The 110000-nt window shown below is 45.4% G+C and overlaps 8 protein-coding genes across 15 annotated transcripts in view; 6 read left to right on the top strand and 2 right to left on the bottom strand.

The window, feature by feature from the left end:
• sec24c (SEC24 homolog C, COPII coat complex component) overlaps window positions 1-18977 on the top strand; it is a 42837-nt gene extending 23860 nt beyond the window's left edge. For 3 of the 4 annotated variants that reach the window (XM_072440256.1, XM_072440257.1, XM_072440258.1), the window contains 15 exons: window positions 1622-1760; window positions 1845-1960; window positions 2914-3038; window positions 4185-4376; window positions 4453-4546; window positions 5361-5477; window positions 5958-6128; window positions 6715-6811; window positions 6887-7032; window positions 8319-8457; window positions 9856-9974; window positions 12889-13068; window positions 14101-14286; window positions 15395-15484; window positions 16896-18976. In XM_072440256.1, the coding sequence (XP_072296357.1) occupies window positions 1622-1760; window positions 1845-1960; window positions 2914-3038; window positions 4185-4376; window positions 4453-4546; window positions 5361-5477; window positions 5958-6128; window positions 6715-6811; window positions 6887-7032; window positions 8319-8457; window positions 9856-9974; window positions 12889-13068; window positions 14101-14286; window positions 15395-15484; window positions 16896-17036 (2052 nt within the window). In that variant the 3' untranslated portion in view covers window positions 17037-18976. Of the gene's footprint in view, window positions 1-1621; window positions 1761-1844; window positions 1961-2913; window positions 3039-4184; window positions 4377-4452; window positions 4547-5360; window positions 5478-5957; window positions 6129-6714; window positions 6812-6886; window positions 7033-8318; window positions 8458-9855; window positions 9975-12888; window positions 13069-14100; window positions 14287-15394; window positions 15485-16895 lie in introns of all 4 variants that reach the window. The other variant, XM_072440255.1, reaches the window with a different exon arrangement.
• A 1866-nt stretch (window positions 18978-20843) lies between these two features.
• Window positions 20844-21609, top strand: LOC140355591 (uncharacterized). Its single transcript, XM_072440249.1, has 2 exons — window positions 20844-21553; window positions 21586-21609. Exon 1 carries the CDS (start codon window positions 20860-20862, stop codon window positions 21523-21525), a length of 666 nt encoding a protein of 221 aa, XP_072296350.1. The 5' UTR covers window positions 20844-20859; the 3' UTR covers window positions 21526-21553; window positions 21586-21609.
• An 880-nt stretch (window positions 21610-22489) lies between these two features.
• Window positions 22490-34815, top strand: ankrd22 (ankyrin repeat domain 22). Of its 2 annotated transcripts, XM_072440251.1 has the most exons (7): window positions 22490-22554; window positions 27789-27872; window positions 28241-28348; window positions 30398-30505; window positions 30604-30681; window positions 33120-33218; window positions 33975-34171. In XM_072440251.1, exons 1-7 carry the CDS (start codon window positions 22534-22536, stop codon window positions 34050-34052), a joined length of 576 nt encoding a protein of 191 aa, XP_072296352.1. In that variant the 5' UTR covers window positions 22490-22533; the 3' UTR covers window positions 34053-34171. The 2 variants fall into 2 exon arrangements, with proteins under 2 accessions (XP_072296352.1, XP_072296351.1); XM_072440250.1 differs by lacking the exon at window positions 33120-33218 and having other exon boundaries at window positions 33975-34815.
• A 13552-nt stretch (window positions 34816-48367) lies between these two features.
• lipf (lipase, gastric) lies at window positions 48368-62639 on the bottom strand. 2 transcript variants are annotated; one of them, XM_072440261.1, is made up of 12 exons: window positions 62617-62639; window positions 61455-61555; window positions 61095-61209; window positions 59864-60050; window positions 58169-58278; window positions 53496-53632; window positions 51627-51767; window positions 50029-50100; window positions 49872-49940; window positions 48816-48926; window positions 48584-48746; window positions 48368-48386 (listed from the first exon to the last, which is right to left on the bottom strand). In XM_072440261.1, exons 2-11 carry the CDS (start codon window positions 61551-61553, stop codon window positions 48627-48629), a joined length of 1161 nt encoding a protein of 386 aa, XP_072296362.1. In that variant the 5' UTR covers window positions 61554-61555; window positions 62617-62639; the 3' UTR covers window positions 48368-48386; window positions 48584-48626. The 2 variants fall into 2 exon arrangements, with proteins under 2 accessions (XP_072296362.1, XP_072296360.1); XM_072440259.1 differs by lacking the exon at window positions 48368-48386 and having other exon boundaries at window positions 48431-48746.
• A 336-nt stretch (window positions 62640-62975) lies between these two features.
• Window positions 62976-67599, top strand: rnls (renalase, FAD-dependent amine oxidase). The gene is made up of 7 exons (XM_072440262.1): window positions 62976-63269; window positions 64267-64366; window positions 64566-64708; window positions 65135-65293; window positions 66142-66315; window positions 66658-66830; window positions 67113-67599. Exons 1-7 carry the CDS (start codon window positions 63152-63154, stop codon window positions 67266-67268), a joined length of 1023 nt encoding a protein of 340 aa, XP_072296363.1. The 5' UTR covers window positions 62976-63151; the 3' UTR covers window positions 67269-67599.
• Window positions 67600-68208: 609 nt separating this feature from the next.
• Window positions 68209-82870, bottom strand: ptenb (phosphatase and tensin homolog B). Its single transcript, XM_072440263.1, has 10 exons — window positions 81865-82870; window positions 79945-80029; window positions 78705-78749; window positions 78590-78633; window positions 77390-77628; window positions 77032-77173; window positions 73184-73237; window positions 72963-73075; window positions 69512-69796; window positions 68209-68729 (listed from the first exon to the last, which is right to left on the bottom strand). The coding sequence occupies exons 1-10, from the start codon at window positions 81941-81943 to the stop codon at window positions 68529-68531; spliced, it is 1287 nt and encodes a 428-aa protein (XP_072296364.1). The 5' UTR covers window positions 81944-82870; the 3' UTR covers window positions 68209-68528.
• A 7382-nt stretch (window positions 82871-90252) lies between these two features.
• Window positions 90253-101798, top strand: atad1b (ATPase family AAA domain containing 1b). Of its 3 annotated transcripts, none has more exons than XM_072440264.1 (9): window positions 90253-90303; window positions 91002-91279; window positions 92277-92397; window positions 92494-92694; window positions 96805-96911; window positions 98369-98458; window positions 98576-98626; window positions 99961-100094; window positions 101383-101798. In XM_072440264.1, the coding sequence occupies exons 2-9, from the start codon at window positions 91007-91009 to the stop codon at window positions 101489-101491; spliced, it is 1086 nt and encodes a 361-aa protein (XP_072296365.1). In that variant the 5' UTR covers window positions 90253-90303; window positions 91002-91006; the 3' UTR covers window positions 101492-101798. The 3 variants fall into 3 exon arrangements, with proteins under 3 accessions (XP_072296365.1, XP_072296367.1, XP_072296366.1); XM_072440266.1 differs by lacking the exon at window positions 101383-101798 and adding an exon at window positions 101305-101333; XM_072440265.1 differs by lacking the exon at window positions 101383-101798 and adding an exon at window positions 100351-100369.
• Window positions 101799-104460: 2662 nt separating this feature from the next.
• Window positions 104461-110000, top strand: part of LOC140355590 (APOBEC1 complementation factor-like) — a gene marked incomplete at its 3' end in the record, with an annotated part of 6993 nt that continues 1453 nt past the window's right edge. The window contains exons 1-3 of the mRNA XM_072440248.1: window positions 104461-104560; window positions 108259-108394; window positions 108608-108742. Coding sequence (XP_072296349.1) covers window positions 108308-108394; window positions 108608-108742 — 222 coding nt within the window. The remainder of the gene's footprint in view (window positions 104561-108258; window positions 108395-108607; window positions 108743-110000) is intronic.

Raw genomic sequence — 110000 nt, forward strand, 5'->3', positions numbered from 1 at the left:
CGCTGTATTTAATCGTTTTTTATTAGAAAACGGCATATTTTTGGTGAATTTAGAGTAAAGAAGATTAAAAGTCCATTTTCAACAGTTTAATATAGAAACTGAGACGAATTGTTGTTTTGCAATGATGCGTAATCATTTGAGTATCAAGTGTGTCGTTTATAGTTTAAAAAATGCTACAAAAAGGAAGAAGAATATGTCAAATAATCATATAAGGTCATATTTTCTCATCACTTTTACCTCACGTAATCCCGGACGCTCAAACTCTCCACATACTCCTTTCTCTCACGTCCCAGCTTCAAACGCCCTGTGCGTCCGGCCGCCTGACAAAACGTTTGATTGCGTAACGGCCGAACCTGCAGCTGGAGCAGACGTGATCTTAATCCGTGACGCGCCTCGCCGTGTTTACAGCGTTTATGGGCGGGGCCAGCGACATTATGATCAGTTTAAACACGTGACAAATGAAAGATTGGAGAGCGGTCGGTGTTTGTGGTCGTATTAATCCCGGAGTTTTTATTGTGACCTTGGCTCGTTTGTGCTGTTGAAAATCCTGTGTAAAAGTGTTTTTGATGAAGAAATGTATTTATTTGTGCGTGAAAAGGCGCTGATTAAAAGTCCAGGGACGTTACATGTTAGTGTAACGATTATTGTGAGAATGAACGTCGCGATTTAACGATTTTTCGCAATGATTAACATCACGACCAAAACAAAAAAATTCAACATTTCCGCTTCGTTTTTTGAACACATTTCCGTTCATCAACATGTGACCTGTTGTTTTTTTAAATAAGACTTTATGAATGATTAGTTTGAGATAAAATGGGAAATAAAAAGCACTTTCATTTCACTTCTAAAATTGTCACATTTCTTTTAATTTGCCTTAAAAAAAAAAAGACTTGTTTGTGTTAAACAATTCAATTTTCTACAAATTTAAGTTAAAAAAAAAAAAGTCTTCAAAAAACATGACTATTATCACTTTTAACTCTTTATGATTATATTGCAACCTAAATAATGTCGATAATTGATCAACCTAATAATCGATCATCAAAGGTGTTACTTTCTGTTATTATTCACGAGTATTTCACCGTTCGACCAAAGTGTTATTTCTGTTGTTCCGTCAAGAAAGAGAAGATTTACGAATATAGTTTTATTATTGATGAAAACCAGAAATTGCTCAGTCATTTTGGAATCCGTCAAGTCCAGATAATGATTGTGAGGATAGAAATACCACTCGTTATTATTATTTTATTGTTATTTTTTGGGGGTTTAGTGTTTTGTTGCGTGTTTTGCTTTTGAATTATTGAACTATTTGTTTCAATTAAAACTAAATAAAATCTAATACAAAATTGTCATTGATCAAGGAAAAAAAAAAAAATTGAAATCAATAAATGTGAAAAGAAAAAAAGAAAAAAGAAATAGTTAAATTAAATAAATGTGAAAAAATTGATTAAAAAATGTTAAAAGAAATAAATGTGAAAAAAATAAAAAAATAAATTGTTCAATGAAATAAATGTGAAAATAAAAAAGGGGGAAAAAATGACATAGTTAAAATAAATAAATGTGAAATAAACAGCAGATTTGACATGATTTGTTGAGTCTTATGGTCTCGTGTGGTTGTCCTCCTCAGACGCCGCCTTATGTGGTGGACCACGGCGAGTCGGGTCCGATCCGCTGTAACCGCTGCAAGGCCTACATGTGCCCCTACATGCAGTTCATCGAGGGAGGCAGGAGGTTCCAGTGCGGCTTCTGCAGCTGCGTCACTGAGGGTGAGTTCTGACTCTCGCCTCCTCTCGCCGCGAGCGTGAGCAGCGTCTGCTCTGCTTCTCAAACTGTCCCGTGTCCGTCTGCAGTGCCTCCACATTATTTCCAGCATCTGGATCACACCGGGAAGAGAGTGGACTGTTACGACCGGCCCGAGCTCTCTCTGGGCAGCTACGAGTTTCTGGCCACGGTCGACTACTGCAAGGTAAGAAAATATACTAAAGAAAGTGTCGACTACTGCAAAGTAAGAAAATATACTAAAGAAAGTGTCGACTACTGTGAGGTAAGAAAATGTCACTTTAGTGCACGACTCCTGATACAAAACGGTGAAAGTGCCGTTCAACTGGGGCTGTTGACCTTTTGGAGTCAAATAGATTTGCAAAAGCAGAAAGGAAAAAGCATTTATTGAGTTATGGTTTTTCTATTCCCTTTTCTTTTCTCGTTTTTTCTTTTCCCGTTTTTTCCTTTTTCCCCCTTTTTTTCTTTTCTTTACCCTTTTTTCCTTTTTCTTTTCTTTTTTCCCTTTTTTTCTTTTTCCCTTTTTTCTTTTTTTCTTTTTCTTCTCCTTTTTTCTTTTTATTTTTTTTATTTTTCTTAATTCACTTCTTTAGTCTTTGTTTTTTATTGTTTTCATTTTTCAAACTGTAGAACATAAATCAACTCAAACGCACAGCGCAGGACCAGAATGTACAAATGAAAACTAGATGATAAATAAATACAAATATATAGTGAGTTTAATCTGCCTTTTTTCTGCGACTGCAGCTGTTGTTTCTATTGCACAATGAGACTTTTTAAATACATTATGGACTAAGAACCGGTTGAAACGTGGCGACCGAACGCTTCTGGGTCCAGAATTTTCATGAATAAAGTGTATAATTGATAAAAATCTTACATTGTACTTTTTTTTTTGACTCTTTTGTTCCGTCTTTGTTATAAAAAGGCATTTGTAGAGTGCGTTTTAGAGTCAATAATCGCAATATTAGTCACAATCAGCCGATTAATCGTTAGTAAATGCGTTGTTGAGTAGGTTTCTGTGTAAATATTTGTAATTTGTGGTAATCTTGTGCTTTTGCCCTTTTCGACTGTAGATTTGGCGCCTCGGGTAAACTACACCGCTAACCGCTGTTCTTAACCCTGAATGTTTGATCGTCTCCACAGAACAATAAGCTTCCTCAGCCTCCCGCCTTCATCTTCCTCATCGACGTGTCGTACAACGCGGTGAAGAGCGGCCTCGTCAGCCTCGTGTGTCAGGAGCTCAAGACCCTGCTGGACTTCCTGCCCAGGTAACCACGCCCACCTCACGTCGGCTGCTCCGCCCAAACTCTCTAAAAGGAGATTAGTTTATGAGATGGTTCAGTATTTTCCAGATTATAAGTCGCACCAGCCAAAAAATGCCTAATAGAGACGAAAAAACACATATATATAAGTTGCACTGGAGTTTAAGTTGCATTTTTTGGGGACATTTATTTGATAAAATCCAAGACCAAGAACAGACATTTCATCTTGAAATGCAATTTAAGATAAGTGCAATTTTTTTTTTAATTAAAGGCGCAATGGACGATTTTTCTGCGATTTGAGAACTCAGGCGGAAGTGCACATGCCACTCCCCCGTGCACATGCCACTCCCCCGTGCACATGCCACTCCCCCGTGCACATGCCACTCCCCCGTGCACATGCCACTCCCCCGTGCACATGCCACTCCCCCGTGCACATGCCACTCCCCCGTGCTCATGCCACTCCCCCGTGCTCATGCCACTCCCCCGTGCACATGCCACTCCCCCGTGCACATGCCACTCCCCCGTGTGGACTGATACAACACACACGTGTGTTTGTTTATTAGCGCGACGGATCGCATCACATCTCTCGTCTCCCGTAGATTTCCGTCCACTTCTGCGTCAGCTCTAACTGTCTTTCTCCGTCTTCATTTTGCCCCGTACACTGAGGGAACTATATTATGATAGATCCATGCGCTTAGGCACGCGGAAACGTGGGGACGAGCCCCACGCGGCTGCAGGTGAGCGATAGGTGCGTTTTATGATTGATACGTGGCAGGTCTAATCGGCAGTCCACGCCACGAGGAAATAAGACTCAGATTTGTGCCAAACAAATCGTCCATTCAACCTTTTAAGTAACATTTTATTCTTATTGAACGTCTCTGTTAGTCCCTGAGATGGTTAAACATGTATTTTCGGGGTGTTTGAAGTGTCCGTCGTCGCCCCCTGCTGTCTCTGGGCGGAAAACCAGCCTCGCGACAACTCTGAGAAACCCTGAACCCTTTTTTTTTTTTGTGATTATATTTCCTTGTGTCAATAAGAAAATGAGGAGATAAGACTGTTCTTTGACCGCGCATTATCATAAGGGATCTGCAGGGGGCGCTCCATAGCTATAGTTACCTACTATTACTTGACCCGGGTGCGTTCTGCTCCCAGGGAGAACCCGGAGCTGGACTCGGTGGTGCGCGTGGGCTTCGTCACCTACAACAAGGTCATGCACTTCTACAACGTGAAGGCGAGCCTGGCCCAGCCGCAGATGCTGGTGGTGTCGGACGTGTCGGACATGTTTGTGCCTCTGCTCGACGGTTTCCTGGTCAACGTGAACGAGAGCCGGCAAGTCATTGAAAGGTACGACTTTGAACCCTTTTTTCCCCGCCCCGTTCGAGAGATCGTTGCGTCGCTCATGTTTCGTGCGTCGTTTCAGTTTGCTGGACCAGATTCCAGAAATGTTCGCCGACACGAGGGAAACGGAGACGGTGTTTGGGCCGGTGATCCAGGCGGGACTGGAGGCGCTCAAGGTACCAGCGCCACGTTAGCTTCATTAGCGCCATTCATAGTTAAAGTGACGTATGATGGGCTTTTGTGACTTTCTAATTTTGACTCTTGTTTGGAGTATTTATACCTGTTGTAAGTTTAAATGATAGTTTTACGTCAATCGAACAGGTATTTGAGGAGAAAATGTTGAGAAATCTGTAGAAAATGACAGGAAGTGACATCACACCAGGGACACTCATTCCAACCGAATTTTACGCAGAATTTACACAAAATAAGCAACTTTTTTGATCCTCTAAACATTAATTCAACAAAATAAAGTCGCTTTCTTTTTTATTTTTACGTTAGATAAGTTTTGGGTAATTTCCTAGTGTGTCATCAATTACAACCAGGAAGTAAAATTATAAACCCCAAAAAACCCATAGCTGTTATATGATTTAAATGGGTTATCCCATGTTTACAATCTGGTTGCTTAGTAACAGTTGTAGTCATATTTGCAAACCAGGAAGTGACATTATAAACGTCACCAAAATTGCAGTAAAACCAGCAATGTTTTTGGTCAAATTTGAAATACAATCACATTCTCTTTGTTTTACTGAAAAGTTTAGTCCAAGTGTTTTTAGTTTTTTCAGTAAAGTATTGAAAAATGTGGTATTGTGATAAAAAGGAAGCCACAACATTAAAACGTGTCATTTGTGGATCCGATCACTCACAAAAGAGAATCTTGAGGACGTGTCACAAAGACGACGTGATCGTGTCTGAAACGATGGAATGGATTTCAGACTTAACTGTAAACGTGGAAGAGTTTGTCACATTAAAGAAAACGCCTCTGGTGCTCAGGCCGCGGACTGTGCGGGGAAACTCTTCATCTTCCACACGTCTCTGCCCATCGCCGAGGCTCCGGGGAAACTGAAGAACCGAGAGGACAAGAAGCTAGTGGGAACCGACAAGGAAAAGGTGAGAATATATAAACTGACATAAATGACCTTTATTTAGGCTTGTACTTGTGATATAACTGTAATCTATTGACTTTTTTAAATGGATACATTTTGTTTCTTACAAAGTTTGCGAGTTACAATCATTGACTAATCGTGTTTACGTAAAAAGTGTTAACCGTATTGGAGTATAAGTCGCACCAGTCAAAAAATGCATAATAGAGAAGAAAAAAAACACATAAGTGGCACTGGAGTACGAAATCCAGTTGCAAGTTTGAAAATAACAAATAATATCACATATAAGTCTCTCCGGAGTATAAGTATATAAAATAAATATAAGTATAAGTCGCACCCCGGCCAAAACTATGAAAAGGTGTGACTAATAGTCCGGAAAATACTGTGTTTTTTGTAATTGTTGTGTATAAAGCTGTGTGTGGTGTGTCAGTCCTTGTTTCAGCCTCAGGTCAAAGGTCAAAAGTTAAATGTGTGTGTGGTGTGTCAGTCCTTGTTTCAGCCTCAGCTCAGCTTCTATAACTCTCTGGCTAAAGAGTGTGTGGCTCAGGGCTGCAGCGTGGACCTCTTCCTCTTCCCAAACCAGTATGTGGACGTGGCCACGCTCGCAGTGGTGCCCGTGTCCACCGGGGGCTCCGTCTACAAATACACATACTTCCAGGTCAGTTCCGGCGCTCGCTTCGTCCACGGGAAATGTTTCAGCCCACGCCGTGTTTTTGACGACTTTAACTCAATTAAAACTATCTATTAAAAAGTATTCATAATGGCTAAAACTATGACTACAATTAGACACATCTTTGTTGACTAAAAGTATGACTAAAGGTATATCTAAAAGTGTAAAGGTATGTATAAAGGTATGACAAAGTGTCTAAAATTATGACTAAAGGTATAAAAGTATGACTTAAGGTATGTCTAACAGTATTAAAGTATGTCTAAGTTTGACTAAAGGTATGTCTAAAAGTATACACATATGTCTAAAAGTATACACATATGTCTAAAAGTATACACATATGTCTTATGTCTAAAAGTATACACATATGTCTTAAAAGTATACACATATGTCTAAAAGTATACACATATGTCTAAAAGTATACACATATGTCTAAAAGTATCTAAAGTGTGACAAATTATGTCTAAAAGTATGACTAAAGGTATAAAAGTGTGTCTAGTGTTCTAGTTTCTGATTTTGTTGATGAGTTTTGAAATGGAATGTTGGGTGGACATAAAGTAAAGTCTGGTTTCTTCAGGCTCAGTCGGATCAGGAGCGTTTTCTGAACGACCTGCGGCGAGACGTGGAGCAGCCCATGGGCTTCGACGCCGTGCTGAGGGTCCGCACCAGCACAGGTTTGACCACCTTTCCTCTCTCCAAGCCACGTTGTTTCTCGGCGTATGTTTCTCACCGTTGCCATGGTCGCGCAGGCATCCGGGCGACGGACTTCTTCGGCTCCTTCTTCATGAGTAACACCACCGACGTGGAGCTGGCCGGGCTGGACTGTGACAAAGCCATCACCGTGGAGTTCAAACACGACGACAAGCTGAGCGAGGACACTGGCGCGCTCATGCAGGTGCCCAGAGGCCTTACAGCTGGTGCCCAGAGGCCTTACAGCTGGCTCATGCTCACCACATACTCATCACAGTATGAACCAGAACACATTCAGAAACACTTCAGATTTAGGCCAAATAACCTCAACTGAAAAATTAGACAAAATCCTTAATTTTTTCTGCTGCCACTCCCTTTTTTCTACTTTTACTCCTTTACTTAGCTTATTTTCTATCTGGTCCAGCTCATTCTTTGTGTGTTTTTTCTCTCTCTGTTGTTGTTGTTGTGTTGTTGCTTTATTTATGTTCTATGTTTCATTTTTCTTTTTTTCTTTTTTCTTTTTTTTTCTTTCTTTTTTTTATTTAAAAAGGAAAGAAAAAAATACATTAAAAATACATTACGTTTAAAGCCGGATGATCCCATAAAAGTTGTATTTATTTATTTTTTATTTGTTTCTTTTGTTCTGTGTTCTAAGAGGAAACAAATAAATACAAATGAACTAATAATAAACTAATTATATCAAAGTAAATGATTTTCCACAATGAAAATAACAAAGTAAAACATTTAGGTCTGTCTTCATTACACATTTATAAGTATGATATATTTATTTAGTAGTATTTATATATTTAGAAGTACTTATACATTTTTACAGGAAAATACCAGTGGTGCAATAACATTAAAGCTACACAATCCCTTAAAAAAGATCATCTAAATGTGAAATATCATTAATAAACTAAATAAAATAGCACAATGAAACACGTGCATAGTTAGTTGGAGTCAAAGTTATGGATGAAGTCATTTAAAAAGTATAAAAAATGTCTGTAAAACGCCATGTTCCGTCGGTGAATTAGCGGTGCACGTATTTAGCCATTTTCTTGATCATTTTGTACACATTTTAGCACCAATCAAGCCAAGGCCAAAGACAAATGATAAAACGTGCGCGTCAAATAACTCCTGAGATCTGGTCCTGACGCTTAATAAACGTATCATCAATAAATAATCGTATCATCAATAAATAAACGTATCATCGATAAATAAACGTATCATCACTAAATAAACTTATCATCACTAAATAAACGTATCATCACTAAATAAACGTATCATCAATAAATAAACGTATCATCAATAAATAAACGTATCATCACTAAATAAACGTATCATCAATAAATAAACGTATCATCAATAAATAAACGTATCATCAATAAATAAACGTATCATCAATAAATAAATGTATCATCACTAAATAAACGTATCAATAAATAAAGGTATCTCTAAATGTCTGAAGTGCCTGACGTGTGCGTGTGTTTCCAGTGCGCGGTGCTGTACACGAGCTGCAGTGGACAGCGGCGTCTGCGCGTGCACAACATGGCGGTCAACTGCTGCTCTCAACTCGCCGACTTGTACCGCAACTGTGAGACCGACACCATCATCAACTACTTCTCCAAGTTCGGTGAGACGCTCGACTCGAGGCGAAAAGACGCTACACACGACCGGCTTTTGACACAAATTATCTTCAGTTTAGTCAAAGAATTACCGTATTTTCCTGACTATAAGTGGCACTTTTTTTCATAGTTTTGGCCGGGGTGCGACTTATACTCCAGAGCGACTTATATGTGATATTATTAGTTATTTTCACACTGACGACCACAAGAGGGCGCTCTAGGCTCTAAGCGACGCAGAAGAAGAATCTGCACTTCCTCTTCCTCTGGAGTTTGTGGAGTTGTTTAGAAGTGACACAGAGGAAGAAGAATTCAGTGGATTTAGTGACTTGGGGTAAAGCTGATGCTTCGCTAAACTTGTTAGCATGTTCTTTATGCTATAGTTATCTGAATAACTGTTCATATGTTACGCTAACATACCAGACACTTACCATAGTTCTGTCTGTGCCTCATGTAGCTGAAGGTGTTAGCGTTAGCATACGTCATGTAGCTGAAGGTGTTAGCGTTAGCATACGTCATGTAGCTGAAGGTGTTAGCGTTAGCATACGTCATGTAGCTGAAGGTGTTGGCGTTAGCGTACGTCATGTAGCTGAAGGTGTTAGCGTTAGCATACGTCATGTAGCTGAAGTTGTTAGCGTTAGCATACGTCATGTAGCTGAAGGTGTTAGCGTTAGCATACGTCATGTAGCTGAAGGTGTTAGCGTTAGCATACGTCATGTAGCTGAAGGTGTTAGCGTTAGCGTACGTACACCTATTCACCATGTTCTCTCATCTGTTATTATTTTAAACTGTATTTACAGAGGAAATGTCTGTTCTTGGTCTTGGATTTTATCAAATACATTTCCCTCAAAAACACATATATATATATATATATATATATTAGCGACTTATATTCCAGTGCGACTTATATACGTGTTTTTTTTTCTCTATGCCTTTTTTGGCTGGTGCGACTTATAGTCTGGAAAATATGGTCGTTTTAGCTTCATGTCATGGTGTTTTCGTCGACTGTTCATCAGTTTTGGTCGACAAGAAGATATATTCATGATGATGAGCTGTGCGGCGCTGCTGGGACGTGTAAATACGTGTGAAAAGGAGGATCCAGTCTCCACTCGTTCCTTTAATTTATTTGTTTGATTTATTCTTAATCTACAAATATATCATCACGTTTAGTCGCAAGAATACATCTACTTTCAGTCATACTTTTAGTCATTATGAAAGTATTTAATGCAGTTTTTTTTACTTTTAGTCAGACAAAAACTATAGAATTGTTACTTTTAATGTCATTTTTACCTTTTTAAGTTGTAGTAAAGACATTTTTTGTATTTTTGTTCATTACTTTCCAGCTAAACGTGTTAAATAAGAGTAAAAAAAAGGTCTTTAAAACAAATCTATGCTTTGTTGTGTTGTAGCTTTCCGCGGCGTGGCTAACAACCCGGTGAAGGCCGTGCGGGACACTCTGGTCAACCAGTGCGCTCAGATTCTGGCCTGTTACAGAAAGAACTGCGCCAGCCCCTCGTCGGCAGGTCAGGTAAGACCAGAGGTCATGACCTCCACGCTGAACCCTCACAAAGGTCTATGCTCCAGAAAATATCACCCTAAACCATACTTTGTGCCACTGATGCAAACAAAAGTCTAAGTTAACTCTTCTAAATGAACAATATGGTAAAAAGCATGAGCCATAATAAATAAATAAAGAGCAGAATTAAACACTTCAGTAGTTGGTGTCATTTATTCGACCCTTCACTGCTGAAATTTAATATTTTACAAAAAAAAATTGCAAAATGTTCACAATTACACAATCAATTATGAGCCCTACATTTTTTGAACAATTAGTCGATACACTAATTATCATAACTTAGCGCAACATTTTTCAATATAATTTAACTGATGATTTAGCAGCTCAGGCGTAATGTAACACAAGACTCTGAAAAGGCAAATGACGAGCGAGAAAATGCAAAAAACATAACTCTGCTCTCTGATTGGATAATCAACTTCTAAGTCTAAATTGCAAACTGTCAAAAAACCCCGACTGTTTAGCAACTGAAACCACTCGACCACACAAAGAATTACATCACAGCCTCATTAGAAAACATTACCACGTGTAGCACCATTTTGTTTAGAATATTAACGTTAGAAATTAGCTTGTAGGCTGTGGTCATTTCTGTGCTGATCGCTAACGTTAATAAGCTAATCAGTCTATCAATAATGTTTTCTAACGTGGCGCTGATGTGACCTGCTGTGTTTTTTTAGCGCATTACGGTTAGCATGTAGGCTATGCTAATTTTTGAAGCTAACAGCCATTTAATAAACATTTCTTAAAGCTAACAGTTTTGTAGGTCACAGCAGTTTTACACAAAGAATAACATCAGAGCCTCGTTAGAAAACATTACCACGTGTAGCGCTGTTTTGTTTAGATTATTAACGTTAGCAATTAGCAAAAAACAAAAGCTCAAAAGCCTACATGCTAATTCTTTGTGTAAAACTGCTGTGACCTGCTGTGCGTAAAAACTGTCCAGAATACTGTAAGCGTCAAGAAAAGTTTATTACATGTCCGTTAGCATGTAGGCTATGGTCATTTCTGTTCTGATCGCTAACGCTAATAAGCTAAACAAAACGGTGCTACACGCGGTAATGATTTCTAACGTGGCGCTGATGTTATTCTTTGTGTAAAACGTGCTGTGACCTACTGTACTGTTGGCTTTAACCTGTTCCCACCCACCTGTCCGCCGGCGAACATTTTCTATATCTCAAATATTCTCTTACATCATCACTTTTATTTCCGTGGTCAATACCAGCAAGCCATACATCATTTTAAAGCTTATTTTCTCAACAAAACGAATATGTCATTGATTTACATTGAATAATTTGCCCCAAGAAGCAATTGCCAATAGTTTGTGAGAAAGTCTCAACTTTTACAAACGCATGTCCTGTTTGCTGTTTATGACGGACGAAACGGCTTTAATTCTGTTCATCCTTGTGCTCAGTCTGTCCGTAAGGAACCATTGAAAAACAATATCCATTTCTCTGTCCATAACAAATGACCTGTTTGACCTATAAAATAATGTTGGATATCCTTCTTTTCTTCAGACTGTTTCCTACAGAATGAGACCTGTCCACGGGTTTGTTTGCTACAGCCTCCGCAAAAAAAAATGCGCCGCTTGCGACGCACATGGATTAGTCTGTTTACATCTAAATAGCGCCGTGTGCGAATGACGTAGCTCAGATTGATTGACAGATTATTCTAGCCAATGAAAATAGCTTTACAAAGAGGGGCGGGACAGAGGCCTTATTGACACAGAATCTTCTGTATTATCGTGCGTAAGGCTCCGGGAAGGCTGTAAAGAGCCAGATTTCTCGGCAGGATTTTGCGCATAACGTTTTCTGATTTTATTAGCCTTTTGGACGTGCATTTTGTTAGATATATGTATTATTATACCAATACAAAAATAAAATAAAAATATTATAATTTTTTTTTTTTTTTTTACCTCTATATGGGAAATTCATGGGTAAACTCATATTTACACATTTTCACATATATTTTTTTTAGCAGTTATAATTGCTATTAGTGGCCTACAAAACATCAAAATGTATGTTTTATGATCATAGAGGTGCTAAAATTGTAATAAAACAGTTTGGCACAGTTGGCACATATTTGGATCACTTGTTCCGAATATACTTTTTGATACAAAAAGGTCAACAGCACCAAAATGCCTGTTCCTAGAGATCTGAAACTTTACACAGTTGTTGTCAACAAGATAAACATCATGTACAGTGAACAGCATAAGCACACAATGAAGTATGTCCTGCTCAGGACCATTACAAATTAACAATATTCAGGCAAGACTAAAAAAGGATATTTTGTTTATGTTTGGGCCTCTGTAGTGTAAGTTCTGAAGCCCTGACAGTGTGTCATGTGCACATCTGCAGAAACTAGAAGGCCTAAGCTTTCTAATGATGCATCACACTCACATGTGGAACATAAGATCCTCTTTTAATAACCAATGCCATTTGGGTCCAACCATTGTGCACAGGGCGAAAATAGGTGGATGGTAACAGGTTAAGAAATGTTTATTAAATGGTTGTTAGCTTCGAAATTAGCATAGCCTACATGCTAACAGTATTCTGGACCGTAATGTTTTTTAGCGCATTACTGTCCAGAATACTGTTAGCATCAAGAAAATGTATTACATGGTCGTTAGCATGTAGGCTATGCTAATTTCGAAGCTAACAACCATGTAATAAACATTTAGCACCGTTTTGTTTAGCTAATTAACATGGAATTAGCATAGCTGACACGCAAACGACCCCAACATTTCAGAAATCTGACTCTTCTGGTCAAAACACAGCATTTTTACAATATTTGTGTCGTTTTGTGTCACCAAGTTGTTGTTTTTTTGCGCTTATTCCTCTAACGTTAGACCTTTTCTTTTGTGCCGTGTCAGCTGATCCTGCCCGAGTGCATGAAGCTGCTGCCCGTGTATCTGAACTGCGTCTTGAAGAGCGACATCTTGTTGCCGGCCGCCGACGTCTCCCTGGACGACCGCGCGTATCTGCGGCAGCTCATCGGCTCCATGGACGTGGCTGAGTCGCACGTGTTCTTCTACCCGCGGCTGCTGCCCCTGGTGAGGCGGGGGAGGGGGAAACATACGTAGATATTAATCACGATCATATTTAACGTTCACAGTAGATACTCATGTGCCAAGAAATACAGAACGCTCAAAATTCCACCTTTTTTTGTATAGTTTGATTGTAATTTGCGCGTTTTGAACCGATGTATAGACGGCCTCCCTGGTTTTCACGTCGCAAAAAGGAGTTATGTATTTAAATCTCAAACGAGTTCCTATATCTCTCTCAAACCCTTTGGCTCATCGTTAATATCCACATGTTTTAAATTCATTGGATCAGATTTTTCCACCTTTTTTTAAGGACGCGTATCATGCAAACTTTTATTTGTGTTTATTTGTGTCGCACATTTCATACACAAGGCAATTCAAAGTGCTTCACACGACAGGAAAAATGCATTAAAATCACAAAGACATGACAGAAATACGATAAAATGAACTAATTAAAAACAATTTAAGTCATAAAAGAGAAGAGTGCAAATAAAAATCCTTTCAGTCACATTCACAGCTCAACAAAACCCTGTTCTAACATGTTCCTCATCAAAAACACACCCGGAGCAGCATTTAGCTTCATTCACTTCTGATGAATCCTGGTGATTAAAGCCTCTCCCCTCCGACCGTGGAAAACACTCCGCTCTGAATCTCCTCCAGGACTCGTTTTGTGTCGATCTGTGACGTGTTCTTGAGATTCTTCTGTCGTGTTTGTAAAGTCCATAAATCATCGCCCGGTTCATCACGATCAGTACAACCGTTCGCTGAGACCCGGGAGTGTGTGTAATCCCCTCTGCAGCCAGTAGGAGGCACACGTCCCAATGTAATTCTGTAATTCTCTTCTCAAAAGCATGTTTAAAGGTCAACAAGAACACAAATAATGCACCATATGTGTCCTTTAATGCGAACAGCGTGCAGCGGTCTGTTTTTTGTTGCAAAGTGCTGCTTTCACGACGCAGTATTTGCTCATGTCTTACGGCTGGAGAAGCTGTGGTGATTGTAACGGTTCTAAAGACGCGTCCGCCATCTTGTGTCGCTCAGACGAAGCTGGACGTGGGCTCGCTGCCGACGGCGGTCAGAGTCTCGGAGGAGCGCCTGTCGAAGGGCGGGGTTTACCTGCTGGAGACAGGGCTGCACCTGTTCCTGTGGGTCGGGGCCAGTGTCCAACAAGAGCTGCTGCAGAGCCTGTTCGGGACGCCCAGCTTCAGCGCCATCGACCCCAACATGGTGAGAAGAGACACAAAAACACCTACAAAAAGACTGTAATGAGTCTAAAACACCTACAAAAAGACTGTAATGACTCTAAAACACGTACAAAAAGACTAATGACTCTAAAACACATACGAAAAGACTGTAATGACTCTAAAACAGGTACAAAAAGACTGTAATGACTCTAAAACACCTACAAAAAGACTGTAATGACTCTAAAACACGTACAAAAAGACTGTAATGACTCTAAAACACCTACAAAAAGACTGTAATGACTCTAAAACACCTACAAAAAGACTAATGACTCTAAAACACGTACAAAAAGACTGTAATGACTCTAAAACACCTACAAAAAGACTAATGACTCTAAAACACGTACAAAAAGACTGTAATGACTCTAACACACGTACAAAAAGACTGTAATGACTCTAAAACACCTACAAAAAGACTGTAATGACTCTAAAACACCTACAAAAAGACTAATGACTCTAACACACGTACAAAAAGACTGTAATGACTCTAAAACAGGTACAAAAAGACTAATGACTCTAAAACACCTACAAAAAGACTAATGACTCTAAAACACCTACAAAAAGACTAATGACTCTAAAACAGGTACAAAAAGACTAATGACTCTAAAACAGACTCTAAAACAGGTACAAAAAGACTAATGACTCTAAAACACCTACAAAAAGACTGTAATGACTCTAAAACAGGTACGAAAAGACTAATGACTCTAAAACACCTACAAAAAGACTAATGACTCTAAAACAGGTACAAAAAGACTAATGACTCTAAAACACCTACAAAAAGACTAATGACTCTAAAACAGGTACAAAAAGACTGTAATGACTCTAAAACACCTACAAAAAGACTAATGACTCAAACACCTACAAAAAGCCCTTTTTTTATAACAAGGAGCATTATCAAATCAAAATGTCAAAAAAGAACTAGTTCAGCTTTTCATCAATAATACACTTTATTCCTGAATATTCTTCTTCTTCTGCTCCATTTCAACCTGTATTTGATCATGTATTTGTACAGTGGATATAATCGCTGCCAGTCGAAGACTCAAATCTTGGTCAGTTGCAGCTCTGACTCTAACATGAGACTTTGTCCATTTCAGACGAGTTTGCCGGAGCTGGACAATCCTTTCTCCAAGAGACTGAGGGAAATCATTTCAGATTTCAGAGCTCAACGTCCGCGATTCATGAAGGTAACTCCTCCCCCTCATTATGTCACTATGAACCTCAAAGTCTGTAGCATGCTAATGTCTGTTAGCTGCACCGTGACCCTAAACTTTGCCTCTGAAAGATGAGAAAAGCACTTATAAAGTCAATGGGATGAATATTTGGGATGCTCAGAAGACGTTAAGTGAACGAGTTATTATTTAGTCTGCAAAGAGTTTTAAAGGATTTTTTCTCACTTTTTTAAGACTTTGAAAATCAGATCGAGCACCTTTAAAACCCACTTTTATTCTCCGCTTTTGACTTGTTTTGTCCTTTGCATTTTATTTATGTTGATTTATTCCTTTTATTTATTGCCGTATTATGTTTTTGATTAGATTCTACTGCTTTTTATTGTTTTAGGATTAGTAAGATGCAATCCAGCACTTATTACACAACTGTTTAGTTCAATCAAAAGTGCAATAATGGTCTGTCCCTTCAAAATAAAAGCGCTCTCTGGTCTAGTCCTTCATAATAAAAGCGCTCTCTGGTCTGTTCCTTCATAATAAAAGCGCGCTCTGGTCTGTTCCTTCATAATAAAAGCGCTCTCTGGTCTGTTCCTTCATAATAAAGGCGCTCCCTGGTCTGTTCCTTCATAATAAAAGCGCTCTGGTCTGTTCCTTCATAATAAAAGCGCTCTCTGGTCGGTTCCTTCATAATAAAAGCGCTCCCTGGTCTGTTCCTTCATAATAAAAGCACTCTCTGGTCTGTTCCTTCATAATAAAAGCGCTCTCTGGTCTGTTCCTTCATAATAAAAGCGCTCTCTGGTCGGTTCCTTCATAATAAAAGCGCTCTCTGGTCTGTTCCTTCATAATAAAAGCGCTCTCTGGTCGGTTCCTTCATAATAAAAGCGCTCTCTGGTCGGTTCCTTCATAATAAAAGCGCTCTCTGGTCTGTTCCTTCATAATAAAAGCGCTCTCTGGTCTGTTCCTTCATAATAAAAGCGCTCTCTGGTCGGTTCCTTCATAATAAAAGCGCTCTCTGGTCTGTTCCTTCATAATAAAAGCGCTCTCTGGTCGGTTCCTTCATAATAAAAGCGCTCTCTGGTCGGTTCCTTCATAATAAAAGCGCTCTCTGGTCTGTTCCTTCATAATAAAAGCGCTCTCTGGTCTGTTCCTTCATAATAAAAGCGCTCTCTGGTCTGTTCCTTCATAATAAAAGCGCTCCCTGGTCTGTTCCTTCATAATAAAAGCACTCTCTGGTCTGTTCCTTCATAATAAAAGCGCTCTCTGGTCTGTTCCTTCATAATAAAAGCGCTCTCTGGTCTGTTCCTTCATAATAAAAGCGCTCTCTGGTCGGTTCCTTCATAATAAAAGCGCTCTCTGGTCTGTTCCTTCATAATAAAAGCGCTCTCTGGTCGGTTCCTTCATAATAAAAGCGCCCTCTGCTCTCTTCCTGCAGCTGATGGTGGTGAAGCAGGAGGATCGCGCCGAGCTCATTTTCCGCCACTTTTTGATGGAGGACAAGAGCGCCAGCGGCGGGGCCTCGTACGTGGACTTCCTCTGTCACATGCACAAGGAAATACGCCAACTCCTCAGCTAGGCCCCGCCCTCTTTTAAACCCATCACTACTCCCCTTCCCCCGGTCACTTTTCACCTTTATTATTTTGTGAACAAACGCGCTTTATCCTTTTGTTTTGTTTTCTTGTTTTTTTAACCCGATGAAGAGAATCTGGAGCCACGTGTCGACCTGGAGCCACGCCCGGTGGAAGTTGCGTGTCGGCGTGCGCGGGGGAAAAGATTGTTCTAAAGCTTTTCTTTCAGGAGGCGCGGTCATGTAAATAAGCGAAAGCCGTTGGGCGAGCGTTTCCGGGGCGATGGAGGGCGGCGCCGCGAGGGTCAAACACTGGGAGGCAAAATCTTTTATATTCAAGCGATCGCGGCGGAAAGAACGGGAGAGTTTTCCAGATCGTGTCGACTCTTTATTCTCTCTGATCGAAGGCCTTAGGGACATGTTTACCATGAAATATTTAACTCACTGATCCATCTGAAAACGCAAATACGACGGAGGAAATGTCGCTCACTCTGAAATGTTTTGAACTGTTGTAATAAATAAAATTATATATGGGATCGGGTTCAACATCTTGGTCTATTTCCTGGTCATTCTTTTGGTCGCTCCAGCAGCTGAAGCAGAGGAGCATGTGAGAGCCCAGAGCCTCTCCTCCTCCTCTCTCCTCCTCTCTCCTCCTCCTCCTCCTCCTTCTCTCTCCTCTTTCTCTCCCCTCTCTCTTTATTTATTTTTTATTCTCTTTGCGCTATAGTGTAGAACACGTACATCTCCACCAGGGGGCGGTAAATGCAGAAAACACTTCCTGTCACGAGTCGTCAGCGCTTCATTCAGACTCGTCTCTTTAATGACTCCAGTTCTGGTTCATTAACACTTGTATTTACAGTATTTACTGTGTTTACTGTGTCTCGAGCAGCTTTTCTTTGCACTAATGAGACTTGTTATTTTTGCTGTAGAAAGATGAGATTTGAGCTGGAAAGGAAAAAGTGACTTGACACAAACTAATAAAAAGTGTTTAATTCTGCCGTTTATTTATTGCAGCTCGTGTTTTTTAACGATATTTTATGTTTTTAAAGGGCTCGAAACCTCCAATATGGCATTTAAACACTTCATTTCATCATTTAAACCCTTCATTTCCTCATTTAAACCTTCATTTCCTCATTTAAACTCTCATTTCCTCATTTAAACTCTCATTTCCTCATTTAAACCTTCATTTCCATCTTATCGTTTACATTTCTGCAAATATCACGCGTCTTATTGTGACGGGCTTAAATACAAACTTTATAAAACCTTTTCCCTTTCAACAGTTTGAACGCAAACTATTTTATCCCTTTTAATCCTCCAGTGTGTAAATAAAATATAATATGTACAGAATTTAGGATAAACTCACATTTTAAAGGTGCACTATGTCACTTTTCCAGTTGGAGTTACGCCCCCTGCTCGTCGTTTCCACGGCGATGTCATTGCTTTGTCTTGACTGTTTCAGAGTAAAACGTTAAACTTGCATTTCCTCAATTTAAAGGTGATTTTTACATGTTTTTTTAAATTGCACCTTTAAAAACCTCATTTGTTGGTGTTTTGTGAGATGTATTAGTTTAATGTCGCACTGCGGGACATTCGAACCAGAGCGACGGGCGAAGGGTCGACGGGCGAAGGGTCGACGGGCGAAGGGTCGACGGGCGAAGGGTCGACAGTGGAAAGGTTACGTAGTGCGACTTTAACGCTCGTGGTGTGGATGTTTCAGTCCTGGTGAATTTCTCCTGGAGGAAAAGAGGGATTTAAAGGCACTTTTGCTTTTATTTTGAAACGTCCACGTGATCGTCACGTTCCTCTCGTTTGTCCACTTTTGTTTTTACGCCGTAGAAGCTCTTTTGGTCCGTTTGGTTAAACCTTCTGTTCCACGTTTCCACTCCAACCTTAACTTTGTTCCTTTATTTTCACCTTTTTGATTTCTTTTCCATCGTTGCCTCTGGGACTGATAATAAATGACTGTTGATGAGATTATTTGGAGTTTTGGTGCTTTTTTTTCCACTTCTGTCGCTGACGAGGAAGAAAAAAACTCTTATAGTTTTTAGTCGTCGTTTAGTTCAACTGTTTCACTTCATATTCTCCACGAATAACATTTTAGCACAAAATATCCAACAATTACATTAAATCCAGTTTAATACTAAAGAATAACGACTGAAATAACAGAGAAAATGCTTCACCAGCAACAAAACTGTTCAACCAGGACTAAACCAGGTCTAAACCAGGACTAAATCTTCAGCTACATGACTTATGCTAACGCTAACACCTTCAGCTACATGACGTATGCTAACGCTAACACCTTCAGCTACATGACGTATGCTAACGCTAACACCTTCAGCTACATGACGTATGCTAACGCTAACACCTTCAGCTACATGACGTATGCTAACGCTAACACCTTCAGCTACATGACGTATGCTAACGCTAACACCTTCAGCTACATGACGTATGCTAACGCTAACACCTTCAGCTACATGACGTATGCTAACGCTAACACTTCAGCTACATGACGTATGCTAACGCTAACACCTTCAGCTACATGACGTATGCTAACGCTAACACCTTCAGCTACATGACGTATGCTAACGCTAACACCTTCAGCTACATGACGTATGCTAACGCTAACACCTTCAGCTACATGACGTATGCTAACGCTAACACCTTCAGCTACATGACACATGCTAACGCTAACACCTTCAGCTACATGACGTATGCTAACGCTAACACCTTCAGCTACATGACGTATGCTAACGCTAACACCTTCAGCTACATGACGTATGCTAACGCTAACACCTTCAGCTACATGACGTATGCTAACGCTAACACCTTCAGCTATATGACGCATGCTAACGCTAACACCTTCAGCTACATGACGTATGCTAACGCTAACACCTTCAGCTACATGACTTATGCTAACGCTAACACCTTCAGCTACATGACGTATGCTAACGCTAACACCTTCAGCTACATGACGTATGCTAACGCTAACACCTTCAGCTACATGACGTATGCTAACGCTAACACCTTCAGCTACATGACGTATGCTAACGCTAACACCTTCAGCTACATGACACATGCTAACGCTAACACCTTCAGCTACATGACGTATGCTAACGCTAACACCTTCAGCTACATGACGTATGCTAACGCTAACACCTTCAGCTACATGACGTATGCTAACGCTAACACCTTCAGCTACATGACGCATGCTAACGCTAACACTTCAGCTACATGACGTATGCTAACGCTAACACCTTCAGCTACATGATCAGTCACACGGGGGGAGCTCGGAGTAGAGCCGCTGCTCCTCCAGCTGAGGTGGCTCGGTAGTGGTAGTAGTAGTGGTAGTAGTAGTGGTAGTAGTAGTGGTGGTAGTAGTAGTAGTAGTAGTAGTGGTGGTGGTGGTGGTGGTGCCACCGAGTTCTTCGTCAGGTCATTCAGAACGACAGTTCTGACAGGAAACTGAGGGAGGAACTTCCTGTTCCATCCCACACACTCACACACTCACACACACATATACACACACTCACACACTCACACACACCACACACTTCCTGTTTGTGATGGAGCTCTGTGATTGGTTGTCGTGTCCTGGTGAGAGGCAGATGTTTCTTGGCGCTCACATCGTCTCTCGCTCAGGTAAGACTCTGCTTCTACTGCACCTCAAACTGTGTATTTAAACGTATACTTTTGTACTTTTGTACTTTTGTACTTTTGGTACTTTTGATACTTTTGATACTCCACAACTATAGAAGCTCAGACTTTGTTTGAAATGTTGTGATATCAGAGTGTCCAGAGTCTAAACGTGCACGTGCTGTGAGCAGGAAGCTCCATGGCGGCGCTGGGGTCTCTGTCGGCGGTCGGAGGGTCCGTGTTATCTGTGGTGGAGCAGTTCCTGGATCAGAAGAACCATCTGGACCAGATCGCTGCAGATCTGAAGAACATCAGGGACAGAGCGAGCGACAGGAGCGCAGACCTGGGCCGCAGGGTTCACCGTGAGCAGGAGAACGGGGCCACGCTGGGGCTGCTGGTGGGGCTGGTGGCAGCTCCTCTCACCGGAGGAGCGAGCCTGGCTCTGGGCGCGGGCCTGGGCGTGGGCCTGGGCGTGGGCGTGGGCATCGGGGCGGCTGTGGGCGGCGTGTCTGTGCACAATAACGTGGAGAGAGTTTACGAGCGTGACCGAAGACTAAACGGAGAAGATCGAGACCGGATGAGGACGCTTCTGTCCGAGTTTCAGCTCAAAGTCAAGAACATGCGACTGGCCGTGAAGTTCATCAGGAGATTCTTCCTCCGGCACCGCCTGGACACGACGAGGCTGGTCCAGATGGAGAGACTCATCAATGAACTGATCGAAGACATCGACATGTCCTCGTCCCTCCAGAGCCTCCAGAGAGTCAGCGAGAACTGCAAACGTGTCATGAACCAGCTGGAGGAGACGCTGGAGGACGTTCAGGTGGAGCTCTACTTCCACACACGATTCCCAGAACTGCAGAACTAAAGAAGTGAAGAAGTGAAGAAGTGAAGAAGTGAAGAAGTGAAGAAGTCCCCGTCCAGACAGGAGAACTCTGATGTGAACCAGGTTCTTCAGAAGAACCTGCAGATTCATTCAAATCAAACACAAACAAAACTAAAGAAGAATCTTCAGGAAATACTTTTCTTCATTTGAATTAAACTCCAGACGCCTGAGGCCGAACACTTGAACTGATTCAAACAGAACTAAAGAACTGTAGTATAAGTATAAGTATAAGTATCTTGTATTTGTATTTTGCTAAAACATGTTTCCCACATTGACATTTTTTATACTTTTTATTCTTGTACTTTTGTGGGACAATAAATGTTCTCCTGTGATTTCATCTTGTGTTGTCACGAGTAGATGAGGAGTGTCCAGAACATTCTCCTGACCTCCTGACCTCCTGACCTCCTGACCCCCTGACCTCCTGACCTCCTGACCCCCTGACCCCCTGACCTCCTGACCTCCTGACCTCCTGACCCCCTGACCTCCTGACCTCCTGACCCCCTGACCTCCTGACCTCCTGACCTCACATTATTATGCACATTCACATCTGACACAGTCTCTCTGGCGCCCCCTTCTGTCCTTTAGAGAGACACATTTAAATGAACAGAATCTTACATATTCAGGTCTGATCCTTTATAAAGAACTATCAACAATCTTAAAGATAAACTCTCTCCTCTTTTCTCCACTGTAAAGAAAGATCTTTAAAAAGTCCCGACTTAAGTCAAAGGATTTAAACTATAAAAATAAACGTTTTGTCCAGATTTCTCTCTCTGTTCCAGACTCTGTTTGATGATTGAATAAAACTATCTTTTTTTGTTCTATTCCTCTCTTTCATTTCATTTCATTTCACTTTTTTCTTTCTAAAACGCTTCTAACGCTTTCAAAAGAAACATCTCAAAAGCTTTATTGTGAAATCTCGTGTCCCGGAAGTGCGTTACCTGTGCGCGCGCGCGGCGCGTGGGTGCGCGTCAGGTGAGAGCAGTTCGCGCCATGGGGCTCGTGTACTCCGAGGTGAGGCTTTTATCCTCTTTTATTCTCTTTTATTCACTTTTATTCACTTTTAAAACTCTTGCATCTGAAACTGTCACGTGTTTACGACGTGTGCGCGCGTCACGTCCAGATCAGGTCCAGAAGTAACAGGGTTTAGACCTGGTTTAGACCTGGTTTAGACCTGGTTTAGACCTGGTTTAGACCTGGTTTAGTCCTGGTTTAGACCTGGTTTAGTCCTGGTTTAGTCCTGGTTTAGACCTGGTTTAGTCCTGGTTTAGTCCTGGTTTAGTCCTGGTTTAGACCTGGTTTAGTCCTGCTTTAGACCTGGTTTAGACCTGGTTTAGTCCTGGTTTAGACCTGGTTTAGTCCTGGTTTAGTCCTGGTTTAGACCTGGTTTAGTCCTGGTTTAGACCTGGTTTAGTCCTGGTTTAGACCTGGTTTAGACCTGGTTTAGACCTGGTTTAGTCCTGGTTTAGACCTGGTTTAGACCTGGTTTAGTCCTGGTTTAGTCCTGGTTTAGACCTGGTTTAGACCTGGTTTAGTCCTGGTTTAGACCTGGTTTAGACCTGGTTTAGTCCTGGTTTAGACCTGGTTTAGACCTGGTTTAGTCCTGGTTTAGTCCTGGTTTAGACCTGGTTTAGTCCTGGTTTAGACCTGGTTTAGACCTGGTTTAGACCTGGTTTAGACCTGGTTTAGTCCTGGTTTAGTCCTGGTTTAGTCCTGGTTTAGACCTGGTTTAGTCCTGGTTTAGACCTGGTTTAGACCTGGTTTAGTCCTGGTTTAGTCCTGGTTTAGACCTGGTTTAGTCCTGGTTTAGTCCTGGTTTAGACCTGGTTTAGACCTGGTTTAGTCCTGGTTTAGACCTGGTTTAGACCTGGTTTAGTCCTGGTTTAGTCCTGGTTTAGACCTGGTTTAGACCTGGTTTAAAGACATTCCTGTGTCAGACCCACATGTGGTCCTGGTTTAGTCCGGACTCAGACCTGGTTCTGATCCAGGACTATTTTTCATCTCAGTCAAATATGGTAAATATGATAAATATGTTCTTTCATGTTATTCATGTAGTTTAAGCTTTAATTAAGGCTAAAAATGTCAAATTCTGATAAATGTTTAAATTCTCATGAGTTTATGGGAAATAAACATTATTAACTCGAGATGTTCAGACTCACAACAACCGGTTTTTATGCAAATGAACTCAAATATGTCACAGTTGGAGTGGAGGAGTGCACGATGTTGTGGTTGTGTTGTTACATTGTGGTTGTGTGGTGTTACATTGTAGTTGTGTTGTTACATTGTGGTTGTGTGTTGTTACATTGTAGTTGTGTTGTTACATTGTGGTTGTGTGTTGTTACATTGTGGTTTTGTTGTTACATTGTGGTTGTGTTGTTACATTGTGGTTGTGTGTTGTTACATTGTAGTTGTGTTGTTACATTGTGGTTGTGTTGTTACATTGTGGTTTTGTTGTTACATTGTGGTTGTGTGTTGTTACATTGTGGTTGTGTGTTGTTACATTGTAGTTGTGTTGTTACATTGTGGTTGTGTTGTTACATTGTGGTTTTGTTGTTACATTGTGGTTGTGTGTTGTTACATTGTGGTTGTGTGTTGTTACATTGTGGTTGTGTGTTGTTACATTGTAGTTGTGTTGTTACATTGTGGTTGTGTTGTTACATTGTGGTTGTGTGTTGTTACATTGTGGTTGTGTGTTGTTACATTGTGGTTTTGTTGTTACATTGTGGTTGTGTGTTGTTACATTGTAGTTGTGTTGTTACATTGTGGTTGTGTTGTTACATTGTGGTTTTGTTGTTACATTGTGGTTGTGTGTTGTTACATTGTGGTTGTGTGTTGTTACATTGTAGTTGTGTTGTTACATTGTGGTTGTGTTGTTACATTGTGGTTTTGTTGTTACATTGTGGTTGTGTGTTGTTACATTGTGGTTGTGTGTTGTTACATTGTGGTTGTGTGTTGTTACATTGTAGTTGTGTTGTTACATTGTGGTTGTGTTGTTACATTGTGGTTGTGTGTTGTTACATTGTGGTTGTGTGTTGTTACATTGTGGTTGTGTTGTTACATTGTGGTTGTGTGTTGTTACATTGTGGTTGTGTGTTGTTACATTGTGGTTGTGTGTTGTTACATTGTAGTTGTGTTGTTACATTGTGGTTGTGTTGTTACATTGTGGTTGTGTGTTGTTACATTGTGGTTGTGTGTTGTTACATTGTGGTTGTGTGTTGTTACATTGTAGTTGTGTTGTTACATTGTGGTTGTGTTGTTACATTGTGGTTGTGTGTTGTTACATTGTGGTTGTGTGTTGTTACATTGTGGTTGTGTGTTGTTACATTGTGGTTGTGTTGTTACATTGTAGTTGTGTTGTTACATTGTGGTTGTGTTGTTACATTGTGGTTGTGTGTTGTTACATTGTGGTTGTGTGTTGTTACATTGTGGTTGTGTGTTGTTACATTGTGGTTGTGTTGTTACATTGTGGTTGTGTTGTTACATTGTGGTTGTGTTGTTACATTGTGGTTGTGTGTTGTTACATTGTGGTTACATTGTGGTTGTGTTGTTACATTGTGGTTGTGTTGTTACATTGTGGTTGTGTTGTTACATTGTGGTTGTGTTGTTACATTGTGGTTGTGTGTTGTTACATTGTGGTTACATTGTGGTTGTGTTGTTACATTGTGGTTGTGTTGTTACATTGTGGTTGTGTGTTGTTACATTGTGGTTGTGTTGTTACATTGTAGTTGTGTTGTTACATTGTAGTTGTGTTGTTACATTGTGGTTGTGTGTTGTTACATTGTGGTTGTGTGTTGTTACATTGTGGTTGTGTTGTTACATTGTGGTTGTGTTGTTACATTGTGGTTGTGTTGTTACATTGTAGTTGTGTTGTTACATTGTGGTTGTGTGTTGTTACATTGTGGTTGTGTTGTTACATTGTGGTTGTGTTGTTACATTGTGGTTGTGTTGTTACATTGTGGTTGTGTGTTGTTACATTGTGGTTGTGTGTTGTTACATTGTGGTTGTGTTGTTACATTGTGGTTGTGTGTTGTTACATTGTGGTTGTGTGTTGTTACATTGTGGTTGTGTTGTTACATTGTGGTTGTGTGTTGTTACATTGTGGTTGTGTTGTTACATTGTGGTTGTGTGTTGTTACATTGTGGTTGTGTGTTGTTACATTGTGGCTGTGTGTTGTTACATTGTGGTTGTGTTGTTACATTGTGGTTGTGTTGTTACATTGTGGTTGTGTTGTTACATTGTGGTTGTGTGTTGTTACATTGTGGTTGTGTTGTTACATTGTGGTTGTGTTGTTACATTGTGGTTGTGTGTTGTTACATTGTGGTTGTGTGTTGTTACATTGTGGTTGTGTTGTTACATTGTGGTTGTGTGTTGTTACATTGTGGTTGTGTGTTGTTACATTGTGGTTGTGTTGTTACATTGTGGTTGTGTTGTTACATTGTGGTTGTGTTGTTACATTGTGGTTGTGTTGTTACATTGTGGTTGTGTGTTGTTACATTGTGGTTGTGTTGTTACATTGTGGTTGTGTTGTTACATTGTGGTTGTGTTGTTACATTGTGGTTGTGTTGTTACATTGTGGTTGTGTTGTTACATTGTGGTTGTGTGTTGTTACATTGTGGTTGTGTGTTGTTACATTGTGGTTGTGTTGTTACATTGTGGTTGTGTTGTTACATTGTGGTTGTGTTGTTACATTGTGGTTGTGTGTTGTTACATTGTGGTTACATTGTGGTTGTGTTGTTACATTGTGGTTGTGTTGTTACATTGTGGTTGTGTTGTTACATTGTGGTTGTGTGTTGTTACATTGTGGTTGTGTGTTGTTACATTGTGGTTGTGTGTTGTTACATTGTGGTTGTGTGTTGTTACATTGTGGTTGTGTTGTTACATTGTGGTTGTGTTGTTATATTGTGGTTGTGTGTTGTTACATTGTGGTTGTGTGTTGTTACATTGTGGTTGTGTTGTTACATTGTGGTTGTGTTGTTACATTGTGGTTGTGTTGTTACATTGTGGTTGTGTGTTGTTACATTGTGGTTACATTGTGGTTGTGTTGTTACATTGTGGTTGTGTTGTTACATTGTGGTTGTGTGTTGTTACATTGTGGTTGTGTTGTTACATTGTAGTTGTGTTGTTACATTGTAGTTGTGTTGTTACATTGTGGTTGTGTGTTGTTACATTGTGGTTGTGTGTTGTTACATTGTGGTTGTGTTGTTACATTGTGGTTGTGTTGTTACATTGTGGTTGTGTTGTTACATTGTAGTTGTGTTGTTACATTGTGGTTGTGTGTTGTTACATTGTGGTTGTGTTGTTACATTGTGGTTGTGTTGTTACATTGTGGTTGTGTTGTTACATTGTGGTTGTGTGTTGTTACATTGTGGTTGTGTGTTGTTACATTGTGGTTGTGTTGTTACATTGTGGTTGTGTGTTGTTACATTGTGGTTGTGTGTTGTTACATTGTGGTTGTGTTGTTACATTGTGGTTGTGTGTTGTTACATTGTGGTTGTGTGTTGTTACATTGTGGTTGTGTGTTGTTACATTGTGGTTGTGTTGTTACATTGTGGTTGTGTGTTGTTACATTGTGGTTGTGTGTTGTTACATTGTGGTTGTGTTGTTACATTGTGGTTGTGTTGTTACATTGTGGTTGTGTTGTTACATTGTGGTTGTGTGTTGTTACATTGTGGTTGTGTTGTTACATTGTGGTTGTGTTGTTACATTGTGGTTGTGTGTTGTTACATTGTGGTTGTGTGTTGTTACATTGTGGTTGTGTTGTTACATTGTGGTTGTGTTGTTACATTGTGGTTGTGTTGTTACATTGTGGTTGTGTGTTGTTACATTGTGGTTGTGTTGTTACATTGTGGTTGTGTTGTTACATTGTGGTTGTGTTGTTACATTGTGGTTGTGTTGTTACATTGTGGTTGTGTTGTTACATTGTGGTTGTGTGTTGTTACATTGTGGTTGTGTGTTGTTACATTGTGGTTGTGTGTTGTTACATTGTGGTTGTGTGTTGTTACATTGTGGTTGTGTTGTTACATTGTGGTTGTGTTGTTACATTGTGGTTGTGTTGTTACATTGTGGTTGTGTTGTTACATTGTGGTTGTGTTGTTACATTGTGGTTGTGTTGTTACATTGTGGTTGTGTTGTTACATTGTGGTTGTGTTGTTACATTGTGGTTGTGTTGTTACATTGTGGTTGTGTTGTTACATTGTGGTTGTGTTGTTACATTGTGGTTGTGTTGTTACATTGTGGTTGTGTTACAGCCGGTGGTGCAGGCCTCTTATTCGTCTGACCGGCGTCGGCTCCAGACTCTGCTCAAACTCCGCCCACAGTCAGTCAACGCTCAGGTGAGTAACTCCGCCCACAGTGTCATCTTAGCTCCGCCCACAGTGTCATCTTAGCTCCGCCCACAGTGTCATCTTAGCTCCGCCCACTGTCTTTTATAGCTCCGCCCACAGTGGGCAGGCCTCGCTCTTGTGCTCATAGAACTACGACTAGGATTTATAAAGCTATTTATTTCTAATATTTTTTGTGGCTTTATTTCGTACGTCATGTTCGGCCTGCAACAGCCGCACGTTATTTACACCTTTATTTGATTAAAATGTGTTCTAAATAATCGCTTGATGTCAAAGACTAAAATAAATAAAACTAAACATTGTTTTGCAGAATATTTGGGGTTTAATTATTTTAAACTTTGTGTTTGTGACATTTCCAGGACTCTGATTATGGAGACTCGCCGCTCATCGCTTCCTGTCGCCGCAGTGACCTTAGGACTGCCCACTTCCTGTTGGAGAGAGGAGCTGACCCCGCCCTCCGCAACAAGGTCCAGGATTTTAACCGGTTTAACGAGGATCTGTGCCCGACCTGGTTTAGACCTGGTTTAGTCCTGGTTTAGACCTGGTTTAGACCTGGTTTAGACCTGGTTTAGACCTGGTTTAGTCCTGGTTTAGTCCTGGTTTAGACCTGGTTTAGTCCTGGTTTATACCTGGTTTAGGCTTGGTTTAGTCCTGGTTTAGACCTGGTTTACACCTGGTTTAGTCCTGGTTTAGACCTGGTTTAGACCTGGTTTAGACCTGGTTTAGTCCTGGTTTAGTCCTGGTTTATACCTGGTTTACACCTGGTTTAGTCCTGGTTTAGACCTGGTTTAGACCTGGTTTAGTCCTGGTTTAGACCTGGTTTAGGCTTGGTTTAGTCCTGGTTTAGTCCTGGTTTAGACCTGGTTTATACTTGGTTTATACCTGGTTTATACCTGGTTTAGACCTGGTTTAGTCCTGGTTTAGTCCTGGTTTATACCTGGTTTACACCTGGTTTAGTCCTGGTTTAGACCTGGTTTAGACCTGGTTTAGTCCTGGTTTAGACCTGGTTTAGGCTTGGTTTAGTCCTGGTTTAGACCTGGTTTACACCTGGTTTAGTCCTGGTTTAGACCTGGTTTAGACCTGGTTTAGACCTGGTTTAGTCCTGGTTTAGACCTGGTTTAGGCTTGGTTTAGTCCTGGTTTAGACCTGGTTTAGACCTGGTTTAGACCTGGTTTAGTCCTGGTTTATACCTGGTTTAGTCCTGGTTTAGACCTGGTTTAGTCCTGGTTTATACTTGGTTTATACCTGGTTTAGTCCTGGTTTAGACCTGGTTTAGTCCTGGTTTAGACCTGGTTTAGACCTGGTTTATACCTGGTTTAGTCCTGGTTTAGTCCTGGTTTATACCTGGTTTAGTCCTGGTTTAGTCCTGGTTTATACCTGGTTTAGTCCTGGTTTAGACCTGGTTTAGTCCTGGTTTAGACCTGGTTTAGACCTGGTTTGGACCTGGTTTAGTCCTGGTTTAGTCCTGGTTTAGACCTGGTTTAGTCCTGGTTTAGACCTGGTTTAGACCTGGTTTGGACCTGGTTTAGTCCTGGTTTAGTCCTGGTTTAGTCCTGGTTTAGACCTGGTTTAGTCCTGGTTTAGACCTGGTTTAGACCTGGTTTGGACCTGGTTTAGTCCTGGTTTAGACCTGGTTTAGACCTGGTTTGGACCTGGTTTAGTCCTGGTTTAGTCCTGGTTTAGTCCTGGTTTAGACCTGGTTTAGTCCTGGTTTAGACCTGGTTTAGTCCTGGTTTAGACCTGGTTTAGACCTGGTTTGGACCTGGTTTAGTCCTGGTTTAGACCTGGTTTAGACCTGGTTTGGACCTGGTTTAGTCCTGGTTTAGACCTGGTTTAGACCTGGTTTGGACCTGGTTTAGTGTGATAAAATGTAAATATATGATTATATTTCTGTGATGTATTTTATCTGCATAATAGTGATATGACAATATTTGTATATTATCTGCATCATTAGTCTAAGAGAAAAACGGCATGTGACAAACTGCATTTGTGAAGGTGTCGTAAAGATGGAGCAGAGGAATGTTTGCTCCAGGGAGGGGGTGTAACACCCCAGGGGGTTTAGGTAAACATTACCCATGCTTTATCTCTAAGGAAGAAAGACAGTTGTAAAAGCAAGTGATGTGAAGCTGACCAATGAGAATGTGACCTGCCTATTTCATAATTTGTAATAAAACCAACCTGCAAGAGAAAAAACGTTGTGAGACCAAGGAGGGCCATCGTGTTGCTTACACCAGCCTGGCGACCCGGCCCGGCGGTTTCTCCCATGCAGCTACACAAAAGTCTGACACTTCTGTATCGTTTCATATTCTAAGTCGAATTGTGTTCTCTGTGTGTTAAGGAATAGCATTAGTGTATGTCTCATTCCATGACATTTAGTCCTGGTTTAGACCTGGTTTAGACCTGGTTTAGACCTGGTTTAGACCTGGTTTAGACCTGGTTTAGTCCTGGTTTAGACCTGGTTTAGACCTGGTTTAGACCTGGTTTAGACCTGGTTTAGACCGTGTCTTGTGTTGCAGAAGAATCGCTCGTGTCTTCATTACGTGTGTCGTCGGTCTCTGTCTCTTCTGGACTTCCTGATCATCTGTCTCCTGATGCCCGTTCTGCTCCTCGGATACTTCCTCATGGTAACGCCTCGGCCAATCAGAGCCTTGCCTCTTCTCTAGGCCAATCAGCTGTTTCTTCAGCTGTTTCTTCAGGTTTCTCATCACATTTTGTTTGTCAGTTGCAAAAACAGAGGAACCAGAATCTTCTGCTGCAGGAGCTTCTGGAGCGAGGGGCCGACGCCAACGCCGTCGACTACGTGAGAAATACTACTATTATTATTATTACTATTACTAATACTTCTTAGTATATATTATTATTAATAATAATAGTAATAATAATAATAATAATAATAATAATAATAATAATAATATTATTACTGTGGCACTGACGTCTGTCGTCATGAAGTCATTTGTGCGCCTGGTCCTCCCCCACCTCAAGTCCTTCACCTCCCCCTGGACCTCCCCCTGGACCTCCTGCTGGACCTCCTGCTGGACCTCACCCTGGACCTCCCCCTGGACCTCCCCCTGGACCTCCTGCTGGACCTCCTGCTGGACCTCACCCTGGACCTCCTGCAGACCTTGTGCGGCTGGGGAAGAATGTCTCAGACACTGGGACCATCAGTACAGGAGCTCCACAGGGCTGTGTACTGTCCCCCCTGCTCGCTCTTCTCCTTGTACACAAACTGCTGCACCTCCAGCCACGACGACACCACCCTCATCTCCATGACGACACCACCCTCATCTCCATGACGACACCACCCTCATCTCCATGACGACACCACCCTCATCTCCATGACGACACCACCCTCATCACCATGACGACACCACCCTCATCACCACAACGACACCACCCTCATCTCCATGACGACACCACCCTCATCGCCACGACGACACCACCCTCATCACCATGACGACACCACCCTCATCGCCACGACCACACCACCCTCATCGCCATGACGACACCACCCTCATCTCCATGACGACACCACCCTCATCTCCATGACGACACCACCCTCATCTCCATGACGACACCACCCTCATCTCCATGACGACACCACCCTCATCACCATGACGACACCACCCTCATCACCACAACGACACCACCCTCATCTCCATGACGACACCACCCTCATCGCCACGACGACACCACCCTCATCACCATGACGACACCACCCTCATCGCCACGACCACACCACCCTCATCGCCATGACGACACCACCCTCATCACCATGACCACACCACCCTCATCACCATGACCACACCACCCTCATCACCATGACGACACCACCCTCATCACCATGACGACACCACCCTCATCACCATGACGACACCACCCTCATCACCATGACACCACCCTCATCACCATGACGACACCACCCTCATCACCATGACACCACCCTCATCACCATGACGACACCACCCTCATCACCATGACACCACCCTCATCACCATGACGACACCACCCTCATCACCATGACACCACCCTCATCACCATGACGACACCACCCTCATCACCATGACGACACCACCCTCATCACCATGACGACACCACCCTCATCACCATGACGACACCACCCTCATCACCATGACGACACCACCCTCATCGGGCTCTTCTGGGATGAGTCTGTTACAGGAGGTGGAGCCCCCCCTCACCATCAGTTCCAGCAGAGGATGAACTTCCTACAGCAGCTGAAGAAAGACAAGCTGATGATGGAGCAGTTCTATACGACCATCACCTCCTCCATCACCTCCTCCATCTCCTCCTACAACTCCTCCTCCATCTCCTCCTACAACTCCTCCTCCATCACCTCCTCCATCACCTCCTCCAACTCCTCCTCCATCTCCTCCTCATCGCCTCCTCATCGCCTCCTCCATCACCTCCTCTATCACCTCCTCATCATCTCCTCCATCACCTCCTCATCTCCTCCATCTCCTCCTCATCGCCTCCTCATCACCTCCTCTATCACCTCCTCATCATCTCCTCCATCACCTCCTCATCTCCTCCTCCATCTCCTCCTCATCGCCTCCTCATCACCTCCTCTATCACCTCCTCATCATCTCCTCCATCACCTCCTCCATCTCCTCCTCCATCTCCTCCTCATCGCCTCCTCCATCTCCTCCTCCATCACCTCCTCCATCACCTCCTCATCACCTCCTCCATCTCCTCCTCCATCTCCTCCTCATCGCCTCCTCCATCTCCTCCTCCATCACCTCCTCCATCACCTCCTCCATCACCGTGTGGTACACTGGAGCCACAGCCAGGGACAAACAGAGACTACAGCGCCCTCTGCTGAGAAGGTGATCAACTGCATACTTCCATCTCTGCAGGACCTGTACGTCTGCAGGACTCTGGGACGATCAGATCAGAGTGTGACCTCCGTGTGCCCTCTGTGTGCCCTATGTGTGCCCTCTGTGTGCCCTCTGTGTGCCCTATGTGTGCCCTCTGTGTGCCCTCTGTGTGACCTCCGTGTGCCCTCTGTGTGCCCTCCGTGTGCCCTCTGTGTGCCCTCCGTGTGACCTCCGTGTGACCTCCGTGTGACCTCCGTGTGACCTCCGTGTGCCCTCCGTGTGACCTCAGTGTGCCCTCTGTGTGCCCTCCGTGTGCCCTCCGTGTGCCCTCCGTGTGCCCTCCGTGTGACCTCCGTGTGACCTCCGTGTGACCTCTGTGTCAGTAACAGTTTGATTGCATTTTCAGAAAGGAAACACGGCTCTTCATTATCTGTGTCTGAGGAAAAACCACCGCCTGGTGCCAACTCTGCTGCAGCGAGAGGCTCAAACACACATCAAGAACAAGGCAAGAGTCCTGAGTGTTTCTGTCACAAACATGATCCACATGAACATTAAAATCACCTGTAATGACCAAACCATCAAATTCTGTGCGACTGAAACGTCTCAGTCAAATCATCAGTAAAACGTTGTCAGTGCTGGAGAGGTTTGTGTAAAACAATGAAGAGAATGAGACTGTTTTAGCTCCATTTTAAAGGAGACAAACTCACATGATGAAAAGACCCCAAAAGAACAACCTGCGGGTCATTATTTCATCTGTAAAAACTGCACAGACTCCTCCCCCTTTTTTGTTTTCTCGTGTTTCAGATTCAAACTTAAAGTTGGGTGGAGCAGATTCTATCAGAACTACATTTCCTGTGTTTTTGTCAAGCCATGTTTCAGTTAAAACATAAAATCAAGATTAAAAGAAGAAATAAAATGATGAATTAAGAGAGATTTGTTACATAAGGATGTGACATTCAGCACAAGTGTCAGTGACTGAGCCTCATCTTTTCACTGAATATGAATCACATTTCTCAGATCGGGCCTGACTCGCATTTTGTTTTCCCATCTGTGTGATGTGACACAGAAATAACACTAGGGGGGGCTCTTTTTACACAGCTGATTTGAATATGACAATAACTCTTGATCTTGCTATTTACACACACACACACACTCACACACACATACACACACACACACACACTCACACACACATACACACACACACACACACTCACACACACTCACACACACACACACTCATGGTGTTGTGTGTTTTCAGGATGGAGAAACGGCCCTGGACGTCGCTCTCAGACTCAAGTGTCACAGAATCATTCGTCTGCTGCAGAAATCCAACTGACCCTGAACGCAACACAACCGAATACACACAAAACACACACGATACACACACAACACAACCGAATACACACAAAACACACACAATACACACACAATACAACCAAATACACAAAACACACATGATACACACACAACACAACCAAATACACACAAAACACACATGATACACACACAACACAACCAAATACACACAAAACACACATGATACACACACAACACAACCAAATACACACAAAACACACATGATACACACACAACACAACCAAATACACAAAACACACATGATACACACACAACACAACCAAATACACACATGATACACACACTACACAACCAAATACACAAAACACACATGATACACACACAACACAACCGAATACACACAAAACACACATGATACACACACAACACAACCAAATACACACACAACACAACCGAATACACACAAAACACACATGATACACACACAACACAACCGAATACACACAAAACACACATGATACACACACAACACAACCAAATACACACAAAACACACATGATACACACACAACACAACTGAATACACAAAACACACATGATACACACACAACACAACCAAATACACACAAAACACACATGATACACACACAACACAACCAAATACACACAAAACACACATGATACACACACAACACAACCAAATACACACATGATACACACACAACACAACCAAATACACACAAAACACACATGATACACACACAACACAACCAAATACACACAAAACACACATGATACACACACAACACAACCGAATACACACAAAACACACATGATACACGCACAACACAACCAAATACACACATGATACACACACAACACAACCAAATACACACATGATACACACACTACACAACCGAATACACACAAAACACACATGATACACACACAACACAACCAAATACACACAAAACACACATGATACACACACAACACAACCAAATACACACAAAACACACATGATACACACACAACACAACCGAATACACACATGATACACACACAACACAACCAAATACACACAAAACACACATGATACACACACAACACAACCGAATACACACATGATACACACACAACACAACCAAATACACACAAAACACACATGATACACACACTACACAACCAAATACACACAAAACACACATGATACACACACAACACAACCAAATACACAAAACACACATGATACACACACAACACAACCAAATACACACATGATACACACACTACACAACCAAATACACAAAACACACATGATACACACACAACACAACCGAATACACACAAAACACACATGATACACACACAACACAACCAAATACACACACAACACAACCGAATACACACAAAACACACATGATACACACACAACACAACCGAATACACACAAAACACACATGATACACACACAACACAACCAAATACACACAAAACACATGATACACACACAACACAACCAAATACACACAAAACACACATGATACACACACTACACAACTGAATACACAAAACACACATGATACACACACAACACAACCAAATACACACAAAACACACATGATACACACACAACACAACCAAATACACACAAAACACACATGATACACACACAACACAACCAAATACACACAAAACACACATGATACACACACAACACAACCAAATACACACAAAACACACATGATACACACACAACACAACCAAATACACACAAAACACACATGATACACACACAACACAACCGAATACACACAAAACACACATGATACACACACAACACAACCAAATACACACATGATACACACACAACACAACCAAATACACACATGATACACACACTACACAACCGAATACACACAAAACACACATGATACACACACAACACAACCAAATACACACAAAACACACATGATACACACACAACACAACCGAATACACACAAAACACACATGATACACACACTACACAACTGAATACACAAAACACACATGATACACACACAACACAACCAAATACACACAAAATACACATGATACACACACAACACAACCAAATACACACAAAACACACATGATACACACACAACACAACCAAATACACACAAAACACACATGATACACACACTACACAACTGAATACACAAAACACACATGATACACACACAACACAACCAAATACACACAAAACACACATGATACACACACAACACAACCAAATACACACAAAACACACATGATACACACACAACACACACAAAACACACATGATACACACACAACACAACCGAATACACACAAAACACACATGATACACACACAACACAACCAAATACACACATGATACACACACAACACAACCAAATACACACAAAACACACATGATACACACACAACACAACCGAATACACACAAAACACACATGATACACACACAACACAACCAAATACACACATGATACACACACTACACAACCGAATACACACAAAACACACATGATACACACACAACACAACCAAATACACACAAAACACACATGATACACACACAACACAACCAAATACACACAAAACACACATGATACACACACAACACAACCGAATACACACATGATACACACACAACACAACCAAATACACACAAAACACACATGATACACACACAACACAACCGAATACACACAAAACACACATGATACACACACTACACAACCAAATACACACAAAACACACATGATACACACACAACACAACCAAATACACACAAAACACACATGATACACACACAACACAACCGAATACACACAAAACACACATGATACACACACAACACAACCAAATACACACATGATACACACACAACACAACCAAATACACACAAAACACACATGATACACACACAACACAACCGAATACACACAAAACACACATGATACACACACAACACAACCAAATACACACAAAACACACATGATACACACACAACACAACCAAATACACACAAAACACACATGATACACACACAACACAACCGAATACACACATGATACACACACAACACAACCAAATACACACAAAACACACATGATACACACACAACACAACCGAATACACACAAAACACACATGATACACACACTACACAACCAAATACACACAAAACACACATGATACACACACAACACAACCAAATACACACAAAACACACATGATACACAACACAACACAACCGAATACACACAAAACACACATGATACACACACAACACAACCAAATACACACATGATACACACACAACACAACCAAATACACACAAAACACACATGATACACACACAACACAACCGAATACACACAAAACACACATGATACACACACAACACAACCAAATACACACATGATACACACACTACACAACCGAATACACACAAAACACACATGATACACACACAACACAACCAAATACACACAAAACACACATGATACACACACAACACAACCAAATACACACAAAACACACATGATACACACACAACACAACCGAATACACACAAAACACACATGATACACACACTACACAACTGAATACACAAAACACACATGATACACACACAACACAACCAAATACACACAAAACACACATGATACACACACAACACAACCAAATACACACAAAACACACATGATACACACACAACACAACCAAATACACATTAAACACACATGATACACACACTACACAACTGAATACACAAAACACACATGATACACACACAACACAACCAAATACACACAAAACACACATGATACACACACAACACAACCAAATACACACAAAACACACATTATACACACACAACACAACCAAATACACACAAAACACACAGGATACACACAAAACACACATGATACACACACAACACAACCAAATACACACATGATACACACACAACACAACCAAATACACACAAAACACACATGATACACACACAACACAACCAAATACACACAAAACACACATGATACACACACAACACAACCAAATACACACAAAACACACATGATACACACACAACACAACCAAATACACACAAAACACACATGATACACACACAACACAACCGAATACACACAAAACACACATGATACACACACAACACAACCAAATACACACATGATACACACACTACACAACCGAATACACACAAAACACACATGATACACACACAACACAACCAAATACACACAAAACACACATGATACACACACAACACAACCAAATACACACAAAACACACATGATACACACACAACACAACCGAATACACACATGATACACACACAACACAACCAAATACACACAAAACACACATGATACACACACTACACAACCAAATACACACAAAACACACATGATACACACACAACACAACCAAATACACAAAACACACATGATACACACACAACACAACCAAATACACACATGATACACACACTACACAACCAAATACACAAAACACACATGATACACACACAACACAACCGAATACACACAAAACACACATGATACACACACAACACAACCAAATACACACAAAACACACATGATACACACACAACACAACCGAATACACACAAAACACACATGATACACACACAACACAACCAAATACACACAAAACACACATGATACACACACAACACAACCAAATACACACAAAACACACATGATACACACACTACACAACTGAATACACAAAACACACATGATACACACACAACACAACCAAATACACACAAAACACACATGATACACACACAACACAACCAAATACACACAAAACACACATGATACACACACAACACAACCAAATACACACAAAACACACATGATACACACACAACACAACCAAATACACACAAAACACACATGATACACACACAACACAACCAAATACACACAAAACACACATGATACACACACAACACAACCGAATACACACAAAACACACATGATACACACACAACACAACCAAATACACACATGATACACACACAACACAACCAAATACACACATGATACACACACTACACAACCGAATACACACAAAACACACATGATACACACACAACACAACCAAATACACACAAAACACACATGATACACACACAACACAACCGAATACACACAAAACACACATGATACACACACTACACAACTGAATACACAAAACACACATGATACACACACAACACAACCAAATACACACAAAACACACATGATACACACACAACACAACCAAATACACACAAAACACACATGATACACACACTACACAACTGAATACACAAAACACACATGATACACACACAACACAACCAAATACACACAAAACACACATGATACACACACAACACAACCAAATACACACAAAACACACATGATACACACACAACACAACCAAATACACACAAAACACACATGATACACACACAACACAACCGAATACACACAAAACACACATGATACACACACAACACAACCAAATACACACATGATACACACACAACACAACCAAATACACACATGATACACACACTACACAACCGAATACACACAAAACACACATGATACACACACAACACAACCAAATACACACAAAACACACATGATACACACACAACACAACCGAATACACACAAAACACACATGATACACACACTACACAACTGAATACACAAAACACACATGATACACACACAACACAACCAAATACACACAAAATACACATGATACACACACAACACAACCAAATACACACAAAACACACATGATACACACACAACACAACCAAATACACACAAAACACACATGATACACACACTACACAACTGAATACACAAAACACACATGATACACACACAACACAACCAAATACACACAAAACACACATGATACACACACAACACAACCAAATACACACAAAACACACATGATACACACACAACACACACAAAACACACATGATACACACACAACACAACCGAATACACACAAAACACACATGATACACACACAACACAACCAAATACACACATGATACACACACAACACAACCAAATACACACAAAACACACATGATACACACACAACACAACCGAATACACACAAAACACACATGATACACACACAACACAACCAAATACACACATGATACACACACTACACAACCGAATACACACAAAACACACATGATACACACACAACACAACCAAATACACACAAAACACACATGATACACACACAACACAACCAAATACACACAAAACACACATGATACACACACAACACAACCGAATACACACATGATACACACACAACACAACCAAATACACACAAAACACACATGATACACACACAACACAACCGAATACACACAAAACACACATGATACACACACTACACAACCAAATACACACAAAACACACATGATACACACACAACACAACCAAATACACACAAAACACACATGATACACACACAACACAACCGAATACACACAAAACACACATGATACACACACAACACAACCAAATACACACATGATACACACACAACACAACCAAATACACACAAAACACACATGATACACACACAACACAACCGAATACACACAAAACACACATGATACACACACAACACAACCAAATACACACAAAACACACATGATACACACACAACACAACCAAATACACACAAAACACACATGATACACACACAACACAACCGAATACACACATGATACACACACAACACAACCAAATACACACAAAACACACATGATACACACACAACACAACCGAATACACACAAAACACACATGATACACACACTACACAACCAAATACACACAAAACACACATGATACACACACAACACAACCAAATACACACAAAACACACATGATACACAACACAACACAACCGAATACACACAAAACACACATGATACACACACAACACAACCAAATACACACATGATACACACACAACACAACCAAATACACACAAAACACACATGATACACACACAACACAACCAAATACACACAAAACACACATGATACACACACAACACAACCGAATACACACAAAACACACATGATACACACACAACACAACCAAATACACACATGATACACACACAACACAACCAAATACACACATGATACACACACTACACAACCGAATACACACAAAACACACATGATACACACACAACACAACCAAATACACACAAAACACACATGATACACACACAACACAACCAAATACACACAAAACACACATGATACACACACAACACAACCGAATACACACAAAACACACATGATACACACACAACACAACCAAATACACACAAAACACACATGATACACACACAACACAACCAAATACACACAAAACACACATGATACACACACAACACAACCAAATACACACATGATACACACACAACACAACCAAATACACACAAAACACACATGATACACACACAACACAACCAAATACACACAAAACACACATGATACACACACAACACAACCAAATACACACAAAACACACATGATACACACACAACACAACCGAATACACACAAAACACACATGATACACACACAACACAACCAAATACACACATGATACACACACAACACAACCAAATACACACATGATACACACACTACACAACCGAATACACACAAAACACACATGATACACACACAACACAACCAAATACACACATGATCCACACACTACACAACCAAATACACACAAAACACACATGATACACACACAACACAACCAAATACACACAAAACACACATGATACACACACAACACAACCAAATACACACAAAACACACATGATACACACACAACACAACCAAATACACACAAAACACACATGATACACACACAACACAACCAAATACACACAAAACACACATGATACACACACTACACAACTGAATACACAAAACACACATGATACACACACAACACAACCAAATACACACAAAACACACATGATACACACACAACACAACCAAATACACACAAAACACACATGATACACACACAACACAACCAAATACACACAAAACACACATGATACACACACAACACAACCAAATACACACAAAACACACATGATACACACACAACACAACCAAATACACACAAAACACACATGATACACACACAACACAACCGAATACACACAAAACACACATGATACACACACAACACAACCAAATACACACATGATACACACACAACACAACCAAATACACACATGATACACACACTACACAACCGAATACACACAAAACACACATGATACACACACAACACAACCAAATACACACAAAACACACATGATACACACACAACACAACCGAATACACACAAAACACACATGATACACACACAACACACATGATACACACACAACACAACCAAATACACACATGATACACACACAACACAACCAAATACACACAAAACACACATGATACACACACAACACAACCAAATACACACAAAACACACATGATACACACACAACACAACCAAATACACACAAAACACACATGATACACACACAACACAACCGAATACACACAAAACACACATGATACACACACAACACAACCAAATACACACATGATACACACACAACACAACCAAATACACACAAAACACACATGATACACACACAACACAACCGAATACACACAAAACACACATGATACACACACAACACAACCAAATACACACATGATACACACACTACACAACCGAATACACACAAAACACACATGATACACACACAACACAACCAAATACACACAAAACACACATGATACACACACAACACAACCAAATACACACAAAACACACATGATACACACACAACACAACCGAATACACACATGATACACACACAACACAACCAAATACACACAAAACACACATGATACACACACAACACAACCGAATACACACATGATACACACACAACACAACCAAATACACACAAAACACACATGATACACACACTACACAACCAAATACACACAAAACACACATGATACACACACAACACAACCGAATACACACAAAACACACATGATACACACACAACACAACCAAATACACACAAAACACACATGATACACACACAACACAACCGAATACACACAAAACACACATGATACACACACTACACAACTGAATACACAAAACACACATGATACACACACAACACAACCAAATACACACAAAACACACATGATACACACACAACACAACCAAATACACACAAAACACACATGATACACACACTACACAACTGAATACACAAAACACACATGATACACACACAACACAACCAAATACACACAAAACACACATGATACACACACAACACAACCAAATACACACAAAACACACATGATACACACACAACACAACCAAATACACACATGATACACACACAACACAACCAAATACACACAAAACACACATGATACACACACAACACAACCAAATACACACAAAACACACATGATACACACACAACACAACCGAATACACACAAAACACACATGATACACACACAACACAACCAAATACACACATGATACACACACAACACAACCAAATACACACATGATACACACACTACACAACCGAATACACACAAAACACACATGATACACACACAACACAACCAAATACACACAAAACACACATGATACACACACAACACAACCAAATACACACAAAACACACATGATACACACACAACACAACCGAATACACACAAAACACACATGATACACACACAACACAACCAAATACACACAAAACACACATGATACACACACAACACAACCAAATACACACAAAACACACATGATACACACACAACACAACCAAATACACACATGATACACACACAACACAACCAAATACACACAAAACACACATGATACACACACAACACAACCAAATACACACAAAACACACATGATACACACACAACACAACCAAATACACACAAAACACACATGATACACACACAACACAACCGAATACACACAAAACACACATGATACACACACAACACAACCAAATACACACATGATACACACACAACACAACCAAATACACACATGATACACACACTACACAACCGAATACACACAAAACACACATGATACACACACAACACAACCAAATACACACAAAACACACATGATACACACACAACACAACCAAATACACACAAAACACACATGATACACACACAACACAACCAAATACACACAAAACACACATGATACACACACAACACAACCAAATACACACAAAACACACATGATACACACACTACACAACTGAATACACAAAACACACATGATACACACACAACACAACCAAATACACACAAAACACACATGATACACACACAACACAACCAAATACACACAAAACACACATGATACACACACAACACAACCAAATACACACAAAACACACATGATACACACACAACACAACCAAATACACACAAAACACACATGATACACACACAACACAACCAAATACACACAAAACACACATGATACACACACAACACAACCGAATACACACAAAACACACATGATACACACACAACACAACCAAATACACACATGATACACACACAACACAACCAAATACACACATGATACACACACTACACAACCGAATACACACAAAACACACATGATACACACACAACACAACCAAATACACACAAAACACACATGATACACACACAACACAACCGAATACACACAAAACACACATGATACACACACAACACACATGATACACACACAACACAACCAAATACACACATGATACACACACAACACAACCAAATACACACAAAACACACATGATACACACACAACACAACCAAATACACACAAAACACACATGATACACACACAACACAACCAAATACACACAAAACACACATGATACACACACAACACAACCGAATACACACAAAACACACATGATACACACACAACACAACCAAATACACACATGATACACACACAACACAACCAAATACACACAAAACACACATGATACACACACAACACAACCGAATACACACAAAACACACATGATACACACACAACACAACCAAATACACACATGATACACACACTACACAACCGAATACACACAAAACACACATGATACACACACAACACAACCAAATACACACAAAACACACATGATACACACACAACACAACCAAATACACACAAAACACACATGATACACACACAACACAACCGAATACACACATGATACACACACAACACAACCAAATACACACAAAACACACATGATACACACACAACACAACCGAATACACACATGATACACACACAACACAACCAAATACACACAAAACACACATGATACACACACTACACAACCAAATACACACAAAACACACATGATACACACACAACACAACCAAATACACAAAACACACATGATACACACACAACACAACCAAATACACACATGATACACACACTACACAACCAAATACACAAAACACACATGATACACACACAACACAACCGAATACACACAAAACACACATGATACACACACAACACAACCAAATACACACACAACACAACCGAATACACACAAAACACACATGATACACACACAACACAACCAAATACACACACAACACAACCGAATACACACAAAACACACATGATACACACACAACACAACCAAATACACACAAAACACACATGATACACACACTACACAACTGAATACACAAAACACACATGATACACACACAACACAACCAAATACACACAAAACACACATGATACACACACAACACAACCAAATACACACAAAACACACATGATACACACACAACACAACCAAATACACACAAAACACACATGATACACACACAACACAACCAAATACACACAAAACACACATGATACACACACAACACAACCAAATACACACAAAACACACATGATACACACACAACACAACCGAATACACACAAAACACACATGATACACACACAACACAACCAAATACACACATGATACACACACAACACAACCAAATACACACATGATACACACACTACACAACCGAATACACACAAAACACACATGATACACACACAACACAACCAAATACACACAAAACACACATGATACACACACAACACAACCAAATACACACAAAACACACATGATACACACACAACACAACCAAATACACACAAAACACACATGATACACACACAACACAACCAAATACACACAAAACACACATGATACACACACAACACAACCAAATACACACATGATACACACACAACACAACCAAATACACACAAAACACACATGATACACACACAACACAACCAAATACACACAAAACACACATGATACACACACAACACAACCGAATACACACAAAACACACATGATACACACACAACACAACCAAATACACACATGATACACACACAACACAACCAAATACACACATGATACACACACTACACAACCGAATACACACAAAACACACATGATACACACAACACAACCAAATACACACAAAACACACATGATACACACACAACACAACCAAATACACACAAAACACACATGATACACACACAACACAACCAAATACACACAAAACACACATGATACACACATGATACACACACAACACAACCAAATACACACAAAACACACATGATACACACACAACACAACCAAATACACACAAAACACACATGATACACACACAACACAACCAAATACACACAAAACACACATGATACACACACAACACAACCAAATACACACAAAACACACATGATACACACACAACACAACCGAATACACACAAAACACACATGATACACACACAACACAACCAAATACACACATGATACACACACAACACAACCAAATACACACATGATACACACACTACACAACCGAATACACACAAAACACACATGATACACACAACACAACCAAATACACACAAAACACACATGATACACACACAACACAACCAAATACACACAAAACACACATGATACACACACAACACAACCAAATACACACAAAACACACATGATACACACATGATACACACACAACACAACCAAATACACACAAAACACACATGATACACACACAACACAACCAAATACACACAAAACACACATGATACACACACAACACAACCAAATACACACAAAACACACATGATACACACACAACACAACCAAATGGACAAATTCAACATAAATTGGACTAAACTGGACTGGATTTTATTTCCATCTGACATTATTCTAAAAACACACTTAGTATTCTCTCTGGCCCCGCCCACTCCCTGCCCAGTCCCTGCCCAGTCCCTGCCCACTCCCTGCCCAGTCCCTGCCCAGTCCCTGCCCAGTCCCTGCCGTGGCGGGTGTTGACTGTTACTGGACTCTATCTTTATTCACACAAGTTTTGATTGGTCTGTTTTTTTCATTTAATAAAAAATAAAAATAAACTTGATTGAAACTTTATTGACAGAAGTGTTAATAGTATAAAGAACAGTATAAATGATAAATGTATAACACACACTCTTATAAACTATAAAAGATGATTCTGCTGAACATATATTTATGAAGAAACATGTTGATTTCATAATGTATTTGTTTGTCTCTGTTTAAACAGACAAACAAACAAAGGAAGCGTCTGATGCAGATTCTGTTCAAACTTCAAAATAAAACAGGCGTTTCACAGTTTGTGGAATTTCAAACTAAAAAGTGGCTTAAAAATTTCTCCTGGTCCTGGTCCTGGTCTGCAGTCTCAGTAGGTCTTCAGTAGGTCTCAGTAGGTCTTCAGTAGGTCTCAGTAGGTCTTCAGTAGGTCTTCAGTAGGTCTCAGTAGGTCTCAGTAGGTCTCAGTAGGTCTTCAGTAGGTCTCAGTAGGTCTTCAGTAGGTCTCAGTAGGTCTCAGTAGGTCTTCAGTAGGTCTTCAGTAGGTCTCAGTAGGTCTCAGTAGGTCTTCAGTAGGTCTCAGTAGGTCTTCAGTAGGTCTTCAGTAGGTCACAGTAGGTCTTCAGTAGGTCTCAGTAGGTCTCAGTAGGTCTCAGTAGGTCTCAGTAGGTCTCAGTAGGTCTTCAGTAGGTCACAGTAGGTCTCAGTAGGTCTTCAGTAGGTCTCAGTAGGTCTCAGTAGGTCTTCAGTAGGTCACAGTAGGTCTCAGTAGGTCTTCAGTAGGTCTTCAGTAGGTCACAGTAGGTCTTCAGTAGGTCACAGTAGGTCTCAGTAGGTCTCAGTAGGTCTTCAGTAGGTCTCAGTAGGTCTCAGTAGGTCTCAGTAGGTCTCAGTAGGTCTCAGTAGGTCTGCAGAAGCTTGAGGATGGAGGGGAACATCTTGTCTTTGGCGTCCAGGCCCCAGATAAAGTCCAGATGTTCCCACTGCTCCAGATGAAGGTGGAACACCAGGTTTGAGATCTGGAGCAGAAGAAGATCAGAGACAAACCTGTGTCACTTTCACTCTCCTGACCTGTTCTGACCTCTGACCTGTGGGAGGAGCAGAGCCACATCTTTAGGGTCGGCCAACGTGTCGTGACCTCCAGAAAACACGGCTGTGGGAACTTTCATCTGCCTCACGTCATATTCAGGAGGAGACGTCTAAGAGAGGAGACCATGAAGGTTTAGAGGAGACCAGGAAGGTTTAGAGGAGACCATGAGGTTTAGAGGAGACCATGAAGGTTTAGAGGAGACCATGAAGGTTTAGAGGAGACCATGAGGTTTAGAGGAGACCATGAGGTTTAGAGGAGACCATGAGGTTTAGAGGAGACCATGAAGGTTTAGAGGAGACCATGAGGTTTAGAGGAGACCATGAAGGTTTAGAGGAGACCATGAGGTTTAGAGGAGACCATGAAGGTTTAGAGGAGACCATGAAGGTTTAGAGGAGACCATGAGGTTTAGAGGAGACCATGAGGTTTAGAGGAGACCATGAAGGTTTAGAGGAGACCATGAGGTTTAGAGGAGACCATGAGGTTTAGAGGAGACCAGGAAGGTTTAGAGGAGACCATGAAGGTTTAGAGGAGACCATGAGGTTTAGAGGAGACCATGAAGGTTTAGAGGAGACCATGAGGTTTAGAGGAGACCATGAAGGTTTAGAGGAGACCATGAAGGTTTAGAGGAGACCATGAGGTTTAGAGGAGACCATGAGGTTTAGAGGAGACCATGAGGTTTAGAGGAGACCATGAAGGTTTAGAGGAGACCATGAAGGTTTAGAGGAGACCATGAGGTTTAGAGGAGACCATGAGGTTTAGAGGAGACCATGAGGTTTAGAGGAGACCATGAAGGTTTAGAGGAGACCATGAGGTTTAGAGGAGACCATGAGGTTTAGAGGAGACCATGAGGTTTAGAGGAGACCATGAAGGTTTAGAGGAGACCATGAAGGTTTAGAGGAGACCATGAAGGTTTAGAGGAGACCATGAAGGTTTAGAGGAGACCATGAGGTTTAGAGGAGACCATGAAGGTTTAGAGGAGACCAGGAAGGTTTAGAGGAGACCATGAAGGTTTAGAGGAGACCATGAGGTTTAGAGGAGACCATGAAGGTCAGACCTGGTTGTAGTGCTTCTCGTTTCCCTCTGGTCCAAAGTCGAAGGCTCTGAGTTTTCCTCCTTTCACCGCCTGAAGCAGAGACAAGATGGAAGGGCATCTGACACACTGCACAGAGGCGTGGTCTGTTTCCATGGTGATGGAGTGTAAAGACACTGACCTGAGACCAGTGAACCATGTTCTGCACCGAGGTCCCAGCAGGACAATGAGTCGTGTAGACCGGAGTCCGAGTCTGAGACAGAGAACCAGGTGAGAACCAGGTCCAAACCAGGTGAGAACCAGGACTAAACCAGGTGAGAACCAGGACTAAACCAGGTGAGAACCAGGACTAAACCAGGTGAGAACCAGGACTAAACCAGGTGAGAACCAGGTGAGAACCAGGTCTAAACCAGGTGAGAACCAGGACTAAACCAGAACTAAACCAGGTGAGAACCAGGTCTAAACCAGGTGAGAACCAGGTCTAAACCAGGTGAGAACCAGGACTAAACCAGGTGAGAACCAGGACTAAACCAGGTGAGAACCAGGACTAAACCAGGTCTAAACCAGGTGAGAACCAGGACTAAACCAGGTCTAAACCAGGTGAGAACCAGGACTAAACCAGGTGAGAACCAGGACTGAACCAGGACTAAACCAGGTCTGCAGTACCATGTTGAGGTTGTAGTAGTGGTAGTAGTACTAGTACTGCAGTACCATGTTGAGGTTGTAGTAGTAGTAGTACTAGTACTGCAGTACCATGTTGAGGTTGTAGTAGTAGTAGTACTAGTACTGCAGTACCATGTTGAGGTTGTAGTAGTAGTAGTACTAGTACTGCAGTACCATGTTGAGGTTGTAGTAGTAGTAGTAGTACTAGTACTGCAGTACCATGTTGAGGTTGTAGTAGTAGTAGTACTAGTACTGCAGTACCATGTTGAGGTTGAAGTAGTAGTACTAGTACTGCAGTACCATGTTGAGGTTGTAGTAGTAGTAGTAGTACTAGTACTGCAGTACCATGTTGAGGTTGTAGTAGTAGTAGTAGTACTAGTACTGCAGTACCATGTTGAGGTTGAAGTAGTAGTACTAGTACTGCAGTACCATGTTGAGGTTGTAGTAGTAGTAGTAGTACTAGTACTGCAGTACCATGTTGAGGTTGTAGTAGTAGTAGTAGTAGTAGTACTGCAGTACCATGTTGAGGTTGAAGTAGTAGTACTAGTACTGCAGTACCATGTTGAGGTTGTAGTAGTAGTAGTAGTACTAGTACTGCAGTACCATGTTGAGGTTGAAGTAGTAGTACTAGTACTGCAGTACCATGTTGAGGTTGTAGTAGTAGTAGTAGTACTAGTACTGCAGTACCATGTTGAGGTTGTAGTAGTGGTAGTACTAGTACTGCAGTACCATGTAGAGGTTGTAGTAGTAGTAGTACTAGTACTGCAGTACCATGTTGAGGTTGTAGTAGTAGTAGTAGTAGTACTAGTACTGCAGTACCATGTTGAGGTTGTAGTAGTGGTAGTACTAGTACTGCAGTACCATGTTGAGGTTGTAGTAGTAGTAGTACTAGTACTGCAGTACCATGTTGAGGTTGTAGTAGTAGTAGTACTAGTACTGCAGTACCATGTTGAGGTTGTAGTAGTAGTAGTAGTACTAGTACTGCAGTACCATGTTGAGGTTGTAGTAGTGGTAGTACTAGTACTGCAGTACCATGTTGAGGTTGTAGTAGTAGTAGTACTAGTACTGCAGTACCATGTTGAGGTTGTAGTAGTAGTAGTACTAGTACTACAGTACCATGTTGAGGTTGTGTTCGTTGAATCCACACAGCACAAAGAACAGGTTCCCGCAGAGGGCGCTGTGTTTGGAACACACGTGTTCTGCAAACCACTCGATCATGTGACTCTGAGGGAAGAAGTCCCGCCTCCCGAACAGGTCCTGTCAATCACACACTGTTATAACAGCGGTTCCCAAACTGTGGACCCAAGGTAACAAACCATGTCATGGATTTATATTTACTCAAAGATCCTTTAAAAGGACTAATAACACATATTACATGACTAGAACAGGACTAGAACAGGACTAGAACAGGTCTAGAACAGGTCTAGAACAGGACTAGAACAGGACCAGAACAGGTCTAGAACAGGACTAGAACAGGTCTAGAACAGGTCTAGAACAGGTCTAGAACAGGACTAGAACAGGTCTAGAACCGGACTAGAACAGGTCTAGAACCGGACTAGGACAGATCGAGAACCGGTCTAGAACCGGTCTAGAACAGGACTAGAACAGGTCTAGAACAGGTCTAGAACAGGACTAGAACAGGACCAGAACAGGTCTAGAACAGGACTAGAACAGGTCTAGAACAGGTCTAGAACAGGTCTAGAACAGGACTAGAACAGGTCTAGAACCGGACTAGAACAGATCTAGAACCGGACTAGAACAGGTCTAGAACCGGACTAGGACAGATCGAGAACCGGTCTAGAACCGGTCTAGAACAGGACTAGAACAGGACTAGAACGGGACTAGAACAGGACTAGAACGGGACTAGAACAGGACTAGAACGGGACTAGAACGGGACTAGAACAGGACTAGAACGGGACTAGAACAGGACTAGAACGGGACTAGAACAGGACTAGAACAGGACTAGAACAGGACTAGAACGGGACTAGAACAGGACTAGAACGGGACTAGAACGGGACTAGAACGGGACTAGAACAGGACTAGAACGGGACTAGAACGGGACTAGAACGGGACTAGAACAGGTCTAGAACCGGACTAGGACAGATCGAGAACCGGTCTAGAACCGGTCTAGAACAGGACTAGAACAGGACTAGAACGGGACTAGAACAGGACTAGAACGGGACTAGAACAGGACTAGAACAGGACTAGAACGGGACTAGAACAGGACTAGAACGGGACTAGAACAGGACTAGAACAGGTCTAGAACCGGACTAGGACAGATCGAGAACCGGTCTAGAACCGGTCTAGAACAGGACTAGAACAGGACTAGAACAGGACTAGAACGGGACTAGAACAGGACTAGAACGGGACTAGAACAGGACTAGAACAGGACTAGAACGGGACTAGAACAGGACTAGAACGGGACTAGAACAGGACTAGAACGGGACTAGAACAGGACTAGAACAGGACTAGAACGGGACTAGAACAGGACTAGAACGGGACTAGAACAGGACTAGAACGGGACTAGAACGGGACTAGAACGGGACTAGAACGGGACTAGAACAGGACTAGAACAGGACTAGAACGGGACTAGAACAGGACTAGAACAGGACTAGAACGGGACTAGAACAGGACTAGAACAGGACTAGAACAGGACTAGAACAGGACTAGAACGGGACTAGAACGGGACTAGAACGGGACTAGAACAGGACTAGAACGGGACTAGAACAGGACTAGAACAGGACTAGAACGGGACTAGAACAGGACTAGAACAGGACTAGAACGGGACTAGAACAGGACTAGAACAGGACTAGAACGGGACTAGAACAGGACTAGAACAGGACTAGAACGGGACTAGAACAGGACTAGAACAGGACTAGAACGGGACTAGAACAGGACTAGAACGGGACCACTCAGGGCTCTGTTCAGAAATACACTCTAAGATCAGAGATATTTGATCTAAATGGCGTTGCTATGGAAACTGACCCAGATGGTGAACTCAGGCAGAATGGACAGTTTGGTCATCGGACTCTGAGTGAACGCCACCGTGGCAACCGGCGCCAACGCCACGAAGAGTTTGACTTTAGCCGCGATGGACGGAAGAGACGAGAACGCCATGAAACCTGCAAGAAAACAACAAGTAAACAAACGAGAACGCCATGAAACCTGCAAGAAAACAACAAGTAAACAAACGAGAACGCCATGAAACCTGCAAGAAAACAACAAGTAAACAAACGAGAACGCCATGAAACCTGCAAGAAAACAACAAGTAAACAAACGAGAACGCCATGAAACCTGCAAGAAAACAACAAGTAAACAAACAAGAACGCCATAAAACCTGCAAGAAAACAACAAGTAAACAAACGAGAACGTCATGAAACCTGCAAGAAAACAACAAGTAAACAAACGAGAACGTCATGAAACCTGCAAGAAAACAACAAGTAAACAAACGAGAACGTCATGAAACCTGCAAGAAAACAACAAGTAAACAAACGAGAACGCCATGAAACCTGCAAGAAAACAAGTAAACAAATGAGAACGCCATGAAACCTGCAAGAAAACAAGTAAACAAATGAGAACGCCATGAAACCTGCAAGAAAACAACAAGTAAACAAATGAGAACGCCATGAAACCTACAAGAAAACAACAAGTAAACAAATGAGAACGCCATGAAACCTGCAAGAAAACATCAAGTAAACAAACGAGAACGCCATGGAACCTGCAAGAAAACAACAAGTAAACAAACGAGAACGCCATGAAACCTGCAAGAAAACAACAAGTAAACAAACGAGAACGCCATGAAACCTGCAAGAAAACAACAAGTAAACAAATGAGAACGCCATGAAACCTGCAAGAAAACAACAAGTAAACAAATGAGAACGCCATGAAACCTCCAAGAAAACAACAAGTAAACAAATGAGAACGCCATGAAACCTGCAAGAAAACAACAAGTAAACATATGAGAACGCCATGAAACCTGCAAGAAAACATCAAGTAAACAAACGAGAACGCCATGAAACCTGCAAGAAAACAAACGAGAACGCCATGAAACCTGCAAGAAAACAACAAGTAAACAAACGAGAACGCCATGAAACCTGCAAGAAAACAACAAGTAAACAAACGAGAACGCCATGAAACCTGCAAGAAAACAACAAGTAAACAAACGAGAACGCCATGAAACCTGCAAGAAAACAACAAGTAAACAAACGAGAACGCCATGAAACCTGCAAGAAAACAACAAGTAAACAAACAAGAACGCCATAAAACCTGCAAGAAAACAACAAGTAAACAAACGAGAACGTCATGAAACCTGCAAGAAAACAACAAGTAAACAAACGAGAACGTCATGAAACCTGCAAGAAAACAACAAGTAAACAAACGAGAACGTCATGAAACCTGCAAGAAAACAACAAGTAAACAAACGAGAACGCCATGAAACCTGCAAGAAAACAAGTAAACAAATGAGAACGCCATGAAACCTGCAAGAAAACAAGTAAACAAATGAGAACGCCATGAAACCTGCAAGAAAACAACAAGTAAACAAATGAGAACGCCATGAAACCTACAAGAAAACAACAAGTAAACAAATGAGAACGCCATGAAACCTGCAAGAAAACATCAAGTAAACAAACGAGAACGCCATGGAACCTGCAAGAAAACAACAAGTAAACAAACGAGAACGCCATGAAACCTGCAAGAAAACAACAAGTAAACAAACGAGAACGCCATGAAACCTGCAAGAAAACAACAAGTAAACAAATGAGAACGCCATGAAACCTGCAAGAAAACAACAAGTAAACAAATGAGAACGCCATGAAACCTCCAAGAAAACAACAAGTAAACAAATGAGAACGCCATGAAACCTGCAAGAAAACAACAAGTAAACATATGAGAACGCCATGAAACCTGCAAGAAAACATCAAGTAAACAAACGAGAACGCCATGAAACCTGCAAGAAAACAAACGAGAACGCCATGAAACCTGCAAGAAAACAACAAATAAACAAATGAGAACGCCATGAGACCTGCAAGAAAACAACAAGTAAACAAACGAGAACGCCATGAAACCTGCAAGAAAACAACAAGTAAACAAATGAGAACGCCATGAAACCTGCAAGAAAACAACAAGTAAACACATGAGAACGCCATGGAACCTGCAAGAAAACAAGTAAACAAATGAGAACGCCATGAAACCTGCAAGAAAACAACAAGTAAACAAACGAGAACGCCATGAAACCTCCAAGAAAACAACAAGTAAACAAATGAGAACGCCATGAAACCTGCAAGAAAACAACAAGTAAACAAACGAGAACGCCATGAAACCTCCAAGAAAACAACAAGTAAACAAATGAGAACGCCATGAAACCTGCATGAAAACATCAAGTAAACAAACGAGAACGCCATGAAACCTGCAAGAAAACAACAAGTAAACAAACGAGAACGTCATGAAACCTGCAAGAAAACAACAAGTAAACAAACGAGAACGCCATGAAACCTGCAAGAAAACAACAAGTAAACAAACGAGAACGCCATGAAACCTGCAAGAAAACAACAAGTAAACAAACGAGAACGCCATGAAACCTGCAAGAAAACAACAAGTAAACAAACGAGAACGTCATGAAACCTGCAAGAAAACAACAAGTAAACAAACGAGAACGCCATGAAACCTGCAAGAAAACAACAAGTAAACAAGTAAACAAACGAGAACGCCATGAAACCTGCAAGAAAACAAGTAAACAAATGAGAACGCCATGAAACCTGCAAGAAAACAACAAGTAAACAAACGAGAACGCCATGAAACATGTAAGAAAAAAACAAGTAAACAAATGAGAACGCCATGAAACCTGCAAGAAAACAACAAGTAAACAAATGAGAACGCCATGGAACCTGCAAGAAAACAACAAGTGAACAAACGAGAACTTCATGAAACCTGCAAGAAAACAACAAGTAAACAAACGAGAACGTCATGAAACCTGCAAGAAAACAACAAGTAAACAAACGAGAACGTCATGAAACCTGCAAGAAAACAACAAGTAAACAAACGAGAACGTCATGAAACCTGCAAGAAAACAACAAGTAAACAAGTAAAGAAATGAGAACGCCATGAAACCTGCAAGAAAACAACAAGTAAACAAACGAGAACGTCATGAAACCTGCAAGAAAACAACAAGTAAACAAACGAGAACGCCATGAAACCTGCAAGAAAACAAGTAAACAAATGAGAACGCCATGAAACCTGCAAGAAAACAACAAGTAAACAAACGAGAACGCCATGAAACCTCCAAGAAAGCAACAAGTAAACAAATGAGAACGCCATGAAACCTGCAAGAAAACAACAAGTAAACATATGAGAACGTCATGAAACCTGCAAGAAAACATCAAGTAAACAAAAGAGAACGCCATAAAACCTGCAAGAAAACAACAAGTAAACAAACGAGAACGCCATGAAACCTGCAAGAAAACAACAAGTAAACAAATGAGAACGCCATGAAACATGCAAGAAAACAAACGAGAACGCCATGAAACCTGCAAGAAAACAACAAGTAAACAAATAAACAAATGAGAACGCCATGAAACCTGCAAGAAAACAACAAGTAAACAAACGAGAACGCCATGAAACCTGCAAGAAAACATCAAGTAAACAAAAGAGAACGCCATAAAACCTGCAAGAAAACAACAAGTAAACAAACGAGAACGCCATGAAACCTGCAAGAAAACAACAAGTAAACAAATGAGAACGCCATGAAACATGCAAGAAAACAAACGAGAACGCCATGAAACCTGCAAGAAAACAACAAGTAAACAAATAAACAAATGAGAACGCCATGAAACCTGCAAGAAAACAACAAGTAAACAAACGAGAACGCCATGAAACCTGCAAGAAAACAACAAGTAAACAAACGAGAACGCCATGAAACCTGCAAGAAAACAACAAGTAAACAAACGAGAACGCCATGAAACCTGCAAGAAAACAACAAGTAAACAAACGAGAACGCCATGAAACCTGCAAGAAAACAACAAGTAAACAAACGAGAACGCCATAAAACCTGCAAGAAAACAACAAGTAAACAAACGAGAACGCCATGAAACATGCAAGAAAACAAAGGAGAACGCCATGAAACCTGCAAGAAAACAACAAGTAAACAAATAAACAAATGAGAACGCCATGAAACCTGCAAGAAAACAACAAGTAAACAAACGAGAACGCCATGAAACCTGCAAGAAAACAACAAGTAAACAAACGAGAACGCCATGAAACCTGCAAGAAAACAACAAGTAAACAAACGAGAACGCCATGAAACCTGCAAGAAAACAACAAGTAAACAAACGAGAACGCCATGAAACCTGCAAGAAAACAACAAGTAAACAAACGAGAACGTCATGAAACCTGCAAGAAAACAAGTAAATAAATGAGAATGCCATGAAACCTGCAAGAAAACAACAAGTAAACAAACGAGAACGCCATGAAACCTGCAAGAAAACAACAAGTAAACAACTCCAGTGTCTTCTGTGGTCCATTGTCCTACAATGGAACCCTGCTGGAAGAATGAGGAATTACACCCACTTTATTTCCTCAGGTTTTTGGTCATGCTCAAGAAATCAGATCATGACCAGATTATTGGAGACTAGAGGAAGCGTCTGGGGAGTGGGAGAGCAGACCTATGGTGGTTCCCTGTGAGTGTCCGATGTAGCTGAGCTGCTGCTGCTCTGTGACGTTCAGGATGTAGTTTATCGTCGCTGGAAGATCCTTCAGCGCCATTTCATCATGACTGAAACACACAAGTGTGACATTCCGCCAAGCGTGTTGTAGACGTGTTGTAGACGTGTTGTAGACGTGTTGAAGACGTGTTGTAGGCGTGTTGTAGAAGTCTTGTAGGCGTGTTGTAGACGTGTTCTAGGCGTGTTGTAGACGTGTTCTAGGCGTGTTGTAGACGTGTTCTAGGCGTGTTGTAGACGTGTTCTAGGCGTGTTGTACGCGTGTTGTAGACGTGTTGTAGACGTGTTGTAGACGTGTTGTAGGCGTGTTGTAGAAGTCTTGTAGGCGTGTTGTAGAAGTCTTGTAGGCGTGTTGTAGAAGTCTTGTAGGCGTGTTGTAGACGTGTTCTAGGCGTGTTGTAGGCGTGTTGTAGACGTGTTGTAGACGTGTTGTAGACGTGTTGTAGACGTGTTGTAGGCGTGTTGTACGCGTGTTGTAGACGTGTTGTAGACGTGTTGTAGACGTGTTGTAGGCGTGTTGTAGAAGTCTTGTAGGCGTGTTGTAGAAGTCTTGTAGGCGTGTTGTAGAAGTCTTGTAGGCGTGTTGTAGACGTGTTCTAGGCGTGTTGTAGGCGTGTTGTAGGCGTGTTGTAGACGTGTTGTAGACGTGTTGTAGACGTGTTGTAGGCGTGTTGTAGACGTATTGTAGGCGTGTTGTAGGCGTGTTGTAGAAGTGTTGTAGACGTGTTGTAGGCGTGTTGTAGACGTGTTGTAGACGTGTTCTAGGCGTGTTCTAGGCGTGTTGAAGACGTGTTGTAGGCGTGTTGTAGACGTGTTGTAGGCGTGTTGAAGACATGTTGTAGGCGTGTTGTAGGCGTGTTGTAGAAGTCTTGTAGGCGTGTTGAAGACATGTTGTAGGCGTGTTGTAGGTGTGTTGTAGACGTGTTGAAGACATGTTGTAGACGTGTTGTAGGCGTGTTGTAGAAGTGTTGTAGAAGTCTTGTAGGCGTGTTGTAGACATGTTGTAGGCGTGTTGTAGACGTGTTGTAGGCGTGTTGTAGGCGTGTTGTAGAAGTGTTGTAGAAGTCTTGTAGGCGTGTTGAAGACATGTTGTAGGCGTGTTGTAGGCATGTTGTAGGCGTGTTGTAGACATGTTGTAGGCGTGTTGTAGGCGTGTTGTAGGCGTGTTGTAGGCATGTTGTAGACGTGTTGAAGACATGTTGTAGACATGTTGTAGGCGTGTTGTAGGCGTGTTGTAGACGTGTTGTAGGCGTGTTGTAGAAGTGTTGTAGAAGTCTTGTAGGCGTGTTGAAGACATGTTGTAGGCGTGTTGTAGGCATGTTGTAGACGTGTTGAAGACATGTTGTAGGCGTGTTGTAGACATGTTGTAGGCGTGTTGTAGGCGTGTTGTAGACGTGTTGAAGACATGTTGTAGACGTGTTGTAGGCGTGTTGTAGGCGTGTTGTAGACGTGTTGTAGGCGTGTTGTAGACGTGTTGTAGGCGTGTTGTAGGCGTGTTGTAGGCGTGTTGTAGGCGTGTTGTAAGCGTGTTGTAGACGTGTTGTAGGCGTGTTGTAGGCGTGTTGTAGACGTGTTGTAAGCGTGTAGTAGAAGTGTTGTTGGTCTGGTCCTGGTCCTGGTCCTGGCCCTGGCCCGTACCTGAAGGCCCAGTACTGGTCCTTGTCCGGGTCCAGGCTCTTGTGTTTCCTGGACCAGGTGTTTCCTCGGCTGTTGGAAATCCAAACGTCGAAGCCGCTCTGAGACAGAAAAAACCCCAGAGCCGAGTCCGGAGGGTTTGTGATCCAGTTACTGCCGGCGGCCAAGAGTCCATGCTGCAACAGGACCACTGCAAGAGAGGAGAACCGGGTCAGAACCGGGTCTACAGCAGGAGCACTGCCAGAGAGATTGAATACCAATGTTTCTTCTGGAATGTTTTAGAAATCCTGACGCTTTGACTTCCATCTGAAAGTCATTTTCAATCTGAAGATTCTGGTCAGAGCTCAATAAGCCCCGCCCTAAAGGAGGAGTTCCCCCTGCCCTAACCCTAGGCCTTTGTTCCCCCTGCTGGAGCAACTCACCTCCAGAGCGCCCCCTGCTGGAGTGACTCACCTCCAGAGCGCCCCCTGCTGGAGCAACTCACCTCCAGAGCGCCCCCTGCTGGAGCGACTCACCTCCAGAGCGCCCCCTGCTGGAGCAACTCACCTCCAGAGCGCCCCCTGCTGCAGTGACTCACCTCCAGACTCCAGAGCGCCCCCTGCTGGAGCGACTCACCTCCAGAGCGCCCCCTGCTGGAGCGACTCACCTCCAGAGCGCCCCCTGCTGGAGCGACTCACCTCCAGAGCGCCCCCTGCTGGAGCGACTCACCTCAAGAGCGCCCCCTGCTGGAGCGACTCACTTCCAGAGCGCCCCCTGCTGGAGCGACTCACCTCCAGAGCGCCCCCTGCTGGAGCGACTCACCTCCAGAGCGCCCCCTGCTGGAGCGACTCACCTCAAGAGCGCCCCCTGCTGGAGCGACTCACTTCCAGAGCGCCCCCTGCTGGAGCGACTCACCTCCAGAGCGCCCCCTGCTGGAGCGACTCACCTCAAGAGCGCCCCCTGCTGGAGCGACTCACCTCCAGAGCGCCCCTGCTGGAGCGACTCACCTCCAGAGCGCCCGCTGCTGCAGTGACTCACCTACAGAGCGCCCCCTGCTGCAGTGACTCACCTCCAGAGCGCCCCCTGCTGGAGCGACTCACCTCCAGAGCGCCCCCTGCTGCAGTGACTCACCTACAGAGCGCCCCCTGCTGCAGTGACTCACCTCCAGAGCGCCCCCTGCTGGAGCGACTCACCTCCAGAGCGCCCCCTGCTGCAGTGACTCACCTCAAGAGCGCCCCCTGCTGGAGCGACTCACCTCCAGAGCGCCCCCTGCTGGAGTGGGGGATGCGGTTCAGTGTGAGGATGTAGCCGTCCTCCGTCTCCACCTCGTGTTCTTCAGACGGAAAGCCCCACCTCCTGATGATCTCAGACTGAAACAAACCAAGTCAAACATGTTAGAAGAGCCTCTGGTCCTGTCACAAGACCCTGGTCCTGTCACAAGACCCTGGTCCTGTCACAAGACCCTGGTCCTGATCCGGTTCTGATCCTGGCTCTGGTCTGGACCTAATCTGGATTTGATATGGTTCAGACACGTTTGGTGGAAAGAGATTCTTTTTGAGATGTTTATAGACTTCATACATAACCAGGTCTAAACCGGGTCTAAACCAGGACTCACGATGTTCATTTGGACTTCAGGGTCCAGAGGAGGAGCTGGTTTGATGCAGAGGCTCAAAGAGATGCAGAGGAAGAACCAGGACAGACTCAGAAGCTCCATCTCTGAAACCAAACACAAACAGCACTTATTATCGTGTTATTATTGTGTTATTATCATGTTATAATCGTGTTATAATTGTGTTATTATATTGTTATCGTGTTATTACGAGGTAAATGTGTGACAAACAAAGAACATGGTCATTAGTCTGCGTCACGTGAAAAGCACAGTTTCTGATTCTAAAATAAACATAAGTCAGATTTTTGCAGAAGTGAAAGTTCATAACATGAACTTTGTGTTCTTTTGTATTGATTCATCTTGTGTTATAATTCATGATGTCATCATCAGAGCAGCAGTTTAAGGTCAACTTCACCTTAAAAGACCCATATTTCATGTATTTTCAGCTTTTATCTGAGCGATAAACTCTTCAAACATCGAGCTGCTTCTGTCGCACTTCACGTCCGTTTGTATTATTCCAGAGGCTTTAGGATCAAATAAAGCAACTTAAAAGCATTTGACTTTGAATTCAACATTTGAGAACAGAACTCTTTCTTCTGCACGACGTGTTCAGCCAAAGTGACGGGTTTAAAGTCTTTTTTAACAGTTTGAGACCTTCTGAAGGGCTTATTTTAATACAATATAAAATGCAGTCTTTTCTGTTAATAATAAAAAATCTACATTTGATGCTTTACGAGAAAAGAAAAGACCATTTATGTTACATTTTACAACAGGACTTAGACTTTAACAAGAGTAAATCTCTTTTGCTGCAGTAATTGTCTGATTTAAACCTGAACTTACCTGATATAACCTCGTCATTACTGGGAGTCTGTACTTTGGACTTTTTGGACTAAAATATGACACTTTAACATTGATGACACGTCTGAACATTAATTCTGAGTTTGACAGTATTTACAGCATACCTTTCCACTTAACTGAATATTTGGTGCTCCTAAAATGTTTATTACTGTGTATTTAATCTGACTTTAAAGTCACTTTTAAACATGATTTACACTTTACATGACTCTAAAGTATCACTCGAAGCCGATATAACTCTCTCTGAACAGATTCATGCAGATTTATTCCATGTTTCGTGGAGTTTTGAGTGTGTTTTGTGTCTGAAACTCACCGGCGCCGCTCCGCTTTTTCCCTTTGACGCGGATCAGGCAGAAACCCCGGAAGCAACCCGAAAACACGGAAGTGGCGTCACGGCCTGCGGGCTCTGTGATTGGGCGGACTCGGGTGCGGCGTGAAGCTGCTGTAGATGAACTTTAGTTTGGAAAGAACATTTGATAAAAGTGAAATATTTATGACAATTTTGATTCAAGCATTTAATCTAATCAAATAATTTACACAAGTATTTGTGCCTCATGGGGTTTTATTTGTTATTGCGTGTGTGCTTGATGTTGATTTGTAGCTTTATTGTGACAGTCACACCGGATGTTCCTCCTGTGCGCTTCCTCTTTTGTTTACTTCGGACTGACGCTTTCATAACCTCAGCTTCAGCGGACACAGCCGAACCAGGACCCGAACCAGGACCCGAACCAGGACCCGAACCAGGACCCGAACCAGGACCAGGACCAGGACCCGGACCAGGACCCGGACCCGCCGTAGACCCGCTTTGGCCCAGGACAAACTCCGGTTCGGTGTCGGTTCGGCCCAGAATGCTGCGCGTGCTGATTGTCGGGGCCGGACTCACCGGGAGTCTCTGCGCATGTCTGCTGAGGCGCGCGCTGCAGAACCGCGTGCACATCCAGGTGTGGGACAAGTCACGTGGGACAGGTGAGTGCGCGTGCGTGTGTCGGGAGGGGGTCAGGTGAGGTCAGGTGAACGGCCACTGCGCATGTGCAGAAGGACTGAACCAGACCTAAATCAGACCTAAACCAGGACTTTACCAGGACTTTACCGGGACTAAATCAGACTTAAACCCGGACTAAACCCGGACTAAACCCGGACTAAACCCGGACTAAACCCGGACTAAACCCGGACTAAACCCGGACTAAACCAGGACTATACATGTGTTCGCACATCCGGGAACTTGTGCAGTAGCAACCGAGTCCACCATTTTGAAAGGGGCACAACAACACGACTACTACACACGATATGCAGGAAATATGAGTTCTGTAAAGTCATTGTTCTGTCAGGTCATTGTTCTGTAAGGTCATTGTTCTGTAAAGTCATTGTTCTGTCAGGTCATTGTTCTGTCAGGTCATTGTTCTGTAAGGTCATTGTTCTGTAAAGTCATTGTTCTGTCAGGTCATTGTTCTGTCAGGTCATTGTTCTGTAAGGTCATTGTTCTGTAAGGTCATTGTTCTGTAAAGTCATTGTTCTGTCAGGTCATTGTTCTGTAAGGTCATTGTTCTGTAAAGTCATTGTTCTGTCAGGTCATTGTTCTGTCAGGTCATTGTTCTGTCAGGTCATTGTTCTGTAAAGTCATTGTTCTGTAAGGTCATTGTTCTGTCAGGTCATTGTTCTGTCAGGTCATTGTTCTGTAAGGTCATTGTTCTGTCAGGTCATTGTTCTGTCAGGTCATTGTTCTGTCAGGTCATTGTTCTGTTGTCAGACTGAGGAGTGAGAGCTTTGTCGTTCCGTTATCGTCTAAAGAATCAAAGTATTCGTAGCTCCTTATGCTGTAGAAAAGGATGCAGTCGTGGTGGCTGCTCGTATATCGCGTGCCCCTTTCAAAATGGCCGCTATGGGGAAGTCCTGGATGTATGACGTCACCGCGAAGGCCTGTATCGTCGACTTGTTGGTCACATGACTCTTCTTCTCTCTTCAGGAGGTCGTATGTCCACCACTCGATTCTCAGATTGTGTTGGAGCAGACGTTGGAGCTCAGTACATCACGAGCACAGAGTTCTACAGGAAGAAGCACCACAGGTCAGAGGTCAGAGGTCACACAGGTCAGAGGTCACACTAGGTCATATCTGCCGAATGTGATCAGACTGCAGCCTACACTACTATTCTTTTCATAGATCACACTGAAATATGTGTCTGCACATTTGGTTAGTTTAGATCTGGTTCAGACCCGGTTCAGACCCGGTTCAGACCCGGTTCAGACCTGGTTGTGTCTCTTCAGTCTGTACGAGGAGCTGATCTCGGCTCAGGTGCTGGAGCCCATGACGTGTTCAGTAGAAGGTTTACAGCAGAAGGAAAACGCTCAGAACTTCATCAGCCCCGAAGGAACGAGCCACATCGTCAAACACTTCCTCCAACAGTCAGGTACTCCCACTCTCAGGCCGGGGGCGGGGCCGGGGGCGGGGCCGGGGGCGGGGCCGGATCACATCAGGCTCAGTTTGGGGTCAAATTGCGGTCAGATCAGGGGGGTTGGGGTCAGATCAGGGTCAGATCAGGGTCAGATCAGGAGGGTCCGGGTCAGATCAGGGTCAGATCAGGAGGGTCCGGGTCAGATCAGGGTCAGATCAGGAGGGTTGGGGTCAGATCAGGGTCAGATCAGGAGGGTCCGGGTCAGATCAGGGTCAGATCAGGAGGGTCCGGGTCAGATCAGGGTCAGATCAGGAGGGTTGGGGTCAGATCAGGGTCAGATCAGGAGGGTCCGGGTCAGATCATTGGGGTCAGACATCACAGACTTGGACCATTGACACGAGAACATTAAACTTTGGGTCAAATTGAATCTTTTGTTTCCAGAGGCGGAGTTGCAGCTTGAGCGTCATGTGACCTCTGTGTCCCGTCGCGGTGCATCATGGGAAGTGGAGTTCACAGGGGGTCAGAGCGAGTCCTTTGACGTTGTTGTCCTGACGATGCCTGTGCCCCAGATTCTGCAGCTGCAAGGAGACTTCAGCCACCGTGAGAACAAGACCAGCTTTAGAGCGGCTTCAGATCGTTGGTCCGGACTGAAACGTCATGCTCTTTGGTCCGGACTAAAACGTCACGTTCTTTGGTCCGGACTGAAACGTCGCGCTCGTTGGTCCGGACTGAAACGTCGCGCTCGTTGGTCCGGACTGAAACGTCGCGCTCTTTGGTCCGGACTGAAACGTCGCGCTCGTTGGTCCGGACTGAAACGTCGCACTCGTTGGTTCGGACTGAAACGTCGCACTTGTTGGTCCGGACTGAAACGTCGCACTCGTTGGTCCGGACTGAAACGTCGCACTCGTTGGTCCGGACTGAAACGTCACACTCGTTGGTCCGGACTGAAACGTCGCACTCGTTGGTTCGGACTGAAACGTCGCGCTCGTTGGTCCGGACTGAAACGTCGCACTCGTTGGTTCGGACTGAAACGTTGCGCTCGTTGGTCCGGACTGAAACGTCGCGCTCTTTGGTCCGGACTGAAACGTCGCGCTCGTTGGTCCGGACTGAAACGTCGCGCTCTTTGGTCCGGACTGAAACGTCGCGCTCGTTGGTCCGGACTGAAACGTCGCGCTCGTTGGTCCGGACTGAAACGTCGCGCTCTTTGGTCCGGACTGAAACGTCGCGCTCGTTGGTCCGGACTGAAACGTCGCGCTCGTTGGTCCGGACTGAAACGTCGCACTCGTTGGTCCGGACTGAAACGTCGCGCTCGTTGGTCCGGACTGAAACGTCGCGCTCGTTGGTTCGGACTGAAACGTCACGCTCGTTGGTTCGGACTGAAACTGTTTCAATAATACATTTGTAGACCTACATAGCCCATGATCCTTTGCGTTGTGCTTGTGCTGCAGTGCTGTCTGAACAGCAGGTGGCGCTGCTGTCTCAGGTCCAGTACTCGTCCAGGTTTGCTCTGGTTCTGTTCTTCTCCAAAGACCAAGGTCTGGACCTGGACTTCGGCCTCAAGTACGTCTCCAACAACGACTGCATTCGCTACATCTCTGTAGAACACCAGAAACGCAACAACAGTGAGTCCTGGTTTAGTCCTGGTTTAGTCCTGGTTTAGTCCTGGTTTAGTCCTGGTTTAGACCTGGTTTAGACCTGGTTTAGACCTGGTTTAGTCCTGGTTTAGTCCTGGTTTAGTCCTGGTTTAGACCTGGTTTAGTCCTGGTTTAGTCCTGGTTTAGACCTGGTTTAGTCCTGGTTTAGTCCTGGTTTAGTCCTGGTTTAGTCCTGGTTTAGACCTGGTTTAGACCTGGTTTAGTCCTGGTTTAGACCTGGTTTAGACCTGGTTTAGTCCTGGTTTAGTCCTGGTTTAGTCCTGGTTTAGTCCTGGTTTAGTCCTGGTCTCACCTGGTCTTTGTCCTCAGACTCAGGTCTTGGTCCATGTCTCGTTGTCCACACGAGCGTCTCGTTCGGGTCTAAATATCTGGACTCTGACCTGCTCCAGGTCCAGACCCTGATCCTGGACCAGCTGCACAAGCTCCTCCCACAGCTGCCTCAGCCAATCAGCATCAAGACGCATAAGTGGAGGTTCTCCCAGGTTAGACCCTCCCCAGATACTTCCCTCTCCCCAGACACTTCACTTCCCTCTCCCCAGACACTTCACTTCTCTCTCCCCAGACTCTTCCCTCTCCCCAGACACTTCACTTCTCTCTCCCCAGACTCTTCCCTTCCCTCTCCCCAGACACTTCACTTCCCTCTCCCCAGACACTTCCCTCTCCCCAGACACTTCCCTCTCCCCAGACACTTCCCTCTCCCCAGACTCTTCTCTCTCCCCAGACTCCTCCCTCTCCGTTCATAACTCCTCCCCTCTCTCTCGCAGGTGCAGACTGCAGTTCCTGATTGCCCGGGTCACATGACTGTTCTAAACCAACCGCTGCTGCTTTTGGGCGGAGACGCGTTCACTCACTCAAACTTCGACGGCTGCGCAGAGTCTGCACTGAGCATGCTCAGAACGCTCACCCAGAGTCTGCACTGAGCATGCTCAGAACGCTCACCCAGAGTCTGCACTGAGCATGCTCAGACCTCCCTCTGCCCAGACACTTCCTCTGGGCTTCAGACAGTGAAGTTCAGGAGCTGAGCCGCTCTGTAAGACTCTGACCTCTGCAGGATTGTGGATTTTCTTGACGCTGCGTCTGAAGCAGTTTCATGAATCTGCCAAGCACCAGAACCTCACATCAGCCAGGTCCTGGTCTGATCCTCTGCAACGGGAGCAGCGGCTCTGCTCAGAGCTCCTGGGGTCAGAGGTCACATCTGAATGTGTTTATATTAATATAAAGTTCACCTGGAATAAAGATCTGTAAGTCTCACCTTCCTCTGCTGTTTACACGGGAGGGCATCTGCCACGGGGAGGGCATCTGCCACGGGGAGGGCATCTGCCACGGGGAGGGCATCTGCCACGGGGAGGGCATCTGCCACGGGGAGGGCATCTGACACGGGGAGGGCATCTGACACGGGGAGGGCATCTGCCACGGGGAGGGCACCTGACACGGGGAGGGCACCTGACACGGGGAGGGCACCTGACACAGGGAGGGCACCTGACACAGGGAGGGCACCTGACACGGGGAGGGCACCTGACACAGGGAGGGCATCTGACACAGGGAGGGCACCTGACACGGGGAGGGCCCCTGACACGGGGAGGGCATCTGACACGGGGAGGGCACCTGACACGGGGAGGGCACCTGACACGGGGAGGGCCCCTGACACGGGGAGGGCATCTGACACGGGGAGGGCACCTGACAGTTTCTAAATCTTTATTTACTTTTACAGTTCATTTCTTTGTAAAAACAAAGTTTAACATGAAACGACCCGGTCACGAGTCGTCATGGTCGTCATGGTTACACGACAAATAAAAAGAACAAAAACACATTTCAAAGAAACGTTTCAGATTTGAACAGATCATTTTAATAAAGTGCAAAAACAAACGTTTAAACCTCCTGAGTTCTGCTTTAGAACCAGAACCAGTAAAACTTAATTGAACTTTAAATTGCGCTGAAAATGTTGACGTGTGATTCATGTTTGAAGTTCAAAGAGACTAAACTAAACTTAGACCTGGTTTAGTCCTGTTTTAGTCCTGGTTTAGTTCTGGTTTAGACCTGTTTTAGTCCTGGTTTAGACCTGGTTTGGACCTGGTTTGGACTTGGTTTAGACCTGGTTTAGACCTGGTTTAGATAAAAGTGTTTGGTTCAACATCAAAAGTTCAAGACATTTTCATGATTGTCGTCTCCTCAAGTTCAGTTCAAACCATGGAGACCTGATTGTCCTGGTCCTGGTCCGAGTCCTGGTCCTGGTCCTGGTCCGAGTCCTGGTCCTGGTCAGAGTCCGTGGTGTCCGAGTAGTGGTACTGGTCCAGCTCGGCGTCGCTGGCGTCCGGCGTCACAGAAGGAACTTCGTCCGAGCCGCAGTCTGAGTCGTGCGGTTTAGAGAAGAAGAGCTCCACCTGCAAGAGAAGAGCCAATCAGAGCAGAGGACACGCCCAGAGGAGAGAGGACACGCCCAGAGGAGAGAGGACACGCCCAGAGGAGGCAATCAGAGAGAAGACACGCCCAGAGGAGAGAGGACACGCCCAGAGGAGAGAGGACACGCCCAGAGGAGAGAGGACACGCCCAGAGGAGATCAGCGCAGAAGACACGCCCAGAGGAGCGTGTCTTCCTCCTGAGCTCCTCCTCCTCCAGAGCTCCTCCTCCTCCTGAGCTCCTCCTCCTCCTGAGCTCCTCCTCCTCCAGAGCTCCTCCTCCTCCTGAGTTCCTCCTCCTCCTGAGCTCCTCCTCCTCCTGAGCTCGAGCTCCTCCTCCTCCTGAGCTCCTCCTCCTCCTGAGCTCCTCCTCCTCCTGAGCTCCTCCTCCTCCAGAGCTCCTCCTCCTCCAGAGCTCCTCCTCCTCCTGAGCTCCTCCTCCTCCAGAGCTCCTCCTCCTCCTGAGTTCCTCCTCCTCCTGAGCTCCTCCTCCTCCTGAGCTCGAGCTCCTCCTCCTCCTGAGCTCCTCCTCCTCCTGAGCTCCTCCTCCTCCTGAGCTCCTCCTTCTCCTGAGCTCCTCCTTCTCCTGAGCTCCTGAGTCGAGCCCAGGAGATATAGACCCCTTTGGGAGCAAGAACCTCTCGGGGTCAGAAATGGCCCAGAGACTCAGGACTGAACCAAAGAGAAACAGAGTCTCTTCTCTGGTTCTTCATCCTGCAGGTTCCCCTGGTTCCTCTGGTTTCCCCCCTGGTTCCCTTGGTTCTTACCCTGAAGTTGGGGGAGAAGTTCTTGTGGCTCTGGTCCTTGTTGGCCTTGTCCAGCTCCTGTTTGCAGAGGGTCAAGGTCAGAGCGTCTGAGGCGTTCTGCTCCGTCACTTTGGGCTCCACGTTGGGTTTGGAGCCGCCGTTCTCCATGACGTTCGCCATGACGTTCTCCTTGACGTTCTCCTTGACGTTCTCCTTGACGTTCTCCTTGACGTTCTCCTGCGTCAGATCGTTTGGAGGCGACTCGGGGACGAAGAACGTGTTGAACCAGAAATGGAACATCTTCTCCTGAAAGTCAGAACACAGCAGGAACATGAGGACAGTGTGGACCATGAGGACAGTGTGGAACACGAGGACAGTGTGGACCACGAGGACGGTGTGGAACACGAGGACGGTGTGGAACACGAGGACGGTGTGGAACACGAGGACGGTGTGGAACATGAGGACGGAGGACGGTGTGGAACATGAGGACAGTGTGGAACACGAGGACAGTGTGGACCATGAGGACAGTGTGGACCATGAGGACAGTGTGGAACACGAGGACAGTGTGGAACATGAGGACAGTGTGGAACACGAGGACGGTTTGGAACATGAGGACGGAGGACGGTGTGGAACATGAGGACAGTGTGGAACATGAGGACAGTGTGGACCACGAGGACGGTGTGGACCATGAGGACAGTGTGGACCATGAGGACAGTGTGGAACACGAGGACAGTGTGGACCATGAGGACAGTGTGGACCACGAGGACAGTGTGGAACACGAGGACAGTGTGGAACACGAGGACGGTGTGGAACACGAGGACGGTGTGGAACACGAGGACGGTGTGGAACATGAGGACGGAGGACGGTGTGGAACATGAGGACAGTGTGGAACATGAGGACAGTGTGGACCATGAGGACAGTGTGGACCATGAGGACAGTGTGGACCATGAGGACAGTGTGGAACACGAGGACAGTGTGGAACACGAGGACGGTGTGGAACACGAGGACGGTGTGGAACATGAGGACGGAGGACGGTGTGGAACATGAGGACAGTGTGGAACATGAGGACAGTGTGGACCACGAGGACGGTGTGGACCATGAGGACGGTGTGGACCATGAGGACGGAGGACGGTGTGGAACATGAGGACAGTGTGGAACACGAGGACAGTGTGGAACACGAGGACGGTGTGGAACACGAGGACGGTGTGGAACACGAGGACGGTGTGGAACACGAGGACGGTTTGGAACATGAGGACGGAGGACAGTGTGGAACACGAGGACGGTGTGGAACACGAGGACGGTTTGGAACATGAGGACGGAGGACAGTGTGGAACACGAGGACGGTGTGGAACATGAGGACGGTTTGGAACATGAGGACGGTGGACAGTGTGGAACACGAGGACGGTGTGGAACACGAGGACAGTGTGGAACACGAGGACAGTGTGGAACATGAGGACAGTGTGGAACACGAGGACAGTGTGGACCACGAGGACGGTGTGGACCATGAGGACAGTGTGGACCATGAGGACAGTGTGGAACACGAGGACAGTGTGGACCATGAGGACAGTGTGGACCATGAGGACAGTGTGGAACACGAGGACAGTGTGGAACACGAGGACAGTGTGGAACACGAGGACGGTGTGGAACACGAGGACGGTGTGGAACATGAGGACAGTGTGGAACACGAGGACAGTGTGGACCATGAGGACAGTGTGGACCATGAGGACAGTGTGGAACACGAGGACAGTGTGGAACACGAGGACAGTGTGGAACACGGGGACGGTGTGGAACACGAGGACGGTGTGGAACATGAGGACGGAGGACGGTGTGGAACATGAGGACAGTGTGGAACACGAGGACAGTGTGGACCATGAGGACAGTGTGGACCATGAGGACAGTGTGGAACACGAGGACAGTGTGGAACACGAGGACAGTGTGGAACATGAGGACAGTGTGGAACACGAGGACGGTTTGGAACATGAGGACGGAGGACGGTGTGGAACATGAGGACAGTGTGGAACATGAGGACAGTGTGGACCACGAGGACGGTGTGGACCATGAGGACAGTGTGGACCATGAGGACAGTGTGGAACACGAGGACAGTGTGGAACACGAGGACGGTGTGGAACACGAGGACGGTGTGGAACACGAGGACGGTGTGGAACATGAGGACGGAGGACGGTGTGGAACATGAGGACAGTGTGGACCATGAGGACAGTGTGGAACATGAGGACAGTGTGGACCATGAGGACAGTGTGGACCATGAGGACAGTGTGGAACACGAGGACAGTGTGGAACACGAGGACGGTGTGGAACACGAGGACAGTGTGGAACATGAGGACGGAGGACGGTGTGGAACATGAGGACAGTGTGGAACATGAGGACAGTGTGGACCACGAGGACGGTGTGGAACATGAGGACGGTGTGGACCATGAGGACGGAGGACGGTGTGGAACATGAGGACGGTGTGGAACACGAGGACAGTGTGGAACACGAGGACGGTGTGGAACACGAGGACGGTGTGGAACACGAGGACGGTGTGGAACACGAGGACGGTTTGGAACATGAGGACGGAGGACAGTGTGGAACACGAGGACGGTGTGGAACACGAGGACGGTTTGGAACATGAGGACGGAGGACAGTGTGGAACACGAGGACGGTGTGGAACATGAGGACGGTTTGGAACATGAGGACGGTGGACAGTGTGGAACACGAGGACGGTGTGGAACACGAGGACGGTGTGGAACACGAGGACGGTGTGGAACATGAGGACGGTTTGGAACATGAGGACGGAGGACAGTGTGGAACACGAGGACGGTGTGGAACATGAGGACGGTTTGGAACATGAGGACGGAGGACAGTGTGGAACACGAGGACGGTGTGGAACACGAGGACGGTGTGGAACACGAGGACAGTGTGGAACACGAGGACAGTGTGGACCATGAGGACAGTGTGGACCATGAGGACAGTGTGGACCATGAGGACAGTGTGGAACATGAGGACAGTGTGGAACACGAGGACAGTGTGGAACACGAGGACAGTGTGGAACACGAGGACGGTGTGGAACACGAGGACGGTTTGGAACATGAGGACGGAGGACAGTGTGGAACACGAGGACGGTGTGGAACATGAGGACGGAGGACGGTGTGGAACATGAGGACAGTGTGGAACATGAGGACAGTGTGGACCATGAGGACAGTGTGGACCATGAGGACAGTGTGGACCATGAGGACAGTGTGGAACACGAGGACAGTGTGGAACACGAGGACGGTGTGGAACACGAGGACGGTGTGGAACACGAGGACGGAGGACGGTGTGGAACATGAGGACAGTGTGGAACATGAGGACAGTGTGGAACATGAGGACAGTGTGGAACATGAGGACAGTGTGGACCATGAGGACAGTGTGGACCATGAGGACAGTGTGGACCATGAGGACAGTGTGGACCATGAGGAGACGTGTCCTTCATTACCTTCTTGCTGATCTTGCTGTGCTTGTGGTAGAACTCCACCTTGACGTCTCCACACAGAGGCAGAGGCTGAGGCAGGTCCATCTGAAGACGTTTGTCCTCTCGTCTGTCCTCTCGTCTGTCCTCTCGTCTGTCCTCTCGTCTGTCCTCTCGTCTGTCCTCTCGTCTGTCCTCTCGTCTGTCCTCTCGTCTGTCCTCTCGTCTGTCCTCTCGTCTGCTCAGAGCCGGGTTTGACGTGAACACTTTCACTTTGAGCTGGAAAACCACAAACTGAGGATCTGAGGAGAAACAAGACACAAGAAGTACAACGTGAGTGGGCCCTTGTGGTATAACTACAGCGTGAGTGGGCCCCTGTGGTATAACTACAGCGTGAGTGGGCCCTTGTGGCATAACTACAACATGAGTGGGCCCCTGTGGTATAACTACAGCGTGAGTTGGCCCTTGTGGCATAACTACAGCGTGAGTGGCCCCTGTGGTATAACTACAGCGTGAGTGGGCCCCTGTGGTATAACTACAGCGTGAGTGGGCCCTTGTGGCATAACTACAACATGAGTGGGCCCCTGTGGTATAACTACAGCGTGAGTTGGCCCTTGTGGCATAACTACAGCGTGAGTGGCCCCTGTGGTATAACTACAGCGTGAGTGGGCCCCTGTGGTATAACTACAGCGTGAGTGGGCCCCTGTGGCATAACTACAGCGTAAGTGGGCCCCTGTGGTATAACTACAGCGTGAGTGGGCCCCTGTGGTATAACTACAGCGTGAGTGGGCCCCTGTGGCATAACTACAGCGTGAGTGGGCCCCTGTGGCATAACTACAGCGTGAGTGGGCCCCTGTGGTATAACTACAGCGTGAGTGGGCCCCTGTGGCATAACTACAGCGTGAGTGGGCCCCTGTGGTATAACTACAGCGTGAGTGGGCCCTTGTGGCATAACTACAACATGAGTGGGCCCCTGTGGTATAACTACAGCGTGAGTTGGCCCTTGTGGCATAACTACAGCGTGAGTGGCCCCTGTGGTATAACTACAGCGTGAGTGGGCCCTTGTGGCATAACTACAACATGAGTGGGCCCCTGTGGTATAACTACAGCGTGAGTTGGCCCTTGTGGCATAACTACAGCGTGAGTGGCCCCTGTGGTATAACTACAGCGTGAGTTGGCCCTTGTGGCATAACTACAGCGTGAGTGGGCCCTTGTGGTATAACTACAGCGTGAGTTGGCCCTTGTGGCATAACTACAGCGTGAGTGGGCCCTTGTGGTAGAACTACAGCGTGAGTTGGCCCTTGTGGCATAACTACAGCGTGAGTGGGCCCTTGTGGCATAACTACAGCGTGAGTTGGCCCCTGTGGCATAACTACAGCGTGAGTGGGCCCTTGTGGTATAACTACAGCGTGAGTTGGCCCTTGTGGCATAACTACAGCGTGAGTTGGCCCTTGTGGCATAACTACAGCGTGAGTTGGCCCTTGTGGCATAACTACAGCGTGAGTTGGCCCTTGTGGTATAACTACAGCGTGAGTGGGCCCCTGTGGTATAACTACAGCGTGAGTGGGCCCCTGTGGCATAACTACAGCGTGAGTGGGCCCCTGTGGCATAACTACAGCGTGAGTGGGCCCCTGTGGTATAACTACAGCGTGAGTGGGCCCTTGTGGCATAACTACAGCGTGAGTGGGCCCTTGTGGTATAACTACAGCGTGAGTGGGCCCCTGTGGTATAACTACAGCGTGAGTGGGCCCTTGTGGCATAACTACAGCGTGAGTGGGCCCCTGTGGTATAACTACAGCGTGAGTGGGCCCCTGTGGCATAACTACAGCGTGAGTGGGCCCCTGTGGTATAACTACAACGTGAGTGGGCCCTTGTGGCATAACTACAGCGTGAGTGGGCCCTTGTGGCATAACTACAGCGTGAGTGGGCCCTTGTGGTATAACTACAGCGTGAGTGGGCCCCTGTGGCATAACTACAGCGTGAGTGGGCCCCTGTGGCATAACTACAGCGTGAGTGGGCCCCTGTGGTATAACTACAGCGTGAGTGGGCCCCTGTGGCATAACTACAGCGTAAGTGGGCCCCTGTGGTATAACTACAGCGTGAGTGGGCCCCTGTGGTATAACTACAGCGTGAGTGGGCCCCTGTGGCATAACTACAGCGTGAGTGGGCCCCTGTGGCATAACTACAGCGTGAGTGGGCCCCTGTGGTATAACTACAACGTGAGTGGGCCCCTGTGGCATAACTACAGCGTGAGTGGGCCCCTGTGGTATAACTACAACGTGAGTGGGCCCTTGTGGCATAACTACAGCGTGAGTGGGCCCTTGTGGCATAACTACAGCGTGAGTGGGCCCTTGTGGTATAACTACAGCGTGAGTGGGCCCCTGTGGCATAACTACAGCGTGAGTGGGCCCCTGTGGCATAACTACAGCGTGAGTGGGCCCCTGTGGTATAACTACAGCGTGAGTGGGCCCCTGTGGCATAACTACAGCGTAAGTGGGCCCCTGTGGTATAACTACAGCGTGAGTGGGCCCCTGTGGTATAACTACAGCGTGAGTGGGCCCCTGTGGCATAACTACAGCGTGAGTGGGCCCCTGTGGCATAACTACAGCGTGAGTGGGCCCCTGTGGTATAACTACAACGTGAGTGGGCCCTTGTGGCATAACTACAGCGTGAGTGGGCCCTTGTGGCATAACTACAGCGTGAGTGGGCCCTTGTGGTATAACTACAGCGTGAGTGGGCCCCTGTGGTATAACTACAGCGTGAGTGGGCCCTTGTGGCATAACTACAGCGTGAGTGGGCCCCTGTGGTATAACTACAGCGTGAGTGGGCCCCTGTGGTATAACTACAGCGTGAGTGGGCCCCTGTGGTATAACTACAGCGTGAGTGGGCCCTTGTGGCATATCTACAGCGTGAGTGGGCCCTTGTGGAATAACTACAACGTGAGTTGGCCCTTGTGGCATAACTACAACGTGAGTTGGCCCTTGTGGTATAACTACAGCGTGAGTGGGCCCCTGTGGTATAACTACAACGTGAGTGGGCCCTTGTGGCATAACTACAGCGTGAGTTGGCCCTTGTGGCATAACTACAACGTGAGTGGGCCCTTGTGGCATAACTACAGCGTGAGTGGGCCCTTGTGGTATAACTACAGCGTGAGTGGGCCCTTGTGGCATAACTACAGCGTGAGTGGGCCCTTGTGGCATAACTACAGCGTGAGTGGGCCCCTGTGGTATAACTACAGCGTGAGTGGGCCCTTGTGGCATAACTACAGCGTGAGTGGGCCCTTGTGGCATATCTACAGCGTGAGTGGGCCCTTGTGGAATAACTACAACGTGAGTTGGCCCTTGTGGCATAACTACAACGTGAGTTGGCCCTTGTGGTATAACTACAGCGTGAGTGGGCCCTTGTGGCATAACTACAGCGTGAGTGGGCCCTTGTGGCATAACTACAGCGTGAGTGGGCCCCTGTGGTATAACTACAAAGTGAGTTGGCCCTTGTGGTATAACTACAGCGTGAGTTGGCCCTTGTGGTATAACTACAGCGTGAGTGGGCCCTTGTGGCATAACTACAGCGTGAGTGGGCCCTTGTGGTATAACTACAGCGTGAGTGGGCCCCTGTGGTATAACTACAGCGTGAGTGGGCCCCTGTGGTATAACTACAACGGGAGTGGGCCCCTGTGGTATAACTACAGCGTGAGTGGGCCCTTGTGGCATAACTACAGCGTGAGTGGGCCCTTGTGGCATAACTACAGCGTGAGTGGGCCCCTGTGGTATAACTACAGCGTGAGTGGGCCCCTGTGGTATAACTACAGCGTGAGTGGGCCCTTGTGGCATAACTACAGCGTGAGTGGGCCCCTGTGGTATAACTACAGCGTGAGTGGGCCCTTGTGGCATAACTACAGCGTGAGTGGGCCCTTGTGGCATAACTACAGCGTGAGTGGGCCCCTGTGGCATAACTACAACGTGAGTGGGCCCTTGTGGTATAACTACAGCGTGAGCGGGCCCTTGTGTCGTGAGCGGGCCCCTGTGTCGTGAGCGGGCCCTTGTGGCGTAAGCGGGCCCTTGTGGCGTGGGCCCTTGTGGCAGTGCAGGCTCCTCACGGCAGGTGCCGGCGGTGAACATGGGCACCGTGTGGAAGATGATCTTGTGCAGGAGCAGAGCTGTGGGTTTGTACTGAAGTCTGTTCTTCAGGAGAACGCTGTAGTAACACACGTATCTGCGCTGGCTCGGGATGGTCACGCCCTGAGGACAGAGAGCATGATCAGGGAGGGCATCTGAGGCACAGGGAGGGCATCTGAGGCACAGGGAGGGCATCTGAGGCACAGGGAGGGCATCTGAGGCGAGGGAATCTGAGGCACCTGGCGGGGGCGGGGCTCACCTTGCGGGGGCGGGGCTCACCTTGCGGGGGCGGGGCTCACCTTGCGGGGGCGGGGCTCACCTTGCGGGGGCGGGGCTCACCTTGCGGTCTGTGGTGCGCGCCTGGCCGTAGAACTCCAGCACGTCCTCGGGGGCTTTGAACTGGGCGCGGTGCAGCAGGTAGGCGCAGATCATGACCCCTGTGCGACCTTTTCCCGCCTTGCAGTGGACGGCAGCCACGTGTTTGGCGTCCTGCCCCAGCCACGCGTCCAGATCCTCACAGAACAGACGCATGAGCTCCAGCTGCGGCGGAGAGTGGTCCTCGAACGGGTACTGGGCCACTGAGGACGAGAGCCAATCAGAGACGAGGGCGAGAGCAAACGAAAGAGCCCATCAGAGACGAGGGCGAGAGCAAACGAAAGGGCCAATCAGAGACGAGGGCGAGAGCAAACAGACGGCCAATCAGAGACGAGGGTGAGAGCAAACAGACGGCCAATCAGAGACGAGGGTGAGAGCAAACAGACGGCCAATCAGAGACGAGAAGTTTCCCGATAACGACATGAAGCCACTCCCAACATGTCATTAAACGTGTTTTTTGAGACTTAATCATCTTAATAATGTGAAATGTCTTTCAAATGTCTCAAAGGACAAAGTCCACATTCTGAGGCGTCTCTTTGACATGACGCTCTGATATTTCCACCATGAGAAGCCACGCCTTTAAACTAATGAGAAGCCACGCCTTTAAACTAATGAGAAGCCACGCCTTTAAACTAATGAGAAGCCACGCCTTTAACCTAATGAGAAGCCACGCCTTTAAACTTATGAGAAGCCACGCCTTTAAACTTATGAGAAGCCACGCCTTTAAACTAATGAGAAGCCACGCCTTTAACCTAATGAGAAGCCACGCCTTTAACCTAATGAGAAGCCACGCCTTTAGCCTAATGAGAAGCCACGCCTTTAACCTAATGAGAAGCCACGCCTTTAGCCTAATGAGAAGCCACGCCTTTAAACTAATGAGAAGCCACGCCTTTAACCTTATGAGAAGCCACGCCTTTAAACTTATGAGAAGCCACGCCTTTAAACTTATGAGAAGCCACGCCTTTAAACTTATGAGAAGCCACGCCTTTAAACTTATGAGAAGCCACGCCTTTAAACTTATGAGAAGCCACGCCTTTAAACTAATGAGAAGCCACGCCTTTAAACTTATGAGAAGCCACGCCTTTAAACTTATGCGCTAACGACGCTTTAGCTTCAGTAAATAACAGTTTCTGAAGCAGCAGAGGTCAGAGGTCAGACTCTTACCTTGGCAGTTGAACTTGCTGGGGTCGTAGTGTCTCTCAGAGCACCTGTGGACAGATAAAGAGAGTGACATGTGGTGGGCGTCGCTGGTGGGCGTCGGCTTTGATGTTAGACTCACAGGTTGTAGATCTTGTAGTTGTTTTTGTGCTTTGAATTGAAAAACCTGAAATGGAACGACAAGCGGGATTATAACAGATGTTTGTCCCGTTCATACACAGGATTATAACAGATGTTTGTCCCGTTCATACACAGGATTATAACAGATGTTTGTCCCGTTCATACACAGGATTATAACAGATGTTTGTCCCGTTCATACACAGGAATATAACAGATGTTTGTCCCGTTTATACACAGGATTATAACAGATGTTTGTCCCGTTCATACACAGGATTATAACAGATGTTTGTCCCGTTCATACACAGGAATATAACAGATGTTTGTCCCGTTTATACACAGGATTATAACAGATGTTTGTCCCGTTCATACACAGGATTATAACAGATGTTTGTCCCGTTCATACACAGGATTATAACAGATGTTTGTCCCGTTCATACACAGGATTATAACAGATGTTTGTCCCGTTTATACACAGGATTATAACAGATGTTTGTCCCGTTCATACACAGGATTATAACAGATGTTTGTCCCGTTCATACACAGGATTATAACAGATGTTTGTCCCGTTCATACACAGGATTATAACAGATGTTTGTCCCGTTCATACACGGGATTATAACAGATGTTTGTCCCGTTCATACACGGGATTATAACAGATGTTTGTCCCGTTCATACACGGGATTATAACAGATGTTTGTCCCGTTCATACACGGGATTATAACAGATGTTTGTCCCGTTCATACACAGGATTATAACAGATGTTTGTCCCGTTCATACACGGGATTATAACAGATGTTTGTCCCGTTCATACACAGGATTATAACAGATGTTTGTCCCGTTCATACACAGGATTATAACAGATGTTTGTCCCGTTCATACACAGGATTATAACAGATGTTTGTCCCGTTCATACACGGGATTATAACAGATGTTTGTCCCGTTCATACACGGGATTATAACAGATGTTTGTCCCGTTCATACACGGGATTATAACAGATGTTTGTCCCGTTCATACACGGGATTATAACAGATGTTTGTCCCGTTCACACACGGGATTATAACAGATGTTTGTCCCGTTTATACACGGGATTATAACAGATGTTTGTCCCGTTCATACACAGGATTATAACAGATGTTTGTCCCGTTCATACACAGGATTATAACAGATGTTTGTCCCGTTCATACACAGGATTATAACAGATGTTTGTCCCGTTCACACACTCTGAGCGTGGGGTTCGTACCGTGCCACGTCGTCGATGTTGTTCCTGTACACGCCCTCCAGTCGGTCGGCGGGGAAACCCATCGCGATCAGGTTTGGGTAAATATCTGAGCCACACGTTCAGGAACAAGAACATTTATGGAGCTTGGAAAGGCAAAAGGCACGTGTTCACTTCAAAACTCTACAATTCTCTCAAATAAAAGTGGGCGGGGTTTACCTTGTGTGAAAAATGACTTTATTTCAGGTGAAATCAGAGCGTTGCTGGTGTGATCCAGAATGTTGTGCTCAATGGTCTTATACTGAGAGTCATGTGGTGCCTGAGGTTCCTGTACAGGTCTTATACTGAGAGTCATGTGGTGCCTGAGGTTCCTGTACAGGTCTTATACTGAGAGTCATGTGGTGCCTGAGGTTCCTGTACAGGTCTTATACTGAGAGTCATGTGGTGCCGGGGGTTCCTGTACAGGTCTCATACTGAGAGTCATGTGGTGCCTGAGGTTCCTGTACAGGTCTTATACTGAGAGTCATGTGGTGCCTGAGGTTCCTGTACAGGTCTTATACTGAGAGTCATGTGGTGCCGGGGGTTCCTGTACAGGTCTAATACTGAGAGTCATGTGGTGCCTGAGGTTCCTGTACAGGTCTTATACTGAGAGTCATGTGGTGCCTGAGGTTCCTGTACAGGTCTTATACTGAGAGTCATGTGGTGCCTGAGGTTCCTGTACAGGTCTTATACTGAGAGTCATGTGGTGCCGGGGGTTCCTGTACAGGTCTTATACTGAGAGTCATGTGGGGCCTGAGGTTCCTGTACAGGTCTTATACTGAGAGTCATGTGGGGCCTGAGGTTCCTGTACAGGTCTAATACTGAGAGTCATGTGGTGCCTGAGGTTCCTGTACAGGTCTTATACTGAGAGTAATGTGGTGCCTGAGGTTCCTGTACAGGTCTTATACTGAGAGTCATGTGGTGCCTGAGGTTCCTGTACAGGTCTAATACTGAGAGTCATGTGGTGCCGGGGGTTCCTGTACAGGTCTTATACTGAGAGTCATGTGGTGCCGGGGGTTCCTGTACAGGTCTTATACTGAGAGTCATGTGGTGCCGGGGGTTCCTGCACAGGTCTTATACTGAGAGTAATGTGGTGCTGGGGGTTCCTGTACAGGTCTTATACTGAGAGTCATGTGGTGCTGGGGGTTCCTGTACAGGTCTAATACTGAGAGTCATGTGGTGCCGGGGGTTCCTGTACAGGTCTTATACTGAGAGTCATGTGGTGCCTGAGGTTCCTGTACAGGTCTAATACTGAGAGTCATGTGGTGCCGGGGGTTCCTGTACAGGTCTTATACTGAGAGTCATGTGGTGCCGGGGGTTCCTGCACAGGTCTTATACTGAGAGTCATGTGGTGCTGGGGGTTCCTGTACAGGTCTTATACTGAGAGTCATGTGGTGCTGGGGGTTCCTGTACAGGTCTAATACTGAGAGTCATGTGGTGCCTGAGGTTCCTGTACAGGTCTAATACTGAGAGTCATGTGGTGCCGGGGGTTCCTGTACAGGTCTTATACTGAGAGTCATGTGGTGCCTGAGGTTCCTGTACAGGTCTAATACTGAGAGTCATGTGGTGCCGGGGGTTCCTGTACAGGTCTTATACTGAGAGTCATGTGGTGCCGGGGGTTCCTGTACAGGTCTTACTGCAGATGACAGACGCTTGAGTCATGAGGAGGAAGTGAAGAATCCCTGGGTTAAATCTGTTCTTACAACATGGAAGGAGCTGATCAGAACTAAACTAAACACAGATGTTACAATCTTAAACTGGTAAAGTTTTATGACCAAAGGTTTTGTACCAAATAGAACTGACCTGAGACTCAAGATCTGGAGGACAAAAGGTCTAAAGGTTTTTCACCAGATTGTTAAAAAGACCTGGTTCTGGTTCTGATCTGGTTCTGACTTTAAAGGATACAGGTCAGGTCCAGGTCGAAGTCCCCGCGCTGGTACCGCCTCTTGTTCCGGCTCACGATCTCTTTAATGATGTTCGCCATGGCCCGGCTGTTCCGTCAGAACCGGCCCGGCTGTTCCGTCAGAACCGGCCCGGTCCAGGTGCAGTGTCCCCGGGGAGCCCAGAGCCCGCTGCCCCCGTCCTCTAGAACTTAAATCCGGGTCACGGTCAGGCTACCGCGGGCCGGAGCGGGGGGATAAATCCCATCTGAACAAAGAAAGTGTTTTGATGCATCCACCTCCGGAGCTCCGCCGGGGTGACAGTGGCAGGTGTCCGACTTCAGGCGCCTCTTCCCCGGGCAGAACAAGTACACGTACCGGTAAATAGATCAGCACCAGAAAACTTTAATCCAGACCATAAATTCAATACATCTAGTCCGCGCTAGATATATTAGAGAACATTACAGATAATGGATCAGTTGTTCTTGTTGTAAAGAGTTTAAATGAAAGCTAAATGCTAACTGAGATATGCTAAATGCTAGCCGGGACGTCCGCTGACAGGTAGCCAACATTTGGAGCTTGTAGTCGGTGTCAAACCTGGAGGCTTCGGTCTGTCGTTACGCAAAACCATCACATTACCATACGCATTTGGGCTGCAAGTTAAATATTTCGAAATTGTAGATAAAATAATACATGTTTTCAAATTAACAAGGGAAAAAGAGACAACAGTGAGCTCCGTGATGCTAATGCTAGCCGGCCTGTTAGCTGACGCGCAGCCGGGCGCGGGTGCTTGTTTCCGGGTTGAGCTCAGAGGCAGCTCGGGCTCGCTCCATGCTCCTGCCCGGGTCCCGTGGCGCTCCACACGACCATCCGTATGTCCGCGGTATGTCCACAACGATTAAAGGTACAATCCGCGGTCCTGGAGAGGTTTAGTTTGAATCGCCAGAGACCCCGGGAGGGACGGGAAACGGAGCCGGGATGGAGATGCGTCTGAGCGGGCACACAAGCCGCGAAGAGACGCTGTCGGTCAGCAGAAGACATCCGGGAGAAAAAATAAAAGTCCTGATGGAGGAAAGGGGCCCTATTTCTATGAAAGTGCTTCATGTTGCTCAGACAAAGTAACGCAGACAATGGTTTAGTTTTAATCATAATTACGTCAGTATTTATTGAAAAACAGATGAATATGTTTTATTGTGAAATTGTTCCCGGTGTGCCACAGATTCACTTAAATGTGTTAAATGTTTTTCCTCTTATTGTTGCGGTTCTTTTAAAGGAGTTTTTACAAGTTTGCTTTTGTCAGAACAAAATAAAGAACATTCTGTAAAAACGGAATTGGTTTAAAATAAATCTTTTCGCGTGGAACAGCAGCGCGTTGTATTTGAGCGCCACCTGGTGGACAAAGTGAGCACTGCGCCGAGGTGAGATGACGTCATGAGCTCCCGCTGTGAGAAACCAGGAAAAGATCTTAAAATGTATCATTTGAAATGGCTGAATACAATATGTAGATATGTAATATGTATCACAACCATGATCCAATCCATGACTGTAGATAACAGCGTTTAAGTGTTAGCTCCTCCTACACATTGCGTTAGATATACGTTTATATTTAGAGTTATTCATTCAGTCATTTTCTACCACTTGTTTCCATTCGGGGTCGAAGGTGACTGGAGCCCATCCCAGTGACTTTGGGCCTTAGGCGGGGTACACCCTGGACAGTGGTCAGCTCGTCAGAAGGTCAACACACATTCACTCTCACATGTGTTTGGACGGTGGGAAAACCCGGAGAGAACCCACAGTAACACGGGGAGAACATGCAGTGCGCACACTGGTGTGTGATTGTGAGCGGTTCCTTGGTGTAAAGCACTTTGAGAGTCTTGATGGTAGAAAAGTAAAGTTTAAATGTGACCATTTACTATTTAAAAATAGTTTTATTTATCTTGATGTCTCTATTCTACTGCTGTTCTTGAACTGTTCTAACAACATTGCTATAGACCTGGTTTAGTCCTGGTTTAGACCTGGTTTAGTCCTGGTTTAGTCCTGGTTTAGTCCTGGTTTAGTCCTGGTTTAGTCCTGGTTTAGTCCTGATTTAGTCCTGGTTTAGACCTGGTTTAGTTCTGGTTTAGACCTGGTTTAGACCTGGTTTAGACCTGGTTTAGTCCTGGTTTAGTCCTGGTTTAGACCTGGTTTGGACCTGGTTTAGTCCTGGTTTAGACCTGGTTTAGACCTGGTTTAGACCTGGTTTAGTCCTGGTTTAGTCCTGGTTTAGTCCTAGTTTAGACCTCGTTTAGACCTGGTTTAGTCCTGGTTTAGTCCTGGTTTAGTCCTGGTTTAGTCCTGGTTTAGTCCTGGTTTAGACCTGGTTTAGACCTGGTTTAGTCCTGGTTTAGTCCTGGTTTAGTCCTGGTTTAGTCCTGGTTTAGTCCTGGTTTAGACCTGGTTTAGACCTGGTTTAGACCTGATTTAGGCCTGGTTTAGTCCTGGTTTAGACCTGGTTTGGACCTGATTTAGTCCTGGTTTAGTCCTGGTTTAGTCCTGGTTTAGTCCTGGTTTAGTCCTGTTTTAGTCCTGGTTTAGTTCTGGTTTAGACCTGTTTTAGTCCTGGTTTGGACCTGGTTTGGACCTGGTTTAGACCTGGTTTAGACCTGGTTTGGACCTGGTTTAGACCTGGTTTAGTCCTGGTTTAGTCCTGGTTTAGACCTGGTTTAGACCTGGTTTAGTCCTGGTTTAGTCCTGGTTTAGACCTGGTTTAGACCTGGTTTAGTCCTGGTTTAGTCCTGGTTTAGACCTGGTTTTGAACTGGTTTAGTCCTGGTTTAGTCCTGGTTTAGTCCTGGTTTAGTCCTGGTTTAGACCTGGTTTAGACCTGGTTTAGACCTGGTTTAGTCCTGGTTTAGACCTGGTTTAGACCTGGTTTAGTCCTGGTTTAGTTCTGGTTTAGACCTGTTTTAGTCCTGGTTTGGACCTGGTTTGGACCTGGTTTAGACCTGGTTTAGTCCTGGTTTAGTCCTGGTTTAGACCTGGTTTAGACCTGGTTTAGTCCTGGTTTAGACCTGGTTTAGACCTGGTTTAGACCTGGTTTAGTCCTGGTTTAGTCCTGGTTTAGTCCTGGTTTAGACCTCGTTTAGACCTGGTTTAGACCTGGTTTAGTCCTGGTTTAGTCCTGGTTTAGTCCTGGTTTAGTCCTGGTTTAGACCTGGTTTAGACCTGGTTTAGACCTGGTTTAGTCCTGGTTTAGTCCTGGTTTAGTCCTGGTTTAGACCTGGTTTAGTCCTGGTTTAGTCCTGGTTTAGTCCTGGTTTAGTCCTGGTTTAGACCTGGTTTAGACCTGGTTTAGTCCTGGTTTAGACCTGGTTTAGACCTGGTTTAGACCTGATTTAGACCTGGTTTAGTCCTGGTTTAGACCTGGTTTGGACCTGATTTAGTCCTGGTTTAGTCCTGGTTTAGTCCTGGTTTAGTCCTGGTTTAGTCCTGTTTTAGTCCTGGTTTAGTTCTGGTTTAGACCTGTTTTAGTCCTGGTTTGGACCTGGTTTGGACCTGGTTTGGACCTGGTTTAGACCTGGTTTAGACCTGGTTTAGACCTGGTTTAGTCCTGGTTTAGTCCTGGTTTAGACCTGGTTTAGACCTGGTTTAGTCCTGGTTTAGTCCTGGTTTAGTCCTGGTTTAGACCTGGTTTAGACCTGGTTTAGTCCTGGTTTAGTCCTGGTTTAGACCTGGTTTTGAACTGGTTTAGTCCTGGTTTAGTCCTGGTTTAGTCCTGGTTTAGTCCTGGTTTAGACCTGGTTTAGACCTGGTTTAGTTCTGGTTTAGTCCTGGTTTAGTCCTGGTTTAGACCTGGTTTAGACCTGGTTTAGACCTGATTTAGACCTGGTTTAGTCCTGGTTTAGACCTGGTTTGGACCTGATTTAGTCCTGGTTTAGTCCTGGTTTAGTCCTGGTTTAGTCCTGGTTTAGTCCTGTTTTAGTCCTGGTTTAGTTCTGGTTTAGACCTGTTTTAGTCCTGGTTTGGACCTGGTTTGGACCTGGTTTGGACCTGGTTTAGACCTGGTTTAGACCTGGTTTAGACCTGGTTTAGTCCTGGTTTAGTCCTGGTTTAGACCTGGTTTAGACCTGGTTTAGTCCTGGTTTAGTCCTGGTTTAGTCCTGGTTTAGTCCTGGTTTAGACCTGGTTTAGACCTGGTTTAGTCCTGGTTTAGTCCTGGTTTAGACCTGGTTTTGAACTGGTTTAGTCCTGGTTTAGTCCTGGTTTAGTCCTGGTTTAGTCCTGGTTTAGACCTGGTTTAGACCTGGTTTAGACCTGGTTTAGTCCTGGTTTAGACCTGGTTTAGACCTGGTTTAGTCCTGGTTTAGTTCTGGTTTAGACCTGTTTTAGTCCTGGTTTGGACCTGGTTTGGACCTGGTTTAGACCTGGTTTAGTCCTGGTTTAGTCCTGGTTTAGACCTGGTTTAGACCTGGTTTAGTCCTGGTTTAGTCCTGGTTTAGACCTGGTTTAGACCTGGTTTAGACCTGGTTTAGACCTGGTTTAGTCCTGGTTTAGTCCTGGTTTAGTCCTGGTTTAGTCCTGGTTTTAGACCTGGTTTAGACCTGGTTTAGACCTGGTTTAGTCCTGGTTTAGACCTGGTTTAGTCCTGGTTTAGTCCTGGTTTAGACCTGGTTTAGACCTGGTTTAGACCTGGTTTAGTCCTGGTTTAGTCCTGGTTTAGTCCTGGTTTAGACCTGGTTTAGACCTGGTTTAGACTTGGTTTAGTCCTGGTTTAGTCCTGGTTTAGTCCTGGTTTAGACCTGGTTTAGTCCTGGTTTAGTCCTGGTTTAGTCCTGGTTTAGACCTGGTTTAGACCTGGTTTAGACCTGGTTTAGACCTGGTTTAGTTATAGTTTAGACCTGTTTTAGTCCTGGTTTGGACCTGGTTTAGACCTGGTTTAGACCTGGTTTAGTCCTGGTTTAGTCCTGGTTTAGTCCTGGTTTAGACCTGGTTTAGACCTGGTTTAGTCCTGGTTTAGTTATAGTTTAGACCTGTTTTAGTCCTGGTTTGGACCTGGTTTAGACCTGGTTTAGACCTGGTTTAGTCCTGGTTTAGTCCTGGTTTAGTCCTGGTTTAGACCTGGTTTAGTCCTGGTTTAGTCCTGGTTTAGACCTGGTTTAGTCCTGTTTTAGTCCTGGTTTAGTTCTGGTTTAGACCTGTTTTAGTCCTGGTTTGGACCTGGTTTGGACCTGGTTTAGACCTGGTTTAGTCCTGGTTTAGTCCTGGTTTAGACCTGGTTTAGACCTGGTTTAGACCTGGTTTAGACCTGGTTTAGTCCTGGTTTAGTCCTGGTTTAGACCTGGTTTAGTCCTGGTTTAGTCCTGGTTTAGTCCTGGTTTAGTCCTGGTTTAGTCCTGGTTTAGACCTGGTTTAGACCTGGTTTAGTCCTGGTTTAGACCTGGTTTAGACCTGGTTTAGACCTGGTTTAGTCCTGGTTTAGACCTGGTTTAGTCCTGGTTTAGTCCTGGTTTAGACCTGGTTTAGTCCTGGTTTAGTCCTGGTTTAGTCCTGGTTTAGACCTGGTTTAGACCTGGTTTAGACCTGGTTTAGTCCTGGTTTAGTCCTGGTTTAGACCTGGTTTAGTCCTGGTTTAGTCCTGGTTTAGTCCTGGTTTAGTCCTGGTTTAGTCCTGGTTTAGACCTGGTTTAGACCTGGTTTAGTCCTGGTTTAGACCTGGTTTAGACCTGGTTTAGACCTGATTTAGACCTGGTTTAGTCCTGGTTTAGACCTGGTTTGGACCTGATTTAGTCCTGGTTTAGTCCTGGTTTAGTCCTGGTTTAGTCCTGGTTTAGTCCTGTTTTAGTCCTGGTTTAGTTCTGGTTTAGACCTGTTTTAGTCCTGGTTTGGACCTGGTTTGGACCTGGTTTGGACCTGGTTTAGACCTGGTTTAGACCTGGTTTAGACCTGGTTTAGTCCTGGTTTAGTCCTGGTTTAGACCTGGTTTAGACCTGGTTTAGTCCTGGTTTAGTCCTGGTTTAGTCCTGGTTTAGTCCTGGTTTAGACCTGGTTTAGACCTGGTTTAGTCCTGGTTTAGTCCTGGTTTAGACCTGGTTTTGAACTGGTTTAGTCCTGGTTTAGTCCTGGTTTAGTCCTGGTTTAGTCCTGGTTTAGACCTGGTTTAGACCTGGTTTAGACCTGGTTTAGTCCTGGTTTAGACCTGGTTTAGACCTGGTTTAGTCCTGGTTTAGTTCTGGTTTAGACCTGTTTTAGTCCTGGTTTGGACCTGGTTTGGACCTGGTTTAGACCTGGTTTAGTCCTGGTTTAGTCCTGGTTTAGACCTGGTTTAGACCTGGTTTAGTCCTGGTTTAGTCCTGGTTTAGACCTGGTTTAGACCTGGTTTAGACCTGGTTTAGACCTGGTTTAGTCCTGGTTTAGTCCTGGTTTAGTCCTGGTTTTAGACCTGGTTTAGACCTGGTTTAGACCTGGTTTAGTCCTGGTTTAGACCTGGTTTAGTCCTGGTTTAGTCCTGGTTTAGACCTGGTTTAGACCTGGTTTAGACCTGGTTTAGTCCTGGTTTAGTCCTGGTTTAGTCCTGGTTTAGACCTGGTTTAGACCTGGTTTAGACTTGGTTTAGTCCTGGTTTAGTCCTGGTTTAGTCCTGGTTTAGACCTGGTTTAGTCCTGGTTTAGTCCTGGTTTAGTCCTGGTTTAGACCTGGTTTAGACCTGGTTTAGACCTGGTTTAGACCTGGTTTAGTTATAGTTTAGACCTGTTTTAGTCCTGGTTTGGACCTGGTTTAGACCTGGTTTAGACCTGGTTTAGTCCTGGTTTAGTCCTGGTTTAGTCCTGGTTTAGACCTGGTTTAGACCTGGTTTAGTCCTGGTTTAGTCCTGGTTTAGACCTGGTTTAGTCCTGTTTTAGTCCTGGTTTAGTTCTGGTTTAGACCTGTTTTAGTCCTGGTTTGGACCTGGTTTGGACCTGGTTTAGACCTGGTTTAGTCCTGGTTTAGTCCTGGTTTAGACCTGGTTTAGACCTGGTTTAGACCTGGTTTAGACCTGGTTTAGACCTGGTTTAGACCTGGTTTAGTCCTGGTTTAGACCTGGTTTAGTCCTGGTTTAGTCCTGGTTTAGACCTGGTTTAGTCCTGGTTTAGTCCTGGTTTAGTCCTGGTTTAGACCTGGTTTAGACCTGGTTTAGACCTGGTTTAGTCCTGGTTTAGTCCTGGTTTAGTCCTGGTTTAGACCTGGTTTAGTCCTGGTTTAGTCCTGGTTTAGTCCTGGTTTAGACCTGGTTTAGACCTGGTTTAGTCCTGGTTTAGTCCTGGTTTAGACCTGGTTTAGACCTGGTTTAGACCTGGTTTAGACCTGGTTTAGTTATAGTTTAGACCTGTTTTAGTCCTGGTTTGGACCTGGTTTAGACCTGGTTTAGTCCTGGTTTAGTCCTGGTTTAGTCCTGGTTTAGACCTGGTTTAGTCCTGGTTTAGTCCTGGTTTAGTCCTGGTTTAGACCTGGTTTAGACCTGGTTTAGTCCTGGTTTAGTCCTGGTTTAGACCTGGTTTAGACCTGGTTTAGACCTGGTTTAGACCTGGTTTAGTTATAGTTTAGACCTGTTTTAGTCCTGGTTTGGACCTGGTTTAGACCTGGTTTAGACCTGGTTTAGTCCTGGTTTAGTCCTGGTTTAGACCTGGTTTAGACCTGGTTTAGTCCTGGTTTAGTCCTGGTTTAGTCCTGGTTTAGTCCTGGTTTAGTCCTGGTTTAGACCTGGTTTAGTCCTGGTTTAGTCCTGGTTTAGACCTGGTTTAGACCTGGTTTAGTCCTGGTTTAGACCTGGTTTAGACCTGATTTAGTCCTGGTTTAGTCCTGGTTTAGACCTGGTTTAGTCCTGTTTTAGTCCTGGTTTAGTTCTGGTTTAGACCTGTTTTAGTCCTGGTTTGGACCTGGTTTGGACCTGGTTTAGACCTGGTTTAGTCCTGGTTTAGACCTGGTTTAGTCCTGTTTTAGTCCTGGTTTAGTTCTGGTTTAGACCTGTTTTAGTCCTGGTTTGGACCTGGTTTGGACCTGGTTTAGACCTGGTTTAGTCCTGGTTTAGTCCTGGTTTAGACCTGGTTTAGTCCTGGTTTAGACCTGGTTTAGACCTGGTTTAGTCCTGGTTTAGACCTGGTTTAGACCAGGTTTAGACCTGTTTTAGTCCTGGTTTGGACCTGGTTTGGACCTGGTTTAGACCTGGTTTAGTCCTGGTTTAGTCCTGGTTTAGACCTGGTTTAGACCTGGTTTGGACCTGGTTTAGACCTGGTTTAGTCCTGGTTTAGTCCTGGTTTAGACCTGGTTTAGACCTGGTTTAGACCTGGTTTAGTCCTGGTTTAGACCTGGTTTAGACCTGGTTTAGTCCTGGTTTAGTCCTGGTTTAGACCTGGTTTAGTTCATAATAGTAGTTGATGTAGTTCTCCTTTAGGCCGCAGGGGCGCTGTTCTGCTCTGTCACTGCGGCAGCAGCTTTACCGTGAAGCGGAGGTGAGTCATTTTCCTCACATTTTCTCTCATTTTACGCCATAATCTCGTCCTTTTCCCGGCTCTGTCCAGTTTTGTCGCTCTCTACGAACACAAAGCAACGCGAACATGTCTTTAGTAACGTTTTATTTCAGAGGAAAGTGCGTGAAATGTTCAAACCGGGAAGGTCATGGGAGCTAACCGGAGCTAATGCTAACGCGGCGCTGCCAGATGTGCGTCAGTGGCACTTTTCTGGAAAGAATGTGGATTTAAACATGTTTTATTGAATAATAACGCGCATCTAAAGCTGTTTGATTGTTTCTTTGATCCCGACAGTGAGATTATACTATGATTTGTTGGTTTTTGACGTAACGTTACGCCAGATTTTGCGTTAGAAGATTAATTGCACTTTTATTCTCTTTATTCTTATTTAAACTGCGCACGAGACACGCGTAAAACATGAGAATGTTGCGTCATATCTGGATTAGATCAAAACTTAAAATGTTTCATAGTTTCATTTTCAGAGTTAAATGTTCCTGTCAAATCGAAACCGCGCGTTTAGTCACGTGCTTTCCGACAAATCAACCGCGAGCGTCCGGGCCAAAAGAGGTCCGCCGCGGGCCAAAAGAGGGTCAAGGTTCTCTATGACATCACATGGGTCAATCGGTGGTCAGACCTTCACAGACCCCTCTGACCTCTGACCTCTGCGTGTCTCCCGTCAGGTGCCATGGTTCTACGTGAGGTTCCCATTGAGCAGGTGGGTCGCTCTCTCGGGCGCTCTGAGGTCATCGGGCTCCTCTTCAGGCTCACGGTGTTCGGAGCGGTCACTTACTTCACCATGAAGTGGATGGTGGACGCGCTTGACCCGACTCGTAAGCAGAAGCTGAACGCTCAGAAACAGGCGGAGAAACTGATGAAGCAGATCGGAGTGAAGAACGTGAAGCTGTCCGAGTACGAGATGAGCATCGCCGCACACCTGGTCGACCCGCTCACCATGCAGGTAACTAACCCGCTCACCACCCGCTCACCATGCAGGTAACTAACCCACTCACTACCCGCTCACCATGCAGGTAACTAACCCGCTCACCACCCGCTCACCATGCAGGTAACTAACCCGCTCACCACCCGCTCACCATGCAGGTAACTAACCCGCTCACCACCCGCTCCCCATGCAGGTAACTAACCCGCTCCCCATGCAGGTAACTAACCCGCTCACCATGCAGGTAACTAACCCGCTCACCATGCAGGTAACTAACCCGCTCACCATGCAGGTAACTAGTTTATATCAACTCTACATTGGGTAACTAGAGTTTATTTTGAGCACCTTGTGATCCTCTCGTGTTCCTCACGTGTTCCTCACGTGTTCCGCTCGTGTTCCTCACGTGTTCCTCACGTGTTCCGCTCGTGTTCCTCACGTGTTCCTCACGTGTTCCTCACGTGTTCCTCACGTGTTCCTCTCGTGTTCCTCTCGTGTTCCTCACGTGTTCTTCTCGTGTTCCTCTCATGTTCCTCACGTGTTCCTCTCGTGTTCCTCTCGTGTTCCTCACGTGTTCTTCTCGTGTTCCTCTCGTGTTCCTCACGTGTTCCTCTCATGTTCCTCTCGTGTTCCTCACGTGTTCCTCTCATGTTCCTCTCATGTTCCTCACGTGTTCCGCTCGTGTTCCTCACGTGTTCCTCACGTGTTCCTCACGTGTTCCTCTCGTGTTCCTCTCGTGTTCCTCACGTGTTCTTCTCGTGTTCCTCTCGTGTTCCTCTCGTGTTCCTCACGTGTTCCTCTCATGTTCCTCTCGTGTTCCTCACGTGTTCCTCTCATGTTCCTCTCGTGTTCCTCACGTGTTCCTCTCATGTTCCTCTCATGTTCCTCACGTGTTCCTCTCATGTTCCTCTCATGTTCCTCACGTGTTCCTCTCATGTTCCTCTCATGTTCCTCACGTGTTCCTCTCATGTTCCTCTCATGTTCCTCACGTGTTCCTCTCATGTTCCTCTCATGTTTGTAGATCACGTGGAGAGACATTGCGGGTCAGGATGAGGTGATCACGGAGCTGAAGGAGACTGTGATCTTGCCTGTTCAGAAGAGACACTTGTTCCATGGCTCCAGACTCCTGCAGCCGCCCAAAGGTCAAGCTCCAACAGACCAAACATCATCTTGTGTTACACATTTTCATGAGTCTCCTTGAGTCACTGTGTTCGGGTCATTCCGGGTGTGTCCTGCAGGGGTGCTGTTGTACGGGCCTCCAGGCTGCGGGAAAACACTCATCGCCAAAGCAACGGCCAAAGAGGCGGGCTTTCGCTTCATCAACCTGCAGCCCAGCACTTTGACGGACAAGTGGTACGGCGAGTCACAGAAGCTCACCGCCGCCGTCTTCTCACTCGCCGTGAAGCTGCAACCGTGCCTCATCTTCATCGACGAGATCGGTGAGTAAAGCAGACCAATGAGGCTTCATCAACGAGATCAGGGAGTAAAGCAGACCAATGAGGCTTCATCTGCGAGATCAGGGAGTAAAGCAGACTAATGAGGCTTCATCTGCGAGATCAGGGAGTAAAGCAGACTAATGAGGCTTCATCTGCGAGATCAGGGAGTAAAGCAGACCAATGAGGCTTCATCAACGAGATCAGGGAGTAGAGCAGACTAATGAGGCTTCATCAACGAGATCAGGGAGTAAAGCAGACTAATGAGGCTTCATCTGCGAGATCAGGGAGTAAAGCAGACTAATGAGGCTTCATCAACAAGATCAGGGAGTAAAGCAGACTAATGAGGCTTCATCTGCGAGATCAGGGAGTAAAGCAGACTAATGAGGCTTCATCTGCGAGATCAGGGAGTAAAGCAGACCAATGAGGCTTCATCAACGAGATCAGGGAGTAAAGCAGACCAATGAGGCTTCATCAACGAGATCAGGGAGTAAAGCAGACCAATGAGGCTTCATCTGCGAGATCAGGGAGTAGAGCAGACTAATGAGGCTTCATCTGCGAGATCAGTGAGTAAAGCAGACTAATGAGGCTTCATCTGCGAGATCAGGGAGTAGAGCAGACTAATGAGGCTTCATCTGCGAGATCATGGAGTAGAGCAGACTAATGAGGCTTCATCTGCGAGATAAGGGAGTAAAGCAGACTAATGAGGCTTCATCTGCGAGATCAGTGAATAAAGCAGACTAATGAGGCTTCATCTGCGAGATCAGGGAGTAAAGCAGACTAATGAGGCTTCATCTGCGAGATCAGGGAGTAGAGCAGACTAATGAGGCTTCATCTGCGAGATCAGGGAGTAAAGCAGACTAATGAGGCTTCATCTGCGAGATCAGTGAGTAAAGCAGACTAATGAGGCTTCATCTGCGAGATCAGGGAGTAAAGCAGACTAATGAGGCTTCATCAACGAGATCAGGGAGTAAAGCAGACTAATGAGGCTTCATCAACGAGATCAGGGAGTAAAGCAGACCAATGAGGCTTCATCAACGAGATCAGGGAGTAAAGCAGACTAATGAAGCTTCATCTGCGAGATCAGGGAGTAAAGCAGACCAATGAGGCTTCATCAACGAGATCAGGGAGTAAAGCAAACTAATGAGGCTTCATCAACGAGATCAGGGAGTAAAGCACACTAATGAGGCTTCATCTGCAAGATCAGTGAGTAAAGCAGACTAATGAGGCTTCATCTGCGAGATCAGTGAGTAAAGCAGACTAATGAGGCTTCATCTGCGAGATCAGGGAGTAGAGCAGACTAATGAGGCTTCATCTGCGAGATCAGTGAGTAAAGCAGACTAATGAGGCTTCATCTGCGAGATCAGGGAGTAAAGCAGACTAGTGAGGCTTCATCTGCGAGATCAGGGAGTAGAGCAGACTAATGAGGCTTCATCTGCGAGATCAGGGAGTAAAGCAGACTAATGAGGCTTCATCTGCGAGATCATGGAGTAAAGCAGACTAATGAGGCTTCATCTGCGAGATCAGTGAGTAAAGCAGACTAATGAGGCTTCATCTGCGAGATCAGGGAGTAAAGCAGACTAATGAGGCTTCATCAACGAGATCAGGGAGTAAAGCAGACTAATGAGGCTTCATCAACGAGATCAGGGAGTAAAGCAGACCAATGAGGCTTCATCAACGAGATCAGGGAGTAAAGCAGACCAATGAGGCTTCATCAACGAGATCAGGGAGTAAAGCAAACTAATGAGGCTTCATCAACGAGATCAGGGAGTAAAGCACACTAATGAGGCTTCATCTGCAAGATCAGTGAGTAAAGCAGACTAATGAGGCTTCATCTGCGAGATCAGTGAGTAAAGCAGACCAATGAGGCTTCATCTGCGAGATCAGGGAGTAAAGCAGACTAATGAGGCTTCATCTGCGAGATCAGGGAGTAGAGCAGACTAATGAGGCTTCATCTGCGAGATCAGGGAGTAAAGCAGACTAATGAGGCTTCATCAACGAGATCAGGGAGTAAAGCAGACTAATGAGGCTTCATCAACGAGATCAGTGAGTAAAGCAGACCAATGAGGCTTCATCTGCGAGATCAGGGAGTAAAGCAGACTAATGAGGCTTCATCAACGAGATCAGTGAGTAAAGCAGACCAATGAGGCTTCATCTGCGAGATCAGGGAGTAAAGCAGACTAATGAGGCTTCATCAACAAGATCAGTGAGTAAAGCAGACCAATGAGGCTTCATCTGCGAGATCAGGGAGTAAAGCAGACTAATGAGGCTTCATCAACAAGATCAGTGAGTAAAGCAGACTAATGAAGCTTCATCTGCGACATCAGTGAGTAAAGCAGACTAATGAGGCTTCATCTGCGAGATCAGGGAGTAGAGCAGACTAATGAGGCTTCATCTGCGAGATCAGTGAGTAAAGCAGACTAATGAGGCTTCATCTGCGAGATCAGGGAGTAGAGCAGACTAATGAGGCTTCATCTGCGAGATCAGTGAGTAAAGCAGACTAATGAGGCTTCATCTGCGAGATTAGGGAGTAAAGCAGACTAGTGAGGCTTCATCAGCGAGATCAGGGAGTAAAGCAGACTAGTGAGGCTTCATCAGCGAGATCAGGGAGTAAAGCAGACCAATGAGGCTTCATCTGCGAGATCAGGGAGTAAAGCAGACCAATGAGGCTTCATCTGCGAGATCAGGGAGTAAAGCACACTAATGAGGCTTCATCTGCGAGATCAGGGAGTAGAGCAGACTAATGAGGCTTCATCTGCGAGATCAGGGAGTAAAGCAGACCAATGAGGCTTCATCTGCGAGATCAGTGAATAAAGCAGACTAATGAGGCTTCATCTGCGAGATCAGGGAGTAGAGCAGACTAATGAGGCTTCATCTGCGAGATCAGTGAGTAAAGCAGACTAATGAGGCTTCATCTGCGAGATTAGGGAGTAAAGCAGACTAGTGAGGCTTCATCAGCGAGATCAGGGAGTAAAGCAGACCAATGAGGCTTCATCTGCGAGATCAGGGAGTAAAGCAGACCAATGAGGCTTCATCTGCGAGATCAGGGAGTAAAGCACACTAATGAGGCTTCATCTGCGAGATCAGGGAGTAGAGCAGACTAATGAGGCTTCATCTGCGAGATCAGGGAGTAAAGCAGACCAATGAGGCTTCATCTGCGAGATCAGTGAATAAAGCAGACTAATGAGGCTTCATCAACGAGATCAGGGAGTAAAGCAGACTAATGATAAGATAAAATAAGATAATCCTTTATTGTCCCACATGGGGCTTCATCAACGAGATCAGTGAGTAAAGCAGACCAATGAGGCTTCATCTGCGAGATCAGGGAGTAAAGCACACTAATGAGGCTTCATCTGCAAGATCAGTGAGTAAAGCACACTAATGAGGCTTCATCTGCGAGATCAGTGAGTAAAGCAGACTAATGAGGCTTCATCTGCGAGATCAGGGAGTAGAGCAGACTAATGAGGCTTCATCTGCGAGATCAGGGAGTAAAGCAGACTAATGAGGCTTCATCTGCGAGATTAGGGAGTAAAGCAGACTAGTGAGGCTTCATCTGCGAGATCAGGGAGTAGAGCAGACTAATGAGGCTTCATCTGCGAGATCAGGGAGTAAAGCAGACTAATGAGGCTTCATCTGCGAGATTAGGGAGTAAAGCAGACTAATGAGGCTTCATCTGCGAGATCAGTGAATAAAGCAGACTAATGAGGCTTCATCTGCGAGATCAGGGAGTAAAGCAGACTAATGAGGCTTGAAAATGTCTTAAAAGAAAATGAGTGAAAATAGTAAATGTAATAGTTGGACTTGTCGGGGACAGAACCAGAGACAGAACCAGAGACAGAACCAGAGACGGGACCAGAGACAGGACCAGAGACGGGACCAGAGACGGGACCAGAGACAGGACCAGAGACGGGACCAGAGACGGGACCAGAGACAGGACCAGAGACGGGACCAGAGACGGGACCAGAGACGGGACCAGAGACGGGACCAGAGACGGGACCAGAGACGGGACCAGAGACAGGACCAGAGACGGGACCAGAGACGGGACCAGAGACGGGACCAGAGACAGGACCAGAGACAGGACCAGAGACAGAAGATGATGTGATGTTTGTTCTTCAGACTCGTTCTTGAGGAACCGCTCGAGCTCTGACCACGAGGCCACGGCCATGATGAAGGCTCAGTTCATGAGTCTGTGGGACGGACTGGACACTGACCACGACTGCCAGGTAACAACAAAGACACACTGACCACGACTGCCAGGTAACAACAAAGACACACTGACCACGACTGCCAGGTAACAATCCTAACCCTACACAGAGGAGGAGGAGCCACCCTAGGGTGCTGTTGGTGGTTCAGTCTGAACGTGGGTGCTGAACATTTCACTCAGTGACCAGTCATTTAAAGAACCAAAGTTACAAATGTAACTACGGTTCTATGAATCCTGATGACCTCCAGAGGCGGAGCCTTAAGCTCTGATTGGTCATCTTTTGTGCAGGTCGAGAATCTAATGACAACAAAGTCACATCTGACCTCTGTGAACTCTCCGTGACCTCTCCGTGACCCACATGAGGCTATACAGTCACGTGACACCGAGAGCCCCACCCCTTTTTTTCTCATAAGCCACTTGGATTCCAAGGGACTGACCGCTCTGGCGGTCATCCAGGATTCATAGAACCGTAGTTACATTCGTAACTTTGGTTCTATTCCATCTCTTCTGACCGCCAGAGGCGGAGCCTTAAGCACTGGATATGACACATATCAACAATGTCCCGAGGGATCCCATAGGACAATACAAATGTGAGATAAAACACGCCTACCTTATGACGAGGAAGGGCGGAGTCTCAGAATCCCTCTAGTGGATTGGACAGTAGTGCGTTGTAACGCCTCAAGTTCGACCGAAGAGCGCTCGAGAGACTGGAACGCTTCTGTGAGGAGACTTAACTTTGTGTTATGTGTTTCAGGTGATTGTGTTGTGTGTTTCAGGTGATTGTGTTGTGTGTTTCAGGTGATTGTGTGTTTCAGGTGATTGTGTTGTGTGTTTCAGGTGATTGTGTTGTGTGTTTCAGGTGATTGTGTGTTTCAGGTGATTGTGTTGTGTGTTTCAGGTGATTGTGTGTTTCAGGTGATTGTGTTGTGTGTTTCAGGTGATTGTGTTGTGTGTTTCAGGTGATTGTGTGTTTCAGGTGATTGTGTTGTGTGTCTCAGGTGTTTGTGTGTTTCGGGTGATTGTGTTGTGTGTTTCGGGTGATTGTGTTGTGTGTCTCAGGTGTTTGTGTGTTTCGGGTGATTGTGTTGTGTGTTTCGGGTGATTGTGTTGTGAGTTTCGGGTGATTGTGTGTTTCAGGTGATTGTGTTGTGTGTTTCAGGTGATTGTGTTGTGTGTTTCAGGTGATTGTGTGTTTCAGGTGATTGTGTTGTGTGTTTCAGGTGATTGTGTGTTTCAGGTGATTGTGTTGTGTGTTTCAGGTGATTGTGTGTTTCAGGTGATTGTGTTGTGTGTTTCGGGTGATTGTGTTGTGTGTTTCGGGTGATTGTGTGTTTCGGGTGATTGTGTTGTGTGTTTCGGGTGATTGTGTTGTGTGTTTCGGGTGATTGTGTGTTTCAGGTGATTGTGTTGTGTGTTTCAGGTGATTGTATGTTTCAGGTGATTGTGTGTTTCAGGTGATTGTGTTGTGTGTTTCAGGTGATCGTTATGGGAGCCACTAATCGTCCTCAGGATCTGGACTCTGCCATAATGCGCCGCATGCCGACCAGGTTCCACATCAACCAACCTGTGAGCTTAATATAGCACACTTATACTTCTACTTATACTAGAGTATAAGTATCTGTTATCAATGCTGTTCTCTGATTGGTTTTCTTCCCCTAAATACTTTGTTCTGATTGGTGGCAGTGTCAGGTGCAGAGGGAGCAGATCCTGAGGCTCATCCTGGACAACGAGAGGGTGAGTTTGACCTACACGTGACCTACAGTTCCTCTTGTGTCCTGCAGGTGGACTCTAACACAGTCTGAACATGTGACCTACAGTTCCTCTTGTGTCCTGCAGGTGGACTTGAACATGTGACCTACAGTTCCTCTTGTGTCCTGCAGGTGGACTTGAACATGTGAGCTACAGTTCCTCTTGTGTCCTGCAGGTGGACTTGAACATGTGACCTACAGTTCCTCTTGTGTCCTGCAGGTGGACTTGAACATGTGACCTACAGTTCCTCTTGTGTCCTGCAGGTGGACTTGAACATGTGACCTACAGTTCCTCTTGTGTCCTGCAGGTGGACTTGAACATGTGACCTACAGTTCCTCTTGTGTCCTGCAGGTGGACTTGAACATGTGACCTACAGTTCCTCTTGTGTCCTGCAGGTGGACTTGAACATGTGACCTACAGTTCCTCTTGTGTCCTGCAGGTGGACTTGAACATGTGACCTACTGTTCCTCTTGTGTCCTGCAGGTGGACTTGAACATGTGACATACAGTTCCTCTTGTGTCCTGCAGGTGGACTTGAACATGTGACCTACAGTTCCTCTTGTGTCCTGCAGGTGGACTTGAACATGTGACCTACAGTTCCTCTTGTGTCCTGCAGGTGGACTTGAACATGTGACCTACAGTTCCTCTTGTGTCCTGCAGGTGGACTTGAACATGTGACCTACAGTTCCTCTTGTGTCCTGCAGGTGGACTTGAACATGTGACCTACAGTTCCTCTTGTGTCCTGCAGGTGGACTTGAACATGTGACCTACAGTTCCTCTTGTGTCCTGCAGGTGGACTTGAACATGTGACCTACTGTTCCTCTTGTGTCCTGCAGGTGGACTTGAACATGTGACCTACAGTTCCTCTTGTGTCCTGCAGGTGGACTTGAACATGTGACCTACAGTTCCTCTTGTGTCCTGCAGGTGGACTTGAACATGTGACCTACAGTTCCTCTTGTGTCCTGCAGGTGGACTTGAACATGTGACCTACAGTTCCTCTTGTGTCCTGCAGGTGGACTTGAACATGTGACCTACAGTTCCTCTTGTGTCCTGCAGGTGGACTTGAACATGTGACCTACAGTTCCTCTTGTGTCCTGCAGGTGGACTTGAACATGTGACCTACAGTTCCTCTTGTGTCCTGCAGGTGGACTTGAACATGTGACCTACAGTTCCTCTTGTGTCCTGCAGGTGGACTTGAACATGTGACCTACAGTTCCTCTTGTGTCCTGCAGGTGGACTTGAACATGTGACCTACAGTTCCTCTTGTGTCCTGCAGGTGGACTTGAACATGTGACCTACAGTTCCTCTTGTGTCCTGCAGGTGGACTCTGACGTGGATCTGGGGGAAGTTTCCAGAGAAACCGAAGGATTTTCAGGCAGCGACCTCAGAGAGGCGTGTCGAGACGCCGCCCTGTTCTGTGTGAGAGACTACGCCCACTCGCAGGACTCGGACAGGTGAGACACGCCCACTCGCAGGACTCAGACAGGTGAGACACGCCCACTCGCAGGACTCGGACAGGTGAGACACGCCCACTCGCAGGACTCGGACAGGTGAGACACGCCCACTCGCAGGACTCGGACAGGTGAGTCACGCCCACTCGCAGGACTCAGACAGGTGAGACACGCCCACTCGCAGGACTCGGACAGGTGAGACACGCCCACTCGCAGGACTCGGACAGGTGAGACACGCCCACTCGCAGGACTCAGACAGGTGAGACACGCCCACTCGCAGGACTCAGACAGGTGAGACACGCCCACTCGCAGGACTCGGGACAGGTGAGTCACGCCCACTCGCAGGACTCGGACAGGTGAGACACGGCCACTCGCAGGACTCGGACAGGTGAGACACGGCCACTCGCAGGACTCGGACAGGTGAGACACGGCCACTCGCAGGACTCGGACAGGTGAGACACGCCCACTCGCAGGACTCGGACAGGTGAGACACGCCCACTCGCAGGACTCGGACAGGTGAGACACGCCCACTCGCAGGACTCGGACAGGTGAGACACGCCCACTCGCAGGACTCGGACAGGTGAGACACGCCCACTCGCAGGACTCGGACAGGTGAGACACGCCCACTCGCAGGACTCGGACAGGTGAGACGCGCCCACTCGCAGGACTCGGACAGGTGAGACACGCCCACTCGCAGGACTCGGACAGGTGAGACGCGCCCACTCGCAGGACTCGGACAGGTGAGACACGCCCACTCGCAGGACTCGGACAGGTGAGACACGCCCACTCGCAGGACTCGGACAGGTGAGACACGCCCACTCGCAGGACTCGGACAGGTGAGACACGCCCACTCGCAGGACTGACAGGTGAGACACGCCCACTCGCAGGACTCAGACAGGTGAGACACGCCCACTCGCAGGACTCGGGACAGGTGAGTCACGCCCACTCGCAGGACTCGGACAGGTGAGACACGGCCACTCGCAGGACTCGGACAGGTGAGACACGGCCACTCGCAGGACTCGGACAGGTGAGACACGGCCACTCGCAGGACTCGGACAGGTGAGACACGCCCACTCGCAGGACTCGGACAGGTGAGACACGCCCACTCGCAGGACTCGGACAGGTGAGACACGCCCACTCGCAGGACTGACAGGTGAGACACGCCCACTCGCAGGACTGACAGGTGAGACACGCCCACTCGCAGGACTGACAGGTGAGACACGCCCACTCACAGGACTGACAGGTGAGACACGCCCACTCACAGGACTGACAGGTGTTTCTTCTGTTTCAGAGAGAGCATTCGTGCGATTACACAGAGTGACCTCCAGAGGGCCATCTCCAAAATGAAGAAGTCCAAATTAGCCGGAGCTCATGTTCTGCTGCATGCAGCGCTGGGCTGACCTGTGACCTCTGTGACCCCTGTGAGGCAGGAGCGCCCCCTCAGGCCAAACTCCATCACTGCGTCAGATTGTAGAGTTTGGTTCAGAAACTTTTCAACAAAGAAAAAGCTGAAAAATTGGGACCTTTTTTGTGGGAATTATTTGCGATAAAATTTATTCATATTTCTCTATTTAAAAAAAGAAAGAAAAGGGAGAGAATGAGAATAAAAGAAGATCCTGCTTTGGGACAAACTGCGATGGAAGTTGAAGAGCTGGAGGAGGACAGAGCGACGGTCAAGAAATGATGTTTTTTATTTTGTTTGTGAGAGTGACGTGTACATAAAGTTTCATCTGCTGTAAATAAACTCTTTTATTGAAGAGAACTTCTGTGTCCGACTGACTGAACCTTCACCAGCTCTTTAGAGGCTCAGAGTACCTGTACTGCAGCTCTTTAGAGGCTCAGAGTACCTGTACTGCAGCTCTTCAGAGGCTCAGAGTACCTGTACTGCAGCTCTTTAGAGGCTCAGAGTACCTGTACTGCAGCTCTTCAGAGGCTCAGAGTACCTGTACTGCAGCTCTTTAGAGGCTCAGAGTACCTGTACTGCAGCTCTTTAGAGGCTCAGAGTACCTGTGACCCTCCAGGTGACCACACGCTGGTGGCTCCATCTCTCGTGCTCTTCAGTTTTCAGTGTTTTGCATCTTCCTGAGGAGCAACTCTGCTTCTCCTGGTGCTCAGAGCTCCACCTGCATCATGAGCTCCACCCGCATCATGAGCTCCACCTGCATCATGAGCTCCACCTGCATCATGAGCCCCACCTGCACCATGAGCCCCACCTGCATCATGAGCCCCACCTGCATCATGAGCCCCACCTGCACCATGAGCTCCACCTGCATCATGAGCTCCACCTGCATCATGAGCCCCACCCGCATCATGAGCCCCACCTGCATCATGAGCTCCACCTGCATCATGAGCCCCACCTGCATCATGAGCCCCACCTGCATCATGAGCCCCACCTGCATCATGAGCTCCACCCGCATCATGAGCTCCACCTGCATCATGAGCCCCACCTGCATCATGAGCCCCACCTGCATCATGAGCTCCACCTGCATCATGAGCCCCACCTGCACCATGAGCCCCACCTGCATCATGAGCCCCACCTGCATCATGAGCCCCACCTGCATCATGAGCTCCACCTGCATCATGAGCCCCACCTGCATCATGAGCTCCACCTGCATCATGAGCCCCACCTGCATCATGAGCCCCACCTGCATCATGAGCCCCACCTGCATCATGAGCCCCACCTGCATCATGAGCTCCACCTGCACCATGAGCTCCACCCGCATCATGAGCTCCACCTGCATCATGAGCCCCACCTGCATCATGAGCCCCACCTGCATCATGAGCCCCACCTGCATCATGAGCCCCACCTGCATCATGAGCCCCACCTGCATCATGAGCCCCACCTGCATCATGAGCCCCACCTGCATCATGAGCTCCACCTGCACCATGAGCTCCACCCGCATCATGAGCCCCACCCGCATCATGAGCCCCACCTGCATCATGAGCTCCACCTGCACCATGAGCTCCACCCGCATCATGAGCTCCACCTGCATCATGAGCCCCACCTGCATCATGAGCCCCACCCGCATCATGAGCTCCACCTGCATCATGAGCTCCACCTGCATCATGAGCCCCACCTGCACCATGAGCCCCACCTGCATCATGAGCCCCACCTGCATCATGAGCCCCACCTGCACCATGAGCTCCACCTGCATCATGAGCTCCACCCGCATCATGAGCCCCACCTGCATCATCAGCTCCACCTGCATCATGAGCTCCACCTGCATCATGAGCCCCACCTGCATCATGAGCTCCACCTGCATCATGAGCCCCACCTGCATCATGAGCTCCACCTGCATCATGAGCCCCACCTGCATCATGAGCTCCACCTGCATCATGAGCCCCACCTGCATCATGAGCTCCACCTGCATCATGAGCCCCACCTGCATCATGAGCTCCACCTGCATCATGAGCCCCACCTGCATCATGAGCCCCACCTGTATCATGAGCCCCACCTGCATCATGAGCTCCACCTGCATCATGAGCTCCACCTGCATCATGAGCTCCACCTGCATCATGAGCCCCACCTGCATCATGAGCTCCACCTGCATCATGAGCCCCACCTGCATCATGAGCCCCACCTGCATCATGAGCCCCACCTGCATCATGAGCTCCACCTGCATCATGAGCCCCACCTGCATCATGAGCTCCACCTGCATCATGAGCCCCACCCGCATCATGAGCCCCACCTGCATCATGAGCCCCACCTGCATCATGAGCCCCACCTGCATCATGAGCTCCACCTGCATCATGAGTGGGGGGCCGTGGTGGGGTGTTAGCCACATTAGCCGCATTAGCCACATTAGCACATTAGCCTGGTTAGCCACATTAGCCTGGTTATTCACATTAGCACATTAGCCTGCTTAGCCACATTAGCACATTAGCCTGGTTAGCCACATTAGCCTGGTTAGCCACATTAGCACATTAGCCTGGTTAGCCACATTAGCCTGGTTTGCCACATTAGCCTGGTTAGCCACAATAGCACATTAGCCTGGTTAGCCACATTAGCCTGGTTAGCCACATTAGCCTGGTTAGCCACATTAGCACATTAGCCTGGTTAGCCACATTAGCACATTAGCCTGGTTAGCCACATTAGCCTGGTTTGCCACATTAGCCTGGTTAGCCACATCAGCACATTAGCCTGGTTAGCCACATTAGCCTGGTTAGCCACATTAGCCTGGTTAGCCACATTAACCTGGTTAGCCACATTAGCCTGGTTAGCCACATTAGCCTGGTTAGCCACATTAGCCTGGTTAGCCACATTAACCTGGTTAGCCACATTAGCCTGGTTAGCCACATTAGCCTGGTTAGCCACATTAGCCTGGTTAGCTTGTGAGGCCGGCTGCACTTGTTCATCAGGAGATACTGCAGATAATGATTAACTGAGACTCGTCGTAAAATCAACAAAGTCCGGACTTTGGTTCAGAATGAGACCGAGCTGATCCAGATCCAGCACGCAAATCGCTCTGGTGAGTAAGACTGGGTTTAGAACTAGTTTAGACCTGGTTTAGTCCTGGTTTAGTCCTGGTTTAGACCTAGTTTAGACCTGGTTTAGTCCTGGTTTAGTCCTGGTTTAGTCCTGGTTTAGTCCTGGTTTAGACCTGGTTTAGTCCTTGTGTAGACCTGTTTTAGCCCTTTTTTAGTCGTGTTTAGACCTGGTTTAGACCTGGTTTTGTCCACGTTTAGTTCTGGTTTAGACCTGGTTTGGACCTGGTTTAGTCCTGGTTTAGTCCTGGTTTAGACCTGGTTTTGTCCACGTTTAGTCCTGGTTTAGTCCTAGTTTTGACCTGGTTTAGAACTGGTTTAGTCCTAGTTTAGTCCTTGTGTAGACCTGGTTTAGACCTGGTTTGGACCTAGTTTAGACCTGGTTTAGACCTAGTTTAGACCTGGTTTAGACCTGGTTTATTCCTGGTTTAGACCTGGTTTTGATCTGGATTAGACTTGTTTGTGAGTGAATCCGATCGATACGATCTAATCATTTACAGTTTGACCTCGTCCTCAGGTGAACTTTGACCTCACACTGTCTTCACACGACCTTTGACCCTCTGGGTTTAAAGTCAGTTTGGACCAAAGTTTTGGGGTTTGAGTTCTGGAATGATCCATGGTTTAGTCCTGGTTTTGTCCTGGTTTAGACCTGGTTTAGACCTGGTTTAATCCTGGTTTAGTCCTGGTTTAGACCTGGTTTAGTCCTGGTTTAGACCTGGTTTAGACCTGGTTTAGACCTGGTTTAGACCTGGTTTAGTCCTGGTTTAGTCCTGGTTTAATCCTGGTTTAGTCCTGGTTTAGACCTGGTTTAGTCCTGGTTTAGTCCTGGTTTAGTCCTGGTTTAGACCTGGTTTAGTCCTGGTTTAGACCTGGTTTAGTCCTGGTTTAGTCCTGGTTTAATCCTGGTTTAGTCCTGGTTTAGACCTGGTTTAGTCCTGGTTTAGTCCTGGTTTAATCCTGGTTTAGTCCTGGTTTAGACCTGGTTTAGTCCTGGTTTAGTCCTGGTTTAGACCTGGTTTAGTCCTGGTTTAGTCCTGGTTTAGACCTGGTTTAGACCTGGTTTTGTCCACGTTTAGTTCTGGTTTAGACCTGGTTTAGACCTGGTTTGGACCTGGTTTAAATCTGGTTTAGATCTGGTTTAGACCTGGTTTAGACCTGGTTTTGTCCACGTTTAGTTCTGGTTTATTCCTGGTTTACACCTGGTTTAAATCTGGTTTAGATCTGGTTTAGTCCTGGTTTAGACCAGGTTTAGATCTGGTTTAGTCCTGGTTTAGACCTGGTTTAGTCCTGGTTTAGTCCTGGTTTAGACCTGGTTTAGACCTAGTTTAGACCTGGTTTAGACCTGGTTTAGACCTGGTTTTGTCCTGGTTTAGTCCTGGTTTAGACCTGGTTTTGTCCTGGTTTAGACCTGGTTTAGACCTGGTTTAGACCTGGTTTTGTCCTGGTTTAGTCCTGGTTTAGACCTGGTTTTGTCCTGGTTTAGACCTGGTTTGGACCTGGTTTAGACCTGGTGTAGACCTGGTTTAGTCCTGGTTTAGTCCTGGTTTAGACCTGGTTTAGACCTGGTTTAGACCTGGTTTAGACCTGGTTTAGACCTGGTTTAGTCCTGGTTTAGTCCTGGTTTGGACCTGGTTTAGTCCTGGTTTAGTCCTGGTTTAGTCCTGGTTTAGTCCTGGTTTAGTCCTGGTTTAGACCTGGTTTAGTCCTGGTTTAGTCCTGGTTTAGACCTGATTTAGTCCTGGTTTAGTCCCGGTTTAGACCTGGTTTAGACCTGGTTTTGTCCACGTTTAGTTCTGGTTTAGACCTGGTTTAGTCCTGGTTTGGACCTGGTTTAGTCCTGGTTTAGTCCTGGTTTGGACCTGGTTTAGTCCTGGTTTAGTCCTGGTTTAGTCCTGGTTTAGTCCTGGTTTAGTCCTGGTTTAGTCCTGGTTTAGACCTGGTTTAGTCCTGGTTTAGTCCTGGTTTAGACCTGATTTAGTCCTGGTTTAGTCCCGGTTTAGACCTGGTTTAGACCTGGTTTTGTCCACGTTTAGTTCTGGTTTAGACCTGGTTTAGACCTGGTTTGGACCTGGTTTAAATCTGGTTTAGATCTGGTTTAGTCCTGGTTTAGACCAGGTTTAGATCTGGTTTAGTCCTGGTTTAGACCTGGTTTAGTCCTGGTTTAGTCCTGGTTTAGACCTGGTTTGGACCTGGTTTAGACCTGGTTTAGACCTAGTTTAGACCTGGTTTAGACCTGGTTTAGACCTGGTTTTGTCCTGGTTTAGTCCTGGTTTAGACCTGGTTTAGTCCTGGTTTAGACCTGGTTTAGACCTGGTTTAGACCTGGTTTAGACCTGGTTTAGACCTGGTTTAGTCCTGGTTTAGTCCTGGTTTAGTCCTGGTTTAGACCTGGTTTAGTCCTGGTTTAGTCCTGGTTTAGTCCTGGTTTAGACCTGGTTTAGACCTGGTTTAGTCCTGGTTTAGTCCTGGTTTAGACCTGGTTTAGTCCTGGTTTAGTCCTGGTTTAGTCCTGGTTTAGTCCTGGTTTGGACCTGGTTTAGTCCTGGTTTAGTCCTGGTTTAGTCCTGGTTTAGTCCTGGTTTAGACCTGCTTTAGACCTGGTTTAGTCCTGGTTTGGTCCTGGTTTGGACCTGGTTTAGTCCTGGTTTAGTCCTGGTTTAGTCCTGGTTTAGTCCTGGTTTAGTCCTGGTTTAGTCCTGGTTTGGTCCTGGTTTGGACCTGGTTTAGTCCTGGTTTAGTCCTGGTTTAGTCCTGGTTTAGTCCTGGTTTAGTCCTGGTTTAGACCTGCTTTAGACCTGGTTTAGTCCTGGTTTAGTCCTGGTTTAGTCCTGGTTTAGTCCTGGTTTAGACCTGCTTTAGACCTGGTTTAGTCCTGGTTTGGTCCTGGTTTGGACCTGGTTTAGTCCTGGTTTAGTCCTGGTTTAGTCCTGGTTTAGACCTGGTTTAGTCCTGGTTTAGTCCTGGTTTAGTCCTGGTTTAGACCTGCTTTAGACCTGGTTTAGTCCTGGTTTGGTCCTGGTTTGGACCTGGTTTAGTCCTGGTTTAGTCCTGGTTTAGTCCTGGTTTAGTCCTGGTTTAGTCCTGGTTTGGTCCTGGTTTGGACCTGGTTTAGTCCTGGTTTAGTCCTGGTTTGGACCTGGTTTAGTCCTGGTTTAGTCCTGGTTTGGACCTGGTTTAGTCCTGGTTTAGTCCTGGTTTAGACCTGCTTTAGACCTGGTTTAGTCCTGGTTTGGTCCTGGTTTGGACCTGGTTTAGTCCTGGTTTAGTCCTGGTTTAGTCCTGGTTTAGACCTGGTTTAGTCCTGGTTTAGTCCTGGTTTAGTCCTGGTTTAGACCTGCTTTAGACCTGGTTTAGTCCTGGTTTGGTCCTGGTTTGGACCTGGTTTAGTCCTGGTTTAGTCCTGGTTTAGTCCTGGTTTAGTCCTGGTTTAGTCCTGGTTTGGTCCTGGTTTGGACCTGGTTTAGTCCTGGTTTGGTCCTGGTTTGGACCTGGTTTAGTCCTGGTTTAGTCCTGGTTTAGTCCTGGTTTAGTCCTGGTTTAGTCCTGGTTTGGTCCTGGTTTGGACCTGGTTTAGTCCTGGTTTAGTCCTGGTTTGGACCTGGTTTAGTCCTGGTTTAGTCCTGGTTTGGACCTGGTTTAGTCCTGGTTTAGTCCTGGTTTAGATCTTATTTCTCTGTTTTCAGTGAGCACCGTTAATTTCCCTGATTGAAACTGAACTGTCAATCACTTCTAATGGAGACCAATCAGAAAGCAGACGGGACACAGCAGGAGGCGGGACTAAAGGCTCTGACGCAGCGAACCGGGTACTCCCTCAAACAGGTGAGAAACCTGCTGAACCGGGTACTGAACCGGGTACTCCCTCAAACAGGTGAGAAACCAGTGAAGACCAGAGCCAAACCATGTGTAGCATTGCTTGTACTACTTGTGTATTTGCAGTACTTTTGACAGCAGTACTTGTGTATTTGCAGTACTTTTGACAGCAGTACTTGTGTATTTGCAGTACTTTTGACAGCAGTACTTGTGTATTTGCAGGAGAACGGGCAGAGGAGATACGGTGGTCCTCCTCCAAACTGGGATGGACCTCCTCCAGAACGAGGATCTGAGATCTTTGTGGGAAAACTGCCCCGGGACCTGTTTGAGGACGAGCTCGTTCCTCTGTGTGAGAAGGTCAGATGTTCTTCATGTTCTCTGTGTGAGAAGGTCAGATGTTCTTCATGTTCCTCTGTGTGAGAAGGTCAGATGTTCTTCATGTTCTCTGTGTGAGAAGGTCAGATGTTCTTCATGTTCTCTGTGTGAGAAGGTCAGATGTTCTTCATGTTCCTCTGTGTGAGAAGGTCAGATGTTCTTCATGTTCCTCTGTGTGAGAAGGTCAGATGTTCTTCATGTTCTCTGTGTGAGAAGGTCAGATGTTCTTCATGTTCTCTGTGTGAGAAGGTCAGATGTTCTTCATGTTCTCTGTGTGAGAAGGTCAGATGTTCTTCATGTTCTCTGTGTGAGAAGGTCAGATGTTCTTCATGTTCCTCTGTGTGAGAAGGTCAGATGTTCTTCATGTTCCTCTGTGTGAGAAGGTCAGATGTTCTTCATGTTCTCTGTGTGAGAAGGTCAGATGTTCTTCATGTTCCTCTGTGTGAGAAGGTCAGATGTTCTTCATGTTCTCTGTGTGAGAAGGTCAGATGTTCTTCATGTTCTCTGTGTGAGAAGGTCAGATGTTCTTCATGTTCCTCTGTGTGAGAAGGTCAGATGTTCTTCATGTTCCTCTGTGTGAGAAGGTCAGATGTTCTTCATGTTCCTCTGTGTGAGAAGGTCAGATGTTCTTCATGTTCCTCTGTGTGAGAAGGTCAGATGTTCTTCATGTTCTCTGTGTGAGAAGGTCAGATGTTCTTCATGTTCCTCTGTGTGAGAAGGTCAGATGTTCTTCATGTTCTCTGTGTGAGAAGGTCAGATGTTCTTCATGTTCCTCTGTGTGAGAAGGTCAGATGTTCTTCATGTTCCTCTGTGTGAGAAGGTCAGATGTTCTTCATGTTCTCTGTGTGAGAAGGTCAGATGTTCTTCATGTTCTCTGTGTGAGAAGGTCAGATGTTCTTCATGTTCTCTGTGTGAGAAGGTCAGATGTTCTTCATGTTCTCTGTGTGAGAAGGTCAGATGTTCTTCATGTTCTCTGTGTGAGAAGGTCAGATGTTCTTCATGTTCTCTGTGTGAGAAGGTCAGATGTTCTTCATGTTCTCTGTGTGAGAAGGTCAGATGTTCTTCATGTTCTCTGTGTGAGAAGGTCAGATGTTCTTCATGTTCTCTGTGTGAGAAGGTCAGATGTTCTTCATGTTCCTCTGTGTGAGAAGGTCAGATGTTCTTCATGTTCCTCTGTGTGAGAAGGTCAGATGTTCTTCATGTTCCTCTGTGTGAGAAGGTCAGATGTTCTTCATGTTCT

This window comes from Eucyclogobius newberryi, unplaced genomic scaffold (genome assembly GCF_026437365.1).
Source record: "Eucyclogobius newberryi isolate DKJ021-1_F unplaced genomic scaffold, fEucNew1.0.hap1 SCAF_118, whole genome shotgun sequence".
In the NCBI taxonomy this organism is placed as follows: Eukaryota; Metazoa; Chordata; class Actinopteri; order Gobiiformes; family Gobiidae; genus Eucyclogobius; species Eucyclogobius newberryi.

Bases quoted from the DNA above. Each gene is read 5' to 3' on its own strand.
- ankrd22 (XM_072440251.1), top strand. From the start codon at position 22,534: ATGGGGCTCGTGTACTCCGAG. The intron at 22,555-27,788 runs GTGAGGCTTTTA...GTTGTGTTACAG, and splicing joins TGGGGCTCGTGTACTCCGAG to CCGGTGGTGCAGGCCTCTTA. The intron at 30,682-33,119 runs GTGAGAAATACT...TTGCATTTTCAG, and splicing joins ACGCCAACGCCGTCGACTAC to AAAGGAAACACGGCTCTTCA.
- ptenb (XM_072440263.1), bottom strand. From the start codon at position 81,943: ATGGCGAACATCATTAAAGAGATCGTGAGCCGGAACAAGAGGCGGTAC. The intron at 73,238-77,031 runs GTGAGGAGCCTG...GTTTCTCCTCAG, and splicing joins GTTCACCGCCGGCACCTGCC to ATCCTCAGTTTGTGGTTTTC. The intron at 73,076-73,183 runs CTCTGAGCAGAC...GAGAGGACAGAC, and splicing joins AGTGTTCACGTCAAACCCGG to GAGAGGACAGACGAGAGGAC.
- LOC140355591 (XM_072440249.1), top strand. From the start codon at position 20,860: ATGGCGGCGCTGGGGTCTCTGTCGGCGGTCGGAGGGTCCGTGTTATCT.
- lipf (XM_072440261.1), bottom strand. From the start codon at position 61,553: ATGGAGCTTCTGAGTCTGTCCTGGTTCTTCCTCTGCATCTCTTTGAGC. The intron at 53,633-58,168 runs GTCTGCTCTCCC...GTTTTCTTGCAG, and splicing joins CTCACAGGGAACCACCATAG to GTTTCATGGCGTTCTCGTCT. The intron at 48,927-49,871 runs GTCTGACCTTCA...CTCCTCTCTTAG, and splicing joins ACGAGAAGCACTACAACCAG to ACGTCTCCTCCTGAATATGA.
- atad1b (XM_072440264.1), top strand. From the start codon at position 91,007: ATGGTTCTACGTGAGGTTCCCATTGAGCAGGTGGGTCGCTCTCTCGGG. The intron at 91,280-92,276 runs GTAACTAACCCG...TCATGTTTGTAG, and splicing joins TCGACCCGCTCACCATGCAG to ATCACGTGGAGAGACATTGC. The intron at 100,095-101,382 runs GTGAGACACGCC...CTTCTGTTTCAG, and splicing joins CACTCGCAGGACTCGGACAG to AGAGAGCATTCGTGCGATTA.
- rnls (XM_072440262.1), top strand. From the start codon at position 63,152: ATGCTGCGCGTGCTGATTGTCGGGGCCGGACTCACCGGGAGTCTCTGC. The intron at 64,709-65,134 runs GTACTCCCACTC...TTTTGTTTCCAG, and splicing joins ACACTTCCTCCAACAGTCAG to AGGCGGAGTTGCAGCTTGAG. The intron at 65,294-66,141 runs GTGAGAACAAGA...CTTGTGCTGCAG, and splicing joins GCAAGGAGACTTCAGCCACC to TGCTGTCTGAACAGCAGGTG.